Consider the following 116,715-nt stretch of genomic DNA (forward strand, 5'->3'; position numbering starts at 1 on the left):
TGTAATTGTTAAAGTAATAGCAGGACAAATCCTGAAGTATTACAGGACTAAATTAAAGGCCTGTTGCCTTTGGCTGGACTTCTGACCAGTTTTATGCCAGTCTGAACCTTAAGTTAATTTTACAAAATATGGTTGCATTTAACAGATGTGTGGTTTAAAGGTAATCACCATGGAGTCATAGAAAATTTAAGTGAATATTACGCATTTACATTTATTTGTGTAATAAAAACTGAGAAGTTGATGCATTTCAGGTAGTTCTGTGCTTGCAGTTGTACTCAAGTTGTGCAACACTGACTTTACACAATATTTGAGGACTAGAAGAAATACGCAGCTGGGTAGACAGATGGAAACTACCAGTTAAAATGGAAGCAACCAAGATCAATGGATGCTTTCCACCCCAGGTGTACCAAAGTTTGTCTGGGATCAAGGCATCAAAAGACAAGTCTCTTTCTGGAACTTCTTATGGGGAAAAAGTTGTAACCAAAATGGCAGGAAGATTTTTCATGTTCAGCTTGTGTGCAACTAACAGCTATAGCTGGCAAGCAAGTAATGATTTTAGACCACAGCTGGTGAAAAAGAACATATTCAAACAGAAAGTCTAACTCCTATACTTCCAACAAAGGCCTAGTTGTTGTTGCAAAGATAAAGTAGAACAAGTACAGTAATATACTGTAAAGTTCTATAAAATTGTTTTCAGGTTACCTAAAACACTCAGTTTTATACAAATATCAATATCTAATTTTATTGTTGCTTGATGTGCGCTCAAATCACGTAAACCAAAACCATTTGGACATTTCAGGCAGTATAACATCCCCATCTAGTGGTTCAAATGAATTCATCCTCTCAAAGGGATGAGGTCCTGATAACATTCGACACAAAGTGTCGAAACACATACAGCCGTAGAGTTATGATTTATGTCCAAGTGCAGAAGAAACAACAACGGGGACGATATTATAATACCAGTCAGATGAGGACAGGTATCACACCGTCACTGTTTCTCTGCTCCTTTTCCCTCAGTTTCAGTGTTTGGCCACTGACTCCACTGTTCATAAGCTGCTGTCTTCAGCAGCAGTCTTCTGTCAATCTAAAGCCTCCCCACCCTTTTTGGTTCTTTAAACTAAGCTATTCTTTAAATAGTTTACTCTTGTTTCCAACTCCACAAGTGTCACTGTTATGATAGTCGAGAAACCAAGATAAATGCAATGAAAGCAGTGACATTTCTAGTATTAAAAAGTATAAATGCTTATCTTTTATTTAAATCGCATTGTACACTGTAGTAGCAAAGGGAAAGTCTGGTTTAAAATTCCAAAATTTTACAAATATATGAAACATTTTTGAACATCAACTACTCATACATAGCAATCAAATTACACAAAATGCTTAAGGATCTACATGTGCTGCGAAAAGCAACAAGTTCAAACCTCAAATGATCACAATTCAATGTGTTTCTCCTTTTAAAACAATGAAGACACAAGAGAGTTTTTTATACATTTCAGTGGTTAAAAAGCAGACAGTATCTTCCAGTGAAGGAATTCACAATAACAGAATGTTTCTGGAAATCAATTTCTTTATGTTTCCAAATGATCACCTGAAAGTTCTGAAGTATATTGGCAGAGCATCACTTGCAGGACACTGGCTGAAGAAAGGGCTGCTGTGATGGAATTCTGCAGAGCAGCACAGTGTCGTATCGACCAGAAATTAACTACTAACTCTGCTATACAGAGCCTGCTCTAGATTCTTAAAGACAGCCCATGTACTGAATTAGTTTTGCATTTTGAGATGATAAAAAGAGTGAAAGAAATTCTCAATATTAAACTCCACAAAAAAACTACACAACCAATACTTCATCTCTTACTGTCTATATAAACATTTAAGAATCACACAAATTTCAAAAACAGGAAAATCCATAGTTCTGTTTTTTTCTATATGAAAACAATGAGCTGTGCAAAAACTGCAAATAAAATAATGATGGTTTCAAAAAGTCTATTCTTATTATTTTTGTTTTCTCTGTGTATACATCATCTCACATCTGCACCAAACAGGATGTTTTGTCCTTGGGCACAGTAAACAAAGGAGACTTCATAAACCTGAAAACATGGCTTGAAAGATTTTGGCTTTGTCTTTTAATATGCCACTTTAGTTTTGGCACAGGACTGGTCTTGGAGAAAGTGCATTACATGGCAACTGCGACACATACTTTTATCACCATCACACAAAAAAAATACACTCTATACATAAACATTTCTGCCATAAATAAATCAAATTCTCACGTTCACATTCATTCTAGTTTTCACATTTTCTAGAAAAGTTGAAATTTACACTTTAGTTAGAACTTTCTTCAGAAGTTCCAGATCTTTCCGTTTCATCTGATCAGGCTGTGCGCACTCATACTCCAAAAGACCCAGGGGAATATACTTCTCCAGCAGGCCCAGTGTCTCACCCGTTTGGCTGGTGAACAGTCCCACCCAAGGAGGCAACATGCTAGACCCATGGAATCCAAAGAATGCCAAGCTCTCTGTGGTTAAAAAAAAAAAAATTAATAATAAAAAAGGCAAATGCATGAGAATGTGAGACACCACAGCTAACAGCAAGAAGCCATAACAGATATGTGTCCGGAAAACAACACACCTTTATTTTTCAGGTCTGCTGATCTAGCGGTTCCTAATGGGACCAGGTAAGGGGCAATGTCACCCTGGCTATTAAGCTGTCCTCTTGTTCCAAGGAGAACTATAGAGCTTTGATTGTGGAGAGGATTAAAAAAAACAAAATGTGAATTCCTTAACATTTAATATTAGATAATACACAACTGAAGTGTGATGTGAATTAAAAACACCTCCAATAAATTCCTACAATCTAATATTTGTATTTAATACTATTTTTTTTTATATATTTATTATCATTTATGCTTCCAAAGAGCTTTTAATGCGCAAGAAACTCACCTTTTTGGGATTTCACTTTCTAAATACTGTTTCATTGCTGCATCCATTTTGGGGAACAATGACTTCTTTATGACTCTGCCAGTGCATGCATCCACGGTGACCAGGAAGAAACCAGGGGCTGTGAAGGAGAACCTCTCACGATTCACCTTGAGGAAACGGTAGGAGGGAGGACTTAACCAAAGAACTGGAAGAGACTTTCTGACACAAGATATGCATGTCAAAATGGAGATTTTTCAAAACTGCAATTGAGGGGGAGGGGGGGAGGGGAGAAAAAAAAAAAAAAAAAAACTAAAAATGATGATTTAGCACCTATCATAAATCTACCAACAGTGTATGTAAACTTTGGATGTATTTGCCATCTGTAACTCACTTCACATTTAAATTGTAATTATGTGTTTGAGTAATAATGCATACAATGTACAATTTTTTTCTTTAGAAAACATACCACTTTATACAATTCCTTTTCTATAGGACATATTCAGGTTCTATCAGACTTGGGTGGTGTGACGGATTTGGCTTCAATCCCCGTTCAACATGTGGGGCATTTACATGTTCTCCCCATGTTTGCATGGATTTGTGACAAATTGCCCATACTGTGTGAGTAAGTGTGAGAGAGACAGTGAGAGACTGTTTCACTGGTGTGTGAATGCGTGACTCACTGTAAGTAGTGTATCTAGCATTGCCAGCTACCTTGAGTGAAAAAAGTGAGGTCTACATACTACTACATAGTGTTCATTAGAAGTTAGAGAAAAATTGGCCAAATGAATAAATATAAACGTAGATCATTTAAAACAGCTTCAAGTTTGGTCTTCAAAATTAAACATTTCCCATTAAATAAAAGAAATTGGGAAAGGACTGGTCATGGAGAAACCACATTACTGAAATACACACTGCATAGTGTTCACAGGAAGTCGAGTTGGAGAAAAGCATTTGCTAGATGAAGTAGGGTTAACATGCTTTTATCACCATCACACATGGTGATATTCTCTTTCTTATTATTATTAAATTTATTAAGCTGACAGTTTTCTCCAAAGTAACTTAGCAAAGTGTTAAGATGATTACAATTATTTACATATATATGCAGTTGGGTAATTTTACTGGCGTGAGTCAGGGTAAGAACCTTAATCAAGGGTACTACAGCAGGAGGCGGGATTTAAACCTGGATCATTTGACTGTAAGGGAGCAGCACTATTATGCTACCTGCTAACCCCTTCTGAAGGAATGTATGCATTATCTGTAGTAATTACCACAATGAAGGATTCAGCATCACCCTTTTGCTGTCCCTCATGGCTGAGGGACTTAATCTGAACTTGGAGGTAGGTGTTTTCAGGATCACTTGTGAAGATCAGCTAAATAAAACAATATAAAAAAAATGTGATGTTAAATAGCTTTTTGACAACAGGAAAGTTGCTTATTGTTACAGCCAGCGTACATCTCAAAAACAGAAAGTTAACGCAGTGAAATTGCTTTCCACAATATACAATTTAAAGTTAATAGAAATACATTAAAATGTAACTGAAGGACTAAAAGGGATCCTCATAACAGCAAAAACCACATTACTGGTGTGATGTCTGAGCTCACCTTTGAGGCTCCGCACTCAGTGCAAAGAGCTGTATTCAGAGATGGCATGGGAACGGTGGCTTTAGGAGGTTTAGTGTACTTTGGGTAGGCTTTCAACATGCAGTTGCTGGTTTCCTTGGAAGTGGTGGTGGCAGTGATCTTGACCCTCTCGCACCCCTTCCTAGAGCAGTAGCTGTGACCATCCCTATTGTGCCTCGCTCTCAAAGACAGCCACAGGAGTCTGGAGACACACACAGGTGTCAGTTTCATTCATTCCACAGAAAAACAGCACAGGGCCTTGTCAGTAAATGTAATATGACGACACCATCCAAAGGAATGTGAATAAATATTATAATAAAAGTATAATAAAAAGGTAACCAAGACTGAAAAGGGCAGGGAGTGGAAGAATAACAAAAAGAAAAACATGAGAGAAGCAGCAATAAGCATGAAAGACCTCTGTGCTGCAGTCTCACTGCGATGTTTGTTCACATGTACAGCAGGAAGCCAGAACCATCTGTCACAATAACAGAGGAAACTGGCTATGCCCCCAGTCTCCATGAAAAACCACTTACATTTCCTTACTTGGATTCCACACAGTGTTTATGATAAAATATTTAATAAACAGCAATCCAGGACTGACTGTTCCCTCACACGGAAATTTGTGAAATCATCCTTATCATTTTGAAAACACTGGGGAGATCCTAAACACTACACTAAACTGTCTCTATGTTGAAGTCTAATATGAGATGGTCTCTCACCCTGTGCTGCTGTCAAAGTAGTATGTCCTGTCCAGAGGACTCTTCTCAAGGTCTGTCAGGGATCCCACAGACTTGTAGTCCTCCAAGTTGTCAAATATGTTGCTCTGGCGGTCATAAATATCAGACACGACCTGGAACGTGGTGTCTGAGGGGTAACAAAGGCCAACCTGGACCCAGTCTCCTCTAAAAGAGAACAGATATTAAAAACTCCTAAGGGGTCTGATCTTACAATGTAAACAGTGTATGATTTCAAAGTTTTAGCCTCTTTCTTGAGTCCTACTACTTTATAAAGACCCTATTCGGACAAACTAACGTTCTCACTAATCACTGCTAACTACAAAGAGAAAGGCAGCTAGAAGTTCTCTTAGCCTGGACTAATACACCAATGAAACATAAAAGTAATCAATTCCCAGCTTTTTCTGCTACTTATTAATGGTGGTGCCATTTTCTGTCTCATGGAAGTAGTGTATTTATATTAACATACTCAAATATTTTGTACTACTGCTAATAAACATTTTACCATCAAAAGGAGCAGCTCTTTACACTGGTTATTTACACTGTAGATACCAGAAGAACATGATACAATAGGCAGTTTAACCATGTTTTAAAAGTCCCATCACTGTCCTCTTACAGCATTCATGCCCCACCAGCTGGTGTGGAACCCTCTGTCTGTCTGTCTCTCTCTCTCTCTCACTCACTTGTCAAAGTTGATAAGTGACATCACAACCTCACGGGGGGCACGGCCGTTCCAGTGTAGGGTATAGCTCTTTGCCATCATTAGTATCGGCTGGTACTGCTGGGAAGTAGCTGACTGGCTGTTGACCCCCCTCAGCACCATGGGCTTGTTTGGGTATTCATCCCTACTGATCGACAAGGTGAGGTTGGAGGCCCCCTGGGTTTGAATGTATACCTGCAATAGAGAAATCTGGGGTTAAAATGGGTACATATGGTGGAAGATATGATTTCATAGCAAATTCAACAACAGACAAAAAAAAAAAAAAATGAATGTCTCTTGAATTTCAGACTTAAAGAAATGCACCATCTGAGGTTTACCTGAGAATACCTGCCGCTGCAAACCACTCCATTCCACTCTGTGATGTTTATACAGTCTGGGTGGCGAATGAGGAAATTATCCAGCCTGCCAGCATAGGAGTCTGGGAAGCCTGTCACGGAACCGTCAACATCATGAAAGATGGAGTTCTTATCGCCATCTAGGTCATTGTCCTCAAACCACTGCCCAGGTTTGCCAAAGAAGGCCTTCAGAGTAGAGTTCTGCATGGATATGAAATATTAGACTAAGTTATGAAGGTTTAAACAAACCTTATGACATTATCGTCTGGCTGACAATGGCAGCTAGGGGTCTCAGAAAAAAAAAAAAATGTTGCCAAATGCACCAGCACATTTTTCCTAACAATATGAAAACTGTAAACAACAATAATGAGAGAACTTTTCTCTCCTCTAAACACCACATTATATGGCTGGGCTTATTGGGTCCAGTTTGGGCAGCAGCAGTTTACTTCAGCTTCCACAAGCCACAAGGAGGCTCCACTACACTACATATACAAGTTACGGAATGTGTATAAAAAAGTCTTTGCTTTAATATCGATTTACAAACATTCCACTAATAAAACCATTTTCCCTTCAGAGAAATTTCAAGTAATATCTTACTGTCTCTTGGTAACCTGTAATCTGAGTAGGCTCTGGAATATAGGTAAATAAATGCAAAGTTCAACAAAACAGGAAAGAACAGCTTATTTTAAACAAAACTAAAGCCGTACATGGTAGCGCTCAGTACCATGAAACTGTTCAGGGGGGAATCACATGGCTATTAAACTGTAAAATATATGACATCGCTGGCAAAATAAGAAATGTCTCAAGGTCAGTCATATTCTTAGTTGCAAGACAAATTATGCATCCCTGAGAGACCATTTTCTAAAGAATAGATAGATAGCATACCAAAACCTCAGTGCACATTATGATATAGTTAACATCCCATGAGTGTTCTAACTTTAGCTCCTATTTCCAATTCATAGGGAGTACAAAATGACTCTGCTGTATGTTTGATATGATCTTTTGTGAAGAGTTTAAAGAGTTAAAAACTACTGCATAAATGTCAACATTAACAGTAGTAGTTTACAGGCATCTCAGATGCATGAATGACAACCCAGCTGTGTTCTCCACTTGATATTTGAGTAGTTAAGGGAGTATGTGGCACATTTAGGGAACATTTTTACAATATAAGCAACAAGAGCACACAATAATTGGGAAATAAAACCTAAGGTTCCAGGAAAAACCAGAAGCTTTGGATGGAAGCCTGAACTGTAAAGAGAGACCAAGCAGCCAGTCTCCCTTGCTCCATTGTGTTAGCTGCTCTGGTCTACTTTTAATGGCAAAGAGCATATCACTTAAAACATATTAAATAAAATAAAATAAATAATTAAAGCCCTGTGTTACCGGGTAGGCTCCGGTTCCCCGTGACCCCGTATGGGACAAGCGGTTCTGAAAATGTGTGTGTGTGTGTGTGTAATTAAAGCTAAATAAAATGTTTTCAAAAGTTACTTTAGTAAATAAGTTTGTGGTAAAAAAGTTGCATTAGTTTTGTATTTAGGAGAGATGCCTAAATACAGAGAAATTAAGCATTTTATATGCATAAATTATACACATCAATAAAAAATACAATTTGTTCTTAATTCACAACAAAATTACACAAATTTATTTACACATTAGATTCTGTAGAAGCATGTAATGACTAGTAAATAAAACACAGTCCATCCATTAATGTGCAGTGCGTGGTTGTAGAGGCAGGGTACACCATGGACGGGACACAAATCCATTGCAATCACGCATGAGTATTGGGCAATCACACACATACACACACATACTAATGGCAATTTAAAGCTACCAACTGTCCTGAAATTCATGTCTTTGGACTGTAGGAGAGGACTTGAGCACCCAGAGAGATCCACAGAAACACAGGAAGAACATATAAATTATGCACAGACTGTGCCAGGTTGAAACTTACACCCCAGGAGTTGCAAGACAACACTGCTACCTGTGACACCTCTGTGCCAATTGAAGAAAAGGCAATCGCAAATATACAAATAAAATGGAACACATATGTATCTGCGAAAATTTATAACTCAGTTGCTCACAACACAAGGAGCCAGTGTAATCAATGTACAATAAGGAACAGGTTAGGATGAGGAATGTTAATGAGAATGAGGTTGGTGCTTAGGACTTACACTAGGAAGGAACAAAAGGGAGGAAACATTATTCCTTGGAGTGAGCTGCCAGGTGTTCTTCAAGTTGAAGCCCACGGCACTGGTGAACCGGTCTGGAGTTGGGACAAAGTTCTTAAACGTGCTGCTTGTCAGGTGGACTGGACCATCATAGATCTGGAATCCTCGAATGGGAAAGGTCCTGACAATGGAATCACCCGTTAATGATCTCATCAGAAATGACAGCATACCATCTATAAAGCACTAAAGAGGCATGCTGGGGGAACAGGTATTTTCCAGCAGTTGAGGTAGACAGAATACTGCAGATGACAGGGATTTTGAATTTGCATTCCAGTTTCCTTTGGAAAATACTTTAACCAGTGGCAAATAGCAGCAAAAATGCATTTAATGAAATATTTGGAGAACTTTGACTTTCACTGTTAAATTCTGGATGTGTGTGGCATTGTCTAGTCCAGGGGTCGGCAGCCTTAAACACTCAAAGAGCCATTTGGACCCGTTTCCCACAGAAAAAAAAACACAGGGAGCCACAAAACCCTTTTGACATCTAAAATGAAGATGACACTGCATATATCGTTTTTACCTTTATGGAAAGTATAGAAAAAAAAAAAAAAAAGTTAGTGTGTTGCATTTATGAAATCAATGAACTGCTACCGAGAAAACAAAATTTTATTTCTGCAGGCAAACAAAAATATTTTGAACAGTTTGAACTAACCTTAACAAAAAAGACGCTGGGTTGAAGGTTACTTTCAAATAAAATGTTCAATGTCTAATTGAGTCCTCTTCGTATTCATGACATCAAAATTTTAACTTGTCGGCTGCAGCAAACCAAAAATGCCGATCAACCTTCCGCAACAGTTCCGAAACGGCTTTTTTTCTCTCATCTCCATCCGGATATTTTTCAGCAAAGGCTGTGTGTTTATTGTGGAAATGTCTAGCAACATTTGACTTTTTTGTTGTTCGCGAATTTTTCACCACATATTAGGCATACTGGGAAGCCACTCTCGTCAGCAGTAAAAGCAAATGAATCTGTCCACATCTCATTAAATGTTCTGTTTTCTTCAGAAACTTTTCTTTTCTTGCATTTATCCATGTTTGCCTACCTGGGGTTGAAAAGCTTGATCTGAATTGAATGGAATTTTCAATTTCGCAAGTCGGCAGTTACGACGCATATTTTGAGCGACAAAAAAATTAAACACGGTTTATTTTAATGTTACAAGAGCATCATAATCTTAGAATTTAGAATTACATTTTTTTAAAAATAACTAAAATATAAATATTTAATTTAAATTTATTTTTTATTTATTTTCCAAATCTACAGGGAGCCGCAGCAGAGGGATGAAAGATCCACTTGCGGCTCCAGAACCGCGGGTTGCCGACCCCGGTCTAGTCCGACTGAATTTTCTGGATTCAGCCACTAAAATGCTCAGTAGTCAGCGTTTTCCTACGTTACTGTCCCTGTACAGTACAAATTGGCTACAAGGCTCCTTCCAGGGGAACTCTGCCCTCATTGACAACTCTGTCCTTCAGTTTTTTTTTTTTTTTTTTTAATGAATCCAAGCACATTTGGCCTAATTAAGAAATAGTTCACTATCAACAACTGAATAAAATGCAAGCTGTTCTGAATATACAGTGAGGGATCTGTTTTTCTGTGGTTTATTCTTTCCTGATCAAAGAAAGCTGCCGTTTGTTACCCAGTACTATATTTTTCAATTGTTATGAATCTGGCACTGAAAAACAGTTTGTTTAAAAATGGGGGTAAAATAGCAACTATACATTTAAAAAAAAGGCCACAGAGACCCCAGTATTTTATGTATGTTTTCCAGTAAGCACCATCCTGCTGCTAAAGGGTAGGCTACTTGCTGTCGGTACTCTCACTTGTTCCTTGGCAGAGTTCTGGGCTTCCCGTCAACCCCGCCGACGCCCCAGTACTTGTTCTGGCCCCCGTTGAAGCCGCGGTTTTTGCTCTCGCCCACAAACAGGGACTGGGACACCTCCTGGCTGGAGCCCTCATCCTTTGGATAGCTGCCATCACTGGATGGAGAAGAGGAAGAGTGAGCAGAAGGTACCATACTCAAGAGAAATGAATAAAAATTGTGTATGTGTGTGTGAATAGAATTATACTAGAACTATAATAGAACTATAGAATGAATGCAACACATATCATCATGTTCAAGGCAAAGGCTAAGAGGAGGCTGCAGGCAATTACTACCCGAAACACAGTTAGCTACAATATGTTTGACATTAAAATCTACACCCATCAACACTACTGTTCAGGATAACCTAGTAAAAAAGGATGATTATAGCTGAAAACAGATCTAGTTATTTCTAGTCTTCTTTGACCCGTTTTAACACCCTGATTGTAGTCATGTAAAGTTGGAAAATGTGCAAGACTCTGCCCCCCCAGCACTGAACAGTCCTAGATAAGGCTCTAAGTCCACCATCCTGACTTAAAGTATAGCTATGTAGTGCACCAGTACTGACACCTAGTACTTCCAGGTAGAATAAGGTGTACCTCTCTCTTATGGCCGATATGCAGTGGGTATCCTGGCACCCGATACATCAGTCAAGACAGTTCAATAGCCTGACATTGTGAGTCTGCGCAACTGCTTCTAAAATCATATACTACACGCTACACTTAAACATTTATCATAACAAATATAGATGAACATACCTTGCAAAGGATAACCCAACTCCATTGTCTGCAAATCTACCAAAACAAATAGAATGTGTTCACTATGGGGCATACAATTTATTGGAACTAAAAGAAAAACAACTAGATTGAAGAGAAGCTCGCATTCGCCAGAACCTCCCTAGTGGTGTTTAAAAGCAAGAGTAATGCTAATCCAATTGAAAATCTGTGTTAACTCAAAAGCAATAATGGTTTTGTCAACTAATTCCCCTGACATGTTCTTATCAAATTGTGCTAAGTAACATCCTGTGCGATATATACCATTTCACTAAACCCATTAGTAACAAAAAATTTGCCCACAAACAAACAAAAAAATACAATGCAGGAAATGCTTCAAATCAAGACAAGGGAAGTGCTCTGAAGGAGACCAACAAAAATGAATAGAGGTAAAATAGAGAAAGACATGAAAATAAAGGAATCCTCAATTACTCATGAAATTAGGCTTATCCATGATTATTTATTTAGTATTCAAACTTAAGGAACAGAGTGAGAACTGATTCTAGCATAACAGTCAGGTCAATCCAGTCTCCTACTGGATTTGCTCACTTCTGGGTAGGGTATAATAGCTAATACTTCATAATCCCTGCAGGGAAATACACAAATGAATAAAGAATACATATAGAATCTAAGAGTCCTACTATCAAGACATACTGGTACTGTCTCAAGGAATACAGAAAGGCCCTGTGGCTTATTACAGTGAAACATGATATATTTCACAATAGCAGTCATACTGTACACACAAATGCGAAATTAATCCTTCTGAACTCTGAGCGCTAGCACTCACCCTGAGTTCTGAATGACAATATCACCACCACGGATCCAAGCACCCAGGTCATTGTTCTTAAAAGAGATGAGTGTGTCAATGAGTGCTGCAACGCGTGGTCGCTTTGGGTCTGCATTCTCGTGCGGACGGAATCTAAAAGACATGGTAAACATGCACAGTCCTCAACTTTTATGAATGCATATATTCGTGTCAGATTTTAATGGAATATTTTGCTCTTCATTGTTCTGAAACTTTTCTTGTACAATGGACTGTTCTTCCATTGATGTACAAAACCCAGTTGTGTTACCCTGCTGTAAAGGTGTGTGTCTCACAATGTGGCAGGGAGGAGATCTACAGGCAACCCTGTTTTCAAAGGTAATCTCAAAAAGTGCCAAAAACCTTTCCATCAATTTAAAGAATATTCTGTCCAAAAAGAAACCTCTGGCTGCATGCTTTGTCCCTACATGGAGCTGGGCTGACTGAACCCAGCACTAAAAATATGCAGTTCGCTTTGGGATGTTTGGTTTCTTCTTCCTGCCCGGCTGTGCAGGAATCCTGCTGGGCTCATAACAGCCAGGGAAACCCCATACGCTCTTGCTGCTGTATGACCAGGGGTTGGTACTGGAAATGTGGTCTCTTCTCATAGGCACAGTTCTATGTTACCACTAAAGAGAAGTACATACAGCCAGACCTATGACATACAGTTGCCCCCCAAGTATAGGATCCTTGATGCCACATAAAAGCAGAGTATTATGAATATCATGTGAATAGAAGATTAATATAGGTTATTTTGTGTGATGGAAAACCATAGATGTTCACAGATGCACAAGAAATGATTGTAGCTACTGCATCTCACTGCTACCATAGGCTCTCAAACCTGTAAATAAAGCATCACATCAACGCTGCCAAAACAAGTAAGCATAAAACCTCCTTACGACTACATATAATGCCTAGAATTTTCTCATTCTACCACCTAAAAGGATTTTGAGGAAGATGTGGCATTCACCCTGCAGCCAAAAATTTTAAGAACTGTACTTTTTCCAACATCATGTCTTCCCCATTAACCAGGCTTGTTTGAACTTATACTTGTTCTACTATGAAATAAATGACGACATTATTTCATTAAAAAAGTGAGTCAAAATATTGGAAATCATACAACTATAGCAAATAAAAGAAACATGCATTTACAGAAGAATAATGTTTTACCTCTAGAACACGATTACACTAAAATACCACACATTTGTTACAAAAAGATGCTAAATGTGTGTCAGAAAAAAACCAAAGCAAGCCAGGTGCAACAAAGCTGTTCCAGCCTTTCCCCATGAGGCCTTTCAGTCTACTGTGACTCTGGACAAAAGGAGCTATCTGTGATTATTTAGATGTACATGAAAAAGAATAAATGGTGTACTGAAAGCCCAGCCTTCGCCATGCCGGCAGAAGTTAGTTCAAAGAACTAAAACTCCACTTCCACTGCTGGACCATCTATGCCCACAAAGAACTGTTTTTACCTGGCACTGTTGTCCAGACATAAGTATTCTCTGGGGTCTGTGGCACTCGCATTTGTTGTCTTCACCCCCTTATCAATGAAAAGGCCAGCCTGAAACCAGAAACCAGGGTGTGACTGAGGATGGGGTCCTTAAACATGATGAGAAATGTGTTGAGCCCCTAGGGGCCTTGTGCCCTGTGGACTGGCATGCGACTCAGTCTACACTTTGAGAGCCATGGAACAAGATCTTCACTGAAAGATACACACCGTATACTACATGACATTTTAATAAAGCTACAAAAAATGTCATCCAGCAAAAACACAGCTGCTGATATAAAGGCAAACTTCAACAAAAAAAAAAAAAAGCATAATATTAATTGGACTTCACATAGTTAAGGGTAACTACCGTTTAAAAAGTACAGACACCAACATGAATTAAGCAGCCCGGTGGCATACAAGAAATCATTGGTGTCTCAAAACACTTGAGCTGCACATGGCAATGTGGGTTTTAGTTCAGTCTGTAAGGTTTGCATGTTCTCCTTGTGCTTGCATGAGTTTCCTCCTGCAGGCCAAAGACATGTTTCAAGCAAACTGGTGACTAAGTTGCCCACAGAGAGTGAGTGAGTGCGCGCATAACTGTGTGTGAGCTACATTTCTTTCCTGTATAGATAGATGAATGACTAGGGTGTTTAGGGTAGTGTATCGAACATCATTTGCCACCTTTGACAATGATGTCAGCTAAATACTAGTTAATGATCATTGTACCTGGCTTTAGAGAAAAGCATCTATTTAATAATCAAAGAAAAACAGCTCTGCAAAGAGAAAGTGTACAAACTCCTTTATAACTCATTTCCTATAGAACACTTTGGAAAGTTGATTTACAGGAACAGATGACTGCACAAAGGATTGGTGAAGAACCTCATAGATACAGTAGATGAGCTACTGTACTCAAAGGTGTAATAAAATAAAAAGTAAAAACCAGAAGTACTGGAACTCCTGGGAGCCAGTATGAGCAGGAAAAAGACTTGTGAGGTACATGCAGGATATCAGTGGGGAAGCAGTGGTAGCTGCCTTGCCTTAAAGTTGGAGTGCACCCGGTTGTTGAAGAAGATCCCCAGTGGTGTGAGCTCTGCCTTTGTCTCAGGGATGAGCCCATGGGACTTGCCAGTTGACGCACTGTGGAAGATGTACCAGATGCCAGCATCCTGAAACAAAGGGAGGAAACAGGGAAAATGTAGGGTCAGTAACAGCAATGACATCAACTCTCTACGGCAACAGTAGCTACCAAGACAACATGATTGGGTACAAAAGGTTTCAAAGAGGACATCCACCCCTGTAACAAGGGCAGTTGCTTAACTCAACATGTCTGGACAAAAGACAGATCCAGTAAAACATCCTCTCTAGTGCTGCAGGAAATCCCTTAAGTCACTTGCTACTGTCAACCTTTAAATATCACCAACACAAATCTACAATTCCCAAAAACTAATACAGCCAGAGGGAAGCAGGGGTAATGTAGCCAAGAGCATTTAAAAGAAGAGGAAGTAACTCAGCATGTGTTTTCTTACATTAGTCACCTTGAAGAGGGCAGACTAAGAGAAACAAATTCATAATGTTTTTTAAAAGCTTGTAAAGCTTCAATAACGTAATAATTTAGAAAGGCAATATTGTTCTGCACTTGAAATTACCCTTACGAGATCCCATCAAATCACCGTCACAGAGATTAACTGCTTCACTGGCCAACTCTGGCCAGCCTGAAATAATAACACAGATCTACCTGGGAGCCTGCTGCAGCATTGCTGATGAGGTTATTGTTTGGGTTGGCGATCCAGAATGTGGACACGGCCCTGAAAACCACACACAAATGCAGACAGAGTGGGTACTTTTGAAGAAATCCGACCAGACACAGATGCCCCATACAATGAACAGACATAATATCATAAAAATTCAAAGTAATTCCTCTGCATAACTAAAAATTAAAAATTTCAACAAACTAAATTCTTTAGCCCCTGGAAAAACACAGCGCCCGCGCTCCCATTTTACATTAAAAATGACCAAGGTCACTGAGGGGAAGTCAATGTTATTCCAAGAAAATGAGGGAACTCCTACTGAGTAATCTAATAACCAGGTAGCTGCATATGTCAGAAGCCTGCTGCACTCCTGTCCTCTGACCCACATTGTTCTGAACATGTCTATTGAGCAACTCTTTGCATAACAAAAAACAAAGTATCACACTTCATAAGTGAATTTAATTTACTAATTTAGCAGACTCTTTTCTCAGAGAGACTTATGTTAAGCTATCTACAATTACCTTAAATTTCTGCAGTAAAACTATGCAGCTATATAAATGGATAAGTACTATGCTCAAGGGTACTAGAGCTGGAGATAGGATTCAAACCTGCAACCTTTGGGTACAAAGGCAGCAGCTCTAACCACTATGCTACCAACTACCCAACTAACTTTGGGGAAGAAGGTGTTATTGAATATTGTATTGCTCATAAAGGATTTTCCTTTACATGGGGTTCAAAGGGAAAAAACAAAGACTTTCTAAAATTAATTATGCTTGTTGGATCACACAAGTGAATTGGCAAAGTTATCAGTATCAAATTACATGGGAATGTATAGTGAATCATACATCTACACCAGAATGTCTGACACATACTTGCATTCTGTTCCTGGCACAGGAACATAATTCCCATACACCTTGTTCCGAATAGACGTGCACATGGTCTCATTGCGATCCGTGGGTAGAATAGTGCCTGGCTTAGTAACCAGGCCCAGGTTGTGAAAGAAGGTGTTCCTCTGTTCAATGCCATCCTCCAGGAAAAAGCAGTGCCCCAACGTGTCATAACCAATGACGTCTTTTATCTGGGAAAACAGAGAAAACTGGCTGGCCAAATGCAGGGACAGGAAGGTGATGCTATGCTAGAACTGAGCAACTTAACTTCCTCAATGTGCGCAAGGTTAAAGGGGCTTAAAAACCATCTGCCTCTAGGAAAAGTGCCAGACACATGTCAAAACAACATGTTATAAGAAGAAAACTTTCCCTGTTAATTTCCTGAACATAGTTTCATGTCAATAAAGTTGTCAAGTAAAAATAAACTGAATTTCAGAAATTTGAGTTGATATACCATTATACCATTTAAAGGAAGGTAGCAATATGGTCAAGATAACCCTCTGTCATCACATTGATCCTAAAATAATACAGCTGATTTAATGATCATGAATATAAGTGTATGCCTGTATGCCTATGAGCTTATGCTCATATTTAACTGTCAAAGATTTACAGTTGTGTAGGTTAAAGGAACATGAAAATTCTTAAACCACACCCTAAACATCCAAAAAAAAGAGTGTTTTTGAGTAAATCTGCAGCTTCCTGAACTGTGGCAGATATCTGTGCTGCTGTTATTCAATCCACCAGTAACAATTCCAAGCACTGTGAATGGACAGGCTCACCAGTAGGCCGTGGGTGGCTTGGACAGTGATGCAGCGAGAGAAGCAGTGGTGGATGGAAAGAGCCTCCACATAAGTGGGCAGGCTATAGCCCCCCTGCTCGTCCACATCCCCACACATGCTGAAATGAAGGGGGTAGCCACCTCCCACCTGCTGGCCCATGTGCTTCAGTTCAACATGAGACAGGTGAACAGCAGTAAAGTTTGCAAGGATCTAAAGGGACCGGGAAAAAAAAAAAAAAAATCATCTTTGTAGAACATTCTGGATACAACAACATGCACAAACACTTGGTTTCAAGTAAATGTTCTTATAACATGGGGCAGATGCACCTGTCTAACCTAAAAATTTTGTGACTGTTAGTGCATGAGCATGTACTGTAAAAACAGAGATAACCTGTGGCTTGCCATTTGCCAATGACATATTCTTACAGCACTACTGCAGGACATAGTGTTTTTACAGGGCAGCAGTCCAAATAGGAGATGGAGAGAAAAGTGAAAGAAAATTTAAGAATGAATACATGGAACAAAGATAAAATAGTCCCAATATTCTAAAACGTATCTGGCGCTTTTGAGGGATCCAAACAAGCTTAACACTGGAAAGTATACAAGGTTAAAATAAACTACAGTTTGAGTAAATGTATACTGGAAATTAAACTGCACAGTAAGTTGGTACAAAAATTTTACATTTGTGGAAATGAAAACCTTAACTCTAAGTAGTATAACACATAGAAATATTTTCTTTAAAAAAGAAACCAAAACTTGAAAAACATTTAAGTCAAATACCTCTAAAATCAAAACCATTCGAGAAGGAAAATGCATTGCATCGTATTCAAAGAAAGCCATTGTGCTTTTCTGTATGTAGCAATATTACTTAATCATGTGTGTTAAATTATACCATTCAGGTCAGAGTAACATTGCTTAAAGTTCTCATCTTTCTTTATCCAACTTACTTTCTAGTTAGCTAATCTTTCAATGTGGAAGCCTTTCTCTCCAATAAATATGGGCTTATAATGTGGTTAGAAGATGCACACTGACCTTAATCTGTCCTCCAAAGGAATCATAGCCAAAGAAGTGACACCAGTTGCTTCCATAACAGTAGTTTTCCATCTCTCCCTGGATAAGGATGTTCCTTGTCAACAGGGCCACTTCCGCTCTCATATCAATCCCATCGAGGATCTCGCCCACATGAGTGAACTGTGGCTTCCCTTGAGATCAAGGACAGAGGACACATTACTCAAGTCTGACTGAGGTTATCGTTACACATTGTTTGCAACATTGTGCAAGTCACATGCATGAGAAAACAAACATGACTTCCAAAGAATTAAAAAATAACTACTTAATGGCAGAAGATTAGAGAATTCATTGGATATGCATTATAAAACATGCAGATTGGCTGACTGGACAGTCAAGTCTGTAATATTTCAGTACTAAAACCAGGAATTTCACTATTAAACTATTTTATTCAGTAAGTAGTTATTCAGGAAATTTCTGCATGTAGACATTTAAGAACAGGAAGTCCCCTGTTGTCAAACTACAGGAAACAACTTTGCCGCAAACTTGCTCTGACTTCCTCCGATCTTGCCGTCAGGAAGGTTGACGCCTCTCAGCACTATTAGTATAACGTGTCCTAGTAACACATGGTACTATGCGCCATGCCCTGCACGCTAGTGTCACCCATCACACTCTAGCTCTAGCTTCTTTCTTGGACTCATAGCGCTCAAGCCAAGCCAAACACACATCCAGAAACCACTGACACTCACCCCTCAACAGTTCACCCTTAATTTTCCCAAACAGGAATCTCATTTTTACTAGAAAAACATCTATGACACATTGCAGCATTTACAGTGTACACACCATACATGAATTTTATATATTTCTTTACAAATCTGTATGTGCTTACATACAGTAGAGCAAAAGCAAGCAGTTCTGTTTCCATTAAAGGAAACTGAGGGACAATAAAGAGTTTCTACAATGTCTGTTGAGTTTATGACAGGGTCCACAGCAGAACAACCAGCACAAAGCTGGATTTTTGTTCTCGCAGTCATGGATTTCTGCCTTAAATGGTTCTGCTGTTAATTGAATGAATGAATAAATGAATTTAAAAGACTGTGAATATAGTTCGATATGAACTAGAGAAAAGAAAAAAAAAAAAAATTACGACCATAATGCAAGGTCCTCCCAAACCTTGAATTCGGACTTGGTTTTGGTTGCACTCTAGGCAGGGTAGGAGGGTGAACTCCTCTGCCTGGTACATGGAATAATCTGTGCTGGCAACAACAATGCGATCTCCAGGCTTCCAGCTCTGCACGTTGTCCTTCAGGTTCAACACCACCTGGTCTGTCGCATCCACCTGGAAACCGGATATGGCAAAACCTGAGTTGGAAAACAAGGAGAACCATTATTACAACTATAATAACAGCAACAAACATTTTTGTTAATGTTTTAAAATTACTAATTATAGGGGTAGCAGAGAGTGTGGTGATTAAGACAGTTTCCAATCAGAAAGTCGAGGGTTCAAATCTTTCCTTCTGATTGTACTACTTATGCACAAGGTACTTATTCTGAACTGCTCCTGCAAAAAACTACCCAACTGTATAAATGGGTAAATCATTGTAAGTAGGTTTATAATATTTTGCCACTTTGGACAAAAGCATTGGCTAAATTAATAAATTCTAATTATTACTTCATCTCAAAATTAATCAGGATTCTGATAAACGGTCCTTACTCCTGCCACTTGTCACAACACCAAGTCAATCCTTTAATCCTAATGCTAACCCTGACCAGCCTGAGGGAGAAAAGCAGGACGCACCATTTCGCCACTCGCTGTATGCTGAGACAGAGAAGCCCTCTCCATCCACAGTGACAAACCGCTTCTGCGCCAGCGCCTGACCACCCGTGTCATGGTTCTCATGTTCACGCACAGCCTCAGAACACGAGTCATTCCCTCCACCGATCACAGACACCAGGGCCCATGCCTGCCTGGGAAGGGATGGGTTAAATGTACAGACGTATACATTGTTTAACGCTAAGCGCACGCACGCACCCTCTCCCATCATCTTTGACCAGCCGTGACCTCCACTAAGTTCAAGTTTTCAGTCTGGGATTTTATCGCTCACAAACAATGTGTGACAGGGTGAGGTCCACTTAACACTGGATGACACAAAGAGAACTCCAGACATCTTCTTGGACCACACTGAAGAAGGATGTCAACACTGACTACAGCAACACACAATGGAGATATGGACCAAAAAAAAAAAAAAAAAAACCCAATGACTAAGGCTGGAATCCTTTTGGGCAAAATTCCTTGTGCACCTTTACCCCCCCCACTTTCTACATAACCATTCTTTCTAAATGAAACCATTATATAGCACATTTCCATAATACTCATTTTTCCAAAGTAACACATTTTTGCTATGAACAGAAAGTGTACAATGTATAACTTTAATAAAATAAAAATATGTAATAGTAATGTGATCTCTGCAGGGCAAAGCCCTTTTAAAACATTGACACAATATTGGGAATGCGCTGCCTGTCCAATGGCCCCGTCTCTCTACAGAAAGAAGCTTGCCTTGCTGCAGTTTTGGGCTTCGCGTCCTAGCAGCCATGCTGACAGAGTCTGCAGTGGCTCAACTTCCAGAACATGTACTTTTCTTGGAGAAAGTGTCGACACAAGCCCTTCAAATTCCACTTATTACCACCATCACAAGTACTAGCTGACTGGTCTTGTTTGTATCAATTTTTCCTTGCTGTATGCCTGTGTTAAATGTTCATAAATAAATAAAACTAATACCACCACAACAGCCATCTTACATTAAGAATATTGTGTGTAAGCTCATTATTTTGAATGTAAAATGTATGCAGTGCTGGTTTTGTATGTTCTCTCTAATAAAACTGGGCTTGTGCTGAATGCGCAACCTTGAATGAAACATTTATATTATCACTGCACTCACTAAACTACCATGATTTTAATAAATAATGTCAAAATGGCCTTAAAATAGCACTACCTTGGAAATTTGGTAAACATACTAGAAAAGTATACAATCCAAAAGCAGCATGGGGTGGTACCAGTACGTGAGGATACTCCAAACTGGGCAAAACCCGTAGAAGCTGTAAACATAAAAGGTTTCCAGGCCAGATGACAACATTGACATTTGATTTCCTAGCAGGAATAGTGGGTAAGAAATATAGTATAACAGGGGGTGTGTGTATTTAACATGAAGAGCTTTTCACATTGCAACCATTTGATCTTCTCTGCCAGGACTTGATGTTGTTAAAATGAATTAACACCAAACACAACTGTTGCTCATTTCCACTGGAACACTTTGATCTGGAATGAAAGATAAAACATAGGCAAGCAACGACAGAAGTTACTGTAACAGGCCTCCGAGCTGCGTTTTCTCTGGAACATCTTTAATTCACACGCATGTCACAGGAAGACTTTCTGATGTCCCCTCTTTGTTTCATTATTAAATCTAGGGTCACTAAAACAATCTGTACAGGCTTAAAATCAAAGAGTACACTGCCATGCCCCTGAGCCCACTGATTTATGAAAGATGAATGATTTAGAAGAAAAACAGGACATGTAGATTTCTGCCAGATCATGTAATTTTCTCTGTTTTGCTTAAGACTACTTTTATGCATGCCTGTTTTTTTTTTTTTTTCCCCCCCCCCCCCTCTCTCTCTCTCTCTCACACACACACACACAAAACCCTATCAGCTAAAGAAGCTGCTGGAATTATTTTAATATTTCACCCATGCGTTTTATGTTACTGTGGCTCAATGGTGTCTAAATGAAAATGTCATTCAAAGCTGGTGTTAAAATATAAATCATGTCAATGGCATGATTCCATCCTGTTCTAAAGAAGGAAAATTCCTACAGGGATATGTGTCCAGCCATACCCTTTCCACAACCTGACAGCCAGACAAACCATTATAAAACGGTGCACTATGGAAACAAGAGGAGGGTACTGGAACAAATGTTAAGAGTTTTGTACTAAAGTTACTGGGGTGAAGTACCTTCTTTAAAATTTCAATAGCTAGCTCTCCTTTGATATTTTTTAATAGGGTTCTGTAAATATCAAGGCTTTGAGGAAAATTCACAGTAAGTCCAGCCACTATCATCCTGTGCCATGAATCTGACATGCTCCCACTTCAGCAGACAAGTAACATTTTGAATTACAAGTGTCCACCTGAAGCTCAGGTTGCTTTTTGTCCTTTTTCCAGATTCTAGGCAAATGCTACAACACAAGTTATATTCTAACATTCAAGCTTAATAAGCACTTCAGCCAACACCATTCCTTAATGTACACACTTTATATCCTTTTAAGCATAATAATATGGATGTCTTCATGTAGGAGTCTTCTATACTGGTTCAATGCAGTATGCTAATACTGAGGGTCATCTGGCATGTGAAGGTGCTTGAGTCAAGGGAATAAAAGTGCTGCCAAGGTATCTTTAGTTTCTCATATGAAATATTCTTCCACAGAGACCAGGTGTTCTTGCAGAAACCACACACAGGTAAACACCTTCCAAAAGAGCATCTAAGCAATGCTTGACTTCTGTTTCATCAGACAAGACTCCACTGAAATTTCTCTTCATGTGCCTCCAGATACTGTAGTCATCTTATTACCATAGGTCATCTGGCCCACTACCCTTCTCAATTTACCTCAATGGTGGAAGGTGAAGTATACAGGAGACTTACTGGCAGAAATGGCTGATCTGTTTTCAGAAGTTTCTTGTGTTAGTCAAATTAGCACATGCTCCATTCTCAACCAAGACCCCCAACTCCCTTACCACAATAAAGTGCAATTAGCACTAGCAGAGCTCTTGAACAAGGGCATTACAGTAAAGTCAGCTCAACTACCTCAATATTGCCTTCAGGAGCAACCAGCCAGGCAACATACTGCTGCAGTTATGCAATGTTTCTGGGATGTGTGTCAAACCCCAGTCCTTTGTCCCTCCCATTTGTGAGACATGGGCTTCTATTAGTTGGGATAAACTGTCCAAATGTGTATAAGAGTACACTACAGACTGACAAATGCACTTTAAGAGAAATCTCTCTGGCTCAACTTCATTCCTACTTGAACCAACTACTCAAACTTTCAGTCAGTTGTCAGGACAGAAGCTTACTTTTTACATGCCTGATACAGTACATTAGTTATATAATGTATCTGCAGTTGTAACACTAAAGCTGGGTGTTCCTGAGAACTTGTCTGTACTTGAGACTATTACTGAAGTCTGACACCTTCAACTAAGTGCTTATGCTTAAGGAGCCTCGACTACCTGTACTGGAGGTCATTTACAAAAGTGCTTCCAAGCAGGTCTTGGATGGTCTTCTTGGTCTCATCCAGCAAGCTCTTTGCGGCAGAGTCTCCCACAGCCATAGCCACAATACGGCCTCTGGGCAGAGCCTTGAGCAGTTCATGAAGCTTCCTGCTGTCATCTTGAGAGTCATGGGTGTCAAAACGATTGGTGTAGATGACAGCACCCGTGTCTGGGTCCACTACACGCAGGTTGATGCCACGGCTGAAGTTTTTCTGGAAGGCATAACCGCCAGCGGGCAGACCCGCAGATGGGAGAGTCTTGGCTAGGAGGGTCCAGGAAAGCTTCTCAACACCATGGAGCTCCAGGGTCCCTCCCGCACGAACCCCAATAAACTTCCTGCCGAAGCCAGGCACATCATCCATACCTGCCTCATCCGAGCGGCCCACCAAAGCGATAGTTGCATGGGACCTATAGCGGCACTTTGCTGCACCAATGTATAATGCTCCCCCATCTTCAATTGCAATATGCCGAGTTCTCAGTGTGATGTTTCTGGAGCCATTCACATCATCAGCAAAGACAAGAAGTCCTGAAATAATCATTTAAAAAAAAAAAAGTAGGTAACTACAAAATTTACATTATATTTTTAATTTTAAAAAAAAGAGAATTTAAAAAGACACAAACATGGATGTTATGCACAATTCCAAATGGATGCCCTTGACTTTCACCAGCTATGTGAAATTCAAAATCCTCAATTATTTTGTGAATGCAACAGATTATAATTCCGTGAGTGTATTTAATCTACTCAAAACCAAGTCATTTCCTAAAAAGGCAGCACAGTTAAAGAAGATCAGTTTATCACTGAAACCTTTACGCCTACTCCACATATGTTTCAGAGAACCCACCTCCACTTTGGATAATTATAGACTGCAGCGTGGCTGAGGATTCCAGCCGGTAGAGATTCCCCTTCCTGATGACCACTCTCTTTTGGGGATTGTGCCCTGGGTTCCAGCTGCTGAGGGAAGGGTTGTGATGAGGGCAGTTCTCTGTTTTGGAGGGGAGACACAGGAAAGCACACATTACCATTTCACAGAGACACTATGCCACCATATCTGGTACTGAAATGGAAAGCTTAAAATGTGTAGAAGCATTTTAAATCAGAGGGTGTGGTGGTGCAGAGGAGTGGCCTCTGCCTGTTCTCTGGTGGGTCTGGGGTTCGAGTCCCACTTGGGGTGCCTTGTGATGGACTGGTGTCCTATCCTGGGTGTGTACCCCCCTACCCTGTGTTGCTGGGTTAGGCTCCAGCTTGCCACGATGTTGCTCGGGACAAGCAGTTTCAGTCAATGTGTGTGTATTTTAAACCATAAAAAATAGCAATGAGTGACCACTGACCACCTTTAAGAGGCAGACAAAGTCAAATTGCTAGATCCTGTTCTATCCACCTTTCAGTATCTGAAAATCAACTAGTCTATCTCCCAGTGTTTAATAACTAGCATGATACATATGAAAGAGCAGCAAATATTTTAAAACATATTTATGATTTGGTGCTTCTTGAATCAGTATGTGATAGGATGAATGGCTAGTCCCTTCTTAGTCATCAAGACAGTGGTCAAATCTGTGCTCCATATCAAAGATTACATCACCTCATTTATTAAAACATGACGCTCCACCTTATAGATATTATTCTCAGGATACAGAGGACATTTGTTGCAGGCTTACTTTCCAGTGGACGTTTGTCAATCTTTCCCAGAGATTAACCACAATTTCTCAAACATAACACAAAAAAAAAAAAAAAAAAAAGGCACTATGTTCCAAGTCACCCCTGCCACTTTCCACTGCTGACAGCCAGAGCAGTGGACTTTTTTTCCCTGCTCCTCCAGCTGTGAGGTAAGTGGTGATCTTTGCTAAGGGCAGGGCACACATTGTTCTGAGAGTGGTGCTGAAAAACACATGGTGCACAGGTTCCAGAGACCACACCTCCCTCTTGACAAGACTTCATGTCCTACTGCCCCTACTTACCATCCAAAATATCTGCAGATGTCAGACTCAAGACCAGGATCAACACAAGGAAGAAAGCAGCCAATGACGTGGCGCAGCAAATGAAAGCATTCTTCCTCTGGACAAGGCCGTGGACATGCTCACGCCTTTGCTGGTCAGAGACCACAAAAGTGGCCTGATGCTGGCTGCCTCCCGAGGGTTTCGGTGGTGCTGCCATCTTGGGCGGTGGAGGTGAGCGTACGGGGGCAATTCTGCCTGGGACATACCCTGGTGGTCGATGATTGCTTCCATTGGATGGAGGCAGAAAAATGGGGGCAGGGCCATTATTCACTTGCATTGTATCGTTCTGTTTCCTTAGAAAACAAAAGGAAAAATATCATTATAGACTAGCTGCATGAAGTGGAAAGGTTAAGGAAAATATATTTGCCACACAACAGGAAGGGCCCAACTCCTTGCAGTGTCTTTGAGCAAGTCTACAAGAAATGTCCAAATAGACACAGAAAGAAAAAAAAGGTTCTCCATCCACCAGCTGTGAAATGGTGATATGAACAATACATCTGCAGCTGAAAAATAAACATTCCTGCAATTGCAATCAGATGTTACATTAATATTATGACTGATTTTCATTTCTAGCTGCACCTTCACAATACAGCCACTCAATTGTCCATTAGGTTAAAATATCTTAAAGGATGATAAAATTAAATTTTGAGATCCATTCACACTACACAGCATGCGCCTCATTTCTACAGAATAGAGTCATTCATGAGGCACAAACCTTAGATCTTGTCATGCAACTGACAACTACGAAATTTCTTCAATTCAGTTTTGTGCTGCAGTAGTAATGAAGAATGGTCTTTCCTGACAAACCTGGAATTTTTGTGAACCGCCTTGTGTATTACTTTTCTAAACAATATTTCAGGGCAGCATATTGTGTCACACAGCTAATGAAGTTTAATTTTTAGATTTATTCATTTAGCAGACAGACACTTTTCTCCAAAGCAATGTACATCTCATAGAAAATGTGCGCATTACATTAGCAGAAAGACTGATGCTGAATTTTCCCCCAAACTTTTTAACGGAAACTGTTGCTAAACATCTAACATCTGTGCTTTGATAATATCAATTCAATATTAAATGAATATTTTATCAGGGTGACTGGAACCACATCATTTCAAAATACCAACGTAAGCTCATTAAAGTAACTGTAGAATAAAATTGATTTTGTTAAACATTACAGCCTTTAGATGATTAGACAAAACTAGCATAATTTTAAAAAAACTGGAACTTGTGATTTCTTCTCATCCTCACAATTTACAGTACTGTATTCTTTTTAAGAGAGACACCACTCTCCAAGTAGGAGTCTGAAGTTACTTCACTGAGTCTGATGAAAATCTCTTGTGGATGGAGTTACATACCTTGACCAGAGAATGGTCCTTGTAGCAAAGTAAGTGTTTCGCAGTCTTCAGCAGAGCACCAATGTATAGTGATTGTTAATTCGAAACACACATCCTGAGATAAACTGAACACTAACACTTCGCAAAAGAATGAAATTTGGAAAAATTTCACAAAAAGTATCCATAAGAAAGATTAGGACTTTTCAAGAAAAGCTGTACACATGTTAAAAAGGAATTTAAAAAAGGACAGTTGAAACACAAACTCCTTCAAACTGCAGTACTGAAGTCTTTCAGAGATACCAGACAATTAGGAAAACAGATTGATCTTGGACAAAAATCAGGCCAGAACTCCCATTATAAGCACAAGTGAGAAGTTACTGTACTGTGGCCACATCATGAAAAGATCAGCTAGTCTCAAAGAGGGAGGCAAAGCAAGTAGCATTGCCATCTCACAGCACCTGGGTGGTGCAAGAGGACATGAGCTTAATCCTTGCTCAGTTTGTGTGGAGTTTGCATGTTTTCCCTGTATCTACATTGGTTTACTCCCACATTCCACCCAACATGTGGTTCAGGATTGGTGACCCTGAAAAAAACCACTGTGTGTATAAAGAAAGTGCCTGACTGGTGTATGAATGAGCAACTCATTGTAAGTTGTGAATCTCCGCAAGTCACCTTGGGTAACTAAGGCGTGGGCTGACAACTACATAATGTTCACTGGAAGTCCCTTTGGAGAAAAGGGTTGGCCAATGCTTGGGAAAGTTGCAGGAAAATGGACAACTACTCAGATATTGACAGCTGGTAGTGTAGCAGTTACAGCTACTGCCTTTGGATCCAAAGGTCAGAGGTTTGATCCCCACCTCCGAATTGCTCCAGTAAAATTACCCAGTTGTCTAAACAGATAAATAATTGTAACCTTAAGATAAGTCACTTCGGAGAAAAGTGACAGCTAACTGAATAAAATGTAAATGGACTCAAATCACAGCAACAACAGAAACACCACTTTACACACAGGAAACAAGATAAGATGCACTTCACTGATGGCGCACAGTTTGTTCACCATCTGCTTGCTTCTTTAACACCTCCACTTGTTCAAAAAAAAAAAGTTTGTATTTGCAAAAAGTCTATAAATGAATGCCCAAATATACTTTCACTTAATCTCAGGTTAATCTAAATTATTAATTTCTTAGACCCACAGGCCTGATGCCTCCAAACCAACCTGCTGTCAGAGCACCCCCTGGTTATGAAACATATAACTTCATTTTGCAGACGCTTCTCTCGAGCAACTTCCAATGAAGTCTATGTAGTTTTATGAGCCCACACCTTATTCACACAAGGTGACTTACACTGCTAGATACACTACTTAAATGGGTCACTCATGCATCCATCAGTGAAACACACTAGGGGTGACTGAAGTCACCAACCCACGTGAACAGCATGTCTTTGGACTGAGGGAGGAAACCCACACAAACATGGGAAGAACATGCATGCTCCACACAGTCCGAGTTGAGACCCAGGTCCTCTCGCACAACTTAAGTGCTGCGAGTGAGCAGCACTATTTAACTGTACTCACCAGGGTGTCACACTTACAAAAGATAGTTATGACTGCTCCTGTGACAGCAGTGAGTAACACAGTGCTCAGTACTCCTCCCTAACCTGAAGGTTCTAGGTTCAGGTCCTGCTCTGCTGCACCCAGAATTGCTACAGTAATTCACAGCCTGCGATAGAAATGGTACATCTTTGTAAAGTGACTTCCACCAGTAAATTTAAAATGGCCATGGACAAAATGTGAGATGCATTAAAGCTAATGAAAGGGATAATTTCATCATGCATTAATGAATGTGTACCTCAACAAACGGGTCAGTTCAGTGAGTCAGTCAGTGCCGGACTGACAGGCGGAAACGCCGCGTGTCAGAACATGTCATGTACCGGAATATGGAGACTATTTCAAATCACGGATGTGTCGATAAGAAAGAATCATGTCAACTGAAATAGAAAGGCCAAATAAACAGTATGAATGTGGAGAACTCCATGTTGCCGGAGGCCAGCTGAGGAGGTGGGAAAAATAGCTCGACTTCTCGTGTTTCTGTTTGTAACGCTCGCGCGTGCGCGTCTTTAGCCAGAAGAGCCACACGAGCTGCAAGTTATTTTAAACAATGTAAAAGCGAAAAAAAAGATATTAAAAGCGCTCTTAAAGTTTATGTTGTTTAATAGCAACTCTTAACGAACGGTGGTACTACTTGACATATTTAAAAGGACAATATGAATAGTCAATACATTTGAGTCATAAGTTATAATAAACTGCAGTGCAGGTCAGGTGCGCGGTTCTGCAGTTTTTGTGTTGCCGGCTTCAGTATTTTTTTTTTTTTAATAAAAGTAAAAACGGAGAGAAAAAAAAAAAAAACTATTTCTGTGGAGGACAACGGAGCTGCTGCCACTGACTGCTCGGACGATTCACATCAGCCTCTCAATTAAAAACATAACAAAGAAAGCCTTCCACAAATCACGTTCCGCTACCAAATAGGTGTAGTTTAACGGAGTTCTGAAGTAGTAGAAGAGAGTTTGAAGACGGTGAGGCGACCCCGGTGACTGGAGCGCTTACCTCAGGCGGGTTCTCAGTGACTCAGTCCGCCATCCGCCGCTCCTCGCGGACAAACACCTCAAAACTGTAACGAACCGCTAACTGTCGCACTTCTCCTCTAGCTTGTACCTTTTATACTTTTTCACACTGATGGTTTTTCTTCTTTTTTTTTTTTACATGGTAGAAAAAAAACGAACCGCTCCCGCCACCACCCCCCCACCCTCCGTAGCAAACGCGGATCGCAAAGGAAGTAAAGGAGGAGGTCCGCCCTGGAGATGGAGGAGGGGAGCAGAAGGGAGAGGGGGTGGAGCAAGTTAGTGAAAAAGAGGGCGGAGGGGGAGTGGCATAGGGAGTGGCTTAAGGGGCGGGGCTTAAAATGGGCGTGGCTTAAAATGGGCGGGGCAGTGGGATAAGGAAGAGAAAGGGACAGTCAGTGGAGAGAAAAGGTCGAGGAGCAGGGGAGGACTGTTAAATAATCAGCTCCATTCTGTATCTTTAGTGCACAGTGAATGTAGCGATAATGTAACCTATTAATGCTGAGAAAAGCTAATGTGTGTCAGATGAGCAGGCCAGATGTATCAGGTGTCAGAAAAGCAGATGAATGGATGAGTGACTCATTGTAAGTAGTGTATCTAGCAATGTAAGTCACCTTGGTGAATAAGGTGTGTGGGCTGATAACACTACATAGAGTTCATTGGAATTCACTGTAGAGAAAAGTGTCTGCTAAATAAATAAATGTAATGGTACTAAACAAGTCTCTTCTGACTCTGACCTCTCAGTGTGAGCTGAGTTGAGCTCAGGCTTTCCATTTTGCTATGAATGTGTGTACAAAAAGTGTGTAATTGTACGTATCACTTGGGTTCCTTTCTCACAGTAACTCCTGACCACACTTTCCCCTGGATGTCCAGCATCCTTTCCATTCCATTTCTGGCAAGATTGACAGACCTTGCTGATGAGAATAATCCCCACAGCATAATGCTGCCACCACCACAGTTTGCAGTAAGTATGATGTTTTTACGGGTGGTAGAGCAGTGTAACAAATAGCACAGTCTCACAGCACAGTTTGAGAGGATGTGGGTTCAATCACTGCTCAGACTGTGTGGAGGTTGCATGTTCTCCCTGTCTTTGTGAGTTTCCTACCACAATGCAGAGGCATGTATTTCAGGTGAACTAATGATTCTGTGTGGGAACAGCTGGTAGTGTAGTGTAGTGTAGCTCCTGCCTTTGAACCCAAAGGTCATGTGTTTGAATCTCACCTTGAGCAAGGCACTTACACTAAATTGCTCCAGTAAAAACTACCCAGCTGTATAACTGGGTAAATAATTATAATTTGCTTTGGAGAAAGGCATATGGTAAAAGAGTAAATGTAATATCCCTGTTGTGTATGAGTGTGTGTTACATTGCTGTGGTGTAAAGATTAATGATTGACAGTAAGTAGTTTAATATATTTAGCAGTGCAAGTCACCTTGGATGAAGCAGCACTGCTCACTAGGACATTCACACACTTAGGTAATATTTCCTGCCATTTCCCTTTTTTATGCATTGGTGTAGTTTTGTCTAACTTCCTGTTTGGTCATTTTCACATCTTCAGATTTACTGCGTGGCAAAGAATCCAAACGGGGGTGGTCAAGGCCAACAGTCAGGCCAGAAGCTATTGTTGTAACTGCAACTTATTTGTTTTGCCAACTGCTTATCATACATGGAAAGGAACAATTTTGGCCTTTTTAAAAACACTAACCGGTCAAAAGTTACAGCTTCTAAATTCTAATACTAGGTATGAATTCTACATACAGGGGGGATATATGCCAACTTTTAAAAAGCAGCAGCATTGTCAAGCTGTAGTTAGAGTGCTCTGCAAGACCCCCAGACTGAAAGAAGACTGGGACAGGTGAATTGTAAACTTTATTCAAACGTTGACATCTGCATGTTTGCGTTTCCCCTTTCACTGTGCTGGCATAAACTATGAAAAAAGGACTGGTGTTTGTTCTTATTCATTTCCCTTTTCTTTCCTACATTACTTCCTTTCCCAGTGTCAGCAGTGATGACTGTATGATTGTGGTTGTTTGTTAAGAAAACAGTTTATCCCACAGTGGGCAAGGCTGCCTGTTCACATCTCACATGGGGCTTTGCTCCATTGTAATGCAATTACAAAAGCTCCTTTATATCTAAATTACCTGTGTGCAAGGCTGCATATTATACTTGGAAATACTTCCAGAATATTTTTTTTTCTAAATAGCTATTTGTGATTCATATAAAGAATCCTTTGTACCTATATTTTGAGAATACAAGCATTACTTGAGTGCTTCACCAATTTATGTGCAGAAAGTAGCGATTTGTCTGAATGACAAAGGCAAGTCTGAGTAAAAGTGCAGTACATTTAAAAAATGCACAATAAGATGGATTCAGAGAAACAAAGGACCCTTTTTAATGCTCCACTGTGTTTGTTGCATCACTGCTGCAGTAAGGAGCACAGAGCACTGCTGCCCTGGATGAACAGTACAATACTGTACATTCCCACAAAGGGCACATATTTTTAAACACTCATACAATCATATCAAGGTCTGCACAAATAATTATCCATATACATTATCAATTCCACCTTTACCCACAGCTTCTGACAGTCCAGAAAGTAAAATACTTTATAATGGTTCAGTATTTCAGGGTCCAATCAACACACCAGCAAATCATTCTTTGTTCTTCCAAATACAATTTATTTCCTATAACTTTATTATAACTATCATGTTATTACATAGAGCAAGTCCCTTCAATAATGAAAGGTATATTACACAAAAATAAAGTTACATTGGTCCAGACGAACTTTAAAGTTCATCATCCACCCAGACCAAATCAAAAGTGTGTCACCAAATATGTATGCATAATAATTGAATTAATAGTACTAACAGTAGAACAACAGTACATTTCAACAGAGAAGAAATAAAAATTAAGTACAAATATTATTTACAAGCCAAAAACATGAAAGAATCCCATCCCCTCAGTGGCATCTATAAGTATTATACCCTCACCAAGCATATGCTCTGCCCCACTTTATTCATCTAACAAGACTAACTGTACAATGGCATTGGCGTAAGTCTTCGTTTAGATATCCTAGCTACCTCTATGCAAACTAACACTTGAGTGACAGAGGTATCAGACACAATCCAATTTACATTTCACTGTACAGCTGAAAGGGAAAAAAAATGCAAAAAATAATTACATACTGAAACAACTTTATTTCGATTTATCCAGCATTTTGTAGTGGTCTCAAAAACAAACGACTTGTGGACTGAATCATAGGATTTTTAAAAATTACTTACACTATACATCAGGGAAAAAAAAAAATCATACAGCTTTTCAGAGATGCTTTAAAAGTGTCCATGTATAAATCTGCTTTTCGATATGCTAAATATTTGGCAACACTGGCATAGCAGTTGTCAAGAGTTCACATTTCATACAGTACTCCTTTTATCTTGTACACTAAGTCAAGGGGGGGGGGGGGGGGGGGGGGTCATCATGGGAACAATCAAACAGGCATCGATACGCTGTTACGATATCGATCCAATAAGTTTTCTCCTGTGCAAAAGTGGCAATAACACAGTCATCCACAGAGGCCTGAACATCGTGACCTGTACAATGTGTAGAAGGCAGCAAATGAGACTTGCAACCAGAAAGCATGACTTAAGTTCCATCCCTTAACCAAGTTGTGCAATGAAAAGAAAAACTGATGAAAAACAGTGAAGAGTAGCTCACAGTTATTCAGTGTCTAGGAAGTCCCGTCTATACATTGACGAGTTCGTGTGCCACAAACTGCTTCAGCCTCTCGAGGTACTGTCCATAGAGCTCGACATCGTTGTGTCCCGCACCTTCGACCCAGAGTGGCTCCACGGGCCGCTGGCAGCGCTCGTACAGGGCCAGCCCGTGCGAGAAGTCGATCACTTCATCCTCCGTCCCGTGGATGATCAGCACAGGTGATGTCACCTTCGAGATCTTGTCGATGCTGCGTGGGGGGGGTGGAGAGAACACGCGCAGGACACATACTCAGACGTCTGCCTTATTCAACTGAGTGTGTGGGATAGACATTCAGATGAGATCAAGACTGAAAATACATCATGGCTATTGGTGAGTGTTGAATACCTGTGCAAATTGCATCCATGTTCCCCCACTTCACTGCTCTTCCTACTACATGTCTCTAGGGGTCACGGATTAAGCCCACAGCAGAGCTGCACAAATGTGTTTTCTGGTGGCTTTTTAAAGGCGTAGGAGATGAGTAGGAGTTCTGAAATTTGTGTTGCGTGTGGGGGTGGTGTCCCTCCAATGTCATTTCCTGCACGTCTTAAGGCAGTGTGCTGAGGCCAGCAGCACTGCGAGTTATTCCACACACCACATTCCAACCCAAGCCTGTCGGGACGACACCCGGTCAGAGATTCGCTGTTCTGTAACAATCGCAGCTGATTAGTGTGATTTTACAGCTTCTGTACATGACTCTATGCATGATCGAAAACTGGAGGTCAAATTCCATACATTTACTATAGTTATTTTTAACCATTTTGCAGCTGACATCTTTGTTTACATTTATTCATTTAGCTGACACTTTTCGCCAAAGCAGCTTACAATGTTAATCTACCTACAATTGTTTACCTGTTTCTACAGCTGGGTGATTTTACGGGAGCAATTTAGGGTAAGCACCTTTCTCAAAGGTACTACAGCCAGAGGTGAGATTCAAACCTGCAACCTTTGGGGCCAAAGCCAGCAGCTCTAACCACTACACTACCAGTTACCCCTGCAAACACAAACACACAGACACAAGAAACCGTCACCTCCAGGGTTGTAAAACTGTCCACAGCGATAATCAGTTTTACAGTGATTTAACCATTTATACACTGCTTCATCCCACGCAGAAAAGGTAAAGCTTAAAGGGTCTTGGTTCTGGCTCCATTGTGGTGGAATGACCTTCCCCTCTCACTCAGAACTGCTGAAGCTGTCTACATTCAAGAAGGGTCTGAAAACTCACCTTTTCCAGACCCACTTCGCCCAACATCTCCCCAGCTCATTTACGGTGTAATTGTACACGCACCGTAACTTCATAAGCATCCCCAAATACAGCCTCTATTCAGCCACTACTCCAGAATTTTATTTGCTTGTTTGTGTCTTATAATATTTGGGGGGGAAAAAAAAAAAAATTGGTGGGAGGGCATCAGGATTTGTCTGTCTTGTGTCTTATGCACCTATTCGAACGATGAACCTCGGTGCAGCAAGTGGTAGGGAACAAACTAGGTTTGCTCAAGACTTTCATGTCTGCAGCTATGTCTCCTTCTCAATGTAATGCATAAATTGTACTTTCACTGAGATGTACATCGCTTTGGACAAAAGCGTCTGCTAAATGAATAAATGTAAATATATACACCAGAGTATTCTTAGTGTATTAGCGTTAGTACTTTGATAAAGCAAGAGATGGGATTCAAACTGGGAAAACTGCAGTGGCAAGGCAATGGCTCCAACAAGTACCTCACCTTCTGTCCTGCATTACTCCAGTGGTCACTGTGCTCAAATACCCAAAACACACTGATGGGATAAAAAGCCAAAGTCGGGTCATATGGTGGGCTGACAAGCGCGTAGCAGCCTGCTGTGCACAGCTCCCTTGGTCACTTCCTAGGCCTGTGAACGCAGGGCTTTGCAATTCAGGGAAGGCCACCAGGGGGAACCACAGCCTGCATCATCCCTACTACAAAGGAGCGCAAAAATCTTCGGAGAACCCCTGAGAAGGTGCCAGTTAAGAGAAACATTCACTAGCCTCTGCCTAACCCTCACTGTACAGAAAGCCAAGATATTCTCATAGTGACAAACTGCAAAACTGGTAAGATATTCTACAGCCACAAGGCCATAAAGAGGAAGGAACATAAAAAGAGCAGAACTGCTGAGGATACAGGCATTCTGTAACCACCAGCAGTAATTTGTGATCAGATCCAAAGCTGCTATTTATTGTAAGCTCCCAGCAATCACAGCTTAGATGCGAGAAGTGTCACCATTGAATCCCTAGAAGGATTCTGCCCTGCTTAGACAACAGCCTTTATTAGTGCACCACACACACACAGACACACACAGACACACACAGACACACACAGACACACAGGGCATCTAGTGGCATTTAAGATGGAGAGCTAGGCTGAAAAAATTAAAAACAGAGCGCAATGTTTACTCCAGGAAAGTCGTGTTCTGTAACCACCAGCTAGATACTGGGCAGCCCAGTGGCACAGTGAGTAGCGCTGTCATCTCACAGCGCCTGGGTGGTGTGAGAGGACATGGGTTTGATCCCTGCTCAATCTGTGTGGAGTCTGCATGGGTTTCCTCCCATAGTCCAAAGACATGCTGTTCAGGTTCACCCATAGTGTGTGAGTGAAAGAGAAAGTATGTTCCACTGATGTATGGATGAGTGACCCATTTTAAGTAGTGTATCTAGCAGTGTAAGTCACCGCGGTGAATAAGGTGTGTGGGCTGATAACACTACATAGAGCTCATTGGAAATCAATTTGGACAAAAGTGTCTGCTAAATAAATAAATGTAAATGCTCAATCTTTCAATTAAAAGCATAACCTTAAACGTGTGAATCACAACTGCCCTTAGTGTGCGTGACTGGCCTGCGCTGGACTGGTGTCTCATCTGGGATGCACCCTGCCTTGCGTCCTTTGCTTTCTGGAATGGGCTCTGGATCTTCGTAACCCTCAGCTGGAAAACCAGCTACTAGATACGGATGATGGACTAGTTTTAGCAAACTGGTCCATTCATATTTAAACAGTGAACACCTTCCAGTTCTGTTGAAAGAACAGTGTGAATAAGGCTTGAAGGGAGGGTTTGTGTCAGCATGTATATTAGTGTGTATCTGTGTGGGCTGCACTCACTTCGGAAAGGCATCAAAGCAGTAGGTCTTCTTGGTGTCAGGAAAGGCCACGCGCATGCCGGAAGTGAGGGGCGAATGCAGGACCACCGCTGCACTCTCATAGCGGGCCGCCAGGTCCACAGATGGCACTGTGCCGATGCTCTGGCCATACACGATCACGTTCTCTGGACGGATTCCGTACCTGAAAGCGGTCCAGAACAGAAGGAAGCATTAGTGTGAATTCCACCTTACGCACATTTTGTCTATGTCCGTTCCCCCCCCCAAACACAAAAACAGAAGTTTCAAGACACCCGTAAACCATGTTCAGATTTCAACTCAGTCTGTCCTAATCTGAAACTGCAGAGACGAGAGGCGCAGTAATGTCACATGACCTGGCAGCCACCACAAGTCATTCGCTGCTAATCAAAAAAAAAAAAAAAAAAAAAAAACTGGACATCTCCTGAAGGGTGACAGACAATGGGATTCATCACGAGGATCAAAACCTTCTAAGGAGTCAAACTCTAGGGCCCTTAAATGTGGGAGCGTGGCATGACGACGAATAGCGCTGGTGCCTCACGGCACCTGGGCTGTGTGACTGGATCTTGCTTTGATCTGTAGGGAGTTTGCTTATTTTCCCACGGGTTTCCTCTCACAGCCCAAAGACTATAGTGTATCTAGCGCTGCAAGTCATCTCGGACTAAGGTGTTAGCTAAACACTACACATTGATCACTGTATGTTACTTTGGAGAAAAGCATAAACTAAATGAGTAAATACAAATGTGGGCTATGCTCTGCACTCCCACAGCTGAGAGCTGGGGCATGAATTGATCCATCAGGATGACCATGACATCTGAAACTCAATATGCCACAAGAACCGGTGGTCGGCAGAGTTCAACAGGACACAAAGTGCATTTACAGTAAAATAGGATGCAGGCACACAGCACACATAGAAACCACGAAACCACCAAACCATCCAGCCAGAGATATGACTTACAGATAATGGAAATCCACGAATAATTACAGACTACATAACTACCCGGGTCAGTATATACCACTCAGTTTGCATGAGAAGTTTTCAATTTGTTTGTTCAGGGTGGTGGTGGTGTAATGATGTTGGGAATGTTGACACACTTCGGGCCCATTCATAAGCCTTCGCAAAAATTCAAGGACGGTACCTACACTCACCAAGCACTTTATTAGGAAGATCTGTACGCCTGCTTATTTATGCTATTATCTTATCAGCCAATCATGCGGCAGCAGTGCAACGCATAAAATCATGCAGACACAGGTCAGGAGCTTCAGTCAATGTTCACGTCACATTTTCTCCCCCACCCCATTCTGGTGTTTCATCTCAGTGATTTTGACCGTGGCATCATTGTTGGTGCCAGACGGACAAGTTTGAGTATTTCTATAACTGCAGATCTCCTGGGATTTTCACGCACAACAGTCTCTAGAGTTTACTCAGAATGGTGTGAAACAACAGGAACATCCATGGAGTGGCAGTTCTGCGGACAGAAACACCTTGTTGATGAGAGAGGTCAGAGGAGAATTGCCAGAGTGGTTAAAACTGACAGAAAGGCTACAGTTACTCAGATAACCACTTTTTACAGCTGTAGTGAGTGGAAAAGCATGTTGAACCTACTACAACAGCAGAAGACCATGTTGAGTTCCACTTCTGTCAGCCAAAAACAGAATGCTGAAGCTGCAATGAGCACAGGCCCACCAAAACTGGACAGTTGAAGACTAGAAAAACGTAGCCTGGTCTGATTAATCTCGATTTCTGCTGAGGATCAGAATTTGGCATCAACAACGTGAATCCATGTACCCAACCTGTCTTGTGTCAATAGTCCAGGCTGGTGGTGGTGGTATAATGGTGTGGGGTATGTTTTCTAGGCCCATTAATGACTATTGATCATTGCTTGAATGTCACAGCCTGTCTGAGTATTGTTGCTGACCATGTGCACCCCTTTATGGCCACAATTTACCTATCTTATAATGGCTACTTCCAGAATGATAATGCACCATGTCATAAAGCAAAAGTTGTCTCGAACTGGTTTCATGAACATGACAATGAGTTCAATGTTCTTCCCAGTCACCAGATCTGAATCTGGTGCAACACCTTTGGGATACGGTAGAATGGGAGATTCGTAGCATGAATGTGCAGATGACAAATCTACAGAAATTGCATGATGCAATCATGTCAACATGGACCAGAATATCAAAGGAATGTTTCCAACATTTTGTGGAATTCATGCCAAGAAGAACTGAGGCTGTTTTGAGGGCAAAAGGGAGCCTCTACCCAGTATTAGTACAGTGCTCCTAATAAAGTGCTCGGAGAGTGTAGATAACTCAAATACTTACGGGTTTACGCAAACTACTGCATTTAATTGCTTACAGATATTAATACAGAAAACCCACAAAATATAGTGTTAAGTACTTCATACTGTGGAAATTTTTTTTAGTGTTGTACCTTTGCTTGACTGCTAAAGCGGCAACTGGTGGATGGAAAGAACTCATCACACGTCCATCATGTGACAAATCGAACACAACACTGCAAATTCATGGCCATCGATAATTTCTCTGGGGCAAGTCTGTTCAATAATGCATTACAGAGACGCCGCTCATCCTGGAAGGGGTCCAAACTGGGAGGTGCAGTGTCATTCATAGCCAGCAGCAGCTATTCACCTATGGACGGGGGACCAAAAAAAATATATAATTTAACAATGGAAAATGACTAATCAATGTGTATGTGAAGCGCTCTGCGAGGACAGAGGCAGCTTTTCATTCTATGAAAAAGTGCAGATGTGAAGGCTTGATAAGATTACAGCAGGGTCAGGGATGAAGTATGTTGGGTCAAAGGCACGAGGGGCTTCCAACCAGGAACTTAACAGAATTGGATGCCTCATTAAGAGGACTGGCAGCTGTGCTGGTCCCATTACGATTACCCCAGGGGTGGATCTACACTCTCGCATTTTCGTGGTGTCTGTTCGAGACAGGAGGTGCCGCGCCCGCAGCACTGGCATGTAGGAGGGCACGTGGCTGCCCGCGCTGGGATCTGCAGCAGGTGGTTAAACAAGGACTCAATGTTCTCTGTACGTCACAGGCAGCCATCCTTGCACCTGTAACCATAACGGTTTAGCCCACGGCGGCCTGCCATGCAGCAGGGCGCTCCACGAGCTGCGTGCAACACTTTGGAGGGTACGACGCAGCAGCGATAAGAACCGCAGCTGCTATCAATAGAGCTGTAGCTACATGTTCAAGGCGATATCACTGACCTCACTGTCAACACCATCAACACTTAAAGCAAGATGTACCAGCACTTACTGCAGCTGCGCTGACTCACTGTTTTAACTATAATACAGGAAAACTAATTTGGAACTTTAATCACAGAATTACAGTTCTCTCTCTATGGAATAATATTTTATGGTTATCTATGGAAGCAGAGCTATGGGGACAGGAACAAATGTGCAACACAATCAATATGCGAGAACAAAGCGATTATAGAAATTGACAGCCCAAGGGAGCGGAGGGGTGGGGGTGGACACCCTGATATCATCTCTGCACAAACACACGAGAGAAAGTGCCTTCCCTCTGACTTCGGTCTCTGGCCGCCCAACTGTTGCCCGTTTCACTATGCATCTGCCAGGAGGCTGTAATGAATTCAACCTTTTGTCTGTTGGAGAGATTAAAGCAAGAGCCAGCAGTAAGTTTGATTCCAAGAATAATTAATTTTCTTGGATCCTGCACTGTAGCAAAACCGTGCCGATATAAACACACAAGTGGGATCCCGTCCCAGCACTGTCTGGAAAAGGTAATCTGGGATTAAAGCGGCACCTGTGATTATAACACAGTCGGGATAGGAGAAGCGCCACAGAACCTGGTACGACTCTCGTGTACCGATGCGTGGCCCTACGGATGTCCAGCCCCCCCACTTGCCCACCCGAACACAGTCCTACGAGCGCCCCAGCCTGGTACAACAGACACGGCCTCGCGGCTCCCCTGCTACACACAGCCCGTTGTGCAAATAAACCGACTGGAGTGTGGCGTTTTACATCTGGATGTGTGTCCTATCGTGCATCGATCAGAGCACCCTTCGCACGTAAACACTCTGAGCTCCTGACATTAAACATTTAAAGTGTGAACAGTGCCTGAAAACCTGTAAAACAATGTATTTACCATCGCAATTGTGGCAGGGCCAAGGGGATTCTCCACGGTGCTCAAACACATGACGTTCAGAGGTTTGACATTATGTGCAACCTTTCCTCATTATCTAAAGGGACAGGGCAGAGAGGGATTTTTTGTTAAAAATGTGACCCCGTATCACTCCTTGTAGCAGTCATTTGTTATAATGATCATGGAAAAATGTGGTTTTAAAAAAAAAAAAAAAAAAAAAAAAACTTAAAAAACTGAGGGAGGGGAAATTATTTCCCCCTCCTTTCCTTTCTTTCTTAGTCCAGTGCACAGATTGAGCTTTGGAGAGGCACTGACCCCCATAAAGCACATCACGATCCTGGGTTTACCACTCTGAACTATTATTGCTTTCTTGAGTTACAGGCCAAAACTGCAAGAGAGTGAAAATAACACTACAATTAATTTCTTTTTTTTTTTTTTTTTTTTTTAAAGCATAATACTCTTCAAAGTTCTGACTAATTCCTGCTGGGGCTCAACGCAGCCGACTGTCACTCGAGATTCTTCCGCATAAATGAACACAAATGTCAGTTTTATGGGAGCCTCTGTGGGGCTTTAAATAAGCTCTTGAAATGAGCTGGGTTTTAGGTAGACAGGAGTAGATATTCATAGGAGGAAGACAGAGACGTTTCTCCCAACCTCACTGCTCACAACAACCATCTGGCTGCAGTCCCCTCCCCGACACATGGAGTTCATGTGGTCCTGATCACAGCTTGGGTAGCAGCTGGTTCAGCACATTCCTACAAAGAGAAGTTGTTGCTTGACGGTCTGCTGTGAGATGCTATACACTTGGAGGACATAACACCTGGCCTGACACAACCTCCTTGTTTTTACAGTTATGATCAAATACAGTCATATCCCGAGATACACGCAGATATCAGAATTTGACTTTACAAAGAGCTAATACCCCTACTTTGACTTACAAGAAACACCTCTGCATTTACAAAGACCAAATTTGGATTTGGTGTGCGTATGGACAATGGAGCAGTGCAAGACATTTACTTTTATTCATTTAGCAGACGCTTTTGTCCAAAGTGACGTACATCTCATCAAAAGTTTAATGTAATGCATAAATTATGAGGAGGAGACATAGCTGCAGACATGAAAGTCTCAAGCAAACCTAGTTTGTTCCCTACCACTTGCTGCACCGAGGTTCATTGTTCGAGTAGGTGCATAGAACACAGGATGGACAAATCCTGAGACCCTCCCCAAATTTTATTTTTCTTTTTTTTTAAAAAAAAAAATATTATAAGATACACAAATGAGCAAGTACAATGCCAGAGTAGTGGCTGAATAAAGGGTGAATCTGGGGAACATATGACAACTATTGACTAGTATTTATTTGACACCTTTATCACAGGTGATTTAAAAATGCAAGATGGAGCACATTCAACTACCTACTATTACTTAATTTATATAGGACAGCAAAACAAACAAACAAACAAACAAACAAACAAACAAAACAAACGGCAACCTAGAGTGACCAGTGCACCCGAAACACACGTTTGTGGGAGGGGAACATGCTTTGTCCGCGGGTTCAAACCCATGTCCAACGGCACAGGCACTGAGACACCAAATCAGCTTGTTGTGTAAATTCATCTGCATTATTTTCATTGATCTCTTTTGTCTTTACTGCTTTTTTTTTTTTTTTTTTGCATTAAACTTGAATTAATAAACAGACATCAAGTATCACATGCATGTGGATTCTGTTTCAGTGTTTGTTCAGTGGAAGGTGCATAATAGCTACGGAAGAGGTGAATAAGCAGAGATATACAGTTATACACTATTTCAGAGAAATTAAGTAAATTAAACTGACTTGTTTTGTTGTTTTATCATAACTAATGACAACTATTGAAGTAGCTGTGTCCATTTTAATGAGACAGCGATACATATATGAGCATCAATGGCCGTTAAACTTGAGGAATGCATGGAGGTTACCTGAAACACACAGTCTTTGTTTCCTCTGGGTGCTCCACTTTCCTCTCTCAATCCAGACACGGCAAGAGCACACAAACCTCAGAGCAGTGCTAGGGAGTTGTAGTCGTGGAGTTGGAAGCAATTATTTAGTTTCCGGAGTTAATCAGTAAAAATGTACCGACTCCGACTAAATGTACCATACATGCCGGCGTATAAGTCGACCCCCAAAAATTAGAGTTGCGATATAGGTTTAGGCCTATATTCGCCGGATAAGTTGACCCCCAAAATAACGCGTGACATTTGGGCAATGCTGTGGAGTCCGAAGCAATTGTTGAGTTACTGGAGTCGGAGTTGAAGATTTTGTGTGCCGACTCCACAGGCCCGCTCCAGAGTGAGCTGGATTTGAACCCACGTCCAAATCCAAAGGCCAGGAGCTGTGAGGGACCACCACTACCGACTGTACCACCGTGCTGCTTGCTTCCATTTTTTTTTTTTTAAAGAATGACTGTTACCATTATACATGAAAACTACACTTGAAAATTGCACCGACTTTCCCATATTTTAGGAAAAATAAAGCCATTTTAAGCTTCAAACCTATTGTTAGAAGGAAATGCAAGAGTAAATAGTGAAGGTAATTTACTGGTAACAGGGCTGATTACGCCAAGGGAAACGTACATTATAAAAAGCAAAAAAAAAAAAAAAAAAAAAAAAAACACACACCGTCTGCCAGAAAAGGATTTCCCAAACTTATCAGCAGGATACCACGAACCTTTGCTTAATGCTCTCTTAAATACATCACACAGCCACAGCAAACAAAGCTTTACTGCAAAGAAACAGGTGCGTCACACCGCTGTGTGTGTGACAATCAGACTTGAATTATATACCACAAGTACATGTACAGAGCTGTGGGCAAATCGCAACACTGAGTACCATGCTTTACATGGAAATGGGGCAGCTGGTAGCATAGTGGTTGGCGCTGCAGCCTTTGGACCCAAAGGTCACCGGTTCAAATCTCACCCCCAGCTGTACGAATGGGTAAATAATTGTAAGTCGCTTTGGAGAGAAGGATCAGCTAAATGAGCAAATGTAAACGTAATGCAAGTTCAGTGCCGTCGCATCTAGAAAAGCAGACCAGGGTACCCAGGAAAAAGAAGTCACTTATTCTTCAAAGAAATGATCAGCATTGGGAGAGAGCCTTGAAATGCACCCGAGACCTGTTTGTACTGTAATCATACACATGACTGTGGCAGCAGGTTGTATAGTGGTGGTAAAAGCCCCTGTCTGCAAGTCAGAGGACATGGGTTTGAATTCCTGATCTTGCTGTAGTACCCTTAAAGTACCAAGGCACTTTTCCTGAACAGCTGCACTAAAAATTACCCCGCTACACAAAAGGGTAAATTATTGCAGCATCTTAGGACAAATGTATGAGCTAAATGAAAATAAATACAAAAGGTATTATTACCTTTAAATACCAGCATATGCTGAATGATGGGGAGGAGAAAGAGGGGAGAAAAAAAATTTAAAGATGGAACATGGCACCAGCCTCCCCCCCAATTTACCCAATGGCAGGGAGAGGTCCACACATGTGAATGAAACCTTATTTTCCTAGTTAATGAGAGGCATTGTCTCCAGACTAAGTCAAGAGCCATCGCGCAGTAGTTTGCGACCCTGTGAGCACTGTGTCCTCAGGGAGAGGCGTCCTCACACTTCCTACTGTCCCACACCGGCTGCTACGCCAGATACGGACGTTATCTCATCACTATTATTCCGGCTTCCTGCTGTGGATGCCCGTCCTCCCAGGTTGTACTGTACACCCATCTCCTAGCAACCAGTCAATATTTGACTAGAAGGACAGGCCAGTGGAAGGCGTCCAAGTCAAACTGGAAATGAAGACGGTTACAGTCACAGCAGGAGAGGCTCCGCTGAGTCAGCATGCAACAATTGCTGCACAACAACATGAAGGAACAGGGAAACAAAAGTCCTGGTATGAAGAGCATCGCACAAGGAAGAGCACCGAGTGAATAGGCAAAGCGCACAAGACCGGTTACAGTCTCACTGATCAGCAGTGGCACTTCCTGAACATGGACACCTGTCTGAAGGCTTTTGTGTACATTTACATTTATCCATTTAGCTGACGCTTTTCCAAACCAAGACAGAAGGGTTTAAAAGACTCAGATCTTAATACTTTTTCACAGGATCAGAACAAAAAAAAAAAAAAAAAAAAAAAACTTCTGACCACAAAACATCAATGAAGGTGAATGATTCTCTTCTGATGGCCTGACAACCCATCCAGGGTGGTCCCCACCACTGGGCCCTGAGAAAGGCTCCAGTCCACCATGACCCTGAATTGAATAAGAGGTTTCTGAAAACTGAAATGTGGATGGATATCGCAGAAGCTATTGTTTTAAACTCAATCAATCACAGAGCCCAAATTATAGTTATAAATAAAATAGCATTTTACATATGGGGCAGCAGGTAGCATGTCTATACCTTGCACTTGAAAGACTCTGGTTAAAATTCCTCCTCCCCTTGCAGCATCCTTAAGTAAACCAGTCCCCCAAATAGAACAAACAAAAATTTGCCAGCTGTATAATTGAATAGCTAGCTATAAATTTATAATTACAACTAAGTCGCTTCATATAATAATGTAAACATTCCAAGTTGCCTTGGAGAAAGTTGTGAACTAAATAATGGTTAAGAGCAACATCGACACACACCTTTTACAACGAAGGTGGTACTGAACAGCATTCAGAGTTTATGGACCAACTATATGCATTTATGAAGATAAAGTGTTAAAAATAAAAGCACAAGCATAATAAGCACAGAGCAGAAATACACATTTAGATTTTCAAAGATGCTGAACAAGACTCGAGTAAAGAGTTATTTTATTCGCTGCCTCGCGCCCAGTAGAACACGCTCTACACCGTCCTGTCGCCTACACGGGCCGCTGCAGACACAAGACACAGGGGTTAAATCCCAATCAGAGCAGGTCCCTGCAGAACCTCTTCTGACTCATCCTCCCTATCAAGATGCCCATAGACACTCCTATGGGCCCTCCCCATACCCAGATTAATCACTGACTTCCAGCACGTCGGCGGTGACTCGCACCTGCACCGCAAGCCCTAACGATGACAACCAACGGGGTCTCGTCTTATTTCTGGGGCAGGTTGAGATTCAGAGGGAGATCATCTAATCCGTTCCTCTTGCTCCAAGCACCATACAAGATGCCTGGCCGACTCCAGAGCTCAAAATGCCAACGTTCACACGACCAGCTTCTCCTTCAACTCATGACCGCTGCTGAAAACGCACCACGGTACGAAGTCCGGCTGTGCCGAATTCAGAAGGAAATTAGAGCGGAGGATACAGGTTTTCGGTTAGCTATCACTGCCGGGGTTTAGAATCAGCGTCCTGCCAATAAGTTGTGTTTAAAATTCAACATAAGCCTTCGAGCGATATAACGGAATGCCACGGAAAGGTCAGAAGACGGCATTTTGATGCGTCTGCTCTCATCCGAATGTACGCCGACTATGACAGGGAGTCCAGCAGCACTGGAACAAATCCCTTCCGCCAAGTCAGGGTGGGTTCAGACAAGTCGGGCTCTGCCAGCTGGATCCAGCGAGCACAGCCACGCCGTGTCTGCGGATGGGAATGTGTGACTCACTCATCCAGATTGGCCCTTAGCTCTCCCACATGGTGCCGCATGACTCGCGGCGTGAAACAGAAAGCATGTTTCTGAATCAACCCCCAGGGGGACCCGTACATCGGGGCGTCTACACATCGGCTGGCACTAGGAGTAAAACGAAGGAATAGAGCTTGCCGTATCAGGCACTGCACAGCTTGCATAACTGGATGGACGTGCAGCCATAAAACAAAAGGCACCGCTTGACACAAATACTCCCCTGAAACCCCACGCACTGCCACAGAGGTCCCATGTGAACAAACGTGGGTGTGCCCGTGCACGGGCGCACCTGCTGACGTAGCGCACCGCACCGTGTTTATTTTTCTGTCGTCAGGAGACGCGTCCTGCCTCGCCGTCTCAGGCATTCGTGTCCTACAGAACTGCGAAAGTCGACTTAGCCAAAGGCGAATTCCACCTCCACCCAAAAGGCTGTTACAGCAGTGACTTGCCTTTACTCTAGTATCATTTCAAACCATAGAAGTTATTAGAATTTCTCTAGAGAAGTATACACCTACAACAAGCTGATACAATTAAAATAAAATTAAACAGCATCTTGGCTGAGATTTGGCTAGGAAATTAAAATTAATTTTTCACTCATTCATCATTAGTGACTGCTTGTTCAATACACGGTAGTGGTGGTCAGCCACCTATCCTGGAAACAGAGTGTGAGACCATGGACAGGATAACAGATGAATACAGGGGAATCTCTCTCTCTCACACACACACACACACACACACACACACACACACACACACACACACACACACACACACACACACACACACACACACACACACACACACACAGTATGCAAATGCCAGCAAGTGTCTTTGGACACTTGAGCCCACCCAGGTATTTTGAGACCACCACATGTCCTTGCCGCCCCGAAATAAATACGACAAACACATTTTACAAGGGCCTCTGTGGCAAAGACACTGGATTTGACTTCTTAACCTTGTGATTTATTTAACAGATGCTCTTTGTCCAAGGAAGTCTCAAGAGGCAAGATCACATGTTCTAGCCATTTAACAAAAAAAAAAAAAAAAAAAAAAAAAAAAGCAGTCATGGAGGAAGAGAAACTACTGTTGGACTTCCTGGTGCAACTCCTTTGGGAAGCGCTAAACACTTTGCTCCAGAAGCTTTCTGCACATCTGTAAATAATCCATTGAAATTTCACAGCGATCACGTGAATGCATAGGGGCAGCCAGGTAGTGGAGGGGTTAGTGGTGCTGAAGGTCGCAGGTTCGATTCCCACCTCCAGCTGTAGTACGCTTGAGCAAGACGATTACCCTGAAATCGCTCTGGTAAAATTACCCAGCTGTAGAAATGGGTAAATAATTGGAAGCTGCTCTAGAGAAAATCATCAGCTAAATGAATACATGTGAAGTAAATTACACCTGTAGTCCAGCGAAGGCAGACGGCACTCAAACCGCAGCCGCGTTTTTACTTAGCTACTGCACAGCTCAGCAGGAGCTCTGGGGCACTGCCATCACACCACCTTGTGACAGCCACCCAAACACAGCACCTCCAAGCCACACCTGTCAAAGTCCATCACTCGCCCCTGGAGGCCGATGGGCCGGATTAACGAAACCATCCAGACAAACAGGATCTGTTCACACATTTTTATTTTTTCCTTCTACCTACAGCCCAGCTGGAATGGCACTTCACATCTGGGCAACGAGGCGTGGTGCTCACTGGTGGAAACGAGGCATGTCGGATATCATTTACCTAGGAGTGTCTAATTCCACCATGTTCACGGTTCCGGAAAGGCATCTTCCGGACAGCTTCCTGCTTCCCTGCTCCCACGGACCTGGAGGGAGAATCCACAGAGGAAACCAGAACCTAGTGTAAATGGTCCCCATGACCGTGTCAAAGGTGTGCAAGCACATCCACCTTCGTAGCCGTTCCAGCGTGAACGGACACGCGGAGGGGACAGCACAGATCATTCAGAGACAAAGCCTAGTAAACAGGCGGCTTAGCCTTTGCTTATCATGTCTCACCTCCTAAAGGGTTTCTTCTCCTGTGTGTAACTGGGAGATTAGCGCAGTGTCTCTTTAAACTGCTTACTTTGGTGGTGTGAAGAGAACACGTGTCGGGTGACCTGTCAGCATAACTTGGTGACCTCGCATCATTTCCACACACACTCGCCATTAAGTCAAGATGGAGATGTAACGTTTACTAATCTAACACCTTTTTCCAAGGACACTTACTGCGTCACATAATCGACTTTACAATGATTTACCCATTTATACAGCAGGGTGTTCTTACTGTTATCGATTCAGGTGTACTGCAGCGGGGAGCTGGTGTTCGGACTGGTGACAACAAGATGCAAGGCAACCCGGAAGATTGTCAGTTTTAACTCCAGCACCCACTGCAACCCCATCGTCACCGTCAGTCTTGATGGCTGCAGGAAGTGGCAAGTCTCCCCCCACCCCCCGTGGCACTGTTCTAAAAAGAGCTTGATAAGACTGCGAGACAAGAGCTCGATGCAAAAGTGTATTAGGAACACAAAGCTGTACAGCTGGATGTTCGCTGATGTGCTTTGTGTTCCTAATACACATTTGCACTGAGCTCATCTTGACACCGACATCTTGTCCTTGACACTGCAGGCCGGGTACGACGCTCTCCGGTCTGCTCTCTCTTCCGTTCACCTGCCGAGCCAGAAGGATGCAACGGTGACCTGCAAGTCTACTGTCTTCCATCCTCCCCGCCCCCCTGTGTCCCCTCAGCATCGATGTCGCCCTCCTAAAGAAAACGGTGCGCTGGCTCAGTGGAGACGCCACACAGCTAATCCAGGCGTTGATCCTCTTCTGCTCTGCTGGGTCCATCCATCAGCCACCAAAGTGAATAAAGAACTGCAAGCATGGAGCAGCCTCAGACACTCCGTTTAGCCTGGGCCTTCAGAGTCATCCAGACACGGGGTATGGGCGCACACACACAAAACTCCCCCCCGGTGCAATTTAGGGTTAGTACCTGGAGGAGCTGTACTCCTCAAAGTACCTTGCTCAAGGGTACTACAGCCAGAGGTGGGGATTGAACCTGCAACCTTTGGATCCAAAGGCAGCTGCTCTAACCTCTACACAACCAGCTGTCCCATGCAGCACCCATGCACACGCGCACATACACGCCAATGCTCTGTAATGATTTCGGGTGCACGCGGCAGCCGAGGCCTTGGGCCTATCAACTGGGGTGAGGCCAATACTGTCTTTTATAACAAACAGCTTCAAGCTCAGCGGGGCAGTGAGGACAGTGACTGAGGGGACTGATGCAGAACTCTGGCACACGTGACACTACAAACACTGAATCTGGTGGAGTCATTTTAACCCAGGGAGCCATTTCATAGAAGAAAATCTCACAGCTGTTGTTGATGGAAAAGTAACTCATTTACCCGAGAAACCAAACAAGTAATAAAAAACATGCTACACACCACGTTGATTCAGAAACATCACTAGTTGCAAACGTGCGCTTCTAGATCCCTGATCGCAAATCCATATTCAAATATTAGCCAGATCACAAGTAAAACAAATGTTCAGGTGTACTCCTCCACCTTTCCACCACTGAGCTGCTACCATCTTCACACAGTAAAGTCCTTCGGGGTGGTTGAAGCTCCAAATATCCGCTATTATTGGTACAGCAGGTTGAGAAGTGTTTAGGACTGTCCCCTCTCAATCTGAAGGCTCTTGGTTCAAATCCCATCCCTGCTGCAGTATCCTTGATCAGCTGATACGGCAAGAATACCCTGCTGTGTGGATGGGCAAATTTCTGTAAAGCTGATATTGTAAGTCACCTTCGAGAGAGGCATCGTTTAAAAACAGTAAATAAGGTCAAACATAAATAAATGTGCTCCTGTTTTCTGAAGAATTATATTTCAAGTTCAAATTACATCACCATACACCTACAATGCGAAAATAAATACGTTTCAAAACCATATGGCTACAGAAGCAAGCGTTCACATCTCCCCTTTATAAAGTTCGATTAAATCTAGGAGGCGAAGTACCTTGCTAAAGGGTATGCGATCACGGCTTTAAAAAAAAAAAAAAAAAAAATGGAATTGTGCCCAGGAGCTTCGGCTGAGCCAGTCAAGCAACTACCAGCACCGCAGCAGTGTTGGAAATCTTTCCTCCAAAAATTAAGACGTGAGGCAAGGGAAGCATGTGATCGCTGGGGTAACCCATGTTGCTATAGCAACGCAGCTCAAATGACCAGAGACGGCAATCACTGGTTTTAGCAGCCTTCTAGATCTGTGCCTCTGTGCCGCGGGTTCATTGTACCACTGGAAACTGGGTGAAAGGTCATCCGCACTCCCACCCCCTGCAGCCTGGACCAACACAAAGCCGCCTTTCACTTCAGATGGTTCCCAACAGCACCGCTTTCCTGCGTAACACAATGATGGTGGAGGATGGAAATGGGATGATCGACGCTTCGTTGGGAGAGATGGCACTGGCCCAGATCACGTTCAAAGGTACAAGGTCAGTGGCCCCACACCCTCCCCCATTACGTATCCGTGCTGCGTGGATGGAGTCAGCTTACCTCTTCCTCAAGTGTGAATCGCAGCGGACAAAATAACTGGTGGGGAGAGCGTGGGAAACAACCCCACCCCCCACCGTGCCCCAAGCTAACCAAAAGACTGCGATGATCATCATCGCATACTACATGTACAAATCAGTGTGGAAAAATCGTGAATTATATACTATACAGATCAGCTTGAAAGCATGGGAAGCCCTCGTGACCCTTAGTTTTACCACAAAATAGTTATTTCATGAGAAGCAGTCCTTCTCATGTGACATAATGTGTGTAATGACCAATTCCATATGTTGCTTTAGAGGAAATCGTGTGGAGTAGAAACACACAAGTAGAGCAGGTGGAAAAATAAGTGAACCCCAAGTTACACTGGTTAAGTCAAGTAGGTAAGAAGAATTAGGTCTGTAAATCATCATCAACATCTATTCATTTTATAAGTTAAAGATCGAACATTGCGTGCCTTCAGAGTGTGGGTGCGAGTTAGTAGCTGGTGAGGGTAGAACCCACAACCAGTAGGCAATGCACAGTGAGGAAACAGCAGAATTTCCCAGAATGATCAGCTGACCCTGAGCTTGCTCTCCATCCATCTCAATAGGTGTTGCTACAACATGTTTCTCGCCCAAGTAGCAGCATCAGAGTATTTTGGCTAAGGTGAAGCACCTTGAACTCTGCTAAACATACAAAAACTGTGCGGGTAAACACACCTCTCTGACCTTTAGATCATGTACAGAAGACACAACAGGAACAGATGACAGCTATCAAACTGCAGACGGAAAACCACCAGCCATGCTTCGCTTCAAAGCCCTACCCAGTTGTCCTGCCGCCCCTACAAGGTATTTGGTCCAATACACCCCAAATACTCCTACAATGACCTCACACTGCCTGCTCACCTTACATTATACTAAACCTGCCGGAAAACGCCTTTCATCCTCAAACCAGACAGAGTTAAGTAAGCAGGAAGTCAATACTGGGATCTTAGCCACGTTACTCTGAAAATGCTGCATTAGGACCATGTTGGGGGAAGGGGCGGAAACCTGAATGAAACACTTCTTTCCCGTTACCAATGAATATCCGAAATCTGCCAAACTGACCTCCGGGCTACACATGCATTATTGGCAGACGTTAATAATTTCCACTGAAAACTGGCACGCGCCCACCCGCCCACACACACACACACACACACAAAATACTGACAAGGTACCAAAGCTGCGCAATTCACAAAGAGCAGCCTAACTGAAGTCAAGCGCTCGCTTTCTTCTTGCGAGCAGCGAAAGCCTTTGACGTGGAGCCAGTGTTCGCAGCAAACCGTTCCGCTTGCCAGGCATTCCAAGCACAGTTCCCTAATCTCCCTTTCAGCATTGTCGACGTGGGGCCTGCAGCGCACAACAAGACCCGGCCAGCGCTAGTGATCCCATCTGAGAAGACAGAGTCCCATCCCCATTCATCCCTGCAAACAGCCATTCTCCGGACCTCAAGGCGGGGGAAAGAAAGACTGTTGGAGTTATACTCCTCGAAAATGAAATCATGTGCTCAGCTAAGGATGATCATGACTTTGCCCCTGCTGCCCCCTCTTTACTGAAATCCCACATGGATTTCATCTCGATATTAGGATAATTAGATAAACCTGGGTTTTAACCATGCTTTGGCTAAACGAGATTAAAACGACAATTTTCTGCTGCGTTCACGTGTGTGCAGTACGAGATGAATGGGGACGCGAAAATGGAAACAGACGTATGTGAAAGGCAAGCGCCATACGGCAACTCCGCGCTGACAGCAATGAAAACAGACGGGAGGGGGAAGAGCAAAGGCCTTTCAGATCAGGAACAGCAGTGTACATGGGTATTTCAGGGCACACTTATGCAATTTACCTTTCATAACTACTTCCGTATTTCAGACACACGATGAGCCAACCAGAGCCTTGGCACCGCAGTAAAGGAACAAAATTTGTACAAGTAAGCATATACTTCATCCCGCACACTATCTCTCGTGGTGCATTAACAAGCACATATCCACACATGCCGTGTCACATAGTGGCAGAGAGACTGCAGTATTGTTAGCACGTTTGTACACACACTCCAGTATTTTGGGCTCTCTGATGTGCCGAGAGCCTGCCCTGCTGCCCTGGTGGCCTCTACCACACTTACGGAGCCGATTCACTAGGGAATTTATTTCCATTGGGTCGTGCTCGCCGGCAGAATTAGCGTCACGTCAGGGGGCACAGTCGGTTGTTCCCTAGCCGCGTGACTACTGCGAGCTCCGAAAGGTCGCTTTTGTGTTTGTACAGTGTGGTTCCGAGGCCAGCGAGCAGCTGTGCGCCCCAGTGCAAGGGACGCGCTTCAGCACTGCCATCGTTCAGTTGGATTCTCCTCACAGGCAGCAGGACACATGCTAAAGGAGCAGACAAGGCTGATTACACAAAGCCTAAATTCACCATAGGTGCTGTAGATCGACGCAAAGGTAGTGCGAAAGCGTGGAAGAACAGCCTTCCTTCCCCCTTCCCTCTCCCCCATGCAAATGTCAACATGAGAGCACCAGCACCTAGGTCAGCGGGTAGCGTAGTGACTGAAGCTGCTTCATGTGATGCAAGGCTGTGGAGTTGGTACACAAAACCTTCAACTCCGACTCCAGTAACCCAATAATTGTTTCCGACTCCGATGCCACAGCACCGATGTGAAGGACCCCAGTTTGAATCCAGTCCTGCTTTAGAACCCTGAATTTATACAGGTATCCTGAACATATGCATGAAAAATTACCTCACTGTTTAAACAGGTAAACCGTTGCAGGTAGCTTAGTATAGTATACCAAAACATTTTATACCACTTAGGAGAAAAGCTTCCACTAAGAGAGTCTGGCATCTTTTTCAGATACATAATTAAATATGGAAAAAGAAGTTTCAACATTATTCGGCACAATACACACCATCAGTTCCTAAATGCAACGACCACAGCAATAGCCACACCTGCAGGAGTCAAGCAAGTAAATGACAGGGCGACAGCCGCCCATTAGTCCCACAGGGAGCCGGAGGCGACTGGCCTTGAGCAGCGTCTCATTTTCATCGAGTGAAGGACCCTGGCTTCCAGTCCCTCCCAGCACAGAGCTGAATCCTTCTACAGTATGGAGGCAAACAACGAGGTGGACTGTGGCAAACGGGATTGAGGAAGAAAAACAGCCTAAGAGACTGCAACCACGAAACCAAACACTTTTTGATCATTACTTCGAGAGGCTTTGCCCAATGTTCTCTGTGCGTCAAAGAAAAAGGAAGAATCATTGATGCTGAGCAGTTGCAGTAGCCTCACTGGACAGGGATTGACTTTAGAGCCTCAGGTTCACCTACAGGAGGGGGAAGTCTTATCGAGTTGCCCTCTTACCCACCGGGAGTTTCCAAAAAGAAATCCTGCGTGACTTTGACGAGACGGCGGCTAAAGGACCTATCGACAGAGTCGTTGACCTCTCGAGGTACATTTTCAACAGCTGGACTCCCCGCTGCGTTCCTCACTCATAAAGAGTAGGAAACAAGAGGGACGAGAAGGTTGAGCAATTCTGACAGCCCCACGATGCTCTCCGGAGTGGGCCTTGCTGCCAGACAACAAAAAGCGACAATAGAAAGCAATTTACATCGCTAATGAAACATGCGTGTGGCAATAACCTAGTACATCTGCTCAGAAGGAATGACATCAGAGGAGATTCACCCACTCAGTGAAACTCCATAAGGACAGAGAGCAGCAGGAAGTCGCTCCAGTGTACAAACCAGGGCTGTGGAGTCGGTACACAAAACCTTCGACTCTGACTCCAGTGACCCAATAATTGCTTCCGACTCCGACCCTACAGCACTGCCCAAAAGTTGCACATTATTTTGAAGGTCCACTTATCCAGCAAATATAGGCCTCAACCTATATTACACCTCTAATTTTTGATGCTCGACTTATACGCCGGCATATATGGTACATTTAGTCGGAGTCGTACATTTTTACTGATTGACTCCAGTAACTAAAGAATTGCTTCCGACTCCACAGCGCTGGTAACACACACCAGTGTTTTGAAAGCGTACACATAAATGTAAATTAGCCCAAAAACCTCAAATAATTATACAGAAGAATATAAAAGGGACCTCAATTTATAAATGCAACTGAGACTGGGAATCAAATTTGTTGTTTGTAACTCCAGTCACTTTCATCAACCCAGACAGAAAACAAGCTTAATAGTAGACATGCTTCAATTTATTTACGGGATAAGTTCTGCAAATCTCTCAGATGCAGCAGTAAAAAATATTTTCTAAAGACATAATTTTATTAACCTTAAGCCACATCAAAATTAGTCAATTTTAAAACTAATTTCACCAGAAATACAAAATTTGCATGTTGCTTTGTTCAAAAGAAACTGCTGAATTAATAAATGTAAAAATGACTGAAAATAAAAATGTCCACAAACTCCTACAGATTGTAGACTGTTGGCTGATTCATCGGCAAACACGTGTATTAGTCATCTTATTGCTCAGCAACGCTCAATTGTAAACACTGTGGAAGTTAGCTGAATACCAGCCACTGCACGGTTCTACTTGATTTTCTTTTATTGCCATCTATCAGCTCGGAGGGTAGAAAAAAGGGTTTGTCCTCTCAATTACAGACAAGTATTCACATCTTTAGCTACAGTGGTCCCCCCTCATCCGGGGTTTCGCTTTCCGCGGTTTCAGTTACCCGTAGTGAACCGCAGTCTGAAAATATTAAATAGAAAATTCCAGAAATAATCAATTCATAATTATTTTAAATTGGGCGAAGTTCTGAGTAGCGCAATGAAATTTTGCACCGTCCCACCCATGACGTGAATCATCCCTTTGTCCAGCATGTCCACACTGTATACACTACCCGCCCATTAGTCACTCAGCAGCATCACGGTTATCAGATCGACTGTCACAGTATCGCAGTACTTGTGTTCAAGTAACCCTGTTTTTTGTTTTACATTTAAAAAGCTATATTTAAAAAGATGATACTTATGAGAACGCGGGCCATTGGTCCTTAGTTTTCTTCTTCGATATAGGAAAAAACATAGCATATAGAGGGTTCGGTACTATCCGCGGTTTCAGGCATCTGCTGAGGGTTTTGGAAAATATCCTTCGGGAATAAGGGGGGGGACTACTGTATTTGTAACCTATGATTTACAACCTGAGGAGCCAGTACACTGATCATAAAGAGCCTGAACCATCTACCTCCGTGATTCGATAGGAAATCAGAATGCAAATGACTGCCATCCAAATCGTCTCCTGTATCCGTGCCATCACGGATGAGAAAAACCGCTTTTGACCCAGATCATTCAGTTCCTAATTTTTTCCACAAATAGCTATGAACAGAACCAGAAACAGAGCCTAAAGGTACAATTTAGTGTTAAAAATTAAACTTTAGCCACAGATGAGAGCACTGTGGAAATTTGCTGATAGCTACATAATCTGAGTTCGGAAAACCTAAGTGCTCCCCTATCTAGCGCCATTGCTGCTTTGGAGCACATTTCAGACATGAGAGGATTTCATGGCAATTACGTCCTTAAAACTGGCACATCCCGAGTTAACAGAATTTCTTCAAACAAGGCAATAATGTTCCAACCACGGTGCACAGAGACTGATAACTCCTACTTTATATTAAACTAATCATGTCCTCTGCAAGGAAGATCACAGATAAAAGTGAAAGGGCAGCCAGACCCCGATTCACATATGAGAATTTAAAGATTTAAGAACTGTATTCATTTTCTTGAATGCAACTGGTGCAGATAGAGCACTGCAATGCAAATATGAGATATTCGTATCAGATTAAGAGTTTAGTTCACTTTGTGCTTGTACATATGTTGTGTTTTTGTCTACTCTACATTATGAGCCTATGGGAACCGAAGCCAAATTCCTTGCATGTGTGTGCATACTTGGCCAAATAAAATCTGATTCCGATTCTGTACATTCCAAGAAAAATCTGAGCAGGGAGGGAATGAGAACTAAAATGTAAATGAGGTTCAGTCCAAGGGAATGGTGAGCCTTTGGTTTGTTTGTTTGTTTGTTGGCACATATAGAAACAAAACCCTATTTTCAATGTCTCACAACCTGTGTATGAACTGTTTTACTTTCCATTCCCCTCTATGTTGAAAATACACAATCAAGCAGAACTGAGACTCGGTCGTACGTCATTTATAGAGTAGAACACGGTGAAGCAGATCAGCAATGGGAGGTGGAGGCTGAGGAGAGTGAAACGATTCAATTCACCGGGCAACTCATGACGGTGTCTCTAACAAATGAGTAACAGAAATAGAAACTCCCACAGTAATAAAGGAGGTGGGGGATCGTGACACACAGATGGCTCAGAAGCTGTGAGGAATGTGTGGCTGAACGACACTTATGCGATTCACACTCCCTGTCTGGGGGGGGTAGGGTGAATTTGCAGCTACACAACGGCTCCCTACCGCGTCCTGAGGGCCTGCCATGCGGCATCCACGTCGGCATACAGGTTCTTCTCCGACGGCTTCCCCGAGCTCGCCCCGTAGCCAGAATAGTCATAGGAGAAGACGTTGCAGTTGATGCGCGAGCCCAGGCCGATGTAGAAGCTGCTCATCTGACCTAGGTCCACAGCGTTGCCGTGGGAGAAGAGCAGAGTGAACTTTGCGTTGGGTGAACAGCGTACAAACATGCAGGCGATGCGGTTGCCCCGGGACGTCCGTGTCATGAAGCACTCGATGGCGTCCTTCTCGCGGGCCGAGTACTGCCAGTCTGCGCGCTCTGACAGGTGCAGAGTCCAGCGGCTGCCGCTCTCATCGCAAATCAGGGTGTAGGTGGGGTCCGGGGGCAGGAAGGCCAGCTTGGAGGCTATCTTACTGGGGCATGGCGGGCAGCAGAACAGGCAGCACAGCTCGCTCAGGGACAGGTGGTTCATTTTCGTCTCTGGAGAGTGGGGATGAAGGACAAAAACATCACGTCAATCCATATGCACGAGGCCACTGCCTGACTGAGGGCAGCTGGATGATCTTGCCCTGCCCTGGCCAGCATTTACCCCACAGTCCTGGACAGTGGTGCTCCTCAGATCTGAGACACGCTGACATGATACATTAGAAAACTGGAACATGCACATATGACAAGATATTGATCTACAAAGCAAATGCTTGAATGCCATGAAGCTCCGATATGTACACCTTGATCTTATCTTCTCTCCAAGTCCACGTCGATCTCGAGATAAACGGACTGCAAGAGGTATGTCAACAAAGCGGAACACTGAGTGAGCCCCGAAACTCACTAAACAGGAGGCTCCATGGTTGTTGGCATCAAACACTACTTCTTTGTAGGCTAACAACCCTGTTATTCTCCCCATGATCAAAGGAGGCATCTGGCCAAACGAAAACCAATTTAAACGTTCAAAATATCAGTAAGTTATGTGAAACAACCAAGTCAACAAGTTTGAACCAAAGTAATTTAACAGTCCAAAACTGAGTGCTGAAATGATGCACATGCCCTTACTGCCAGTCGATGTTACTGTTCAAAGAGCACTCTGATCGTCTTTGACTCAGTTCTGGTCCTCGAAATGGCTCCCGTCTCCCCACACTCACGCAAAAGATATTTAAGGGGCCAATTTCAACAGAAGAGGGAGTTCTTGAAAAGAACAAACAGCGCTCAGCAGTCAATGTTTCTTTGAGTTCTACAGCAGCTCAAAAAAAGACCACAGATCCATCTCTACCATCATCTTCAGAAAATTATGGTTAAAATCCATTTCCATTTCTGATGCTTTAAGGACAGTCAGCTTGAGGCAGTGGCAGCCGAGCACTTCTTCGCACGTGTATCCAACAAAATCAAAAAGAGGACAATCATCTAACATTGTGTCTTTGAAAAAGGAGACAATGTAACAGAAATCATTAAAACTGAAAAACAGTTCATTCAAAACATGATGTTCTCAACTGATAGGGTGTCTATAGTTTACTTTGGACAAACTGAAGTATCAGTCGTTTATAAACACCATGTTGTATACTAAACAGTTTTGTTAGTGTTTTATTTATATATGTACACTAGGCCAGAAAATATTCTGTACTAATAAATTCAAAACTATTGTTAATATTATCTGTTGCGTAACAATATATGTCTGACGGGACAATGCAGGATCAGAAGTTACATTCAATAAACACTGATTTCCACAGGGAATGTGTCACTATTTTCTTTTTGTTGTGACTGCATTTACATTTATTCACTTAGCAGATGCTTTTCTCCAAAGCAACTTCCAATGAACTCTGTGTAGTGTTATCAGCCCACACACTTTATTCACCAAGGTGACTTACACTGCTAGATACACTACTTACACTGGATCACTCATTCATACATCAGTGGAACACACTTTCTCTGTGTCACTCACACACTATGGGAGAACCTGAACAGCATGTCTTTGGACTGTGGGAGGAAACCAGAGCACCCAGAAGAAACTCATGCAGACACAGGGAAAACATGCAAACTCCACACAGACTGGGCGGGGATCGAACCCATGTTCTCTCGCACCACCCAGGCGCTGTGAGACAGCAGCGCTACTGTGCCACCATGCCGCTGGACTGTATTTAAGTCCAGTGATGCTCAGAAGAACCACCAACTGGTGACTCCCATGGGGTGCTGAATCCAAAACCGCTGGCAGTCCTGTGTTGGTGGAATAATGGTCAAGGTGTGGTCAGGGGGGTAATTACAGGGTCAAGGGTGGTGAAAAGGCAGTGGACAGCGGTATGGTAGGGTCATTTGACGGTTGGACATGGGGATGATTAGAGGGTTAGACAGGGTGATGGACTAGGGATTGAAATCATCATGAGGCAGTGGACAGGGTCATGGACTGGGGCCAGATCAAGGGGTGGTGTGTGTCCAATGAAGACAGCAAGCCCTTCGGCACATTTCACAACAAAACGGAGGAAAACGGAGGATGATGGGAGAAAGGGACCGCATTGCCTGCTGCTGGACAGGGGCCACACAGTACTATACTCAGTATAATACTGTGCTTTACTGTAGCAGCAGAGTAAAACAAGACAAGGACAAGGAGGGAGGACTGCTGCGCTACACCCGACTAGTCCCGTCAACTCAACTGGGCACATTACACACACACACACACACACACACACACACACACACACACACACAAGCGCTGCTCCACACACTCACTGTGACATGACAGAAAGCCAAGGTCTGGAAACGGAGGAATAAAACGCGGGGAACATTCTGTCCGCCAAAAGGACAGACATAGCAAGAGACATGATCATGAGACACACGCCATCATAAGTCACGGCACATACCTGAGACGGCGGTGACTGAGGTCCCACGGCGCTGTGTGTGTGTGTGCCGGCAGAGACTCGGGGGCCGCAGGGCAACGCTACTCGGCCGAAGACGACGACTCGAACGCCGGGGGGGGGAGGAGTCACCGCCGGGCTCCTCCGCTCGCTCCTCCGCAGCTAGGCGCTCAAGAAACTGCCCGGACAAGCCTCCACCTTCTCTTCATTAATTAATCTTCCGAGCATGCGGTCTAACTAGCTGCACACAACTCATACAGTACTTGAAAGTGAATGTGAAAGGACCCGGATTGTTTACGGCACCGCTTCTCCCACTTTCACTACCTGAGTGCCGCAGCGGACGGTGCGCAGCCCTCAGTATGAGCAGACACTCTTTTCTCATTGGAAAGCGAGCAGGGGATACCAACGTGAACGAGCGCAGCCACTTCGACCAATAGAATTAAGGGATGTGAAGAACGCACCAATGATGACGGCACAAGGCGCGGGGGTTCGGAGACAATCGAAACGCTACGAACGACATCCGGGAGTTACCTAAAGGACCAATAGCAACTTACTATGCTGAGAAAAAAAACAATCTGTATAGTTAAGGCGTGGTCAGTGCGTGTAGGATGACGTAATGCTTTTTGTCCCAGTCGGTGAAAAAAACGGCTGCGAACAGACGACCCAAAATGTACGCCAATCAGGAACGGCGTCTCGGAAACATCGCGAGAATTGCATTCGAACGCGGAAGCTACACGAGGTCAAGTTATTTTATATCGAGATGGTGTTTTGCTGTGATGTTGGATTTTTTGTAGTTGTTTGAATTCTTTTTTTTTTTTTAAAATTTAAAAATGAGCTCTCAGAAAGGCAATACTTCTCGGACGCGTGGTCAGAAATACCAAAACGCGACTGCTTTCAAAAATAATAAGTATGGGGCCAGTGTTCAGGTGAAGGTAAGTCATTCATTCATGGATGGAATATAAAGAAAAACTAGCATACTATTCCTACTTTTCTATAACTAATTTGTGTTATAGAATAGCCACATGCCGTACACGCTTGTGTACTGCAGGACTCATGAGACTTACTTGCTCATGATCGTGAGGTAGTGTTAATCTCTGACTGATTTCATGAGGAATTAATTTAAAGTGAAGACAAGTCAAGTGTATACATTCAGTGAAGGGTTATGTATACCTACAGAATTTTTGCGTATACAATGTTGTTTTATAACTGAATGTTTTGTGTTCTAATCCCACCTGCTGTGTAGTGATCGAGTTCTTACACTCACTGAGAACGATGATCTTGCATCGATGGGTAAATCACTGTAAAACGTGCTGGTGTGACATAGTAAGTCACCTTGGACCATAAAAAATCCTCTTAAATGCCAAAAGAAATGATGCTGCAGCACGCTGTAGGTTCGGATGGGTCAAAGAAGAGCGCATAGACACCGTTTATTATGACCATTTATTGGAACACCAGTATTGGCGCATACAATGGATGGGACTTGCTCTCGGTCCAAGCCAAGGACCCCTCTTTCTCCAGGACCTGCACCTCAAGCCAGCCTTTTCCAGCCTGTTTAGCTTTTTTTTTTTTTTCCAGCTTTTCTTAACCTTCACATACTGTCCAACAGGCACTCACCCCTTTATAATCCGTGTTGGCCCCCACAGCGGTTGGACCGCTATTTTACATTTTCTCCACAATTCCTAATATCCATTTGCTATTTACAGTGAACATCTGTTCCCTCTCAAATGTGACACTATTGAGTAATGCAGGTCATTACAATATGCTTCAAATTGATGTCACTTTGATAAACAGTAAATGTCAAAAAACCACTATCTAGAGGTTAAATTATTTGACTGAAGTCCTTAAGCCAATATGAATAATGGACCATCCTACCCTTGAAATTTATTATATAATTTTGTTTTCTTATGACTTTGCATGCTAACTCAGGTTTATATGTAATCACAGTAGCATTTAAGTTGTAAGTGATTAATTACAATCAGTAATTGCCATTCTGTTGTTCTGGTAAACTTTACATTGACATTCCTCAGAGCCCTCAGGCAGAGTGTTGTGTTTTTTTGCATTTTTGAATAACCCAGGTACAAATGACTAGTTGTGGGGGAAAAAATCCTTCAGTAAATTCATGTCTAATGATGTGTTTTGAGTTTGCTGAATTGTTTTGTGTTGTTTTGGTTAATATCAGGTAGTAACGGAGTGCATTCCATTTTACTTTATCCTGTGGAAAGTGAATCTTTTAGGTACAAGATGTATATTAAAAAAACTACCTGAACCTAGTTGGGGGAGAGCTCCTGGGCTGTGGGTTCACATCGAGCTCATTGTGTGTGCAGAGCTCTAAGTGCTCTGGATTACCCTTTCAGCCCAGGCACACGTGTTGCAAGTGAATCGGTGACTCTGAATTGCCCGTACTATGTGTATGTGTGAGTGAACGAGTGTGTGATTGTCCCATCCGGCTTGTTTCCAGGGTTGCATCTGGACCACAGTGACCCTGCATTGGACAAGTTGTTATTGATAGTGGACGGATGCACCTAGTTGTAAATGCCTCTCTACTTTCCTTGAAAATTATACCCCTATTTCAAGGCATTTGGTTGTTAAGATGTGTGTAGCGTAGTGGTTAGAGCTGCTGCCTTTGCACTTAGAGATTGTAGTAATCCTGCCTCCTGCTGTTGCATCTTCTATCAAGGTACTTACCCTAAATTGTTCCAGTAAAAATGACACAGCTGCATAAAGGGGTGAATAATTGTAGGTAGCTTAAGATCATAAGTTGTTATGGAGAAAAGCCTCAGCTAAATGTCGTGTATTTTTTGTGATGTCTCCAGATAGCAAGTGCCAAGGTCCATGATGGTGTCTGCCAGCACTGCAAAGACATTTTGGAATGGAAAGTGAAGTATAACAAATACAAACCTCTAACACAACCTCGGAAATGGTAAGGTCCTGCAGCACCTCTTTCTGACTGATCGTTTGAATAATTTTCTGTTTGATACATGTTTGTCTCATTCTTTACGTCTATTTGAATATTATTCTTAGATGAACTGCTCTGTTTCTGCATTATCGCACCACTACGTTGAGACATTTTTTTTGCCTCTTATATTTGCATAAATATTTGATTATGTTTGTGTAAATGTTTATAAAGTCACAAACTTTTTTTTCTTTTAAATTCTTTATTGCTGTTTGAAGGTCTTTATCGCAGTCTGGGTTATTAAGATGTGTATTCAAAAAAACTAGTAAATGTCATACCAGGAACTCCTCTTCACTTTGCCCAATTCGATAGGAAGGTTTCAGGAGGAGAATACAGGCATGTTGACTTGTGCACTGAACTGAGCATTTAGCTTTCATATTTATTTATTTTTTTTAAGCAAAGCCATATAACTGTAACTGATGTTGAATATGAGTAAGCATGATGCAGCACAGAGAAATAAGGAGAAATTGTCCAGGTCACTTTGAGTGAAATGGACAAGTGAGGATGAGCTGAGCAGTTGGCATCATACAAAACCATGTAACGTACTTAATTAGTGAATAATGTGGCACCCTCATTCTTGCATGTGCTGAATAAGCACGTTGTATTACCAGGCTCCATGGTTAAAGCTTTGATGGAAAAATTCTAGAAATGCAATAAAGTCTAGGATATTTGCTCATAAACTGTAAAAAAAAAAAAAAAAAAATGCATTCATATTCCTGCTCCATTGATTTTTTTTTTTAGCCATATCATATTCATTTTATATATTACTTTATTCTGTAAGTACAGGGTCCTGATATTATCTGGAAAGTATCTTATGCTTAAAAGGCTTTGATCATAGCCTGCTGAGAAGGAAATTCTTTACTTGGATACAGGAAGCCTCTTATTGTTGGTTTTTGCCCACTTCTCTTCCTTCCTAAGCACCCCATCTTCCATCCTGAAGGATTTTTGGAGACTCCATTCGTGGCCCGTGGCACAGCTTCAGACTCTTGACCAAATGCAGAGTGACTAAGTGCTGCCAGGCAACCATGTATCTTGTTGCTAGAATTCCAGGAAGAGTTTGGTTTTCCAGTTGAACAATGAGCCTTAAAGATGTGCTCAATTACAGCAGTTTGTCTTATTATGTTCTGGTGTCTGGATGAGGGACTTGCACATCAATGCCCTTTCTTCCTAAAATATAGAGCTAATTGCCTTTGCTCTTATCTTTATTGCGGTTGAGAATCTTGACCAGCTTTTTCATTCAGCTTTACTTAGTTTCTCGCATTCAGGTAATCTTTTTACACTATGCTGTCGAAACAAATTTGACTTTAACTTACGACAGTGTGCACTCTCTTTACCCCCTCAAATTCAACTTTTATACGTAGAATCATAAAGATTCTACATTTTATTTAAAATGTAGCTTCTCAGCTTCAGGTGCTTCATTTTTCTCCCGCATTCTGAAGATGTGCGTTTTAGGTGAACCGGTGACTCTGGTGTGAGGGTGTGTGATTGCCCTGTGATGGACTGGTGTCCTGTCCAGGGTGTACCCTCCGTCACACCCTGTCTCTCCTGGATAGGCTCTGGACCACTACGTCCTTACATCAGGCATATGGTCATTGATAATGTATGCGTGGATGTGGCATCTTAGTGTAACTTTAAGTGGCATGGATATTTTACAGTTTCACATATTTATACGACTATTGTTCATGACATATTGAAAGCAAGGCACTGATGTAGCTTTCAGCTGCTTCAGTGAAATATGTTCTGCATGTTTTAAGGCTACCCTCTGAAGCCATTCTTGATATGATCATTTATTGGGAAACTAGACTGTTAAGCGGAAGACTCAGAAAGAAGTAACAGCTTGCAAAGGGCTGACAGTTCATTGTGCTCTGTCATGCACAGTGTGAAGTGCCTGCAGAAGACTGTGAAAGATGCCTACTACATCATCTGCAAGCCATGTGCCCTGAGCATGGGGGTATGTTGCAAGTGTGGAAAGGAGAAGGACGTCGTCATCCCGTAAGTGTTTCTGCAGGCATAATCGGTGCCATGAGCATGACCAGCAATGTGTCTCACAATTCTTGACACGCTAGCTTTGCCACAGATTGCTGACGTGGGTTCTGGGGTTTCACAGGATGTGTCAGCTGAGGGGTCTGAATAAAGAACTCTGGCTCATGTCACGTACAGCCAGCTGAATGTTTCATAGGGTGGCATGTTGCCACTGATTTTGAAACGCTTCTCGTTAGCAGTTGCACTATCATACTGGTCCCCCCCCCCCCTCCCTTTTTTATTTCATTGACAATTCCCGCAGGACTTGTTTGGAATGGTCTACCTTATATTTAAATCTGGAATTTGGAAATTGTTTCGGAATGCTGCTGACCTTTCAGCCATGTTTATGTGTGTCGTGTTTGTTATTCTGTTATGCTATGTTAGTCCTGCCTTTGACTAACTAATTCTGCTCCGCTAGATTTAATTGTAATACTCAGTTTTCAGGTCACTCAGCTGAAAGTGAAAGTTCATAGCAAGCTATCTGGTTTGACATTTCCATTTTTCCTCGCAGTCCTGGATTTCATTCCGCACTTTATTTATCAAACAGGCTTTGTTTGTGTTCTCCTGTTAGCTGAGGCTCCTTGCTGTTGTCTTGGCTTCCCCTTTTTCGTTAGGCTGCATTTCGGCCATTCTGGACCTCACAGTTATGCGGCACCACAGAGTTATGCAGCTGTAAATGCAACAAGGGCTTCTGAGGGGTCTCTGCCAGGAATAGATTTCTCCTCTTGAGGTCATGATGGTCCTCGTCTCTTCCTCGTCCACACAACATACAGTGCTGCTCTTCCTTGCATGCTTCCACCTGGTGGCCACCATAGATTAAAGTACAGCTGAACCACTGGCTGCATTGCAAGTTCGAATCCCACCTCCAGCTGTAGTACCCTTAAGCGAGGTGCTTACCTAAAATTATCCAGCTGTACAAATGAGTAAATAATTGTAAGTAGCTTCATATTGGAGAAAAGCATCAGCTAAATGAGTAAATGTAATTTTAATACTTGGAAATCATCAGCTTGGTTTTGTTTAATTATAAACTTGTAGAGCTTTTTATATCACAGTTTTTTAGTGGAAAAAAATGTTTGTTTTATTTATATGCACACATTCTAGACATGATATGTACAGGGTACTAATTAGAGTGATCACTGTAGTATCCTTGGTCAATGTGCATACCCTAGGTTCAATAAAAATGCAATTTCTTATAAATTATTAAAAATGATTGGGGGGGAAAAAAAAAAATTTTTTGTTGCCTGACTAATATTGCAAGTTGTTGTGGACAAAGGTGTGAGCTAAGTAGTGGTTCATAATGATGAAGTCCATTCTCTGACAAAGTAAACCTACTGCCTAATAAAAGTCTTTGACAGAAAACATTTGGTTTTTCCAATAAATACATTGCTCCCTAGCATGGGATGTGTACTTATATATGTATATTAGCTACAAGTTCAGCACACCAGGAGTACACCCACCTCATTCCTAGGAGATGCTTTTACTCTGCCTAGCTGAGTTATAATGGCTAACATATGCTGTATTTGCCAGAATCAGGGTTACACCTCCTCTGAATCACCCATTATCCACCCAACAGCATAAGACTGGATGAGCACTTTATTCGCTGCTCTTTTTAAGCCCCCATAATAATACTTTTTCTTGTATGTGAATTATTCTTGGGTGTTTTTCATCTTAGATCTCAAAACTGGTCTATTTTTCTGAAGAGTAAATGGCAATTGACAGCACAGCTTGGAGAACATTAAATTGTGCTGTATGCGCTGGCAGATTGCAAATGCTGAAATTGATTTTTCAGGGCAACAATTATTTCTCAGTGTTATTAGGAGGCTTCTTTGATTTGTGGAGAAATTATTTCCTAAAATTGCTTGGGTGAGCAATGGCCCAGAACTAAGTTTATGGAACATTAAATAAAACCGCTGTCCTCTTACTTTCCATGGCACTAAAGCTTTTTGACAGTTTCCCCCCCCCCCCCTTTTGGAGAGATTTTACATACAGTGCATTCAGAAAGTATTCAGATCCCTTCACTTTTGTATGACATTTTATTATGTTACAGCCTTATGCTAAAATCATTTAATTTTTTCCCTCTTCAATATATACTCAATACCCTCTAATGACAAAGTAAAAACAGGATTTTAGACATCCTTGCAAGTGTATTAAAAATAAAAAAAACTGAAATGTTACATTTTGACCCTTTGCTGTGACACCTGAAATTAAGATGGGGTGCATCTCATTTCTATTGACCATCTCTGAGATGTTTCTTCACCTTGTTTGGAGTACACCTGTGTTAAATTCAATATGACCGGACATGATCTGGAAAGGCACACACCTGTCTGTATAAGGTCCCACAGTTTACAGCGTGTATCAGAGGAAAAGCCAAGCCACGAGGTCAAAGGAATTGCCTGCAGAGCTTAGAGATGGGTTTCTTTTGAGGAACAGATCTGGGGAAGGCTACAACAAATTTCTGCAGCATTGAAGGTTCCCAAGAGCAGAGTGGCCTTCATAATTCTTAAATAGAAGAAGTTTGAAACAACCACGACTCTTCTTAGAGCTGGCCGCCTAGCCGCACTGTGCTATTGGGGTGAAAGGCCTTGGTAAGAGAGATGACAAAGAACCTGATGGTCCCACTGGCTGAGCTTCATAGATCCTGTGTAGAGATGGGGAAAAACTTCTAGAAGGACAACCATCACTGCAATGGTCCACTGATCTGGGCTTTTTGGTAGAGTGGCCAAACAGAAGCCTCTTTTCAGTAAAAGACACATGAAAGCTTGCTTGGAGTTTGCAAAAAGGCACCTAAAGAACTATCAGACTGCCAGAAACAAGACTCTCTGGTCTGATGATACCAAGATTGAACTGTGTGACTTCAGTTCTAAGCATCATGTCTGGAGGAAACCAGGCACCGCTCATCACCTGTGCAGTACCATCCCAACAGTGAAGTATGGTGGTGGCAGCATCATGCTGTGGGCTTGTTTTTCAGTGGCAGGGACTGAGAGACTAGTCAGGGTTGAGGGAAAGCTGAATGGAGTAAAGACAACACAGGAGTGGCTTAGGGAGAACTCTGTCAATGTCCTTGAGTGGCCCATCCAGAGCCTGGAATTGAACATCTCTGGAGAGACTTGAAAATAGTTGTCCACCAATGGTCCCCATCCAGCCTGACAGAGCTTGAGAGGATCTGTATAGAATAATAGAAAATCCCCAAATCCAGGTGTGTAAAGTTTGTCGCGTCATACCCAGGAAGACTCAAGGCTGTAATTGCTGCCAGATATGCTTCAACTAAGTAATAACTAAAGGGTTTGTAAATGTGATATTTCTTTCTTTTTTTTTCTTTTTTTTTTTTTAAAAAAAAAAAAAAGTGAAAATGTCTAAAATCCTGTTTTCACTTGGTTGTTAGGGGGTTTTGAGTGTAGATTCATGAGGGGAAAAATCAATTGAAACACTAGGCTGCAGCATAAATGGAAATAAAGTGAAGGGGTCAAAATCCTTTCTGAGTGCACTGTATGAATAAGAAATAATTGTAAAATATATTAAAATACAGCAAGAACTATGAAAATACAGTGTTGTGTTCATAGGAGAGGGTGTTGAAATAAGTTATTTTATTTAGTTTATTACCATGAGGTCTGGCCTTGATTTCAGTCATAACTGAAATTTATAGATGAGTTCTTGCTCCTCAGATGCTCAACAATTTTTTTTTAAAGGAAACAATAAAAAATTACTGTTCCTGTACCTTTGTTGCCCAGAGACATGAGTGGCTGGGGCAGCACATATTGCACTTGTTAGGACTGTTGGCTTGAAACTGAAAGACCTGCATTCCCATCCCTATATGTGCTGTAGAGGACTAGAGTACTAACCCTGAACTGATACAGTAAGACTCCCCTGAGACATTGATCAGTAAATAATTTGTAGGTTTCTAAATATGAAAAAATTGAGTCACGCGGGGCAAACACATTGGCTCAATTGTTTTAGAGATGAACTCCAACTGAAATAAAGTGTTCATTCTTAGGTAGTGCTCGATCCTGAACGCAGACTGACAGACTTGTATGTAACACATTAATAAGAGCCATTATATTATCAAAAAGGGGGGTGCGGTGGCGCAGTGGGTTTGGCCTGTGCCTGCTCTCTGGTGGGTCTGGGGTTTGAGTCCCACTTGGGGTGCTTTGCGGTAGACTGGTGTCCTGTCCTGGGTGTGTTCCCTCCCCCTCCAGCCTTGCACCCTGTGTTGCTGGGTTAGGCTCCAGTTCACCGCGACAGGACAAGCAGTTTCAGTCAATGTGCGTGTGTGTATGTTATCAAAGTCAGAACACTTAATAAGGACATTTGTCCTTAGATGGTTATAATGAATAAGTACTTATTGTTGCAATGAAGTGTTGATGTGGCCAGCTGGCAACAGAGGAGAGGAAAACAAAAACTGCAGAAATAAATGACACATTCAATATTGTCTTTTTGATGATGCATTTGATTGACTTCACATGGCTTAAGTACAGAAAGACTGTTTGAAAGGATTACCTTGAAGACAGACAATATGAACTGCTTATTCTTTTCTGATTAACTTCATAAAGAACACTGTTAAATGCTGGTGTGTTTTCTCCTTTAAGTCTTCTCTAATGTCTGTCTCTCCTCCAGGCTTCATACTAAGCAGGAGGGAGAAGAAGAGGAAGGGTCTGGCCCAGCTTCAGAAGCCCAGAAGAAGAAAAGGAAAAGCAGCAGGGCCGAGGATGACGAGCATGATGGCGACTTTGACTCAGGCAGTGATTTGGACCAGTCTGACAGCAGCGAGGGGACATTGGATAGACAAAGCAAGGTCACAGTGCCCCATATCGCTTCTCTGAAGATATAGGACATGAGCGGAGGCATTTTGCTTTCTCTACCAAGTGTGTCTGTACTGTTTGAAGATTTTGAGATTAAAACTCCTTGTCTGGCTGATGGAGCATGGACAGTATTCTTACTTGAATGAGTGCCAGATCTACAAGTGTCCTAAACCACATTTCAGAGATGAACATAGCTCCAACGTAACAGTTAATGTTAGTGTCCCCACAGATGGATATTATATGTCCCTCTCTTTCCTGGAACACTGTTTTTGAAATATGTTACAATGCTAAGGTAACATTTAGTGCAAAGAACTGGCTTACTGAGTTGTGGTGATTAAAAAAAATACTCTAGTGAAAAGTAACGACAGACCGAAGAATTCTTATATTGTGGGACAGGTATTCTTTCTGACAGATTCCAGGGTTTAACCACAAAAAAGACACTCTGCAGTGTGTTTGCATCCTGTGGAAGCCTGGTTTCTCGGTTTCCTTTTTCAACTATACAAAGTGGGCTTAACCTTCTTTTGTAAGGTAACAGTATCCTTTATAGTTCCTTTGTAACTAAATTAATATTCTGTTCTGTATGTGATGAAACAGTTTAACTTAATCTGTTGATTACTTTTCAATAAAAAAGTCTCTCTTTGTTAATTTATACAGATGCTCTTATTTAGTGTTATTTTTAATTCCTGCTTTTGCAGTTTCCAGGTGTGTGTCCTGTGGAGCTGGTGCTGCAGTTGCGCACTATGACCACTAGGTGGGTTCAGCCCGCTTCATTTGGTTAAAGTTACCTGTTCATTCACGTGGTGCTTTCAAGTGGCTGCGTTGCTAAGGTGGAAATTAAAGGAATAAAATATATAAGCATTATAATAAAGAAAAAGGTGTGCAACAGAACTAGGAGCTGCTCATTAGTTTTATAACTTTTAGCCACCTCTTTGAGATTTTCCATTACTGGACAGTTTTCAGTACTTGTGGGAGTTTTTTTGCCTTTTTATATTCTCCATATTTTTGCAGTTGCGTTGAAAAACCGAAATACACGCTCGTTTCCGACACTGTTTTATGTGTTACTGAGAATATGTGCTGTGGAGTAAATAACCAATCGGTGCAAAACTGCATTCAGGTTCCACAGTCCTGGAATGTGCAGCTACGTACCCAACCAACAGCTGCATAGGTATCAATTTTTTTTTTTCCACAACAATTAAAAATGTGTTATTCTTTCACAGGGGGGCACGGTGGTGCAGTGTGTTTGGCTGGGTCCCGCTCTCTGGCAGGTCTAAGGTTTGAGTCCTGCTTGGGGTGCCTTGTGATGGACTGACGTCCCCTCCGGGGTGTGTCCCCTCCCCCTCCAGCCTTACGCCCTGTGTTGCTGGGTTAGGCTCTGGTTCACCACGACCCCACTTGGGACAAGCGGTTTCAGACTCTGTGTGTGTGTGTGTGTGTGTGTGTGTGTGTGTGTGTGTGTGTATTCTTTCACATAAGCAACTCTAGGCTTGTACCAAATGATACAATAGTAGAATCTCTACTGTAACTTCAGCTAGTCACAAACATGGTTTTGTCCTTGATCACTGCAACCTAATGCCTTTTTGGAATATAGGGGATAGTGTCCTCATTAGCAAAAAGTGTGCATCCGTTATGTAGATTTTTTTTTTTTTAATACAGTGAATTTGCCCTCAGCTGAAGTTACCACTGCTCCATAGCCTGTACTGCCATGAAGAGGCTGAGGAAGACTAAGGGGATTGGGAAATGTTTTAATGTCCACACACACACATTTTCAGAACCGCTTGTCCCATATGGGGTCACGGGGAACCGGAGCCTACCCGGTAACACAGGGCGTAAGGCCAGAGGGAGAGGGGACACACCCAGGACGGGACGCTAGTCCATCGCAAGGCACCCCAAGCGGGACTCGAACCCCAGACCCACCGGAGAGCAGGACTGTGGTTCAACCCACTGCGCCACCGCACCCCCGTTTTAATGTCCATATTTAGGTAATTGCGGTCTGAAAATAGTTTGTCATTTATAAACTAAATGACATTGAGAATTTTATACATACAAAAAGGGATGTAAAGTAATGCAGCATGAGCTGAGCATATGCTGCAGTTCACAAGCAGTTAATTAACAGGAATACTTCATGAAGCATCTCATAGCACAGATATTGCATCCTTAAAAAGTGTCATATGAAAACACACACACACACATTTTCAGAACCGCTTGTCCCATACGGGGTCACGGAGCCTACCCGGTAACACAGGGCACAAGGCCAGAGGGGGAGGGGACACACCCAGGACGGGACACTAGTCCATCACAAGGCACCCCAAGCGGGACTTGAACCCCAGACCCACCAGAAAGCAGGACCGTGGTCCAACCCACTGCGCCACCGCGCCACCGCACCCTGCCGTATGAAAACAATGCTACGCTTTCTCATGTAATAAATAATGGAAGACATCAGTAATGTGGACCAATATGACAAACATTTGAAATGCATACAGACCCATTCAGTTGGTCTTTTTTTTTAAAAAATAACTGAGGAAACCTTTGATTCTGTTTGGTTAACTTTTAAAAATACTTGGCTTGACTAAAGAAAGGAAACATAACAAACAAAGCTGGGTTCCACTGGAGCAGTCCACATGGGACAAAGGTGGTTTAGAGTTCCCATGTACCCTGTTCAACACTTGACTCTGTTCTCTGTATATTTCTTTAGGCCTGGTTCCCAGAAATGGTGTCATGGAAGGAGCTTCATTTAAATAATTCCTATGTGTTACCCAAGCACACACAGGTTATTTCATAATCTTACCTCACAAAGGAACTTTAAATTCTTACCTATATATTTCAGCACAACTTCTTATAATAAAGGTGTAAACTTTATCACGTGGAATATCTCATTTTCTCCTGTTTATCATCAAACTGCTGAGTGGTGAAACTTCAGCTTGTGATGTTTTACTTTCTGGAGACTGAGAGTTCTAAAAAAAGTGCCTGTGTGTATGTCTCCTTGTGTAACAGCACAGACTGTTCATACACAGTGTCACACTCATGACTAGAGAGGAACAAAAACTAGTCACGCAATCTTATTGATATGCCAAGGAATGCCTTTCTTTGAAGTTTAAAAAAATTCAGCAAGGCTGTTATTAATGTAGGGGGGCGTGGTGGTGTGGCGGGTTGGGCTGGGTCCTGCACTCTGGTGGGTCTGGGCTTCGAGTCTTGCTTGAGGTGCCTTGTGATGGACTGGCACCCAACCTGGGTGTGTCCCAGACTCTGTGTGTGATTAATATGATCCACCTACCACCCACAGATCTAGGTTAATGGTAGTAAATCACTTTTCTCTTCATCATTCAAGGTCGTTGAAGCACAGGTTCTAGTCAGATGAAAGTTCAAACCCCAAGCCAGATGGAGACAGCACCAGGTCACCTTGAATAATTTACCCATTGCTGGCTAACATTATGATATTTAGTTTATTGGACAAAGGCCCATTAAAAAGAATACCATGTGAACAGCAGTATAAAAAAAGATAGACAAAATGAAATATAATGTCTTTACATTTATTTAGCAGATGCTTTTCTCCAAAGCAACTTCCAATGAACTCTATGTAGTGTTATCAGCCCACACACCATATTCACCAAGGTGACTTACACTGCTAGATACACTACTTACACTGGGTCACCCATCCATACATCAGTGGAACACACTCTTTCTGTAACTCACACACTATGGGGGAACCTGAATAGGATCTCTTTGGACTGTGGGAGGAAGCCAGAGCACCCAGCAGAAACTCACACAGACACAGAGAGAACATACAAACTCCACACAGACTAAACAGGGGTCGAACCCATGTTCTCTTGCACCACCCAAGCGCTGTGAGACAGCAGCGCTACTGTGCCATTGTGCTGCTGGGCTGGATTTAAGTCCAGTGATGTTCAGAAGAACCACCAACTGGTGACTCCCATAGGGTGTTAGATCCAAAACCGCTGGCAGTCCTGTGTTGGTGGAATAATGGTCAAGGTGTGGTCAGGGGGGTAATTACAGGGTTAACAAGGGTGGTGAAAAGGCAGTGGACAGCAGTATGGTCAGGTCATTTGACGGTTGGACATGGGGAAGGACGGGATGATTAGAGGGTTAAACAGGGTGATGGACTAGGGATTGATGAGGCAGTGGACTGGGGCCAGATCAAGGGGTGGTTTGTGTCCAATGAAGACAGCAAGCCCTTCGGCACATTTCACAACAAAACGGGGAAAACAGAGGAATGATGGGAGAAAGGGACCCTACGCATTGCCTGCTGGTGGACAGGGGCCACACAGTACTGTACTATACTGTGCTGTACTGTAGCAGCAGAGTAAAACTAGACAAGGAGGACTGCTGCGCTACACCCATTGGACTAGCCCAGGCAAACTGGGCACATTACACACACACACAAGCGCTGCTCCACACACTCACTGCGAACAGTGACAGAAAGCCAAGCAAAGAGGGAAGCAGAGGAAATAAAACACTGGGAACATTCTGTCGCCAAAGGACAACATGTCTTAGGACTGTGGGAGGAAACCAGAGCACCTAGAGGAAACCCACACAGAGAACATATAGTGTAGGATTGTAGTGGTCTGCAGCCTATCCAAGAAGCATAGGGTATAAGGTGACACCAGTTCATACCAGTGCAACATTTTTCATTAACTTGAAACTACATTAAAATAACAACTCCTTCCATACCATTGGAAATGCATTTATTCATGTAGCCAACACTTTTCTCCAAAGTAACTTACAACATTAGGCTGCGTACAATTATTTGCCCATTTATACAGCTGGGTACTTTTACTAGAGCAAGTACCTGCTCAAGGGTACTATAGCTAGAAGTGGGGTTCAAACCTGTAACCTTTGGGTCTAAAGGTAACAGCTCTAACCCCAACACTTCCAGTTGTCCCTGTACATAAACTCCATAAACTCCACAAACTCCTATTCAATCCTAACTGCTGACTGATTCATCTTATAAACATATCCAATATTCAAAAAGGTTCATAAAGACATCCCTCTGTTTATGGGTTAGATTCCATGCTATGTATTAAAGATATTTTATGCTACTATAGGTACATTATTTAGCTTTTGTTTACTCTGTTTTGCGTGACTTTACAGAAAACTGTCTGCTGCTAAGTCAATAAATTTACGCTTAACTATCAGCAACTTTGGAAGCTGCGCAAGGAGAGCAGTTCCTGCATGCACTTGGGTGTTTTTAATCCCCGGGCGGAGGTATTTATGACATGTTGTAAATACGAAAGTGCAATAAAGAACAGTGCCCAGAGCTACACCAGGGTGTTTGCATTCATCTGCCACTCCAGGATTCCTTTCTGATCCCACACATCACACAAAATGGACTGCTACCCAATAAAAGCATTGTTATAAGAAATTTAAAAATAGTGTAAATTGTATGTTCTTTATTTTGAAGCTCAGGCAACAATAGCACACCATCTCAGAGGTGGAGGATGACAGCTCAGAGCTGATAAATGTAATAAGTAAACTCTTAAACTCTTCTTAGTTTGGGTTGCATAGCGGTTGGAGCTGTTCTCTTTGGGCCCGAAAGGCACAGGTTCAGATCTGACCTCTGGCTGCAGTACCTCTGAGTAAGGTACTAGCCATAAACAGGTCCAGTAAAATTACCCAGCTGTTTATATGGGTAGATGAACATTCTAAACCGCTTTGGAGAAAAGCATCAGCTAAATAAATTAATGTGAATGTAAAACCCAAGACGGGGGGCGCGGTGGCGTAGTGGGTTGGACCGGGTCCTGTTCTCCGGTGGGTCTGGGGTTCGAGTCCTGCTTGGGGTGCCTTGTGATGGGCTGGCGTCCCGTCCTGGGTGTGTCCCCTCCCCTTCCAGCCTTTCGCCCTCTGTTGCCGGGTAGGTTCCGGTTCCCCGCGACCTCATATGGGACAAGCAGTTCAGAAAATGTGTGTGTAAAACCCAAGATTGCACTTACCTTTCATGTTTGCTATATGTGGGTCCATCAGGTGACACTTTGGCATGCAATTATCAGAATCAGAACAAGCTTTATTGCCAAATATGTTCACACATATGAGGAATTTGTCTTGGTGACAGAAACTTCCACAGCACAGACAGAATGACAGTGACAAGACACAGATGAGAAGATAGAATATGTGAATAAAGGATAAAAAAATGTATAAAAAATATGAAGTACCCAGTATACAAAAATACAGGTATGTTCTATACAAATGCAAGGGAGTGTGAGTAAGAACCATGATGTGATAAATATTTATAAATATAAATATAAATAACATTGTGTATTGCACTGGTTTACTCGCTAGGGGAGATTTAGCTGTTCATGAGGTAGATGGCCTGAGGAAAGAAACTTTTCTTGTGCCTGGCTGTCCTGGTGCTGAGTAGAGGCTCTGTAGCACCGGCCAGATGGCAAAGGTTCGAAGAGGAAGTGGCCTGGATGTGAGGGGTCTACAATGATTTTGCTAGCCCTTTTACTGACTCTGGATGAATGCAGTTCTTGGAGAGCTGAGGGGGGTGTGCCGATGATTCTTCCAGCAGTCTGGACTATCTGCTGTAATCTTCTGATGTCTGATTTCATAGCCGAGCCGAACCAGACAGTTATAGAGGTGCAGAGGACAGACTCGATGACTGCAGAGTAGAACTGCATCAGTAGCTCCTGTGGCAGGTTAAACTTCCTAATTGGTATTCTAGGTATTCTAGGTTCTCTTTATGTAAAAAGCTAAATACTTTTCAAAAAAGTTTGCACAGTGAAAAATCTGTTCCTCAAAAGATCTTCAGGTGGGTACCCACTGTAAGGGCCATTGCCAGTAGGGTGAGTGCTGCTCAAGACTCCAGGGCCCAATGTTCATTGGGATGTTACTCCCCACACTACATTTACATTTACATGTATTCATTTAGCAGACACTTTTCTCCAAAGTGACATACAGCTCATCGAAAATACAATGTGTTCATTATATTAGCAGAAAGAGACACTTAGATGCAGATGTGTGATTCTTAAGTGCAGTTAATTAGTTTCTTTCCACCATATGAAATCACACGACTAGCTGCATAAAACTTTATTGGAATATCGAATATCGAAAATTCCTGATCACCTTCAGAGTAATAATGTTTTTTTAAGATACATATAAATATTTACATTACATTACAGGTGTAGCTGTATCTGTACGAGCAAAGGGTTATCTGGACATGACCTTAAAGTTATAGTGCATGAACATTTATACCTTACATGAACTTAAGAGATGATGGGCAGAGTGAGTCCGGAAGAAGTGAGTTTTAAAACCCTTTTTAAATGTGTACAGAGGTTCAGCAGTTCTGAGCGAGAGGGGGAGATCGTTCCACCACAATGGAGCCAGAATCGAGGGCCTCCGTGCTTTACCTTTTGTATGTGGAACCACCAAGCAGGCAGATGTGGAATAGCGAAGGGGTCTGGTTGGGGTGTAGCAGATAATCAAGTCCAGTAGGTAGCTGGGAGAAGTTCTGCTAATGCATTTGTAGACAATAACCAGGGTCTTAAATTTGATCTGGGAAGCTATAGGAAGCCAGTGCAGAGAAATGAGTAGAGGAGATACATGGGAACGCTTCAGCAAGTCAAACAACTCGGGCAGCAGCGTTCTGTATCAGCTGCAGAGGTTTGATGGCAGTAGCTGGAAGGCAAGACAGGAGAAAGTTGCACTAGTCTAGACAGGAAGTCACCATGGTTTGGACAAGTAGCTGAGCAGAGTCGGTTGTGAGGAAAGGATGGATCCTGTGGATGTTAGCAGGATGTATCTGCAAGACTGAGTTGAGGCTTCAGTCGACCTACTGAGTAACCAAAGAGCTGCTGGGAATCTGTTTGGCAATGCAAGAATCACGAGAATAAGTGTTCCCTGTCAGTAAAACTGGCCAAAAATAGTTTAATGGACCCACTGTCTGTGCCTGAATAAGTAAAATCTTTATTTTCTAGTCTTCTAGTGTTCCCAGATTTCTGGTCTCTTTGTTTTACTGTGTATTTCTGCTTTTCTGCACCAAATCTGCAAGGCAAAAGCAGATGTTATAAGAGAGGGGTCTCAAGAAGATACACATCATTGCACCGCAGTTGTGTAAAGACAATTGTATATACTGTTTTTTTTTTCTTTGCAAAATATGCACTGTACAGTCTCAGCACTTACAGCACACACACACTGCTTGTCCAAGCAGGGTCGCGGTGAGCCAGAGCCTAACCCGGCAGCACAGGGCATGGGGCTACATGGCAGATTACATTAATTTTTTGTTTAGAATAAAGTCCTAGTTTTAATAAATTTTCTTGAGCGTTGTGAAATTGCACATGGTGTTTTAAGGTTAAAATACAGTCTGAAACCTGGAGAACATTTAGACCTGAGGACCATGGTTGGGTACCCATGCATGAGCCGGTATCCACAGCACAGTGGGCAAGTGAGAGGCAACGTGTGTCCCGACCAACAGAGCACTGGATGTTCCCCAAGCCCCATATTTTTTGTCTAAACTTGAACGCAGAATGGCATGATGGACGAGCACACAAAATCACAGACAAGTCATCACAGGAGTACCGCCTGAGTACCATGTTTGCATGCCAGTTCAGAAATCTGCTGGTGTTTTATCTTAACTGGTTCTCTGCTTTTGTTCATGTCCTCAGATACTCCCAGTGACTGAAGCCAAAGCCTCTGGGGGAATGCAGAGAAATAGGTAAGTGTACCTGACGTGAACCCACACCAGGTATGGCCCCCGCCTGCCAGCATCAGCTTCCAAAATCCTAAGTTCACCTTTCTGCTTAAGGCCAGCTAAAGAACTTTTATACTCCATTACCCTAGTAGGGTCCTTTCAAGTCATTATTTTTATGTTAAGTCATTTTACCATGTGTTTCAGACACGTAATTACGATGAAATCTAAAACATACAGGATTCTGACCATTGGTGGGGGATACACACGTAAAAACACATAAAAGCTAATGCCGCCTGTGGTACAGAGCATTGTGAACGGGTCACTTCCGGCCTAAACCAGTCGCCCAGCTGCCAAAATACAGGATTCAATAAAACAAAGAACAATAAACTCTGAAAGTTTCACATGGGAGCGGCATGGTGGTGCAGCGAGTAGCACTGCTGCCTCACAGTGCCTGGGTGGCTTTGATGCCTGCTCAGTCTCTATGGTGTTTACATGTTCTCCCCCATGTCTGTGTGGGTTTCCTCTGGGTGCTCTGGTTTTCTCCCACAGTCCACAGACATGAAATTCAGACGGATTATGACTCTAAATTGGGAAGCGAGATTTTTTTGGTTACTCTGTGATGGACTACTGTAGTGTCCAGGGCATACCCCTCTGCCTTGGGCCAAATGCTTCTGGTATAGGCTCTGGTTCACCGTGACCCTGACCAGGACAAGTGGTCATTGAAATGGTATGGAGGGTTGGAGGCAAAACGGTCCCGGTTCTTTCAAACTACAGCGTTTGGGTGAAACAGTGTACAATATTTAATGCTAAAGCTTCTTATCAAGCTGTGACCATTGAGCCCTTGACAATATCTCCAGTGATACCACCAGTGGCGTCACTAGGGTTGGTGTCACCCAGTGCGGTAACTCATGGTGTCACCCCCATGGACCTCCTCCAGTACCAGAATCCTTAGTAATGATTTTTGTACTAATGTTACTAGTGAATCATAATTCCTGAATGTAATGGCAATAACAGTGACATAAACAACTAGCAAAATTAAAATTACACATTTAAATTACAATAATATTGTAACTGTCAATATCATACTCACAGAGCCTAAATGTATTTACATTTATATACATACATAACTATCATGTGGCTAAAATGAAAATTCGGTAGGAAAACAATAGGATTCAACGTAAAAATGTATAAGAACTACATTAAAATTATGTTTATTTTAACGTTATTGATATAGGTTCACAAATACTAATTACCACACACACACACACACATTTTCAGAACCGCTTGTCCCATACGGGGTTGCGGGGAACCGGAGCCTACCCGGTAACACAGGGCGTAAGGCTGGAGGGGGAGGGGACACACCCAGGACGGGACGCCAGTCCGTCGCAAGGCACCCCAAGCGGGACTCGAACCCCAGACCCACCGGAGAGCAGGACTGTGGTCCACAATTGTCGCTAAAACACCAGAAAATGTGACGAAATGAGCGACTATAAAAACAGCAGCGGCGACGAAAACGAGAGCGCGTGCTTGTAGCACGTGGAGACAAAACCACGTGATTCGAAGCGTCACTGTAATTGGGTAATAATGAGATGTCTGAGCGGAGCGCATTGGAAGGGTCAAAAAGGAAATGAGCACAGAGTTTTATCCTTGTAGCTATATTGATACATGTCAGCTGGGCTTTATTATGAAAAATGTTCTTGTTCTTATAACTAACTACAGAGATATTTTTCTAGAAAATAATACATTTCTGCTGAAACACTGCACACAAATTTCATAGACAGTTATTTTGGTGTCACCCGGTGCGGTCCGCACCCCCACCCCCCATTTACGTCATTGGATGTTTCTTCTTTTGCGCGAATAAATCACAAATTGCTGCATGGCAAGATGTGTTGAAATGAGATTGCTTCAAAGTATGTGCGCAGCTTTTTAAATACATTTCAAAAGGAAATAGAAGTCTGATGCCAACTGACAAACTGTCACACGCGCTTGTTTTTTCCAACGAAAGACCAAATCAAAGTTACATCATAGTTACAAAATTAAAAATGTCACATTTTTCGTGGAAATTATTTATACTTATCGGGCATGTCGGTACTTGAAATGAGTTACTGAAAAATTGTAAATGTGACACAAGCAACGATAATAAATACATTAATTAAATTAATAAAACAAATTTTCTGTAAAAATAAAAAAAAAAACAATTTGATGTTACTTAACTGCCGATGTAACACACAAAAAAAATCACAAATACCATGAATTTAACTCCAAAATTCATCAATTCAAAATAAGGAAAAAAACAATCACTGCAGATATTTACTAATTGCGACATCCTCTTATCTTCACTGAAAAAAATAGTTTGTTGGATTTACTCAAATGAATTATGGACATCGGTTCCACATAATTAGTTTGGGGTCACAGTATCCTACACATTCACATGGTTTCAATATAATAATTTTATGTTAATCAGATTTATTTTAATAAGTGTACATGCTCTAATTAAGTTTTCCTAACATAATTCAGTCACATTGCCTTAACATCATTCTTTTATATTCAGATACATGTTTGAATCATGTTATTTTTATGTAACCTAATCACATCATCTTTACATCATTATCTTAAGTGATCCATCTGTCCTTTAATAGCAATATGAACAATACTCTTAAATGCATTGCACTGTAAAATACAGTGATTAATTTTTAAAGGATCATGCCTACCAAAACTTAATTTAAATTATATCTCTTTAACAGGTCAATTGGCAACAGTGTGACTTAAAAGCAACTTGAATCTGAAAATATGTAAAAAATGTGCTGATTTATACACACACAACCATTTTACAGCTTGACATATTAACTATTTTATCATGAAGGTCACAAACATCATAAGCAACATTTTGTTAACAAGACCTTAAGCAACATAAGTTACACCTCACATTCCTGCATAAACATTAAACTGCATGTCTCTGTAAACAAACAGAACATAACAGCACTAATAATTTTACTAAATAAAATAACTTTGTCCTCTCAGACTCTTCTATACAACTTGAAACCTCAAAAGTGTAGTGCAACTTTGTGGGGAACTTCAGGTTGAGAGCATAAATGAGACCAAACAACATTGCAGTTGCAAAAGCCACATTCTTCTTGAGGTCTTGAAGCACAATCACACCCTCAAAGAAAAGAGAGCAGCAATTAGTCATGAATAACAATAAATAAGTTTAACTATTACTAATAATTTGCATCGCAGTTGGGGGGTGTGGTGGCACAGTGGGTTGGACTGGGCCCTGCTTCCCGATGGGTTTGGGGTTTGAGTCCTGCTTGGGGTGCCTTGTGACGGACTGGTGTCCTGTCCTGGGTGTGTCCCCTCTCCCTTTGGCCTTATGCCCTGTGTTGCTGGGTAGGCTCTGGTTCCCCACAACCCTGTATGGGATAAGTGGTTCAGAAAGTGTGTGTGTGTGTGTGTGTGTGTGTATATATATATATATATATAAAATAATAACTTGATTTTAAGATGATTATTCAGAAGTAGGGAGCACGGTGGTGCAGTGGGTTGGACCGGGTCCTGCTCTCTGGTGGGTCTGGGGTTCGAGTCCCGCTTGGGGTGCCTTGCGACGGACTGGCATCCTGTCCTGGGTGTGTCTCCTCCCCCTCTGGCCTTACGCCCTGTGTTGCCGGGTAGGCTCCGGTCCCCCGCAACCCCGTATAGGACAAGCAGTTCTGAAAATGTGTGTGTGTATTCAGAAGTACGAATTTATTCCTTTATCACAGTATTTGGTTATTTCATCTGAAATAGACTGTCACGCTGTTACTTAAAACTGTGTGAAAGGCTCATGAGTGTTTAAAGTCATGCGCCGACACTTTGACTTTAGGTCCGGAAATGGTGAAATATATGCCCACGAATGAGTTGGCAATATCAGGGTAAACTGGCAATACTGGAAAAAAGGCCACTGTCATGACCAGCAAACTGATTCCCAAAAAAAGCATTGGGTCACTGTTCAAATACCTGGGTGTGTTCAGCTGGTACATCACGCAGCAGAACATTTTCCTCCTGGAACCACTGTACTTTATACTGTTTTACCTCACTGTACAGTGTATGCCATTGCTGTAGACCTACAGTGCAGTGAATGACACTTCTCACACTAGAAGCAATACATGGACTTGACTCCATGATCAATTAGTCCGCAGTGATGATCTGTATCCTTTCGTCCAGCTTTTGTGAAGGATGCTTTGGCCAGCAAATTCTCCTTGCATGTTTTACTCAACAGTATCTTTAAAGGTGCTGATCTCATGGATCCAGAAGTAATAACACCACTGGAGGGTTAGTAAGCTGACCTCAGATAAACCCTTAAATAAAATACCACACCCTTTTTCCCTGCCTGTTCAGCCTCCTGCTCCTGACTCATGGAACTCTGATGGTAGCTGGAAAAGGTAGTTTGAAGGCAACAGCAATGGACCAATGACCTCAGTAGAACATGATGATCACTTGAAGGTCAGAATAAACACATGTGCATAACATTGTCCAGGTCCTTGAACCAGGGGACAAAGGCTTTGGTTTCAGCTCTTTCAAAACCAGAAGCGTACTGTGTTGTTAAACATAACACGAAACCAAGAACTTTCATTGTAAACCCTACCTCTGCTTGTGGCCTCTGAACCTGTGGCTAAAATGACAGTGGAAAAGCGATCATCTCCACATCATGAGCACCAGAGGTGTAACAAGGTGGTACGAGTCCCCCAGTGTTCAGTCAAGACTCGTTTGTTCCCATAACTCCTCCAAGAACTGTTTTCGGTTCCCCAACACCTGAGCAGCTGTTACACCCCCAGTGATGCAGAGTTGTCACTTAAAACCTAAAAGTCCTTTTTTAGTTCTTCATGCGTTTTTCACATATATTTTGCACTAAGGTCTACATTATTCCTTCTTATTGTTACATTATTATCACATGTACTTTCCTGATAACAATATGATGAAATAATGCTCCTTCTTTTCCTTCTGAATACTACTACTACTAATACACACACTTTCAGAACCGCTCGTCCCATACAGGGTCCCGGAGCCTACCCGGCAACACAGGACGTAAGGCCGAAGGGGAGGGGACACACCCAGGACGGGACGCCAGTCTGCCGCAAGGCACCCCAAGCGGGACTCGAACCCCAGACCCACAGAAGAGCAGGACCTGGTCTAACCCACTGCGCCACCGCACCCCTTTCGCTAGTAATAATAATAATACACACACACACACACACACACATTTTCAGAACCGCTTGTCCCATACAGGGTCGCGGGGAACCGGAGCCTACCCGGCAACACAGGGCGTAAGGCCGGAGGGGGAGGGGACACACCCAGGACATAATAATAATAATAATAATATTAATAATAATAATAATAATAATTAATAATAATAATAATAATAATAATTTCTCTCAGTTTGACATTTAATTTATAACGGCCCCTTTCCACACAGAGTCACACTTTGTGTGTGTGTGTGTGAATGATTGGCAAACGGGTCGTGCGCACAGGTGGAGCCTCCCTCCGCTGCGCCATAAAAGGCGCGCTCGCGCATCTGCGAATTAATACTGTAGCATAAAGAGCGATATCGCGCGCCGGCATGACGAGCTGCGCCGAGAGAAGCGCGCCGGTCGCGCGGGTCTTCAGAGGCACCTTCATGCACTCGAGCGGCAGCGCCCCGCTCCACATCCTGGAGGACGCGCTCTTGGGGGTGAACGAGCAGGGCAAGGTACCGGTACCGCACGCCGCTGAGCGCTGGACTTTCGGACTAGTTCAGGGTTCTTCATGTGACAAATAAAATATAGGCATTTAAAATGAATTAACTGTAATAAATTTTACATCCTTAGGAATAATAATATGATAGGGTCGGAACGGTGGCGCAGGGAGTGGAACTTCGGGTTCCATCGCTTCTGTGGAGTTTTGCATGATCATCTCTGTCTGTGTGGGTTTCCTCCTCCTGGTTGCTCCGGTTTCCTCCAGTCCAAAGACATGATGTAGTTTTGGAGAACTGGTGGCTCGAAAGTGTACTTGTGTGTCCGTAGTGCTGTGGTTGGGTTAATTGTTGTATTATATTTGTATTGATAGGGTTATGGGTTTGTAAACTACTGATGTGTTTTTTTTTTTAATTTGTGTGAATAGCTGTTGTGTTGTTAGCGCCCAAATGACAGGAAAAGAAGCTAAGTGTTAATTCAGAATGAGCAAATCAATACAAATATGGGAAATGGTCTGAATTTTCCGGCCGGGGCGGGGGAGGGGTTCCGGGGAGAAAAAAAAAAAGAAAAGGAGAGGCTGGAGACGGAGAGAGGAAGACGAAGTGGCGCGAAGCACTCTATGTGTGAAAAGTTTGATAATTGGTCAAGTTATTGTGGTTATTGAGTTAATAGACTGCGGGGTTAATAGACGCCTGAGAGACTTCAGACTGCCCTCTAAGGTGCTAAGGAACTTTTATACCTGCACCATTGAGAGCATCCTGACAGGAAGCATCACAGCCTGCTTTGGGAACAGCACCCAGCAGGACAGACGGGCTCTACAGAGGGTGGTGCGTTCAGCTGAACGTACCATCCGAATGGAGCTCCCTGACCTGCAGTCTATCTACAGCAAGCAATGCTGGAACAAGGTCAGGAAACTAGTGAAAGACCTCAGCCATTTGAGCAACGGACTCTTTTCTCTGTTACAGTCAAGGAAGCATTTCCACTCCCTAAAGGCCAATACAGAGAGGATGAAGAGGAGCTTCTCCCCTCAGGCTGTTTGGGCCCTCAACCAATACAATACCTAGGACTAAATACCAGTCACCTCCAGGAACCACTCCACCTATGCTATTCCATTTCATATACAAACTCAAACTGAACTACCTGCGCGATCTTGCACATTACATTGCACTGTTGTACACCATATTGCACTACATCTTATGCTGCACGAATTTATATAATTCATTGCACATGTATTTATAGAGTAGGGGGTGTGGTAGTGCAGTGGGTTGGACCACGGTCCTGCTCTCTAGTGGTTCTGGGGTTCGAGTCCCGCTTGGGGTGCCTTGCGACGGACTGGCGTCCCGTCCTGGGTGTGTCCCCTCTCCCTCCGGCCTTGCGCCCTGTGTTACCGGGTAGGCTCCGGTTCCCCGCAACCCCGTATGGGATGAGCGGTTCTGAAAATGTGTGTGTGTGTGTGTATTTATAGAGTAGGGGGTGTGGTAGTGCAGTGGGTTGGACCACGGTCCTGCTCTCTAGTGGTTCTGGGGTTCGAGTCCCGCTTGGGGTGCCTTGCGACGGACTGGCGTCCCGTCCTGGGTGTGTCCCCTCCCCCCTCCGGCCTTACGCCCTGAGTTGCCGGGTAGGCTCCGGTTCCCCGTGACCCCGTATGGGACAAGCAGTTCTGAAAATGTGTGTGTATGTATATATGTATATATTTTGCTCTTACATATGCATAAATAGATTGTATTTTAATTTTTTTTTTTTAGGTTTTAGTACCTGTTATTGCAGTGGGTTGGACCGCAGTCCTGCTCTTCGGTGGGTCTGGGGTTCAAGTCCCGCTTGGGGTGCCTTGCGACGGACTGGCGTCCCGTCCTGGGTGTGTCCCCTCCCCCTCTGGCCTTACGCCCTGTGTTGCCGGGTAGGCTCCGGTTCCCCGTGACCCCGTCTGGGACAAGCAGTTCTGAAAATGTGTGTGTGTGTGTGTGTGTGTACCTGTTATTTGTCTTGTTAGATTTTTATGTCGGGACAGCTGTATAAAGCATTTCACTGCACGTCGTACTGTGTATGGTTGTGTATGTGACAAATAAAATTTGAATTTGATTTGATTTTATGTACTCCATAGACTTTATATCCTGTCTAACTGTATATACTGTATGTACTGCATATACTCTATAGATACTATATGCTGTATAACTATATGTACTCTGTGTACTGTATATACTCTAGACTATATGCTGTTTGTATTAGGAGTATCAGAAATACCTTGCATTGTAATAAGCTTAATTTTAGTGTACCTAAATGACAGGATTTGCCACACTCAAGTGAATATAAAGAATAACCAGTGTTAATGTCTATTTTTGACCCCTCAGTGTCAGAAGTTTTGGTGCTGTGTTAAGGAATCTTTCTTGGAAGCATTTATTTTGGGAATATGTTTTAATGTCGCCACAAGACTCATTAGATATAGTAGACCGTGCAACAATATCTTCTTTGAAACATTTTTGCTATTTTAAGAATTGATTTTAAGAACTGGCACAAAAAGAGTTCTGCAAAGTCTGCCGGATTTTTGTCCTGATGAATGTCTTTATGGAATTTGCCTTTTGCCAGATTTCGTTTGTTGGAGCTGCTCATGAAGTGGATTGCTTGTCCAAAACATGGGGCTTCAGCTCCTCACAAATAAAGGAACTTGGTCCACAGTAAGTACAGCAACTTGATGTATAAGTACCACTGTCTCACATATTTCAAAATACATTTGATGGTTTTTTTTTATAAGCCTTTGCTGTGCATTTTCCAGACACCTGTGGGTGTTCATACAGCACATCTCCGGGGTTTCAGGGTGCTCCTTTTCACCCTTGCAGGGAGTTCTTCATGCCCGGCCTGATCGACACACACATCCATGCGTCGCAGTACAGCTACACGGGCACCGCGCTGGACATGCCACTGCTGCAGTGGCTCAACACCTACACCTTCCCCACGGAAGCAAACTACAAAGATCTGAACTTCTCAAAGGACGTCTACACCAAAGTTGTGGTGAGCTGGTGTGAAAAATGCACGATAAAATTAAACTTAAATATGTACATTTACATTTATTCATTTAGCAGATGCTTTTCTCTAAAGTGACTTCCTATATAATAAAGTAAAATAAATTCATTTATATTCAGATGTCCAGATGTTTGCCGAGCTTGTCATTCACCCTGCAAACGCTTCATCACCACTCGAGGTGACATCATCAGTGCTCAATGTGTGTAATGCAGGTTTGAAAGTCAGTCTTTATATTGGGTCTGGAAGCTGGAACTTCCTTGGTTTGCACATATCTATTGTCCCTGATACCTGTGCACCAGGACCATACAGATGCTCCTTGACTTATGATGGTTCGACTTAAGATTTTTTGACTTTACAGTGGTGAGCTGGTGATAGACATTGAGTAGAAGCTGTATTTTGACTTTTGAATTTAGATTTTTTTTTTTTTTTAACCCAGGCTTGCGATGCTGGGCAGTGGCAGCGATCCGCATTTCCCATTCTGTCACTCAGAGGTGTTGAGTGTATTAAATGCATTTTCGACTTATGATATTTTCACCTTACAATGAGTTTTGTGGAATGTAACCCCATCGTAAATCAGGGACCCCCCGTACTTTTAACCTGGACAACCCAGAAACAGCCTGGGTCCTGAAGCCTGGTACTCTTCAACAAAGTCAGTAAACAAGCGTGTCCATCTCGACCAAATCTATGATCCCAAGGCGTTGACCACCCAACATAAACCAAAAACTAAACTGGTAGGGTTTAATCAGGTGAATTAATAAATAAGATTTAGAACTGGTTATAGCCGCAGTGATCAGCCAACCAGAAATTATAATGGGATCCAGCGCTCAAGGTCATCTTAAATTACAACCAATCAAATCGAAGCAAAGGAAGTTTCCAGCTTTCAGACCCAATACAAAGGCTGACATTCAAACCCTTATCACACCCATTGAGCACTGATGATGTCATCTTGACTGGTGAGGAAAGGTTTGCAGGCTGAATGAAAACCTCAGTGAACATATGGATCAACAACCTGAGCTGTGAACACCATTAATCTTTTCTACCATTTCTGATACATATATTATACATGCAAATACATATACACAGATACAGTGGGGGCATGGCAACGTGGCAGATTTGGCCTGTGCCCGCTGTGTAGCGGGTCTGGCGTTCGAGCCTGGCTCGGGGTGCCCTGGCATCCCATCTAGGGTGTGTCCCCTCCCCCCTCAGCCTTGCGCCCTGTGTTGCCGGGTTAGACTCTGGCTCCCTGCAGCCCTGCTCTGGACAAGTCGTTGTAACGATAAAAAAAAAAATTGTACATACATAGGATACCTGGAAGCTTAATGGTTAGAGATGCTGCTTTTAGATTCGAAAATTGCTGTTTCAGGTCAAGCAAGATAGTTACCCATCTCTATAAATGGGTAAATACTGGTAAGCTGCTTTAAAAAAAAAGTATCAGCTAAATGTAAGAGGAGTTTTTCATCTTTGAAGTGGAACAGTTACTTTTAATATTCTTGGATGTTTTCCTCCTTTACTGTGAGATGTTTGGCTTTGGCCTGTCAGTGTTTTTTGAAAACCTGAACCTTTCTTTCACAAAAGTAAGGGTCCATCTCTGGGGGGGGGGGGGTCACTAGGTTAAAGCTCACCTCCCAAGTGCAGTGTAGGCGCTGGAGCTCAGATGCTGATGAGAATTTCTGCTCCATCAGTAAACGACAGCTTTGTTGGATGCTGGATGAACAAGCTATTCTGTGGAATGATAAATTGTTCAAATCTGCACTCTTTCCAACATCTGCGTGTTGCTGCCGATCAGCAGTTTGTTTCTTCGATTCCTTTGCTCTCCTTGGTTTGGTAGTTGGGAGAAAATGATGAAAACGGCTTGAAAAAATGGACTTTCAGAATGTCTCTTTCAGAAAAGAACTCTGAAAAACGGCACCACTACTGCGTGCTACTTTGCCACAATACATACAGATTCCAGTCTTCTTCTTGCCGAAATTGCTGGTAAGTGATTGAGTCCCACACTAAGCCATATTGTGCATATTTTGGGGGAGAAGTTTAACAAATCAGGACAGGAATGTTTTATAATAATCCATGTTTGATAAAACATTGACTTTATTAGCTAAAATATACACTGTAGCATGGGGGGTGAGGTGGCGCAGAGGGTTTGGCTGGGGGCTGCTTTATGTTGGGCCTGGGGCTCGAGTCCTGCTTACGGTGGACTGGCGTCCCATCTGGGGTGTGTCCCCTCCCCCTCTAGTCTTGTGCCCTATGTTGCCAGGTTAGGCTCTGGCTTGCTGCGACCCCACTAAGGACAAGCGATTGTAGACATTGTGTGTGTGTGTGTGTGTGTGTGTGTGTGTGTGTGTGTGCGTGTGTGTGTGTGTGTGTGTGTGTGTACACTGTAGTTAAATCTGGGCTGTATACTGAGTTTTATGACTGTGGACTATGGAATCTGTGCCGAAACGTTGAGGGAACGGTGCACGTACATTGAAAAATTTCTCAGAAATGATTTTATCAATCTTCTGGAGCAAGTCTGACCTTTCCTCATTCTAGCCTTTCAAAAAAGTCTGAGTATTAGAGCTGAATGTCTATAGTGATGCATTTATTCAGGCAACTGTCTTGTTAAAGCCAATTTTTTGTTGATCATTTATAGTAGGGTGGCATGATTTTGAAAAGGGTAAAATTGTGTGAAATAAGAGCACGTTGTAAGAGGAACTCCTAATAACACTAATATCATGACTGAAAAGGTAAAATAAGTGCAGACTGTGACTGTATGTATGGGAAGAAAAATTCATGTATGTATATATGGAAGTATAGATATGATTTGAATTGCGCAGCTCCACCAATGGGGCTGAAGGCTCCTGGTTCAAGTCCTGCAATATTGTAGTATATTGTAGTATATTTCACTTTAATACAGGCAGTCCCTGGATTACGAACAACTTCCATTCCTAAGTCTGTCTTTAAATTGGATTTTGACATAAGTCGGAACAGTTATGTACGGTTTGTGTCTAATGTCACTTAGTCAAATGTTTTCCTTAGTATAATGTACCTCTCTGCATAAAAACATTAAAGAAACACTTCCGGATACACTAAAACATCTATAATATAATAATACAGTAATGATAATAATAAATTTAACTATAGTATTTATAATAGAGAGACGTCAGGACAGAGCCTTTCACATGCTCCATTATTTTTGCTTTGTCCTTTAAAATTGTCCCGATCGTTGATCGACTGTAGCCTAATGCTTTTCCAGTGTTCATTGGCGTTTCACCTTTTTCCGATCGCGGTATTATTTCCACTTTAATTTAAATCATGATCGTTTTCCTTTTCTTTGATGCATCACCATCACTTGCATCACATTTACGCTTTGGTGCCATGGTTACGAGGGTAAAATCAAAAAAAAAAAAAAATGAAAGCCAAATACAGTAACACATGAGACACTGTTAACAGTCACGTGGTCCGACTGAAAAGAAGGAAGTCTTTGTCCTACCTCGGGTTCACGAGTCGACGAACCGGTGTAGTTGCGCAATGTTCTGATCTGCATCACAAAGTAGCACCCATTTGTTATTACGAATCACACACACACACACACACACACACACACACACACACACACACACACACACATTTTCAGAACCGCTTGTCCCATACGGGGTCGCAGGGAACCGGAGCCTACCCGGTAACACAGGGCGTAAGGCCGGAGGGGGAGGGGACACACCCAGGACGGGACGCCAGCCCGTCGCAAGGCACCCCAAGCGGGACTCGAACCCCAGACCCATTGGAAAGCAGGACCCTGGTCCAACCCACTGCACCACCACGCCCCCCTTATTATGAATCATTGCATGTAATTTGAATTGTTAATATGATAGGCTTTGCAGGGGTTGGTTCATAACTATGGATTGTACGTCATCGCTTGGACCTGCCACAGCTTATAGCAACATCAATAATTTTTACAAATATCATGCAGTCCTATTTACAATAATGGAGCATTTTTAGGTAAGGTCCAGAGACTCAGTTCATTTTGTTCTTGCCGTGTTTGTCCTGTACCATGTCAAATTGCTGTATATTGGGAGAGTTTGCTTTCTAGCATCACGATTACATAATTTTTGTTCACTTTTTTTCTTCTCAGATAAGTTTGGTCAGCGGGCTCTGGTGGGCAAAGTCTGCATGGATGTGAACAAGGCTGTGAAGCATTACAAAGAGACCCCAGAACAGTCCAAGAAAGAAACAAATCGGTGGGTTCTGTGGCTTGTACACTTACCTGAAGGATCTGGCCTTGCTGCATTTATTCATTTAGCTGATGCTTTTCTCCAAAGTGACAATGATGTTAAGCTCCTTACAGTGATTTATATTGCTGGGTAACTTTAGATAAGCAATTCAGGATAAGTATTTTGCTCAAGGGCACTATAGCTAGTGGTGGGATTTGAACCTGCAACTTTTGAGTCTGAAAGTAGCAGCTGTAACCACTATACTACCTGCTATGTAGCTTACCTTAGTGTTTTTTTTACTTCTATTGGGAATACAAGATACAGGGCCTCAGACAATATGTTCAGATATGACAGCAGAATTTCAAAGCTTTACACCAGCGGTCCCCAACCTTTTTGGCACCAGGGACCAGTTTCGTGGAAGACAATTTTTCCACGGACCGAGGGGGGGATGGTTTCAGGATGATTCAAGCACATTACATTTATTATACACTTTATTTCTATTATTATTACATGGTAATCTATAGGGGTGTGGTGGCGCAGTGGGTTAGACCACGGTCCTGCTTTCCGGTGGGTCTGGGGTTCGAGTCCTGCTTGGGGTGCCTTGTGATGGACTGGCGTCCTGTCCTGGGTGTGTCCTCTCCCCCTCCGGCCTTATGCCCTGTGTTACCGGGTAGGCTCTGGTTCCCCGTATGGGACAAGTAGTTCTGAAAATGTGTGTGTGTAATATATAATGAAATAATTATACAACTTGGATTCTGATTTAAAGCCTGCCACCAGATGCAGCTTAATTATCACTTGCCACTCAGTGATAGGGTTTAGTCTGCAAACAATTGATTTATTGTGGTCTCTGTGCAGTCAAACCTCTCTGCTAATGTTAATCTGTATTTGCAGCCGCTCCCCAGCGCTAGCATCACCGCTTCAGCGCCACCTCAGATCAGCGGCGGCATCAGATTCTCATAAGGAGCGCGCAACCTAGATCCCTCGCATGCGCAGTTCACAGTAAGGTTTGCGCTCCTATGAGAATCTAATGCAACCGATGATCTGACAGGAGGCGGAGCTCAGGCGGTAATGCGAGCGATGGGGAGCGGCTGTAAATACAGATGAAGCTTCGCTCGCTCGCCCACCACTCACCTCCTGCAGTGCGGCCCAGTTTCTAACAGGCCACGGACCGTTATCGGTCCGCAGCCCGGGGGTTGGGGACCCCTGCTTTACACTACCAGCTCAATGTGTTGATTAAAATTGTTTTTTAATCTGTTGATTAAAAAGTTTTGTCTGTTTTTATTAAAACTCTAAAAGTCTCCTTTTCTACCCTTAATAGAATGAAATGATGAAGCATATACTGTATTATCACTAATATTATTAATTTGTTCTGCTGATGCCTTTGTGCAAGGCAGCTTACATCATTGCGTTTATACAAAGCAAAAGTACTTACAATCATTTACCAAAAGAACTCTGAACAGGGCAAAAACAATGTGAAGTGAAGTTATTATGGAGAAGCAAGGGTTAAGAACACAGTGAGATACTATAGGGAAGATGTTCAGTTACAAAGATGTGTAGAGAGCTCCAAGAGGACAGGTGAAGAGATGGGCTGTGAAAAGGTGGTGGAAAGTCAAGAGACCGGGAGCACCCATGACGGAAGCTCCTTCCACAGCTTGTGAGCACTTGGGGACAGGAGGTCCAGGTAGAGCAGGAGTGGAGTTTTCGCTGAGGATAGCAGGGACAGGTGACAGACTGGACGTGCTGAGGATCCAAGCCATGTGGAGACCTTAGGATGAGGGTCTGGATCACGGCTCTACTGGGGAGACAGTGGAGAGACCGGAGCAGTTAGGGATAGACACACTAGATGAGCCGCAGCATTTTCATGTTATACAGTGATGTTTTTTGTGGCTTGCAGGTTCGTTCATGAATTGCTGAGAAGAAACGTAAGTACTTTTCACGAATCGAAACAAGTGTAGCCAACAGTTATAGATGGTAATAACCCCCAGTAAAATATGACAATGGCATTCTTACGTGCCCCGTTTGTATCATTTACATGATTTATGAAAAAGTACAGTGTAGTATAATATTAGAACCATATATAGTAGATTACAGGTGGTCCCCGATTTACAATTGGGTTACATTCTGCGAAACTCATCCTAAGTTGAAAATTCATTTAATACACCTAATACACACGTGGAAGATGCGGATCGTTGCTGCTGCCCAGCATCGCAAGAGACTATCGCACCGCGTACTGCTTGCCTGGCGAAAAAAATCAAAATTCGAAGTACGGTTTCTACTGAATGTCTATTGCCAGCTCACCATCATAAAGTCGAAAAATCATAAGTCGAACCATTGTACATTGGGGACCACCTGTATATGTGAAATTCATCAGGGAATGCCTTTGGTGATGAGATCACTGGAATGAATGAACCAACACATAACAATATTATTTTTTTTTATTATACATTCTAAAGTTTCAGAAAATAGAAAAGTGATTTCCCAGTGAACAACTCAGTACATAACACCAAAATATGTTTTTTTAGAAATGCAGAATTGGAATGAATCATTCTATTCTTTGCACCACCTTCCTGCCTCTCATTACAATCATTGCTACTTCTTCTCCCTAGTGTTAGGATACAAGGCAAGTAGAAACAGAAAAAAAAAAACATGATTTCAATATATCAAGTGTTTTTGCAAGAGCACGACTTGTTAGTTAATAATAAACTGCCAACTTCACAACACAAATATTTTATCAAAATCTTTTTACATTTTACAAGATGACTATCACGTCAAAATGATTTTTTTAAAGAAATTCTCATCAATTTTACATTGGAAGAATCAGGTTAATAAGGGGAGCAGGTGTAGTCATGTGACATTGAAATGTCATTTATATAATGCATTGTAAATAACATATCCAATGATTCTGTATTTAAAATTAGAAAAATATTTAATTGTAATATACATTTTAAGAAAGTTCATACACTTAATCATGTCCCGAATGTGAAATAGGTTGTGTTTGCTCAGTGTTGTCTTGTGTGGCTCTCCAGTATCCGTTGGTGATGCCCATTGTGACTCCACGCTTTGCCGTCTCATGCTCCCCGCAACTGCTCAGCCACCTGGGAGATATCGCCAAGAACAACAACCTGCATATCCAGGTTAGTGAACCCAGTCGGTCGTCTCCTCACAACACACAAGGGCTCTACGGACCCAGGTGTGGATGAGTCCTGTTAGAGCTCCAACAGCTGCTGTCCCAGTTTGCTGTACCAATAATGAACCTGGTCATTTACCATCACAAACAGACAGCAAACCTTTTTGGAATTTGAAAAAAGACCATAAACTTAATGACAATTTTTTTTCATTATTATATGATCATTTTCTTTAGTAACATGCTCATCTTTACTGAATTAAGGAAGATTAATAAATAGTAAAATGGGATTAATACCTAGTTTTGCTCACTGTTTTTTTCAGTCATCTGCATATTCTAATATAGACATTAATATCTGACCCTTTTACCTCTCGCTGTTAGTGAAGCAAGTCTTTAAATTGCTGAATGACCTTAATGTGGGATTATTAAGTATTACTAAAATATATACATATTGCTTGTGTATAAAGAAGTTTTATCATAGCTCTAATTCTGAGGTTTCTTCATCCACGCTGCATCTTAAAATCTGAAATTAACTCTGTGGGACTTTTTTCACTTAATGATAAGAAGACTTTTTTTCCTGTTAATTACTAATAGATTGCAGTTTCCAAGATGTTCATACTATGACACAGCTGTGCTGACATTGAGGCTTTTGTAAAGAAACAAATAAGCCTAGCTGAAAGCAGGCTGTGTACCAGTACTTGTCCATTCCAGTAAGGCTTTATATAACACACTGCCTTTTTTTATTTACATAAGGGCTGTTCCAAGTGCTCCCAGCTCATTTGCAAAGCTAAACTTTTATTTGGCAAACATCAGGGGGACATATGTACACTATGTCAGTGTGCACCATAGTGAAGGAAGGGTCTGGATTGGCTGTATGACCTTGGTTGCCCTTGGGATGACTGCTTGGTGATGTGCCGACCAATACGGAGGTCCGACCCAGGTGGTGTCGAACCCTAACCCTAAGTGGACAAACAGACTGCCTGCATTAGCTGGTAGTGTAGTGGTTAGAGCTGCTGCCTTTAGACCCAAGAGGTTGCAGGTTTGAGTCTCACCTCTAGCTTTAATACCTTTGGAAAGGTACTTACTCTAAATGACCCAGCTGTATAAATGGGTAAGTAGCTTAACACTGTAAGTCACTTTGGAGAAAAGTGTTGGCTAAATGAAGTAATGGAAAACTAGATGCTTGCAAGTTAGCATCATGTAGTAAATTGTCCAAATGTGGTTCCCTTTACCACCTTCAGAGTCACATAAGTGAGAACAAGGAAGAAGTGAATCTGGTGAAGGAGCTGTTCCCCAGCTGCCAGTCATACACAGAGGTGTACCGGAAGCATAATCTCCTCACTGACAAGGTTTGTCTGTGGTGATGTGCAGGTGTCACTGTCACTTGCCTTTGTTTGTAACTTGTTCTCTGATTTGAGCTCTGTGACCCTCAACTGAAGTACTGCCATTGCTGAAGTCATTACATGTTGATTTCAAAGTTAATGTGTAGCTGATGTTGTTGTGGCAGATAAGTTATTGCTTTTTATTACATAATTATAAAAATATAATTATACATTGGTAATAATTATACGTTGTGTTATAATCTCTCTGGTATGTTTCACATCAACCGCATTAAAAAGAAACAACTGTGGTAAAATCGCAAGTCTTAAATATAAGGCTTTTTAAAATACTTTCATGCCACCAATATAATCCCCCTTCTGTTAAGTTTGTGATCTCATCTTGCGAAGTGTGCAGTCGCAGACATGATAACGGTGATCACATAGCAGTGTGCACTCTTATCACAGCAGAAACTGAGGCTGCAGCTCAAAGTTCATCAGAGTGGGACTCTGATCCATAACCAACAATTTAATTTTCAAAACAGCTCACGGTATCAAGGGGAGAGAGGCAGTGTACAGCACAGGCTGAAATTACATGGCTGAAAAATAGTGATGTCTTATATACAGCTCTGCTTGAAAGTGTGTGAACTCTTAAGGGATGGTCATTATTCTTATATAAAATATAAACATAAACTTATCAAATCTGAATGTCAAATCTTAAAATAAACTTACACAATGAATAAATGGTGGTGATTTACACACCTGACTCTACTTACCTACTTGGTTTAATCAGTGCAACTTGGGCTTTACTTATTTTTCCAGCTGCACTACTTCCTTTTCTCTACTCCACACACGATTTCCTCTAAAGCAACATATGGAATTGGTCATTACACACCTGTTATGTGGCATGAGAAGGACTGCTTCTCATTAAAAAAAAACATTTTGTGGTAAAAACTAAGGAACACAAGGGGTCCACATTCGGACACCCCTCGACTTGCACAAGTAGACCATTCTTCAACCCCTTACGTAATTGGAAATGTTCGCATGTCGGATTCCCCCTCCCCCTCCGTGACAGAGCCAAGCCTTCTCATTTCCTTCTCATGTGTTGCAAACACGGGTATAAAAAAAATGACACAATATAATTCTCTAGTAAATGTCAGACATATTAAATACTGTAATAAGACAGAGGCATAGTAAATGAAATAAATTTTTACATTTCTATAAAGCATACATTTAACATAAAAAAAGGACTACTGCATATGGTACACGTACGGTATTGTACTGTGTTTTTACCTTATATCTAGTAGTATGCTGGCACACAAGAGGGTGCTATAATTTATCATTTTTCCATCTCAGTTATTGCACCTTGGTGTTTCTTCTTTATTATTGTAGTTTTCATGCTAGCTGTTCCTTTCACGTGCTACTTTTATATGTGCAGCGTCCTTCACCATCATATTCACAGCTGATACAGCTAAACCTGGTTCCCTTGCTATAGACGATAATCTTTGTCTCCCTCCATACCTCCTTATTATTTAATCTCTAAATCAATTGCTGTACGCTTGTGAGACTGTTCTCGTTTTCCTTCAAGCGCACGTTTACCACCAGGCATTGTGAATAATGAAATGGGTAAAAAATGTGGGAAAAAAGCACTACACTAATGAGAGGAGATGTGTTCATATTGTAGCTCAAAACATGCGAGAACTGGGAAGATGCAGCTTCCTGCCTTGTCTGGCTACGCCGACTTGCGCTCAACGTATTTCAGATATTTTCCGTAAAATAAAAATAATAAATCATGTGTATACTGGGAGAGGTGGTGCAGTCGGCTGGGCCGGGTTCCGCTCTCTGGGGGTCTGGGGTTCGAGTCCTGCTTGGGGTGCCTTGTGACAGACTGGCGCCCCGTCCTGGGTGTGTCCCCTCCAGCCGTGTGCCCCGTGTTGCTGGGTTAGGCTCCAGTTTGCCATGACCCTGCTCAGGCCAAGCGGTTGCACACATTGTGTCTGTGCTGGGAATTTTTACATAAATCCGGATTCACGTAAATCGAATTTATGCAAGTAGAATGTACTTTCAAGCAGCTCTGTATGACATGGACTTGTATCCTCCAGCTTGTCAGTTCAAGGCCTATTGATACCACTGCTCTTGTACCCTTGAATAAGACCACAGTTCCTAAGTTGTTCCATAAAAAATATAACTAGGATTTAATTGTCAATTGCCTACATAAGTGTGTTGGCAAAAAAAACATTACCAAAGTAACGACTGCTGATTGTTGAAACGCAGGTGAGTTTTGTCAACTGCTCTGATGGTCAAGATGATGATAATGATGCTGATTTACAGACAGTGATGGCCCATGGTTGTCACCTCACGGATTCAGAGCTGAAGCTTTTCAGAGATGCGGGAGCTGCCATCTCGCACTGTCCCAACTCCAACATCTCGTAAGTGTCCGGTGTTCGTACACAGCCATGCCCTTGTGTGAAGCCCATTCAGATCTGCACAGCGAGGCCTTTGTGGACACTTTGGTGTTGTGTAGCAGAGCAAGGGCCGAGTGCAGCAGTGAGCAGCACTCTAATTTAGTGTTACCTGGTAGTGTCTAGTGTTTTGTCTGAGCTGGATCTAGCAGATTGGACCCTTTGATCATGGACTCATGTGAAAGCACTTCAGAGACAGTGCACAATTGGCATTTCTGCAATGGTGACAGTTTGGTGTTATATGAAGCACCATGTAAATCGCAGAATAGCAGTGTGTAGCTCTGCATGATCATGAGAGCGAGCGTAATGTGCACTGAGGAACGCGATCTACAGTTTATGGTGGATGCTGAAGCAGCTCGGCAGGTTTTAGACTCGGAACCCGAAAACTGCGGGTTGTAACCCCCCTGAGATACCTCTAGTTGGAAATCACATGGGCACACAGAGCAATTTAGGAGGGAGTCTCTTTGCGAGTGACATGTGACCTGAAGGACATGTGTGTGTTCCCCAAAGGCTGTGCAGTGGAATGCTGGATGTCCGTAGGGTCCTGAAGAGCAAAGTGAAGCTGGGCCTGGGAACAGGTGTGCTCTGAATGTAACCACACACTGAAACCAACATTGTAGTTAGAGCCCTAGATGAGTTGTTGGCAGTGTGCTCACATTTTGTGTTCCTTTACCACGAAATGTTATTGTTCTGCTTTACGCCCCATCATCTGCAATGTCAATAGGAGTAAAACGTAACAAGTGCTCTAAGGTTCAGTAAAAATACTGTATTCATTTAGCAGGCACTTTACTCCAAAATGACTTATAATTTAAGAGTATAGAGATATTGCAAGTGTGTAGGAATAAAATAAATCAGTAGTGCAATGATTAAGGATTTAGACCCTTATGACACGTGAGTTTGATCCAAAGGTGTGTGTTTCAGGTGAAATGGTGTCTCTAAATTCAACATGGTATGAATGCCGGTGTATTTTACATTGTTCTGGTGTATAAATAGCTAGATGATTGTAGGGACGTTAGTGTCCTGTATCAAAGAGGGCCAGAGATGTCAGCTAAAATACTAGTTAATAATCATTGCATGTCATTTTGGAGAAGAGTGCCTGTGAAATGAATAGATGAACTGATCTCTTTAAGCACAGCTGACGGGTGGGTAACTAAACGGGAGGGTTTCATTTAGACTTTGCTGAACATGTAATTTTGCTCTCTGTATTTTACCTTTCTATATTCTAATTGTCATTGTGGTCTCAATATTTATTCCTCCGCTGTTTCTCCATTCTCACAGATGTCGCTGGAGGGTATTCGCCCTCCATGCTCGATGCCATCAGGAGAGCCCTTGACACCTCGAAAGCTCTGAAAATCAAGGACCCTCAGCATGAGACACTCAGCTTTGAGGAGGTCTTCAGGCTGGCCACACTGGGGGGAAGTCAAGGTGGGGGGCATCTTCTAGCCAACAAGCTTATACGGAGCAAAGACATGGCCTTCTCTGAATGAATTGGCAGCATGTAGAAAGCTACACAGTAATTATGGCTCTGAACAGGGTAAAGTTCTCTGAGTCGTCCCACTATACATTTGAAGAGATCAGAGCTATCAATGTTACTTTTGTATAAAAAGTGCTGTTAAGCAAGTGATGGAATAATAATAATAATAATAATAATAATAATAATAATAATAATAATAACAATCTTGAGGGCATGGTGTTTTCAGTTTGGGTGGGATTGAGGGATTAAAGGGATTGTGAATAACTGAGCCATATCTCAGATTCATGTTTATTTTGACCATGTGAACATTTATCTGCTGTTCCAATCATAGCTCATTGATCATTACTAGTTAAAGAAAATTACATGTTGTGTAGAATCCATTGAAATGATCTTATTCATTGATTGTCTTTTCAATCTTGTCCAGCCCTCTGCCTAGAAAAGAAAACTGGGAGTTTTGAGGTTGGGAAGGATTTTGATGCACTGCTGATCAACCCTTTGGTTCAAGATGGACCATTTGATGTGTTCCCTGATGACAGCATGAAGGTGTGTCTTTACTGTTTTACACACATACAAAGACATTGTCTGAAACTGCTTGTCCCAAGCAGGGTCGCGGCGAGCCAAAACCAAACCCAGCAACACAGGGCGTAAGGCTGGAGGGGGAGGGGGACACACCCAGGACAGGATGCCAGTCCATCACGAGGCACCCCAAGCAGGACTTGAACCCCAGACCTGCCAGAGAGCAGGACCCGGTCAATCCTGCTGCGCCACTGCGTTCCCACGCCCCCCTTGATACTATACATGAAAACAATTTTAGTTAGTTAATTAATTGATCAATCAATTGCTTGATTGATTAAATTAATAATTTGATTAAAAACTGAAAAAATCTGCATTCCTTCATTTATCAAGCATATTTTTCCCTTACCATTATACTTTATACATTATATAATGAACAGAATACTTTATAATTCATTATAGTGTTCATTATAATGAACACTATAGCGGGCTTGGCCGGGTCCTGCTCTCTGGTGAGTCTGGGGTTTGAGTCGCGCTTGGGGTGCCTCGTGACGGACTGGCGGTCCCATCTTGGGTGCGTCCCCTCCCCCTACAGCCTTGAGTCCTAGGTTTCGGCTCGCCGCAACCCCGCTTGGGACAAGCGGCTTCAGCAAGTGTAAGTGTGTGTGCACGCGCGTGCGTGTGTGAGGTACTGCTTAGAGATAACTTAGCGTACAGTAAGTATTGGTATCTGAGTTACTCGTCTATCAGCTGGAGCAGGTTTTTTTTGGAGGCAAGCTTTATGAAGTGATGACAAAATATTTCTGTGTAGGAACTGGAATGTTGTTCTAATCCATCTGCAATTTCCTGTTCCAGATGATCCTAGAGAAGTTCTTGAACTTGGGTGAGTAATTTACTGCAGGAAGTTTACAGGTGTACAACTTTGACTGAAGGATTTCGGTTGGCCTCAGCTCATTATAAATTAATGGAAAAATTACTTGATGTGCCGATGGACCATAGCTTGCTTGGAGTTGTTGGCACTGTGTTTTTGAGGGCCTGTTGATGGAGTAGAGTTCCAGAAACCTGTGTTTTGTGGCACATTGAGGGGGGGTCTCTGGGGACAGCAGTGTGATCCACTTGCATGGCTTCCCCCAAAGAAGACGAAACCCGATCTGGACATGTGGTCCTTACCTAATGTGAGAGTTCACTGAAGAGCTCTTCAGCTTGTTGTGTTTATTGTGTATGTTTGCAGTAAAATCCCTTTTCTGCCTTGAGCTCATCATAGGACCAAAGTCAGAACAGAGCTTCCATACAATCGTATCTGGCCACAAAGTGGAATTCTCAGAAAATCAGTGCTGTCCATTTAGTTCCCCAGAAGCAAGACGGTAAAACTGAGTAATCTTTTGTCCGTAGTGTTCTAAACAGTATTAAAGCTGAACATGCACTTCATCCCTTTGACTCTGCAGGAGATGACCGGAATATCAGGGAGGTCTACATCTCAGGCAAAAGGGTGGTTCCATTTCAGAAGTCTCTCTAGCATCAACGTGCTCAAAAGTCAACTCTTTAATTATTCTCCTTGCACATTTCTTGCATTTACTTCTATTTTCAAATGTCTAATGTATGAAACGGTTATTAAACATTCAAAGGGAGTTGCTTGTCACTCGCGTGCAAATGCAGAGAGTGCATAAAACGGGTAACAGCAGAGGCTCTCAGTATCTAGTCAACTAGCTGGGACAGCCGGTAGCGTAGAGGTTAGTGCCTTTGGCTCTAAAGGTGGCAGATTCAATCCCCACCTCTGGCTGTAGTATCCTTGAGCAAGGTACTTACCCTAAATTGCTCTAGTAAAATTGCCATATAAATGGATAAATAATTGTAACCTTAACATATAAGTTGCTTTGAAGAAACGCATCAGCTAAATAAATAAATGTAAATATAGCAACAAACAAACCAAATTCCCAGGAGGACATAAGGTGGAGGTATTTCTTGCAGAAATTATGGGTTCTTTCCTTGTTATTTTTTGAAATGCACTTTTTAAAAGCACTTAAATGTTTGTGGAGTAACCACTGGTGTAAAAGGGATTGAGGTCTGGAGCATTGATGAGCTGCTTGGCCTAACTAATGCTCGGGAGCCTTCTCAAATTCAATTCAAATAGGGATGTTTAGCTAAGCAGACACAGAACACGTAGGGCTATGCTCAGGTTATCACATTATTTACGTCAATATGAGCACCTTTAAGTTTATAAAATATTCCGGAGAGTATCGGTGGGTGAAATATTACTTATTGCATAGTGAAACATTTTCTAAACATTGTTACTAATGTAATTATGTTTATTCTTATTTAGATATTATTACACAATACAAATGTAATTTCTTAAATGTACTTTATCAAGGGATTTAAAAGGGAATATGTACATGGTTTAATAAAATATCTGTATTACCTGGAACATTTTATTGAGCTTCATTTATTTGTCTTCTGGACCACAGTCCTGCTCTCCGGTGGGTCTGGGGTTCGAGTCCTGCTTGGGGTGCCTTGCGACGGACTGGCGTCCCGTCCTGGGTGTGTCCCCTCCCCCTCCGGCCTTACGCCCTGTGTTACCGGGTTGGCTCCGGTTCCCCGTGACCCCGTATGGGACAAGCGGTTCTGAAAATGTGTGTGTGTGTGTGTGTATTTGTCTTCTGCTTATTTTTTGCTGTGAAGGAATCGGGTCTCTTTGAATCTCCATTAATTGTACGTCCAGTGGTTTGCACAGCATTCCTAAGCATTTCTGAACAGCACACTAAAAACTGGCATAGAGGTTCGTGTACATGTGTAGCTTGCAGAACTCTGTCCCAGCTCCGTGATCGAGGTGGTTATCGGCTGCTCTGAACCGGAGCAGACATGTTCAGGGTTGCCCGGCTTTTACTGACTAACTTAATGCCCTTGCATAATGAGTCAGGTTCTGACCAAGTTTTATGCAGGGCCCACAGGGACAGAATGTAATGCGCGCAGCACAGGGATGGTTGTATTGCGTAACATATGAGTCAGCATTTGCGCTTGCGAGTCATACGCTATTCAGGCCCTCTGAGAGACAGCCTGGAGACTCCTGTAAAAATATCTGTTGGACCATTTCCATTGTAATGTGATTACTGCTGCACACTGCTGAAGGTTTGATTTTTGACAAATTACACACACACACACTTTCTGAACCGCTTGTCCCATACGGGGTCGCGGGGAACCGGAGCCTAACCCGGCAACTCAGGGCGTAAGGCTGGAGGGGGAGGGGACACACCCAGGACAGGACGCCAGTCTGTCACAAGGCACCCCAAGCAGGACTCGAACCCCAGACCCACTGGAGAGCAGGACCCTGTCCATTCCACTGCGCCCCCCGATTTTTGACAAATTATTGACAACAAAATAATAATAATAAGAAGAAGAAGAAGAAGAAGAAGAAGAAGAAGAAGAAGAAGAAGAAGAAGAAGAAATTATTATTATACATCCATCCCTCCATTTTCTTACCCACTTGTCCTACTAGGGTCGCGGTGGCAATAGGGAGATCAGCACAGCCCAGACGTTCCTGCCCCCCGCAACTTCCTCCAGCTCAACCCGGGTGATCCCTAATCACTCCCAGGCCAACTGGGAAATATAATCTCTCCAGGGGGTCCTGGGCCAGACTCTGGGCCTCATCCCAGTTGCCAGATGCCCGAACCACCTCAACTGGCTCCTGTCAATGTGGAGGAGTAATGGCTCTACTCGTGAGTTCCTCTCGGATGCCTGAACTCCTCACCCTGTCATGGAGAATGAGTCGCACCACCCTGTGGGGAAAACTCATTTCAGCCGCTTGTATCCATGATCTTATTCTTTCGGTCATTACCCAGAGTTCATGACCATAGGTAAGGGTAGGGACGTAGACCGACTGGTAAGTAGAGGACTTTACCTTATGGCTCAGCTCCCCCTTCACCACTACAGTCCGGTACAGCGGCCACATTACTGCTGCCGCTGCTCCCAGTCTGCGGCCGATCTCATGCTCCCTTCTCCCCTCACTCACGAACAAGACCCCAATATACTTTAACTCCTCCACCTGGGGTAAATTCTCTCCCCTTGCCTGAAAGGGGCGTGCCATCCTTTTCTGTGAGAGAACCATGGATTCAGGCTTGGAGGTGCTGATCCTCATACCAGCCACTTCACACTTGGCTGCAAACCATTCCAATGCATGCTGGAGGCATCCGTGTGATGGTGTCAAAAGTACAACATCATTCGCAAAAAGCAGAGACATCACCCTCCAGCCCCCACACAGAATGAGTTCCTGACCTCAGCTGCGCCTTGATATCCAGTCCATGAAAATCACAAACAGGAGTGGAGACAAAGCACAACATTGGCGGAGTCCAACACCCATACTGAACAAGCTTGACTTAATGCCAAGTATGCAGACACAGCTCTCACTCCGTTTGTACAGAGACCGAATGGCCCGCAGTAGTGGCCCCAGGACCCCATACTCCCAAAGCACATCCTACGGAATTTCTGGAGGAGTCCGGTTGTAAACCTTCTGCAAGTCCACAAAACACATGTAGACTGGAACAACGAACTCCCATGCCCCCTCAATTATCTGTGAGAGGGTAAAAAGCTGGTCCACTGTTCCACGGCCAGGACGGAATCCGCATTGTTCCTCTTCAATCCGAGGTTCAACTATCGGCCGGAGCCTCCTTTCCAGCACCCTGGCATAGACTTCCCAGGGAAGCTGAGAAGTGTGATACCCCGATAGTTGGCACACACTGTCTGGTCCCTTTTCTTGAAGAGAGGGACCACCACCCCAGTTTGCCAATCCAAAGGCACTGTCTCTGAGGTCCATGCAACATTGAAGCCCCAGAATAGCCCCACAACATCCAAGGGCTTAAGTAGTTCCGGGCGAATCTCATCCACCCCCGGTGCTTTGCCACTGTGAAGCTTTCCAATTGCCTCAGTGACTTCCACCAGGGAAATGGACTCTAATACCCTGGAAACCACTGGCCCTGACTCCTGTAAGGGAGGCATATCTCTCGGGGTTAGGAGTTCCTCAAAGTGCTCCTTCCACCTCCTGACAATATCCTTATTTGAGGTCAAAATTTCTCCATCTTGGGGGTGTGGTGGCGCAGTGGGTTGGACCGCAGTCCTGCTCTCCGGTGGGTCTGGGGTTCAAGTCCCACTTGGGGTGCCTTGCGACGGACTGGCGTCCCGTCCTGGGTGTGTCCCCTTCCCCCTCTGGCCTTACGCCCTGTGTTGCCGGGTAGGCTCCGGTTCCCCGTGACCCCGTAAGGGACAAGCGGTTCTGAAAAAAAAAAAAAAAATTTCTCCATCTTTGCTAAGCACAGCTTGAGCGAAGTTCCTCTAACTCTTCCCGAGTTTCCGGATAGTTTTCCAGAACATCTTTGAGGCTGACCGAAAGTCATTTTCCATGGCCTCCCCAAACTCCTCCCATGCTCTGGATTTTTCTTCTGCAAGCGCAGCCGCTGCTGCCTTTTTTGCCTGCCGGTACCTATTCACTGAGTCAGGAGTCCCTAGAGCCAACCAGGCCCTAAAGGCTTCCTTCTTCAGCTTGACGGCTTCCCTCACCACCGGTGTCAGCCAGCGGGTTCTTGGATTACCGCCGTGACTGGCACCTTCCACAATGGAGGTTTTGAACAGGGTCCATTCGGACTCCGTCCCCTACCTCCTCCAGGACATGGGAGAAGTTCTCATGGAGGTGGGAGTTGAAATCATTTCGGACAGGGTCCTCTGACAGTCGTTCTCAGCACACCCTCACTAAATGCTTGGGTCTACCAGGTTTGTCCATCAGTTTTCCCCACCATCTAATCCAACTCACCACCAGATGGTGATCGGTTGACAACTCAGCACCTTTCTTCACTCGAGTGTCCAGAACATAAGGCCTCAAGTCAGATGAATTGACTACAAAGTCAATCATTTACCTTTAGCCCAAGGAGCTATGGTTCCAAGTACACTTATGAACATACTTGTGTTCGAACATGGTGTTTGTTATGGACAAACCATGACTGGCACAGAAGTCCGATAACATTTCACCATTCTGGTTTAGATTGGGCAAGCCGTTTTTCCCAATTACCCCACTCTAGATTTCCTAGTCGTTGCCAACGTGAGCGTTGAAGTCCCCCAACAGGACGATGGAGCCTGTAGGTGGAGCCCTGTCCAGAACCCCACCCACCCTCTCCAAGAAGACCAAATACTCTGAGCTGCTGTTTGGTGCATAAGCGTACACAACAATCAAAGTTTTCCTCTCTGCAACCTTAAGTCGCATTGGGGCAACGCTCTCGTCCGCTGAGACAAACTCCAACTGTACGGCAGCCAGCCGGGGCTTGTGAGTATCCCCACACCCAACTGGCGCCTCTCACCCTGTGCAACTCCTGAGTAGGAAAGAGACCACCCCCTATCGAGGAGTTTGGTTCCAGAGCCAATACTGTGAGTGGAGGTGATCTCAACTATATCTAGTTGGTATCTCTCAACCTCCTGCACCATCTCCGGCTCCTTCCCCCCCTGCGAGGTTACATTCCACATGCCAAGAGCCAGTTTCTGCCACGAGGGGCCATGACGCCATGCGCCACCCCGCCCCCTCCTGATGCCTGAAAGGCATTGCACCCAACCCTCATGTAGAACCTTGTGGGTGGTGGGTCAACATGGCCCCCTCCCTACATTGCCTTTTCGGGCTGAGCCCGGCCGGGTGACATGGGCTGCTTGGCCTCCAAGCACTCGCGTAGGAACACTACCCCCAGGCCTGGCTCCAGGGGTAGGTCCCGGTGACCCTATTCCAGGCTGGGTAAACGTGTTGTCTACTTTTTTTCATGGGGATTTTTGGATTGTGTTAGTCTTGGATCTTCACTCCAGACCTGTTCGCCTTGGGAGACCCTACCAGGAGCATAGTGCTCCTGACGATATACTGTAGTTCTGGAGATCCCTAGATCAGGTAAGCTCTTCCGCCACAAGAAGGCTCAGATCCAGGAAGAGAATTATTATTATTATTATTATTATTATTATTATTAACATAGTGCCCTGTACAGAATAATAATTTAAGGCCAGGCCATAATTACAAAAATACACATTTCCAAGAAGAGATAAGCTACTAAATCTAATGATTGAAAAATGGCAGCTATTTTGAACAGCTAAAAATGTGAAGAATAGAAGAATTTTAAAAACATACATAATTGGGGGAAAAAGTGAATCAAAACTTCTTTAGTCATTCAAAGCTCATGAACCAGACACAACCAGACTGCTACACTCCTACACCCCTGCCTTCCTAGTGCTCCCACGCACAAGAGGTCCAAAATCAAAAGCACAAAGGTTTGCGCTTCTGGCTCCAGTGTGATGGAATGACCTCCCCCTCTCAGTCAGAACTTCTGAATCTCTCTCTACATTTAAGAAGAGTCTCAAAACTCATCTCTTTTGGACTCATGACTTCTCTATGAATGTGTTTAAAAAAGTGTTTAATAATTTTCGATAATTTATTTCATAAAAGCCCATATGCAGCTACTCATGTGATGTATACTAGTTAAAGAATCACATGTCTGAATCCAGATCTCTCCTTCTGTTGATGTGTTACTCTCTTTGTGCTCTTTGACATGTGTGTCGCTAAACATGGCGCTGGTGCGAGGCAATGTGTTGATTGCTTCTCCTCGCAGACTTGTTAGTTTAGTGTATATTATTTTGTTTGTGTCACAGTCATGTCTGGTTCCGGAAGGAAGCGGTGGACCCAAGCGCAGAGCGGTATACGTGGTGTATTCGGGGAAATCCAAGAGAAGTGGTCAAAGAACAGGTGATTGGTCTTCGAGGTGTAAACATCGTTACAGGGAGAATCCAAAAGGCGAGGGCGGTACACAGGCAAGAGGTCACTGATCATAAAGAGGTACAGGATCTTGGGAACAAGGGACGGGATCGGGGAAGGTGTTAGGGAACAGAAATTAGAAGAGCTAGGAGGTCGCAAACAACAAGGCTGAACAAGGTTCCGCATCAGCTGCTGGTCTGGCGCAGCCTTTTATGCCCCAGTGTGCGCTGCGTCCCAGGTGTTCCGTGTTGGCTCGGAGGTGTGGGCGTGGCAGTCACTGTTCTTCCAGCCAGTTTATTCTCTTATTACTTATGACCACTAAACACTTCTGCAAATACGTGAAACGATGCGATTAGACCCAATTCTTAGCATTAGCCGAACTCGCTACCTTCGCTCTGCCACGAACGACATCATGACTGCGTCCCACCTGAGACCACACAGAAGATGCGACCTCGGAAACGAGGCCGCAGGGCCGGCGTTCAGGTGAGAGCGAAACGCCGCGGGCTACGACCTCCAATGCCCAGCATTTTCCTGTCCAACGTTCAGTCTCTAGACAACAAAATGGACGATCTCAGAGGCCGACTTAAATTCCGAAGAGACTTACAGAACTGCTGTGTTTTCTACTTTACGGAGACGTGGCTCACTGCCAGCACACCGGACCACGCGGTCCAGCCCAAGGGCTTCTCAATTTACCGTGCAGATTGGACTGATTCATCAGGGAAAAACAGAGGAGGGGACGTATGCTTTCTTATTAACAACGAATGGTGCACGAATGTGGAAGTGATTGCACAGAACTGCATTCTGGACCTTGAATATCTCCTGATCAAATGCCGACCGTTCTACCTGCCCAGGGAGTTCTTGGCTGTGCTCATGGCTGCAGTTTACATCCCATCCCAAGGGAACACACACAGCACGCTGAACGATCTGTACCACGTTGTCACCAAGTACGAGAACAAGCACCCAGACGGACTGTTCATTATCTCTGGGGACTTTACCAAGCCAATTTCAGGAACGTATACCCCAAGTATCATCAGCACATCTCCTGCCCCACCAGAGGCTCAAACACCCTCGACCACTGCTACACTTCACACAAAGGTGCGTACCGCTCCCTGCTGCGTTCACACCGCGGGCAGTCAGATCACACCTCAATTCTGCTGCTCCCAGTCTACAAGCAGAAACTCAAGCGAGAGGACCCTGTGACGCGCACTGTGCAGCGCTGGACACCAGAAGCGGAGGAAAGGCTGCAGGACTGCTTTGACTCCGTGGACTGGGACATGTTCAGAAACTCATCCTCCAGTCTGGATGAGTATGCCACAGTGGTCACGGACTTCATCGGGTTCTATGTAAATGTCTGCATACCACATAAAACAGTCCGCTCATTCCCCAACCAAAAACCATGGATAACCGCCGAAGTCCGAAATAAGATCCGCACGCGAACTTGCGCGTTTCAGTCCGGAGACACAGACGCGTACAAGAAGAGCAAGTACGAGCTCCGCAAAGCCATCGCCAGTGCGAAACGGAAATATAGCAGGAAGGTGGAATCACAGTTTAACTGCACTCCAGATGCACGTAGGCTGTGGCAGGGAATCCAAACATTAACAGACTATAAACCACAGAGGCGGACATTGACAGGTGCTGCTCTGTCTCTCCCCGATGAACTGAATGTGTCTTATGGCTGCTTTGAGTTCGAGAACGAAGACACCCTGCTGCGAATCCCCACAGTACATGATAACGCTGGTCTCACCGTCTCTGTGGCACAGGTGAGAAAAACTTTTAGCCGAGTAACATCCGCAAAGCTGCTGGTCTGGATGGAATTTCAGGGCGAGTTTTAAAAGCATGCAGTGAGCAACTGGCTGCTGTCTTCACGGACATATTTAACACCTCCTTAAAAAGCTCAACTGTACCCACTTGTTTCAAAACTACCACCATCATCCCCGTTCCCAAGAAGAACAAAGTGAGCTTCCTTAATGACTATCGCCCAGTGGCACTGACCCCCATTGCAATGAAATGCTTTGAGAGGCTGGTGCTGGGACACATTAAGGACACCATCCCAGACACTCTGGACCCACTGCAGTTTGCCTACCGCCACAACAGATCCACTGAAGACACGATATCACACACACTTCACACCATTCTGTCTCACCTGGATAATAAAAACTGATATGCAAGGCTATTGTTTGTAGACTATAGCTTAGCATTTAATACTGTCATCTCAACCAAGCTGATCCAGAAACTACTAGGGCTGGGACTGAGTGCTGCATTGTACAATTGGATCCTGGATTTCCTCACCAACAGACCCCAGCGTGTGCGGATCCGCAATAATACCTCTTCCCCACTGATCCTCAACACTGGCACTCCACAGGGAAGTGTAATGAGCCCAGTGCTATACTCCCTTTTCACACATGACTGTGTGGCCAGTCACAGCTCCAACACCATTATAAAGTTTGCCGATGATACCACCATTGTGGGTCTGATCACCAACAACGATGAGACGGCCTACAGAGAAGAGGTGAGGCTCCTGGCAGAGTGGTGCCAGGACAACAACCTGTCTCTCAATGTCAGTAAAACTAAGGAGCTGGTGATTGACTTCAGGAAACAGGATACGGTTCAGGCACCCATCTACGTAGGAGGGGACATGGTAGAGAGGGTCAACAGCTTCAAATTCCTCAGGGTCACCCTCACTGCCAAACTCACATGGACTGAGCACACAGCATCGACCATCAAAAAGGTTCATCGACGCCTCCACTTCCTCAGGCGTCTGAAGAAAGCCCGGATGTCCACTACAGTCCTCACCGCTTTCTACAGGTGTGCTGTGGAGTCCGTCCTCACAGGGTGGCAGCTGCTTCGTACAGGACAAGAAAGCCCTACAGAGGGTGGTCAAAACAGCTCAGGGAATCATCGGCACACAGCTACCAGCAGTCCAGGACACCTACACCACACGCTGCCTCAGAAAGACGATGTGCATCATGAGAGACCATAGTCACCCGCACAGGCACTATTCTCTTCCCTACCATTTGCAAAACGGCTTAGGTCTATTCGAACCTACACAGCTAGGTACAGGAACAGCTTTTACCCCACTGCTGTAAGACTATACAACACTACCCAATGTGCCACCTTTAGTAACTAGAGGTGGACTGCTCCACCCAAGGCATTGGTAAATTACACTGTCACTTCAAGCATTCTCATTCTGAGTTCTCTGACTGTTACCATTATTTACTGTTATTGCTATCACTGCTGCTATTGTTATTTACTGTCATTGACACTATTTTGTTTGTCATTGTTTTGTTTGTGCAGTATTCCTATTGTCCTTGTGCATAGTCTGTGGAGAAGCATTCAGGAAGATTTTTATGATACATGTACATGGTACTTGTATCTATGACAATAAACTTGAAACTTGAACTCGAACTTTGGAGAAAAGTGTCTGCTAAATGAGTAAATGTACACACACACACACACACACACACACACACATTTTCAGAACCGCTTGTCCCAGATGGGGTCACGGGGAGCCGGAGCCTACCCGGCAACACAGGGCGCAAGGCCGGAGGGGGAAGGGGACACACCCAGGATGGGACGCCAGTCCACCGCAAGGCACCCCAAGCGGGATTCGAACCCCAGACCCACTGGAGAGCAGGACTGTGGTCCAACCCACTGCGCCACCGCACCCCCCCGAGTAAATGTACATGTAACAAAAAATGGACCCCACCATTACTCAAGCACAACAAAAGACTCTCATACTTTTTTATTTATCAGATGGTTTTCTCCAGAGCAGCTTCCAATGAACTCTATGTAGTGTTATCAGCCCACACTCCTTATTCACCAAGGTGACTTACACTGCTAGATACACTACTTACAATGGGTCACTCATCCACACATCAGTGGAACACACACACTCTCTGTCATTCAGACACTATGGGTGAACCTGAACAGCATGTCTTTGGACTGTAGGAGGAAACCAGAGCATGCAGAGGAAAGCCACACAGGGAGAACATGCAAGCTCCACACAGGCTAAGTAGGGATCAAACCCATGTCCCCTTGCACCACCCAGACACTGCAAGACAGCAGCACTACTCATTGTGCTACTGTGCCATCCAATTCCAATATTTACATTTATAAGATTCTTTTCTCCAAAGTGACTTACAGTGTTAAGGTTACATTATTATATGTATAAAAGTGGTCACCCATTTACACAGGTGGGTAATTTTACTGGAGCAATTTAGGGTGAGTACCTTGCTCAAGGGTACTACAGCCAGAGGTGGGGTTCAAACCTATAACCTTTGCATCCAAAGGCAGTAGCTCTAACCACTACAGTTCCAGCTGTCCCAACAAGCTGCTTATTTCATTATTCCATCCAAGACATCAGACATAGTTAATACTAACATTGGCTATGTAGGTTAGTTGTGTTATTCTGGGACAGACTCAACAAGGCACTGGGTTCAAGCTGCGTGACCCTGTATCTGACAGCTGCTACGTGCTGCTACACTCCATCTGTCATATGCGTCTGGCAGCTGTCTGAAACACGACCTCTGGGTCTCATAACCATCTTCGCTGGGAGTGCTGAGCTGACCTCTTCCTCTGGGACCATCCACAACCATGGACAGCAAGTCTTGCTCAGATAATTGGCACGGAGACGAAAAAAATCACAATCCTTCAGAAAACAATGTCACATTGCTACAAGTTTTTACAGTACAGTTACATTTATTTATTTAGCTGATGCTTTTCTTCAAAGCGACTTACAGTGTTACGGTAAATTATTTACCTATGTATACAGCAGGGCAACTTCATTGGAACAGGGTGCCTTTCCCAAAGATACTACAGCAGTAGGTGAGATTTAAGCCTGCATCTTTTGTATCCAAAGGCAGCAGCTCAAAGCACTACGTCATCAGCTGCACAATAATTACAAATAATAAGCATTAATTACTAATATATAGTGGGGGGGTGGTGGTGCAGTGGTGCAGTGGGTTGGACCGGGTCCTGCTCTTTTGTGGGTCTGCGGTTCGAGTCCTGCTTGGGGTGCCTTGCGACGGACTGGTGTCCTGTCCTGGGTGTGTCCCCTCCCCCTCTGGCCTTACGCCCTGTGTTGCCGGGTAGGCTCCGGTTCCCTGTGACCCTGTATGGGACAAGCGGTTCTGAAAAAGTGTGTGTGTGTGTGTGTGTGTGTGTGTGTGTGTGTGTGTGTGTGTGTGTGTGTGTGTGTGTGTGTGTGTGTGTGTGTGTGTGTGTGTGTGTGTGTGTGTGTGTGTGTGTGTGTGTGTGTGCGCGCGCGCGCTAATATATAGTGGGGGGGGTTGAATGGGGTCCTGCTCTCCCCTGGGTCTGGGGTTCAAGTCCCACTTGGGGTGCCTTGTGGTGGACTGGCATCCTGTCCTGGATGTGTCCCCTCCAGCCCCATGCCCTGTGCTGCCAGGTTAGGCTCTGGTTCCCTGCAACCCTGTCTGGGACAAGCAGTTCAGACAATGTTACTAATATATTTGTATGAAGAAATGTTTTACTGGTAATGCAGTTTCTTTGTCCAATAGTTGTAAATACCACTGACATTTATTGGCCTGTACACTAAGTAGCGCAGTGGTTAGAATGCAGGGTTTTGGACCCACTGCTTGCAGGTTTGAATCCCACCTCTTGCTTGTACTCCTGAGCAATGCACTTTAAAGTATTCTACAAAAAAAATACCCAGCTGTGTAAATAAGTATGAAGCATAAACTTATAAGTTGCTTTAGAGAAAAGTATCAGCTACATGAATACATGTAAGTACAGAGTAAGAAGAGTGTTGTGCAGTAAAGGGAAGCCACTAGGGGGCGCCACAGCTCCCCTCTTTGCCATGTCTTGGACACTTTGTTCATGTCCTCTTTGCACTCAGGTTGAAGGGTTTGGCTTATTGTGCCAGTGAATTGTCACACAGATGACAGGGACATGGCGAGAGGGACTGGAGGGTTGGGGACTCTGCTCTTCTTCCCTAAAGCTGCTGTCTGGGGAACAAATGAGGTGGTTTAGAAAAAGTAGATTTGGAGCCATTAATTAAAAATATTCTGCAAATATTTCTAAAGTGTGCCACACCACCACAGTACAGTGAAACAGCTGTAAATACATGCATAGGTTTGATACAAAAAAAAAAGATATATTTCTACCGAGCTCTCTGGAACTTTCCTTTTGAAACTTGATTGACAGTTAGTTTCTCTGTTTAATTGCTGTGTGTATGCAGGGGTTCATGCGTACGCAAAACATACCTGCTCATTCGTACTTGTGTATTTGGATCCACACACACACACAGGTACATTTACATTTATTCACCTAGCAGACACTTTTGTCCAAAGCAACTAACAATGGATATTATGTAGTGTTACTAGCCCACACACCTTATTCACCAAGGTGACTACATTGCTAAATACACTACTTACAGGGGGTTACTCATCCATGCATCAGTGAAACACACTCATGCACTATGGGGGAACCTGAGTAGCATCTCTTTGGACTGTGGGAGGAAACCCACATAGACACAGGGAGAATATGCAAACTCCACACAGACTGAGCAGGGATCAAACCCACATTCTCTCACACCACCCAGGCACTGTGAGACAGTAGCACTACTTTCTGTGCCACCATGCCAATACTAGCTGAGGTATCAGTTTGCTAGACTATTACATTAGATTATATTATAAAACTATATTATTACTGTTAATTTAGTTCTCTGCTGTATTTGTGTATTTTAATGTACAGATTTGTTTGTTGTTCCAGCTCTCGGTTCTGGCTCTGTTGTGGTGGAAAGACCTCCCCCCTCACTCAGAACTGCTGAATCTCTGTCCACTTTTAAAAAGGGTTTTAAAACTCACCTCTTCCAGACTCAATTTCACCCATGATCTCTTAAGTTCATGTAAGGTGGAAATGTTCATGCACTATAACTTTAAGATGATGCCCGGATAAACCTTTACGCAGCTACTCCTGTAACGTAATAATGTTAATGTTAATGTTATTAATGTTATTAATGTTATAATGTTAATAATGTTAATGTTTATATCATATCTATGTATCTTTAAAAAAAATCATTACGAGGAAGGTAATCAGGAACCGTGGATATTCGGATAAAGTTTTATGCAGCTACTTGTGTGATGAACATTGGTTCATATGATGGAAAGAAACCAACTATTTAAGAATCACACGTCTACATCTAAGTGTCTCTTTCTGCTGATGTAATGAACGCATTGTATTTTCTACGAGATGTACGTCGCTTTGGAGAAAAGCGTCTGCTAAATGAATACATGTAAATGTTCTTACAGAATATTCTTGCTCGTTCAATTGTTCAGCCATTGCTTTGGAAATACAAGTGTGTCAGAATTTCGGAGCCAACAAAACACAGCGCAGCTGAAAGATGCGGGGAGAGAGAAAGAACCAGAGCCGTGTCAAGAGGTGGAGTCGGTCCGCTGAGGCCAGGAAGTGCTGAGTAAGGGGTGGGGGGGGATTAGCGTGCCCTAGAAGGCGCGGCGCCGAGAGCACGCAGGGGGCAGCTTGCACGTGCGCTGTGACGCAGGAGATCCTCCCCGGGTCCAAGCGCTGTGGGGCTGCGGCCTGAAACCTCAGACACAAGAAGGAACCTCACGCTGGACAGAAGGTGGAACTGGGACCGTCATGGGTTGAGTGGTGCGTCGCCGCACTGAGAAGCATCTCTCGCACACACACACGGTCTGGATCCATAGAGGCAGGAAGGGTAATGCGCAGCCAGTAATCCGAGTCCTCGGCCGAGGTACCTGATAAAATTAATTTATTCACGCAGAGCTGCCTGGCACTTTTCAGAAAAGTTTTCTCCGAAGCAACTTTACTTCAAAAGTTAAGCCGGTTGCAATTACAATTGACGGCCCTTGACAACACGGGCTTCAACTGCGCGGGTCCACTTACTTATATGCGGATTGTTTTCGATAAATGTATTGGAGCATTTTTCGGAGATTTGTGAAAATTTGAAAAAAACTCGCCGACGAACCGTGTAGCCTAGAAATATTGTAACGATCCGCGTTACTGGTTTTGTGTAAATAGTTGCATTATGGGAAAATTGTAACTAACGTGTGTAACCACTGGGGGCACTTAAGCGGGAAATGATGGGGTGACCGTGTCTCCAGGCTAAGTAGGCTGGGAAGGTTGGCTGTAAGTGTAGGTCTGGTGGGAAGTTCTCGGACTAAGAGTACTTTGTGCTGGTGTTCAAATAAAGCGTTCGTCATGAACACTGCCTGCGCGTCTTTCTCCGCCTCATCCAAACCTACGGTGTATTGGTCACCACAATATTGTAACGATTCGCGTTACTGATTCAATGTAAATATTTGCATTATGGGAAATCTGTAAATAATGTCTGTAACCGCTGGGGCCACTTCGGGGGGAAATGGTGGGTTGACTGTGTCTGCGACTGTGTGGAGGAGAGCTTAGGGGCGCTAAGGCAGGCTGTAAGCGCAGGTCCTGGCGTAAAAGACGTTCTTGGACCGAGAGCATTATTTTCTTTGTGTTGGTGTTCCAATAAATCGTTCGTTATAAACGCTGTCTCCGCGTCCTTCTTCGCCCCATCCAAACCCACGGCGCTGCGCGCCACAATATCAAAGAAATTAAGAAAAAGTTAGGTATGTCATAAAAGCATAAAATATATCTAGATACTAATCAATTTTCATTTACTACCAATATACATGTAATACGTATAACATATACAGTGTTTTGTATAAGAGAATATTGATGTAGGTACTGACACAGACGATTCATCTTGTAAACAGATGATGTAAATTTACGGTATCGATAAATACATGTACAGTATTGTAAATATATTTTCCTTTTGATTTTCTCAACATTTTCTTCTTTCTACTTTATTGTAAGAATACAGTATATAATACATAGAACATACAAAATATGTGTTAATCGACTCTGTTATCGGTAAGGCTTCTGGTCAACATTAGGCTATTAGCAGTTAAGTTTTTGGGGAGTCAAAAGTTAGATGCAGATTTTCAACTGCGCTGGGGGTCTTAGCCCCTAACCCCCATCTTGTTGAAGGGTCAACTCAAATTACCCATTTGTACAGCTAGGTAATTTTACTGGAGTAATTTACAGTAAGTATTTTGCTCAAGGTTACTACAGCTGGAGATCAAACCTGCAACCTTTAGGACCATAGGCAACAACCCTATCCACCAGCTATTACTATGTCCTTTGCTGTACCTTGTTCAAT

General features: G+C 43.1%; 4 protein-coding genes across 4 annotated transcripts; 2 read left to right on the forward strand and 2 right to left on the reverse strand.

Annotated features, from left to right (window-relative positions):
- Positions 1-1,267: 1,267 nt before the first annotated feature.
- cemip2 (cell migration inducing hyaluronidase 2) lies at positions 1,268-29,350 on the reverse strand. The gene is made up of 24 exons (XM_018760047.2): positions 29,136-29,350; positions 25,164-25,495; positions 24,050-24,190; positions 23,166-23,733; positions 19,693-19,862; positions 19,068-19,256; positions 17,919-18,088; positions 16,888-17,097; positions 16,094-16,299; positions 15,209-15,278; positions 14,511-14,639; positions 13,457-13,545; positions 11,970-12,101; positions 11,168-11,203; positions 10,372-10,527; positions 8,500-8,677; positions 6,311-6,529; positions 5,956-6,167; positions 5,258-5,440; positions 4,521-4,740; positions 4,187-4,288; positions 2,940-3,085; positions 2,629-2,735; positions 1,268-2,515 (listed from the first exon to the last, which is right to left on the reverse strand). Exons 2-24 carry the CDS (start codon positions 25,477-25,479, stop codon positions 2,316-2,318), a joined length of 4,149 nt encoding a protein of 1,382 aa, XP_018615563.1. The 5' UTR covers positions 25,480-25,495; positions 29,136-29,350; the 3' UTR covers positions 1,268-2,315.
- Positions 29,351-31,812: 2,462 nt separating this feature from the next.
- On the reverse strand, positions 31,813-59,993 carry abhd17b (abhydrolase domain containing 17B, depalmitoylase). Its single transcript, XM_018760048.2, has 4 exons — positions 59,568-59,993; positions 56,727-57,201; positions 36,008-36,187; positions 31,813-33,108 (listed from the first exon to the last, which is right to left on the reverse strand). The coding sequence occupies exons 2-4, from the start codon at positions 57,191-57,193 to the stop codon at positions 32,889-32,891; spliced, it is 867 nt and encodes a 288-aa protein (XP_018615564.2). The 5' UTR covers positions 57,194-57,201; positions 59,568-59,993; the 3' UTR covers positions 31,813-32,888.
- Positions 59,994-60,233: 240 nt separating this feature from the next.
- Positions 60,234-69,975, forward strand: c17h9orf85 (chromosome 17 C9orf85 homolog). Its single transcript, XM_018759948.2, has 4 exons — positions 60,234-60,493; positions 62,375-62,481; positions 64,393-64,506; positions 69,148-69,975. The coding sequence occupies exons 1-4, from the start codon at positions 60,392-60,394 to the stop codon at positions 69,359-69,361; spliced, it is 537 nt and encodes a 178-aa protein (XP_018615464.1). The 5' UTR covers positions 60,234-60,391; the 3' UTR covers positions 69,362-69,975.
- A 13,534-nt stretch (positions 69,976-83,509) lies between these two features.
- gda (guanine deaminase) lies at positions 83,510-101,542 on the forward strand. Its single transcript, XM_018760116.2, has 14 exons — positions 83,510-83,695; positions 86,262-86,350; positions 86,513-86,684; positions 88,583-88,670; positions 90,802-90,907; positions 92,775-92,802; positions 93,907-94,014; positions 95,246-95,353; positions 97,652-97,749; positions 98,293-98,360; positions 99,061-99,207; positions 99,681-99,799; positions 100,625-100,652; positions 101,215-101,542. Exons 1-14 carry the CDS (start codon positions 83,567-83,569, stop codon positions 101,283-101,285), a joined length of 1,359 nt encoding a protein of 452 aa, XP_018615632.2. The 5' UTR covers positions 83,510-83,566; the 3' UTR covers positions 101,286-101,542.
- Positions 101,543-116,715: the final 15,173 nt, after the last annotated feature.

The sequence above is a fragment of the Scleropages formosus genome, chromosome 17 (assembly GCF_900964775.1).
Source record: "Scleropages formosus chromosome 17, fSclFor1.1, whole genome shotgun sequence".
Lineage (NCBI taxonomy): Eukaryota > Metazoa > Chordata > Actinopteri > Osteoglossiformes > Osteoglossidae > Scleropages > Scleropages formosus.

What these genes read in the sequence shown, in the direction of transcription:
- cemip2 (XM_018760047.2), bottom strand. Translation starts at nt 25,479, where the DNA reads ATGCAAGTGAATAATGGCCCTGCCCCCATTTTTCTGCCTCCATCCAAT. An exon ending in GTGCCAGGAACAGAATGCAA is followed by an intron (nt 15,279 to 16,093) that starts GTATGTGTCAGA and finishes TGTGGTTTTCAG; the next exon opens with GGCCGTGTCCACATTCTGGA. An exon ending in GAAAGTGAAATCCCAAAAAG is followed by an intron (nt 2,736 to 2,939) that starts GTGAGTTTCTTG and finishes CCACAATCAAAG; the next exon opens with CTCTATAGTTCTCCTTGGAA.
- gda (XM_018760116.2), top strand. Translation starts at nt 83,567, where the DNA reads ATGACGAGCTGCGCCGAGAGAAGCGCGCCGGTCGCGCGGGTCTTCAGA. An exon ending in ATGAATTGCTGAGAAGAAAC is followed by an intron (nt 92,803 to 93,906) that starts GTAAGTACTTTT and finishes GTGGCTCTCCAG; the next exon opens with TATCCGTTGGTGATGCCCAT. An exon ending in ATAATCTCCTCACTGACAAG is followed by an intron (nt 95,354 to 97,651) that starts GTTTGTCTGTGG and finishes GCTGATTTACAG; the next exon opens with ACAGTGATGGCCCATGGTTG.
- c17h9orf85 (XM_018759948.2), top strand. Translation starts at nt 60,392, where the DNA reads ATGAGCTCTCAGAAAGGCAATACTTCTCGGACGCGTGGTCAGAAATAC. An exon ending in CTAACACAACCTCGGAAATG is followed by an intron (nt 62,482 to 64,392) that starts GTAAGGTCCTGC and finishes TGTCATGCACAG; the next exon opens with TGTGAAGTGCCTGCAGAAGA. An exon ending in GAGAAGGACGTCGTCATCCC is followed by an intron (nt 64,507 to 69,147) that starts GTAAGTGTTTCT and finishes TCTCTCCTCCAG; the next exon opens with GCTTCATACTAAGCAGGAGG.
- abhd17b (XM_018760048.2), bottom strand. Translation starts at nt 57,193, where the DNA reads ATGAACCACCTGTCCCTGAGCGAGCTGTGCTGCCTGTTCTGCTGCCCG. An exon ending in TGGCAGGCCCTCAGGACGCG is followed by an intron (nt 36,188 to 56,726) that starts GTAGGGAGCCGT and finishes GACCGCTTTCAG; the next exon opens with GTACGGAATCCGTCCAGAGA. An exon ending in TGCTTTGATGCCTTTCCGAA is followed by an intron (nt 33,109 to 36,007) that starts GTGAGTGCAGCC and finishes CCCCCCACGCAG; the next exon opens with CATCGACAAGATCTCGAAGG.